At 35.6% G+C, this 120,033-nt stretch overlaps 5 protein-coding genes across 7 annotated transcripts; 4 read left to right on the top strand and 1 right to left on the bottom strand.

Moving 5' to 3' along the window:
* Positions 1-30,254: 30,254 nt before the first annotated feature.
* On the top strand, positions 30,255-45,909 carry LOC149414163 (uncharacterized). Its single transcript, XM_089643806.1, has 7 exons — positions 30,255-30,642; positions 33,905-34,027; positions 35,437-35,495; positions 36,765-36,911; positions 41,727-41,889; positions 43,378-43,470; positions 44,209-45,909. The coding sequence occupies exons 2-7, from the start codon at positions 33,905-33,907 to the stop codon at positions 44,365-44,367; spliced, it is 744 nt and encodes a 247-aa protein (XP_089499932.1). The 5' UTR covers positions 30,255-30,642; the 3' UTR covers positions 44,368-45,909.
* Positions 45,910-55,870: 9,961 nt separating this feature from the next.
* LOC149414159 (uncharacterized) lies at positions 55,871-116,321 on the top strand. Of its 3 annotated transcripts, XR_016303986.1 has the most exons (8): positions 55,871-56,192; positions 59,783-59,912; positions 60,625-60,784; positions 63,737-63,829; positions 67,341-67,526; positions 93,570-93,702; positions 96,982-99,052; positions 115,620-116,321. XR_016303986.1 is itself a non-coding variant. In XM_089643691.1 (7 exons), exons 1-7 carry the CDS (start codon positions 56,001-56,003, stop codon positions 98,221-98,223), a joined length of 2,112 nt encoding a protein of 703 aa, XP_089499817.1. In that variant the 5' UTR covers positions 55,871-56,000; the 3' UTR covers positions 98,224-99,170. The 3 variants fall into 3 exon arrangements, 2 of the variants coding, with proteins under 2 accessions (XP_089499817.1, XP_089499816.1); XM_089643691.1 differs by lacking the exon at positions 115,620-116,321 and having other exon boundaries at positions 93,570-93,678; positions 96,982-99,170; XM_089643690.1 differs by lacking the exon at positions 115,620-116,321 and having other exon boundaries at positions 96,982-99,170.
* Positions 76,012-77,451, top strand: LOC149414162 (uncharacterized). Its single transcript, XM_089643838.1, has one exon. It carries the CDS (start codon positions 76,126-76,128, stop codon positions 77,347-77,349), a length of 1,224 nt encoding a protein of 407 aa, XP_089499964.1. The 5' UTR covers positions 76,012-76,125; the 3' UTR covers positions 77,350-77,451.
* On the bottom strand, positions 79,835-82,762 carry LOC149414161 (uncharacterized). Its single transcript, XM_089643729.1, has one exon. It carries the CDS (start codon positions 81,856-81,858, stop codon positions 80,620-80,622), a length of 1,239 nt encoding a protein of 412 aa, XP_089499855.1. The 5' UTR covers positions 81,859-82,762; the 3' UTR covers positions 79,835-80,619.
* On the top strand, positions 109,652-115,075 carry LOC149414160 (uncharacterized). The gene is made up of 3 exons (XM_089643870.1): positions 109,652-109,728; positions 110,087-110,219; positions 113,500-115,075. Exons 1-3 carry the CDS (start codon positions 109,652-109,654, stop codon positions 114,745-114,747), a joined length of 1,458 nt encoding a protein of 485 aa, XP_089499996.1. The 3' UTR covers positions 114,748-115,075.
* Positions 116,322-120,033: the final 3,712 nt, after the last annotated feature.

Raw genomic sequence — 120,033 nt, 5'->3', positions numbered from 1 at the left:
AGTCCTAGAAAATAATATATTAGGTATGAGATGTAAAATTTTTGAACTAGATAAAATATACATTAAAAAAATGTATAAAAAAATGCACGAAGTATATTTTTGATGAGTATAATTCCAATAATTTCTCCTTTAAATACTAATGTTGAAACTGCTCGCGTAAATAATTCTTAGTTTCTGGAAAGGTCCACCATTTGGCAACACAGAATCGATCCCAGAAACTATTACGGAGGATTTTGAAACTTCATTCCGATTTGATTGTCTTCCCGCTAAAGACGCGTACTGCCTTCCCATGTACGCCTTCTGGATGATGATCTGGCGTGTAGGTAGCACAGATCATCCAGGGAATATAATATTTCCCTATGAAAAATATATTGTGGATTAATAAACTATCTCTGCAGGGAGAAAAATAACAAACCAGTCACCAAAATACAAATGAACAGAAAAACTCACCCAAGAATGGCATTCACAAATGGAGGTCTTCTATTTCTGTCATCAGCTTCGGTTACAGGCAGCAATCAGCAATCACTTTGCATTTGCACTCGAAAAGGTTATAAGGAACAACCAGCTCACAAGAGAGAAAAATTATTAATGATAGAGATGAATCAGCACATTCATCGTAACACACAGTGTCGAATTTGTGACATTTTATTTTGTCAAAAAACATATATTTTAATTATTTTTATCTTAAATAGACCTCTTTTGACGAAATATCATGTCTCAGATGAATCTACTGAACAGATGTAACAGGTGACCGCAATTTGGTTATCATTCACCTGCAGAGAAAATACTATGCGAAATTGACAAGAGATGTCGCTTTTTGTCTATTCTATTTTAAAAAATTAATTAATTAATTATGTTTGTATATTAAAATAATTTTAAATTAAGTTTTAAATCTAATGCTTCTCCATACTCCCCGCCTTGGAAGTTCTCAGAACTTGCAAAGAAGTAAGAGAACAACGTACAAATAAATAAACGTCAAATCATTTCAAGTGACTCTATTCACATATAATATCCAAGAATTACGTCGGAAGGTCACCAAAAAAAGCTTTCAACAGAACGAAAAGTATAAACTTAATAAAGTTCAACTGACAAGAGTACAATTAACTGTAACGGAATATCATGGCATAGTCGGAGATAATTTGAACTACCAAAAAAAATAACAAAAAATAAAAACAAAAAATAGAAGTAAGCAAATTATTGAGTCGGAAGGGGATATAACTTGATAACCGGTCGTTTGAAGAACCCAAATCGTGTCTTCACCGTCGCAACGCGAACAATTTTGTCCAATCCGGGATGGACCTCAGTGATTACACCCAAAGGCCAGTTCAACGGAGGGGAATCTTCCTGTCCCACTAGAACGACAGTTCCGATCTCAATCGGATGATCAGGGGTAGCCCACTTCTGCCTGACTTGCAAAGTGTGCAGATACTCCACACGCCATTTTTTCCAGAAAGACTGAACCATACTATCCAATAATCGTTTGCGCTGAGCGAAATTAATTTTACTGCCCGTCGGGATAGATGCAGGTAAGTATTGTAATGGTGTAGTCATTAAAAAATGCGCAGGTGTTATGATTTCCGGATCAGGGTCGGAAGATACGGCTGTGAGCGGGCGAGAGTTCATTATGCACTCTATTTGCACCAACACAGTCTGAAGCTCCTCATAAGTGAGAAGCTGAGTTCCGATCACTCGGTATAAGTGAGTTTTCATGCTTTTCACGTTAGACTCCCACATACCTCCGAAATGGGGTGCGCGGGGTGGAATCATTTTCCACTCGATACGACGCTTGGCGAGTTCTCGTTTTAACGCGGGCTCATATTCCGATTCAACTAAAAACTTGTAAAGGTCATCCAATTGTGCCTTTGCACCCACAAAATTGGTACCATTATCCGAATACAAGCACGACACAGGGCCACGCCGTGAAATAAAACGGCTGAAAGCAGCCAGGAAAGCATTTGAAGTTAAGTCAGAGACCAACTCAATATGAATGGCCTTAGTCACAAGGCATACAAACAGACAAATATATGCCTTCTGCGAATGTTGTCCTCTCCGACGAGCAAGCGTAATACGTAGAGGACCCGCGTAATCAACACCGGTGTGAACGAAGGCTTTTGCTTCAGTAATACGATATGAAGGTAAATCTGCCATCTTTGGGGTAGGATGTGATGGATTTGAGCGGAAGCAGCAGTTGCATTTCCGCACCCTTGCCCTAATAACCGTCCTAGCATCTAATATCCAATAGCGCTGACGTAATATAGACATAAGAAGTCCTGGACCGGTATGACAGTTCACGACATGAAAGTGATCTATGATAAGATTTACAACACAGTCATGTTTAGGTAGTAATATCGGATGTTTAACCTCAAAAGGTAAGTACGATTTAGAAAGGCGTCCCCCGATACGTAACAAATTGTCCTCATCAAGAAATAAAGACAAACCCTGAAGCCTTTTGGAGTGGAATTTGCCTTTCTGAAGTGCAGCAATATCATTTGAAAAATGAGCATTTTGCACGGAACGAAGTACAGCCTTTTCAGCAGTCACAAGATTATTGACAATTCCAGAGGAAGGTGATATCTTTTTTATGAATCGGAGAATATAAACGACACTCCTAAGTAGTTTATCCCAAGTGGATATACGCTGGGCCAGTTCACCCAGAACCGATTGTTCACCCAGAACCATTGCAGTGAGCACATTAACTTTGTGTTCAGGCATTTCACCGGTATTGGTGGGGCGAAACGGTTTTACTGGCCATTCCAAAGGTGGGTGGCGAATCCATGATGGGCCGTTCCACCATAAATCATGTGAAACGAGTTGAGAGGGTAGCATGCCACGAGAAAGGCAATCGCTCGGGTTTTCAATACCGGCGACATGGTAAAAATTTTCCGGAGACAAATTTTCCTGGCACTGAGCTACACGATTGCTAACAAACACCGACCAACGATGCGGTGAGGAATGTATCCAGGAGAGCGCAATGGTAGAATCTGAAAACGCGTATGTTCCTGCAATAGAAAGACGCGCACGATAACTATCTTGAACCGTCCGTATCAACTTTGACATCAAAACTGCGGCACAAAGCTCCAAACGAGCGAGAGTTGTCACTCTCGTGGGAGAAACCTTTGATTTTGCACACAATAACCTCACTGAAATATTTCCAGAGAGATCAGTGGTGTGCAAATAAATCACGCAGCCATAACCATTCATGCTCGCATCGCAGAAGGCGACAACGAGCACTGTACTGTCCTTTAGGACGCCAACATGGCGGGGGATTTTTACTGTCGAAATTAAAGGAAATTCCTGTGTGAGAGCCGAAAACCTTTGAATAACGCTCTCAGGGGGTATATCATCCCAACCAATGTTACACAGCCATAGCTCCTTAATAAGTAATTTCGCATACAGAATGACAGGGGCGACCAAGCCGAGAACATCGAACAAGCGGGCTACTATGGAGAGTATGTTCCGCTTCGTGCACTTCTCCTGAACATAAGAAGACGTAAAGAAGAAGCTGTCATCAGCTGGTTCCCACGAAAGGCCTAACACCTTAGCGGCATTGTTAGAACCAACAGTAAAGTCCACAGGGCTTCGGTGCGAATCTGGAAGATTCTCAAGTACCACTGAAGAATTACTAGTCCATTTTACCAAATCAAAGGCACCGTACTTAAACAACGAGATCAATTCTCGCGACAGACGTACGGCACTGGGTTCATCTACAATAGAATATACCAGGTCGTCCATATACAACTTAGACTCTGCCACATTGGCAGCGTCCGGAAAATGTTGTCTCATATCCTGGGCCAACTGTCGAACAGTGCGCATTGCCAAGTATGGACTAGCTGTTAGTCCGAAAGGGACCCGATTGAATTGAAAGGTTTGTATGGGATCGTTGTCCGCGAACCGAAATAGAATTTTCAAATATTTGCGATGCTTGCTTGGAACCTCAATCTGCAAATACATCTGCTTTATGTCTGCAGTAATAGCAATGGGAAAAAGACGAAAGTCTAACAGAAGCAAAAACAGATCGGCTTGCAAATTCGGACCAGTATAAATCACGTCATTTAATGACAATCCTGTATGTGTCTTAGCGCTCGCGTCAAGTACAATCCGAGGCATAGGTTTATCCGGGCGAGTGACAGCGTGATGCGGAATGTAATATCCGTCATCGGTAATATCCGACCTTGAAACTTTTGCTAAATAACCGTTTTCAATGTACTCATGAATAACTTTATTATAATTCTCCCGCAAAGCCGGTGAATGTTTAAATTTTCGCTCCAAAGCCATAAATCGGCGCTGAGCAGTAGCAAGGGAATTACCCAATTGCTTCGGGTCTTTACAGAAAGGTAAAGCAACAGAATACCTTCCGTCGACGGTGCGAGAAATGGATGATATAAATAAATTCTCACATTCCGTCTCTTCCGGACTTAGAAATTGCATGTTGGGTATTTCCTCTAACAGCCAAAATTTTTGTACTAAGTCATTAAGCGCCAGTGCCGAAAATGACGTACTTGTATTAAGCACATTACTAGGGTAGTCACCCATTAATACAAAACCGAAAGTAGTCGCTAATGCCGGAGGTTCGCCGTTACCAGATTCAACCCTGTTCCCTAAATAAATATATGGGAACAGTTGTGCACCTAATACTATATCCACGCATCCAGGAATATTCCACGTTAAGTCAGCGAGAGGTATACCCTTTAAGTAACTCATATCACCCTTGGTTATATAGTGATTAGGTAGCTGATCTGTAATACTGTCAATGACAAGCGCATAAATATTATATTTATTATTCGGGTACACGCGGGACTCAATGTCCAAATAAACGTAACCCAAAATTGGTTTGGATGCTGAACCGATTCCTTTTACAAAGGAATTGTTTAAAGGAATTATTGGTAAGTTGAGGATCTTGCAACAATCAACAGTAATTAAATTGTTCTGTGAACCGTTATCCATTAAGCACCGAACAATAACTTTATTTCCATTTTTACTCTTTGCGAATACTTGCGCGGTTGATAATAGAATCGTATTATGTGTCGCTTTCACAGAAAGGGAACATGAGTTATTTATGTTTAGCGGAGGTTCTTCTAATTGTGTATCACAATTTTCAGATGTCCCTGTAGATGTTCGCGACGTGTGTGCGTGGGTACTTGATGGAGTTTTAGCATTGTCATCAGCACTGCCAAAATGCAACAAAGTGTGATGACGTTTTTTACAAAACTCACAAGTTAAAACCGATTTACACGCGTTTATTGTATGCCCTCCACTAAGGCAATTTACGCAAGCATGTTTTGACTTTATAAATTCAAAACGCGCCTGTGAAGAGCTCATATTTTTAAATTTAACGCAATCTTTAATTGTATGATTAGTTTTATTACAAACAAGACAACAATTTGTGCGCGAAGCCGTAAACCGAGGTACATTCTCGTTGCTAGCAAGGAACGATTTAAAATTTTTATTAGAACGAAATGACGACGTAGTGGGCAGTTTTTTACCGGCTTCATTTGAATTGCTTAAACGTTCTAAAATCTTAACCTGATCTTGAACAAACGAGACTAAATCGTCATATGTCGGAATCTCTTTATTCCTGACTGACAGCTCGAAAATCTGTGCGATTTGAAAATCAATTTTTCTAAATGCACAATGAAATAATATAAAATCAGTTAAATTTTCAATCTCTAATTGTTTTAACGCTGCTACTGATGCAGAAAAATTTTCAATAAAAAAGTCAAGACTGCCAGATGTATTTGTACAATTTTTTGCATCAAGAATATTATTTAAATAATGTGTGCCTAGTGCACGTTTATTTTGAAATTTGTTTACCAAAGCATTCCAGATTATATTGTATGTGTCACCTCCAGGTACAATGCCTGAAGTAACCTTTAAAGCGCCGTGTGTCAATTTACCAATTAAATATTGAACACGCTGGGCGTCGGTTAATTGTCTATTATTATGTACATTAGATTTGAAAGCTTGGTAGAAAGTAGGCCAATTTCCCATTTTACCATCAAATGATGGTAATTCCAAAGGTGGCAATTTAATAATACAATGATCCCGCGAATCGTTGCGTGACGCGTTTTGAAGGTTAAATCGACTTCGTTTGACCTTCAAATAAATATCATCAAATGCATTTAATTGTTGGAAATCCGGTTTAAATGAGTCGTCCAAAGTCAACTGACGGTCGTTAAGTTTGTCAATAACAGTTTCAAACTGAACTCTCAAGTCTTCAATCATATCCGACTTTGTCATGAAGTCTTCATTTTTTCTTGACTCGAAGGTATTTAAATTATTTGATAAATTATACAATTCATTCATCCGCAAAAAAAGATTTTCCTTTTTTGCCGTCAAAAGAGTCAACGTTCTATCCTGAATATCTCCAGAAACTTCTTCAGTAATTCTCGGCATTTTTAATGAGATGACAAAATATTCTTAACCAAAAAAAGTATACAATAATGTTGTAAGTATTGTAAATTAGAATTCTCCAAAAATTACGACAATTCCAATATATTATATGTTTCGAATCTACCAAAGAATACGTAAAAAAACGAAACTAAATTCACTATACCTAAATAATATTAAGTAATTTGAGCTTTAATGAAATTTACCAAAAAATACGCAAATTTCTAATGCTAGAAAAATTATTTATGTATGCTAGAAATTGGTACTGATAGGTACTTCTTAAATCACCAAAAAAAATTACGTGAATAGAACATCCATTTATCATGTTTCCAAATCTAAATCACTAAATATTAATCAATTTTCGCTAGCAATATATCCGAGCTACGTAGGACCAAACTTATGGTTGATGATCTGGCGTGTAGGTAGCACAGATCATCTAGGGAATGTAATATTTCCCTATGAAAAATATATTGTGGATTAATAAACTATCTCTGCAGGGAGAAAAATAACAAACCAGTCACCAAAATACAAATGAACAGAAAAACTCACCCAAGAATGGCATTCACAAATGGAGGTCTTCTATTTCTGTCATCAGCTTCGGTTACAGGCAGCAATCAGCAATCACTTTGCATTTGCACTCGAAAAGGTTATAAGGAACAACCAGCTCACAAGAGAGAAAAATTATTAATGATAGAGATGAATCAGCACATTCATCGTAACACACAGTGTCGAATTTGTGACATTTTATTTTGTCAAAAAACATATATTTTAATTATTTTTATCTTAAATAGACCTCTTTTGACGAAATATCATGTCTCAGATGAATCTACTGAACAGATGTAACAGGTGACCGCAATTTGGTTATCATTCACCTGCAGAGAAAATACTATGCGAAATTGACAAGAGATGTCGCTTTTTGTCTATTCTATTTTAAAAAATTAATTAATTAATTATGTTTGTATATTAAAATAATTTTAAATTAAGTTTTAAATCTAATGCTTCTCCACCTTCTGTTCTGATAATTTTATCGCGTATATCTTGTGTTTTAAATAAAAGTAATCTTTTGAACGATTGTACTTCTTAATTCCTCTCTACAATCCGCGACCCTTTTAGCACTGCATTGAGGTAAGGCGCCGAATTCACACTGCTAAAAAATTCAATATGCATAAATCTTAATTACATTATTTTAGATACAATAAACTACTCACCACATTTATTTACCATGCGTATTATTAACTTTCTAAGTGCAATGCACTTATTACAGCACATATTATACATTAAATTATTAGCATAAGTTGAAAAATGAACTTAAATTAATATAACCACTCGAGCGATTGGTTGTATATATTTGCAAATACCATATTATTTAAATAATATCATTTGTTCGTGCAGGAAGTTCTAATGTTGTGTCTCGAACTTCAGTCGATTACTAAATATGATTTTGGGCAAGATCCTTCCATAAACAGCATATATCATATATTATAATTGTATATATGTAATCTGGTTGGGACCTTTTGAGTTTTTTATGACCCCCCTTCAAAAACACAATAATCGACCCAAGAAATTGATGGAATTGCTTACCGTCTCTACCTGTTCGATGTTTGCGCCGCTCGCTATTAAAATATTTATGAAGTGATATCGTAAATTCAAAGTGCACAAGGGAATAACAAAGCTAGACGAATAAACATGTTTATGGTGGACGTTGTCAGGATTGCGTTTTACAATTCTTCTTGCACAATCATACCTCCTCGCTTTTTTGTTTTAAGTAAATATCAGTCGACTATTTACACGTCCGATTGATCATACATTATTAATGAATAATGTAAGTCCGTGGTCTACCCACAGCGTGTGTTTTGTGATGCTTATTACAAGAGTAATAACTTTTGATAATTTTTATGCGCTTGTAATTATTCTACCGCATGCCCAACCCGCTTTTAATAAAATGGATTATAAGGAATTCCCGCGTAATTAATTATTTCCTACTGCTGATTCATTTTACTGCAAAATTAATTCAATCGCACCGCAGAAAAATTTTATCATAAAATTAGTTTAATTTTCCCGCTGATTAATTTTAGTACAAAATCTCGGTCAGCAAGAAAAATGATTTTACGTCGGTTAGTAGTTGATCTCTGGCCAAATGCGAATTTAATTTAAGGGCAGTAGCTCTTATTGCTTTCGATTATATTAGTTTGTGAACCACACACGACGTGTATCTCCTTAATTTCAATAGGAGACCTGGTTCTTTCGAAGATTTTAAAAACCACGTTGTTTAGAATCTCTCCTTTAACATCAGGGATGTCTCTCTTTCCAACAATATTTAGCTTGAGTGGATTGAAACACGAATTGAGAATGGAGAATTTACTCCACTCAAAGAGTATGGGCATCCTTGAATACGATTGTACGTAACACAAATAGTTTCATATCAGACAAGTTTCTCGCGGGTCTGAAGAAGCACGCGACATTGTAGTTTGACTTTCATTGAACATAAATAGCTGCAATCAGAAGACGAACATGGATTTTACCTACAGTGAGTCAGTATGTGTCTCCTTAAACTATTCTTTTGGGAACATGAAAAATTGCAGACGGCACAAGAGAAAGGTTTTGTTCCACTGTGAGTCAGCATGTGAACCTCTAAATTGTAACTTGTTGAAAATAAATAGTTACAGTCAGGACAAGAATATGGTTTTTCTCCATTATGAGTTAGCATGTGCCTCCTTAAATTAGACATTTGGGAACATGAAAAATTACAGACGGCACAAGAAAATGGTTTAGCTCCGCTGTGGGTCAGCTTGTGACTGTTCAAATTGGATCTTGTTGAACATGAATAGTTGCAATCAGAACACGTGAATGGCTTTTCTCCACTGTGAGTTAACATGTGTCTCCTTAAGTGTGACTTTTGTACACACAAATAGCTGCACTTGGTACACGCGAATGGTTTTTCTCCACTGTGCGTCAGCATGTGAATCTTTAAATTGGAACTTATTGTACATGAATAGTTGCACTCGGAACACGAAAATGGTTTTCCTCCACTATGAGTCAACATATGACTCTTTAAATTGGAATTTCTTGTACATGAATAATTGCAGTCAGAACACGAAAATGGTTTGCCTCCATTGTGAGACAGCTTATGCCTATTCAAATTGGATCTTGATGAACATGAATAGTTGCAGTCAGGACACGATAACGTTTTTCTTCCACTTTGATGCTTCATCATCTTGCTGGACTCACATTCGTATTCGCTGTGAACATTTTTTTCAGTCAGATCTTGTGAAACTGAAATAAAAATAAACACAATTTATTTACATTCTTACCAACGATTCCACTCGGATTCATCCAATTTCTTGAAAATAAGATTTTTTATTTATATTGTACGACAAATTATTTACGCATTAAAAGTACAATCTTCTCATTCTGACACTCTTAACATCTGGGAAGATAATTATACAAAAAAAAGTCTTAAAGCTTCTCAGAGAGGAATTTAATACATGAACTGTTTCAGAAATTTTATTCAACAGCACCATTCCTCGTGTCATGCCGTGCTAGAACATCTGTTTTGTCGTATGGTATCTTGAACAAGTCATAGCGACGAATACGACTGAAATTTTCGGGCAAATATAATCCATAGTATTCCAAGAGGAATGAAGTTATAAACTATATCAAAACTAAGTATTGCGAGATTTCTAGGCTAAATCTATTTGCTGCCTCAAGTAAGTCTATATGGTGCACGAATCTCAGATAAGTTCCATGATGTAATGTAATTAGATGTAATTTTTCTTACCAGAATCAATTCTCATGGAATATTCCAGGCATTCCTTCTTAATATCCGGCAGTTCTATGTCTATATCTTTAAACGGCATTTCACTTCTACTTTCTCCTTCAATCCCTGACTCCATCTTGATGGTGACACCATCTTGAATAGGGAGGTCCATGGCGCTACTGTGAGACCATTAAAGTATGCTGTAGGTAATACTCTCAAAAATTTAGATCTGGAATAGAATTTTCAGTTAGACACTATAACGATCGCGTAATTCAAAAGAAGAACATGCGCGAAAATAGCGATGTTAAGTTAAAAATGCAGAAATATCCTTAAATTCACCAACTTCTGCTGTTTATCTAATTTCGCCAATATTGTTAGACATATTTCTTTGCAAATATTAGAAAATTTAATACATTTTTATGTCAATCGTAATTTTTACGTAGATAAAAAAATGTATACAAAAAAATATCGGTATGTCGCAGTTGTTGACAAATATTTGAAAATTCGTCGAATTTCTTTTGAATCACGTAAGCGTTAAAATGATGTATCGTTTGTCGAACATCTGCCAATATGTCTGCTGTCAGGTTTTATGAATAATTATTTGAAGTAACTTTTATTTTAATAATGTTTTAAATCGTTCTTAAATTCTGTGAACGATTTCTTAAACGTCAAATACATTTACAAAAATTAGTAATCCATCACATACTTTCCATTACTGATAAGTTCGCTCAGTAGGTAGTTATAAATGCGAAATAGCAATGTCAAAATGACATCTTACAACCTAACCTAACCTAACCTTCAAACATAACTTTGATTGAGTAAAAATGCAACATTAATGCATCTTTTACCATCTCCCACGACATAAACGGTAATTTCTTGTAGTAACAGAGCTGAAACCAAGTTCCTATTGTGCCTATTAAGCGTGCAGCGGAATTCGACAACTTTATCGTTATTCTTAAAGTACGAAAATAGTTTGTTATCTGTCAAAAAGTTGCGAAATTATGCAAAACATTAATCAACTCACGTGCAAGGCGAAATGTGATAGGAACATTACCTCAACCCATGAGAACTAGTCGAAGAGACATCATTGTTAATCAATTATTATTTGTTCAACTATTATTTGACAGTAAATTGATAGTGTTTGCCTTGTGTTTTATTCAATAATTTAAAGCATTTGGGAAAACGTCAAACGCATTTTACCATAGACAACAGACAAATATGATTGAAAGGAACAACTTTACTTATTAAAAAATTAATGAAAATCGGATATGACTATCTGAGACACTATGGCCCCGTATACCAGTTAATTCCTTCCAGTTTATTTATGATTCCCTCCCTATTACCCCTTCAGACACGGTAATAAAAAGTGGATTATACCATGAAAAATCTATATAAATAAAAATCGTATAAAAAATCTATATAAATAAAGTTCGTTTGTTCAAACTTTTTTTCAAAAGTTCTTCACTTTTTCTTTGAAATTTTGACACAACGTTTTCATATAGATGTTACCGGTGACGAGTACAATGTTTTTTTTCTTAAAACAGCGCCATTTATTGGTTGTAAAAGCAATACGCGCTTTTGTTTCTCTATCTGCACAGAGAGACTGAGCCACAGAAACTCGTGGTCGGGTACAGCTAGTATTATTATAAACATTTAAACGTAAATTCAGCAAAGCTGTGTTAAATGAGTTCCATGAAGCATTCTACTTTCATATTGAGTTTATAAATAGTTATAAATCATGGTCAATACGAAGGCGCACAACTCACGCAGCTAGGAGGCGCTAGTGTATCATGTTGCCATCAGAATGTATGGGAAATGTCATAACTCGAAGATGTTATTATTAATATACTTTCCGACTTTATGTCCGGATTAAATCTTCCCAATAGGAAAAACTAAACCCTTCCACACACTTTTCCACAAATGATCATCTAGTCAATCAACATTATGTAACTGCATTATATAAGCAAAATATATACAAAACAATACAAGAACAAAATGTCAACTCACCAGAGATCAAATGGGAAAATAATTCACCGACTCCAGATATTTTCATATCAGAGGGTTTGGCTCAGTAGAACTCCTAACAGGGCCTATAAATCCTACTGATCCCTCAACATAAATATTTAAAAAATCTTTCTTAATCCTACAATCCTACAGGCGGTTGCTGACGGTTTCACCTCTTCCTCGCACTCTTTAAATGCTGGCGTCCCACAGGGATCGGTTCTGTCTCCGACTTTGTTTTTGTTGCACATCAATGACCTTTTGACATGTGCACCGATTCATTGTTACGCGCATGACAGTACAGTTCATGATAGCTTTTTGTTTGACAAGCCCCCCCCCAAAGGGCAAACAAACTCCAACAGCTCGGAGGGCTTTGAAGCAGAGAATGGATGGTTATCTCGAGAGTATTTCCTCCTGGGGTAAAAATAATCTCGTCGAATTTAATGTTTCAAAGACCAAATCCTGTCTGATTACGTCTAAAAGGGATCGAAATGATAATCTAGTCTCCTTCAACGGAAGCAATCTTCCGAACAGGCCTTCCATTGATATGCTTGGTGTAACTATAAGTGACCAGCTCAGGTACGGGGGCTCCATCGAAGCCAGAGTAAAGTTGGCTTCTCAGAAGCTGGGCGTACTGTACAGGGCCCGCAGATACTTTAATAGTACACAACTGCTGACCCTGTACAAATCGCAAGTGCGCCCTACTGTCGAATTTGGCAGCCATCTCTGGTCCGGAGCCCCAAAATACGTGAAAAAAACCCTTGACTCTCTGCAGAAACAGGCGGTCCGTTTGATAGATTCCCCAATCTTAACAAACGGACTGCAATCTTTAGAGCACAGGCGTCAGGTAGGTATGCTGTCCTTGTTCTATCGGTATTACAATGGAAGATGCTCTGAGGAACTAGCGTCATTGATCCCTTCGGCATCGGTGCGTAGTCGTGATACACGCCAAACTCGCGCCCAACATTTGTAAACGGTTGACATTTGTCACATGAGAACGGGTCGCTTCTACGATTCATTCTTAAATTCAACAACTCGGCTGTGGAACGAACTGCCGGCCTCTGTGTTTCCTCCCTCCTACAACATAGGACTCTTCAAGACCCATGTTCACTCCTTCCTCTCCACAAAAAGACCCTCCACACAGCATCCCCAAAGATGACATAGGCCCTGAGGGAAATTATTTTCTTCAGGGCCTCCTGTGTGGAGTTAATATAAATTTTTTTTAAAAAAACATGTATTTAAAATGACTGATTTTTGCATTTTTGTATATAAATTCTTTGACAGATCTAATACGCCTAAATTTTGAATGCGAGAGCTAGGTATAATGCCAGTAGCCGAAATAACAAATGGTAATATTTTTTTAGATTTTAATATTAATATTTTTTTTTACGTGAATCTGATACGGCAGGCCACGCAGCACGAACACACCTCACTTGATGAACCCGGGCACTCCTCCTAAATCACCAAATGTAGCAAACCACTCAGGGTGACCTATGGCATAGGTGTTGACTATCCATTAAATGGTTTCCGGGGCAGCGGTACCCATACCCGCCTCCCAAATTGAAAATAACAAATATAAATTTCAAAGTTAAAATTATATTATATTAATGATGAGGGCTTAGGAATTATAATGATTACTCTTAGGTTCACAATAACTGATTTATTAATTACAACATTATTAAGACTAGCGTCTGAACTAGTCGACTTCTGGGATCAGAGAGAGCAAGCTTAAGCAAATGCACTACCTACTTATATACAGTCAGAGATGTGCTTTATTTCAAATAAATCCATTTCAAATGGAAATGCAAAATGCGTATTTTCCATTTTGCATTTTAAATGCTTTTCTAAAAACCATTCTGCATTTTGCATTTTAAGTGCTTTTCTAAAAACCATTCTGCATTTTGCATTTTAAATGCTTTTTTGCAACATTCTTCCTACTATCTCCACTCATCTTTTTTTCATAATCCCCAAATATCAGTCGGTGCTCAACCTCGCTATGAGAGATAATTTACATTTTTCAAGTTGCTCCCTGGTAGGAGCCCTGGCAATTGAGTGATACCATTACAAAAAATACCGACTCAAATACTGAACATGGGGCCATGACGCTGTAATATTAAATGTTAGATAGCGGTTTCTATGTTTTTACGTTGGCAACATTTGTCCCGCGCAAATTTTTTGTGGTTTCATAATCTGTAGTCGTGGTGTTTTTGGATTTACCATCATGTAATATATTTGTTCAACATTGATGTCCATTATTAAATGACAAGATTGTTTAAAAATTCTATAATTATTGACCTGATAAACCATTTTGCATTTTCAATGCATTTTGAAAATAGGTATTTTGCATTTTGCATTTGAAATGCTTTTCTAAAATACATTTTGCATTTTTTGGAAAAGTTTTGACCCATTTCTATTTTGCATTTCAAATGGTTTTGGGTACCCATTTTGCACATCTCTGTATACAGTAAACTTTTTCTGTCTTACTCTAACACTGCTGAAGTCATATTAGAATTTAAATAATCCCACAAAATGAATACATTTACACTTGACCAAACGAAAGTCTAGAACAATTCAATCACATACAAACTTTTTAATGAAAAACATTATAAAACTAATTCAAACCAAAATGTTTGCCAAGAGAATGTGTTAAACATGTAATAAAATTCTCTCTGACGTAGATATCTTCAATTGCAATAAAAATGAATATTACAACTATTAAATAACTTTGCATACGCAAATGACATGATTATTTTGTCTCCAAGCATTAAAGCATTGAGAAAGCTGTTAAAGATATGCAAATAATATGCCGCTGAACATAACATGGTCTACAACCCAACTAAATCTGTATTACTAGTATTGAAGTCGGGCGCAGGCTCTACAAAAGTACTACCCGTCAGCCTAAACGGCACAAAAATAACTGAAAAACCGGAGGTCAAATACTTATGGCACGTCGTAACAGCGGAGCTTAATGATAATATGAATATTGATCGAGAGAGAAGATCACTGAGCATCAGAGCAAATATGATTTCTCAACGATTTAACAAGTGTGGCCCAAAAGCAAAAAGGCAACTTTTTAACACATACTGCACGAGCCTATATACCTTGGAGCTGTGGACCAACTTCAACAAAGTATCTCTAAAAAGAATGGAAGTACAGTACAACAATTCCTACCGAATACTTTTTGGGCTGTCCTGGTACTGTAGTGCCACTGAGATGTTTGTAGAAGGGCGTGCTCCCGGATTCCGAGCACTGATGAAACAACGGATCACCAGCTTTCGAACGCGACTAGCCACGAGCGAAAACGGTCTTGTGATGGCAGCACTGCACTTCTGGCAGGGACCTATCTACAAGCGATGGAGCCAAATCCTGATGTCGTAGATTGAAAAAAATACATATATATTTTTTTAATATTTTTTCTTTTTTTTAAACAAATTTTATTTTCATTATTTTTTTGTATTATTATATTTTGTTTTCATTTATTGTGTTATATTACAATATTTTTTAAAATTAATTTATATATTCTATGTATAATATGGAGCTCGTGGGATTGCACCACCCTCACCGAGATCTGGAATAAAAATTTAAAAAAATGTATTCTCTTGTACACCAACTAAACTAAACCACATAAAATGTAATGATATACTATGTAATGACATATATTATGGAGCATCTCTTGTTATAGATATATATTTTATATGTAATATCTGTTAATTTTATAAATGTACTGTTTAATTGTATATTTACCTAATGTTTAATTGGTTTCTCAGTTTTGTAAATTGCTCATGTATAAACCGACCATATTGTAAATGTTAATTACCCTAAAATAAAATAAATAAAAATTCCCTCATTCGCATTCACACATCGTCTCTTCTGTTATTATGACTTTTGACACGGTCCGACTCAACATATTCTCTTTACACTCCTTTCTTCACTCATTCGCTCCACATTCCCAAACCATCTAAGTATCCCTTTCTTAATCTCACTCATTGCATTCTTTGCGAATCTCCACATTTTTCACGTGATCACACATGGTTTTACTACACATAGGGATCTCATGGGTCTACCTGCATTATATGGTGGTACAGTCTTGTGGGAGAGGAGACTCACTACAACGGGTTGGCTTCCTGGTGGCTGCGAAGAATTGCAATCACTTCCATTTGTCCCTTTTCTTCCGCCCAAGAGAGAGCCGTCTTCCCACCCCTGTCCTGACATGAGACATCGGCATTGTGCTGCAGAAGGACCTCCACAACATTCACGTGTCCTTTGAGAGCTGCCCATGACAAGGCTGTTCTGCCATCATCACGCTGAGAGTTGACATCAACACCGCGCTGCAGCAGGAATACCACCATCTCAGCTTGCCCATTTGCAGCCGCCTGAAGAAGAGGAGTGTCACCATCGTCATCGCGAGAATTCAAATCAGCGCCATTCAGTATCAGAGATTTGACAATCTCTAGATGTCCGTAAGCTGCTGCGACATTTAAAGCCGTCCAGCCAGCTTTACACTTCGAGTGGATGTCCGCTCCGTGCTCTAGGAGTTGGTGTACTGCCTCACGATGCCCTTTGAATGCTGCCCAGTGTAACGCGGTATTTCCTTTGTTATTCTGAGAGCTTATACTATCTATATTATGCGATAGCAGCTTACACAATATCTCAAAGTTGTCATTGAAAGCGGCAAACGATAATGCAGTATTTCCCGTGTTGTTCTTTAATCCGATGTTGGCACCGTGTTTCAATAGCATACTAATGACCTTGTGGTGCCCTTTGTCAGCGGTCAACATCAGGGCGGTGTTCCCGTTGATGTTCTTTGCGTTAATATCCGCACCGTATTGAAGCAGTATTCTGACCACCTCATGGTGGCCTTTTTGTGCAGCAATTATCAGAGGGGTTCCACCATCAATGTTTATTTTGTTGATATCCGCACCGTGTTGAAGAAGTACAGCCACTGCATCTTTGTGACCTTTTTGCGCAGCAAATATCAGTGCTGTATTACCATGGTTATTTTCACAGTTGACGTCCGCACCGTGCTCGAGTAATATATTTACTATCTCTTGATGACCTTTGAATGCAGCCAACGACAGAGCGTTGAAACCAAATTGATTTTTAGGGCTGATGTCTGCACCATGTTGGAGCAATGAACAGACAATCTCTTGATGCCCTTTGAATACAGCTTTCATAAGGGCATTAACACCTATCAAGTTTCTGTGGTGGACATCTCCACCATGTTGAAGCAGTACGTTCACCACCATCATGTGTCCGTTTTGTGAAGAAAATATGAGAGCGGTATTAGCATTGTTGTCAAAAGAGTTGAGATCCACACCGTGTTTGAGCAACACATGCACTACCTCCAGATGTCCGTTGTGTGCTGCCAATGACAGGGCAGTTAGACCATAATGGTTCCTAGAGCAGATGTCCATGCCGTGTTGGAGCAATATTCCCACCACCTCCTGGTGTCCTTTTTCTGCAGCCATTATCAGGGCGGTGTTACCATTTTTGTCTTGAGAAGTTATATATTATGAATAAATGTTGAATCTTGCAGCCTCATCCGAATGATTGTCATCATTGACCAATTGCCGAAGAAAATAAAAAGTTTTATTTTGTATATATTTAATTAGCGAGATCGTTCCAATGCTGTCATAAGTTTCTTTCGATTGATTTAGTAAATATTTTGCAATACTACTATGTCCTTTTTCTGCTGCACAGTGCAAAGGAGTTCGTTCATGTTTATCATACGACATACAAACTCCTTGTTTGGCAAATAATTTGAACAATGTATGATCATTTTTACTTGCGACCAGGTTGATTGCATTATCGCCTTGACTATCAATGGCAATCAATAAGTAAGCTCTCTCGGTGTCACTTTCCATGCCATCTAAGATCTTTTGCACAGTCCCGTAGTCATCGTCTCTCACTGCTGCCATAAATGGAGTGAGTTGTTTCCTGATCAGATCAGTTCTTGTTAAGGCCTTCTTTGCACTAGTTGACTGCTGTGTGTTTAAACAATATTCTTTAAAGAAGTAGTCATTCCTGTCGCTTTCAATGTCTAAGAAAGTAGCAAGGATAATTTTAAGTAGTGACTCGTATGAGCAACTCTCCGTGTTTTCTGTAATGTTTTTTACAATATTACGATTTCCATTCTCCAATGCTACGTTCAGTGCGGTATTCCCGGCCTTGTCTCTCGCTGCTATAAATGAGATGTAGGGTTCCTCAGATGTCCTACTGCTCGGGCCACTCAAGAGGACTGCAACGATGTGATCATTCTGTTCTTCAGCTGCTATATGCAATGGAGTTTTATATTGATCTTGGAAGAATAACTGGCGATATTCAGACCAGTATTGGTACAATGTATCGCTCGGTATTGGTGGTGATATATCAAGTTGAGTTTCAATGAACTTTCTGATTGTATAATATTCCGGCATAAGCAATATAATGCACAATTCCTTTTTAACGAGTGTGTTATTGTCTATTGTTTGTCTTCTACGTCTGATCCATTGGACGAAGAAATCTGCGCAAAAGTATTCTTCAAATGTGCGATGAATGAAAGGAAAGACGCCTCCAATATTAGCACGGATCAGCCCGAGTCCGCTTAAGTCCGTCAGTTCTTGGTTGGATATTCTAGTGTTTGTGAAGTAATCTGTGGCAAACTGTGAGTCAATAGATTTGAAAGCCATGACACAATGTTTCTCCATCATGTTCTTGACCATTTCGTTTAGAATGGTCGGCGGTAGTATTGTGTTGAGATTAGTCTTCTGCTCGAAGTATATTGATTTCTTAACTTCGATAAACTGTTTATACAAGTCAAAAAGATTGGTGATTTTGCATAAGTTCTGTGCTTGTTCTGGAGACACCACAGACTGTATTGCCTGCTGGAAGAACACTTCGGCCAGCATGCGGATCTGCAGCGGGATTCCCATGAAGCTGGTGACGTCTTCCCCCAGCACTCCTTCCACCTCCTCCCGCAGCTCTCCGGCAAACTGGCGGAGCCTCCCCTTCTCCGACTCTCCGTGCTCTGGGAGTTCCAAGGCCAGATGAGGAAGCCAGGAATTCACCATATAATCATCCTGTTCTTTTTCTGTAATTTTTTCCAATACTGCGGAAAATTGTGACAATTCATTTTCGAGCCTTTCTTGCGGGTGCGCCCTTGTGGTGACTATTATTTTACACTTTGTGTTATTTTTTAAATATTTCAAAAGATTTTCAAATATTTTTTTTTCTTTAGCAATTTCATCGAATGCATCCATCAAAATACAAACCTGCCTAGAATTATCTGATTCGAGGCAATGCTGTAAAAGACTGCGCAGATAATCATCGTTGATAGGTAAACCAGAAGCGTGAATCAAACATTTGGTAACTGATCGCAGGTTTAGTTTCGAAGGTAGTTTACCGAGGGCGGAAGTCAAGTGATTGTGCTCGATTATCAGTACCCAAGAACCTCGGATGAGCTCTGACATTCGCGACAGGCTGGTGGTTTTTCCTGTACCAGGATCGTCAGCAACGATGGTTATCTTCTTCCTCGTGTTGCTGAAGACCCCTTCCTCGATGGGTTCGCTGTAGTCCCTGTCGATAAATGGGCGTAAGCCTTCCAAAGAACCGTGGGAATATTGCCAGACCAGACAAGGGGCGCCCCCAATCTGCAGCTTTTTAAAATAATGTTTGTTGGACGATTCTTCATCTTTATTTATTTCGATATTCATTTCTCGAGACTGAATTTTAAAGTGATCTTTTAAGACAAATAATTTCTCCGCTTCCTTGGATAATTTGAAGAAGCTAATAAGTGTTAATTTATCATTCGCATCGTTAAATATAAATGTGTCTTTATTCCCGCTGTAGCGAACGAATGCATCCACGGATTTAATTATAAAACGAGAGTGGAACTTCCTGGGCATGTAGAGACCGCTATTGTAAACTTCCCTCAGGGTGAGGCCTTCTGCGCATAAATGGAGCAAATAGATTACTCTAGCTGACTCCTCCTGACACTTTTCCAGAAACAGGTCCTGTCCATCTTCCTCGGAGGTGAAGATTCTCCCCTGCGCAGCATCCGCTACCTCCAACCAGTAGTCATGGCTGAGCCGCTCTGGATCGCTGATCACCAGCAGTGGTCCATCGGCCCCGCTCCTCTCCAGTAGTGCAGCAAGCTTCGCTTTGTCCACAAGCTTGTTCACTTTGGAGTAGAGAGCATCTATTTCACAAAGCCTCGGAAGTTTGTTTGGGATTTTAACTATATATTGTGGGTCAGTTGCGAGGTTCTTCAAAATAGGTGAAATCAATTTATTAATTTTGTTTCGAATCTGGTTATCGTTGGATTTACAGTCATTTCCCAGCAATGTATTCAAGCTCAGTCTTTCTTTTCCTATGTTTATTACATCTCGTGCCAGTATTTCTTCTCTAGATTTAAGAGCCAGGTCGTTTATTGAAAATTCTGTTAAGGGTTTATATATAACGCTGAGTTTATAATCCATAAATAACTGCGATGCAATCTGTTGCGATACTATGATCACGAGCTTCTTGTAGTTGTTAGATTCTAAATTCCTTAAGAATCTTTTTAAAACACTGTAATTTTGGTTTAAGTTATCGGTTGCAGAAACGAAATCAAGAATAAGCAAATTATCGCTTGTAACATCGCTCTTATTTAAACTTTCGATGTCTACATCCTTAGCCATGCCAATTATATATTTCCAACCCAACAGCGTGTGACAGGTTTCTTTCAAATACCTTGCATCCAAAGATGAGTTTTTAATATTGTTTATGATATTATATATTCTGGCAGCTTCAAATTTATGATCATTAGTCTCAATTTGTAAAACACGTTGTTCAGAAGCTTCCAAGAATGACTCCAGCCCCAAGGTGTCCTCACAGTCCAGGATATCGGGCAAGGTGCGGAGGTAAGCCTGGCCAGCCATGTACAAGGGGGCTGACTTGATACTCCGGTTCTGTTTATCCACGGCAGCCATGATCTCTGTATGAAACCAGCGTAACAATTGTTTGGTTTGTCCAATCAACATCACCAAATCTTCCTTTGTATCGCAAGTAATAGTGTTTCTTTTGATGTCCAGTTTAAATTTAGAGAGTTCTAATTTTTCAAGTTTTTGCTGAATGAGAAAATTATCGATTTCGGTCAGTTTAATTAGTGCGTTGCTTTGAAAGAATCTCCAATTTTGCAAAAAGTTAAACTCTTCCATTGAAAACACCCCCAGATGGCAAGTGTTTCCCAGCGATGGTACAGTTCTGTATTGTAAGGTTGGTATTGCTTCTAGACACAGTCCGCTAGTATTTCCTTCAACTGGCAGCGTGTTCTGGTAGCTATCGCTTGAGTTCTCAGTAGAAATTTGCTCAGCATCCAGTTGCAAGATGTAAGAATTGCAAAACATTTCCAGCTCGTGGTAATTTTTTCGCTCAGGGTATCCCTGCGGCCAGTTCAATATGTCGTAGATCCTACTCCCATCTTTAAAAGCTTCGATAAATTTGTCTAAACTGTGGGTGTCAATGTTGCTCGTCAAGGTGGGCTCCTTCGAGTCACTGGGGAGAGCGATACGTGTGATGTGGACCTGATGTAGCCGTCCCACGTGGAAGCCTGTGGTATTCACCAGATTCGGAGCAGCAAAGAAGCTGGTGATATCCAATTGCTTTGGGTCCATGGAACGGTAATATCGTACATCGTAATCTTTGCATATCTTTATCAACATATCCTCGAACCCCGGACTGTCCAAGACTAGAGTGTGTGCGTGAATGCCTTCACCAGAGCTGGCGATCCTGCGGAAGCCACCGCCTTCTCTCTTCAGGTGTTTCGCCGTCATGGTGGTGACCCCGGCAAGCCACGCACCCAGGGAATGTCCTGTGATGGACATAACAAAGCGACTGCCATGTAGTTGATTAATTTCCAGGATGACCTTTTTGATGTCATCTGCAAAAGATACACTCGAACTCATGTGCTGTGTGTATTTGTTGCAATAGACACCTTTGCCGTCAATCCAGATAGCTCCCAACCTTTTAGGGTCCGTCCCTCTATGGGCTACGGTGACCAGCTGCTCTGAAGAGTTCCAGAACGCACAGCCAAAGTACCCGTTTGTCCAGGAGTTGTTCTGTGCCGTGGTGAGCAGTTGCCACCCTTTGGGCAGGACCAGTTTCCCCGTACAATCTGAGTACGCAAGCTTTGCGAAGGTCGCTAGCACTTGAAGATCGGGATATGGTTCCAAAGCCAGTTTACTTATGTTATCTTTAATTGGTTTGAATGTTTTGAGGGTTTCTTTCCAGTTGGATGAGCTATAAACCAGACCTATGTCCGCCTGCATGTTGAGGAGATGAGATGTAGTCACTTTAGATATTGGAGACTGAATCTGCAACATAGACAACAATAAGTTTCAAATAAGTCATTAACATACAGACAAGCAAACAAACGGTGAGCAAAATATCTAATTAATACCTCCTACCTATAATTTGTCTAAACAGGCAAGAATTGTAATCTTATCAAGATTACAAAATGGACTAATAATAATAATAATAGAATGTGTTTGAGAGTAAATTATATTTGTAAGTTTTATTATTAATCTTAAGCGTGGATTAAAATTAAATTTTAATTTTTTTTTTTTAAACATGCTTATTGATTTTCGGGATAATCGTGCTTGAAGAAAAATTCAAAAAATACCAAAAAAGGTAATAATTGACTGGGCTTAGCAAATTCCTGTTTTATCTCGGCCATTTGGCGTTTCATCTGTCTGTCAATTTGTTAGTTACATTCCGGTTCCGGTTCAAAATGGTGGTCTTATTGGATACTATTTACACCGCCAGAGTTCGCATGATCGTGGTTCCTACTACAGCACTGTTAAAATAGCACCTATAATGTAGCACCTGTAATATTGCACCTATAATATAGCACCTATAATACAGCACCTATAATATAGCACTATAATACAGCACTGTTAAAATAACACCTATAATATAGCACCTATAATATAGGTGCTATTTTAACAGTCCTGTATTATATTATAGGTGCTATTTTAACAGTGCTATATTATAGTGCTATTTTAAAAGTGCTATATATTATAGTGCTATATTATAGGTGTTGTATTATCGGTGCTAGAAACGTTCGGTTCCAAGCACAAAACTGGTTTTTATTTATTTTGTAAATAATTTTATAAGAAAGCAAAAAAGTTAATCAAGTGAAACTGTCACAGATAATCTTAGCTATAATACTGTATTTTTAAAAAGTTGTTCCCTTTACGCGTTCATACATTCCTAATGAAATTTATTTTTTTTATTAGTTTACATTTATATTTTTTATTTAGTCATTTATTTTTTTATTTGTATTCTACTCAAGCGAAACGATAGGAAAACCTTCAATTTATCTAAAGCATATTTTTGGTATTCATAATGTACACCAATTCGTTATAAAGATTAATCAAAATAGTGATTTAGCATTAAACAAAACTGAACAAAATGGGTTTTTAATAATTTTGCAATTTTTTTCAATCGAGAGAATTTCATATAATTAACGTTTCGGCATTACAAATGTATAGATATTATCTTCAAAAATAACATATATTTTTTTCGGAACTTAAAAACTTAAAAAGTTGTCAATTTGATCCACTCCCAAACAAACCCGCCCAAAATCAAAAGACAGAGATAGCACACACTTACTTGATTTCACTTGTCTTCTTACGGCGATTGGTACAATTGCTTTTCAGACAAATATTATATGAAATGTGACCGTGGAAGACTAAATAATTTATAAGTTAGGTAAGAAGGTACTTCAAAAACTACGGATTCGACACCTAATAACTTATGCGCTTCTCTAACACTTTTGTCAACGTCTGATTAACTGATAAGTGATTCAATTATCTGAACACGCCTCGTTATCAATGCGTCATTCGCTATATACAGGATTTTCCAATAAGAGGTGTTATTTTTATATTCAATCGTAAAAGATCAATGGTTTTGTTGCTTGTGTGGCACGTAGCGCCGTCTTGTTGAAAGTAAACGTTGTCCAATTCAATACCATCCAATTCCGGCCATAAAAAATCATTAATCATCTCTCGATAGCGATCCATTCACCGTAACTGTTGCTCCAGCCTCATTTTCGAAAAAGTAAGGTCCAATGACTCCGCCGGACCATAAACCGCACCAAACAGTCACACGTTGAGGATAGAAAGGCTTTTCAACAATAACTCTTGGGTTTTCAGAGCCCCAGATGCGACAATTTTGCTTGTTGACGAAGCCACCGAGGTGGAAATGGGCCTCATCACTCAAGATGATTTGCATTTGATTAACTCAAGTGAATTTTAATAATTTCAATGCGTTGTTGAAGCGTGTATCGTTCCATTTTAAATGACGTAGTTTCTACTTGTCAAATGTCAAAAAATGACAGCTTCAAAAGTAACATCTACCGAAATAGCGGGCTATACAAAATAACACCTCTTATTGGAAAACCCTTTATATTCGTTAATACGGGTGCTATAAAAATTCTTAACAAAACTTAAAGATAAGAATTAAAGAAGCTTAATTAATTCGGACCTAGGACTCCGTATGATAATGAATTCATATACGTTGATGTTTTAATTTCTTCTGTAATAAAAATTAAATTATTTATTTAGAACTAGCTGACGTGTACCCGGAGTAACTCGGGGTTAATTCTAGTGTAGGTATTATCGTAATAATTGAAAAGGCGTACTTTTTAAAAGTATTTGTTTCAAATGATCGTACCATTTCATTTATTCTATCATTCAAATCACTCTCTGAAAACTCCTGGCAATAATAAGAACAAACTTTGAAATTTTCAGCAAAATCAGTCCAGTAGTTTTTGAGTCTATAGTATAGAGGACAAACAAATATTCATTTTTATATTTATAGATTAACTAGCAGATGTGTACCCGGCGTTACTAGAGGTTATCCTTAGGAGATAGACTTATACCATGGTAGACTTTTCTATAGGCTTTTTTAAGATATACAATTCCGTAGTACATTATTTTGATGTATCTCATAAGGTTTAGCCAGAGTTAGCAATATAAGCGCCCGAAAATATTTTTTACGACTTGATTACAAAACAGCCAATTTTCTCTACTTTATATAAATATAAGTTAAATCAATTATATATATAAACCTTCCGGAAGAAATTCTCTAAATGATAGTGAAAACCCTGTCAAAATCCTTTGCGTAGTTTAGAAGAACTAGGCGCAAATACAGACAGATTTTTTTTTTCGTATAGCGCCAATATGGATAAATTGATTCTCTTATCCCATTTGTATAGCGATGCCCGGGCTTCACACAGAGTTTATCGAATTCTATTTTAGACAGCGACCTTCATCTTGTTTTGAAGGAAAAGTGTGCGAAATTTCATCCGTCTCATTTATTGTCACATAAGAATAGGTAGCTTCTACGATTCGTTCTTGTGTTCAACAGCTAGACTGTCGAATGATTTACCGGCCTCTGTGTTTCCTCTCTCCTACAACACGAGTTCGCTTCTTGCTATCCTCGAAAAGAATCTTAGAAAACCATCGCCAAAGATGACATTAAAAATATGTAAAATTAGAGGAAGAAGAAGAAATTAGTTATTATGTTGATAATGACAGCTGTTTGAAAATCGAACAGGAATTTTCCATGAATGAAATTTTAGTACGCGTGCGCGCGTCATATTTTCCACCGAAGTAGAAAATTCACGAACTAAAGGGTCGCCAACTGTTGGTTTCAGAGATAATGGTGACAAGAGAACCATTATCAGTATTGCACTACGTGTGTCGCTAATATAGTAGTAGTTAATAATAATATTCAATGCCCAGAGTTGCTAAACAAGATTCCATTAAATGTACCTGCGCGTTCAACACGCTCTTGTGTCCTGTTCAGGGTTGATCAAAGAAAAACGAACTCTAAGCAGAATTCTTGCCTGAACATACTATGCAATAATTACAATAGCGTATTATCCAAGGTTGCTATTTTCAGTTGCGAACTTACCAAATACAAGATGTCCATAAAAGAATATTTATCTGATGGTTTTTAATATTGTTTCTGTCTCTATTGTTTATATCTCTATTATGATTTGATTTATATCTACAACCTCTCTCCATGGCTATAAATGTATTGTTTTGTAAACATTTCGTTTTATATAATCTTTTGTTTTGTATAATTTTTTTAATTCATATTTCTTTCTCACAAATTTAATTTACTTATTCCATATTATGCTGTCTCAGTAGAGGTAAAGTCAAAAGGAGGAAATCCATAATTGCTTTTATTTTAGCCATATAATACTTACATACAAACTGATTAAATGTAAACTGTCGATTTCCCGAAAATGAATAAATAAAATAAATAATATCTCCACTACTGCTTCTCGCGACGCCCGCCTTTGTTTCTACCAATAAACCAAAAGCATCAATGTCATTGCATAGGCCCGCCCGCTTTGGTAGTCAAAGGCCGTGCAATTTGGTCATATTACAGTGATAGTACAGGCAAGCAAACATGTTTATTATTTCCATAACATTTAATTATTATTTGTTTGGACTGGTATTTATTATTTACAGTTTATTATATTTTTGGACTGATATTATGTATTATTTTTAGTTCATTTTATTATTCTATGTTTGGACTGATATTTATTATTTTTGTAACACTTCGTCGTTGTAAATCTAGCCTGATATGATTAATTACTTTATATGCACGTTCGGACCATTTGTAAAACAAACAAAAAATTACTGCCAATATTTCCAATGTCGAATGAGTAGGTACAGTTTTTCCAACTATAGGGTTTTCCAATAAGAGGTGTTATTTTGAATAGCCCGCTATTTCGGTAGATATTACTTTTGAAGCTGTCATTTTTTGACATTTGACAGGTAGAAACTACGCCATTAATAAAAATGGAACGATACACGCTTCAACAACGCATTGAAATTATTAAAATTCACTTGAGTGAATCAAATGCAAGTCATTTTGAGTGATGAGGCCCATTTCCACCTCGGTGGCTTCGTCAACAAGCAAAATTGTCGCATCTGAGGCTCTGAAAACCCAAAAGTTATTGTTGAAAAGCCTCTCTATTCTCAACGTGTGACTGTTTTGTGCGGTTTATGGTCCGGCGGAGTCATTGGACCTTACTTTTTTGAAAATGAGGCTGGAGCAACAGTTACGGTAAATGGATTGCGCTATCGAGAGACGATTAATGAGTTTTTATGGCCGGAATTGGATGGTATTGATCTGGACAACGTTTACATTCAACAAGATGTCGCTACGTGCCACACAAGCAACGAAACCATTGATCTTTTACGATTGAATATCAAAATAACACCTCTTATTGGAAAACCCTGTAGTTTCTCGCCTGTAATACGATTTTCCAGACACCTTGTATATCTAAAGCAATGTTGTGTAAATAATGGTCTAGTCGACAAGTCGTACATTTTCGCTTACATAAACATACATAAAGAACGCGTGAGAGAGAGGAGGAACACCATCGATGACATACGTACGACCTCTCTCTTGGAGTCAGTTACTATATGTATTTCTTTTCATAGGTTTTTTTCCCTTTCGCTTTGGGCTCGATAATAAAATGTTTCCGATCCCTGTGCTTTTCGAACTTTTCCGGAGATTGCCGAATGGTGACTTAAGCCATCGACCGCCCTATTCACATAACCCAGGGCTGTGCCAAACATTAAAAAATAATATTAATATAATAATATTAATATTTATACTTTTTTATGTGAATACCGAACATATGTCCCAACTGCCGCTGGCAGCGGGACGACGGTATACCCACTGATTAAACTGAACGAAATGGGAAATTAAGATTAGAAATTACCTGGCAATTCATATATAGTAACCAAACACGGCTAAAGCCATTCGAGCAACGTTTAGATTCTGAATGGTGGTCTTTCATTAGGACGATATTGAATTTATATCACAAATATAGGTAAGTACTATGAATCATATCAAGAACAAGTCGTAGAAGCGACCCGTTCGTATATTTTAGCGAGTTTCCCGACTGCTTACTGGTGCCGAAGGGATCAATGACGCTAGTTCCTCGGAGCATCTTCCATTGAAATACCGGTAGAATTGTCACCAGATTAGTGTGTTCCAAAGCAATATAAAAAAACAACAACAAAAAACGTATTATTACATAAGCCATAATAGGTATATAAATTAAAATGAAAATAAGTGTTTTTTTTAACAAAATTAAATATATATATTTTTTATATCAACCTATTTATTTATTTATTCATGTTCTCCATCAAACAGTTATGCACCAATATATTGCCGAGAAGATTAGATACACATTTGAAGTCATTTGGAGTTTGCATCAATTGTTTGGTCTCCATTTTACAAAATCCACATAAACAAAATCGAAGAAATTCAAAACAAATTCCTAAAATATCTTTGTTACAAGTCATTTGTAAGATTTAATAATTATGCAGAGGCAGCTTCATACTTTAAAATTGATTCACTGAGTGTACGGAGGCATCATAAGGATGCACTATTCCTGTATAAAGTAACAATAATATTCAATGCCCAGAGTTGCTAAACAAGATTCCATTCAATGTTCTCTTGTGTCCTGTTCAGGGTTGATCAAAGCAAAACGAACTCTAAGGAGAATTCTTGCCTGAACAGACTATGCAATAATTACAATAGCGTATTATCCAAGGTTGATATGTTCAGTTGCGAACTTACCAAATACAAGATGTCCATAAAAGAATATTTCTTTGATGATTTGTGAATAATGTCTATGTCTCTATTGTTTATATCTCTAGTGTGATTTGATTTATATCTACAACCTCTCTCCTTGGCTTTGTTTTGATTCTCTCTTTTGTTTTGTGTAATTTTTTTAATTCATACACTTTTCTCGCAAATTTAATTTACTTATTCCTTATTATGCTGTCTCAGTAGAGGAAAAGTCATAAGGAGGAAATCCATAATTGGTTTTATTTTGGCTATATAATACTTATGTACAAACTGATTAAATATAAACTGTCGATTTCCCGAAAATTAATAAATAAATGTAGTAGAAAAGGTCATGAGGGCACTTTTACTCTTTTGTGACATAAGTCAAAAGAAATTTGCTAAACTGTGTGTAAGTGACGTTAAATGTCAAAGGCCAATGCAGAATTGTAATGTAATTAAGATGTTCCGATAGGCAGAGAAGTCCTCTAGATCTCCCACGAGAAATATCCTGTTAAAAGCTTGATGACAATCCATTTCCTGATAAAATATGAGTCCATTCAGACTATATTAGAACACGTGTTAATAAATGTGCGATTTTCCTTATATAACGAAGAAATGCGTCAATATTAATATTTTTATAACACATTTGTCAATTGATTCGTTAAAGGCCTGTAGTCCTGTTTTTAACAGGAATATGAATGATTTGAACAGATTTTTAATAAATTAGCAAAATTTTATATCAGTAAGTTTACTTCGTGTAAACTTTTTAGAGACATATAAGTTAATTATCTAGAAAAGTAGATGATAAATTTTGTAAATAATATTTGTCGAAAACGGTTCAATGATAACTAAATTACTATTAAACACACCTTTAAAATGGAAATAAACCTCTATGGTTACAAAATATATTTAAGTTCGCAATCTCACCAATGAAGAAACTGGTTCTTGTGCTTGGTCAGAGAGTTACACTAGTCAATAATAGAATACCATTATGCCATAGGTAAGTATATATATAATAGGAACAATTGAAACTTCTGGATTATCTATATGTTAATAAGAAATGATATTGTAAGTCTTCTAGTGGGATATTTAATTTGAAATTTATAAAACGCATATTTTTTTTTTGTATTCGCTCAATGTTATTAATGCGAATTTTGTAAGAGGGAGACCAAACTACTGAGTTGTATTCAATTATTCTTCTAACTAGAGATATGTATAACAGTTTACTGGCTTGTATGGAGTTAAAGTTTTTGGTTTTTTTTATGTTGTATTGATATCTTTTTGATAGGTTTTCATAACTTTATAACACTGTTTATAAGTGTGTTGAATTGTTATTTTGATGAGTTATCCGGTTACCGTCGAAAACTACCCTTTTAGATAATGTATGTGCCAACCCTGTTCCGTCCCTCTCTCCTAATGCTTCTTTAAACCTACATTTGTGGGTGTTCGCCCTTGCAAAATACGCTAGCCGGCTAAATCGATAGGTACAACGAACATAAATAAACCGTTAATATCGCTAAAACCGCGTTAAAAAACATTAAAACAGTGACTATTTATCGAAAAAATGAAATAAAAATGGACAAACAATCATTTTAAAGCGTACTTTGTTCGTAAAACATTGAAATGTCGCAGTTTTTAGCTGCGTTTTTCAATCTGGAAGTGAAAATATTGCGTTTTTGCTTTTAGTGTTACGAAATCATGTCGTGATAGCGTCAAACATCGATATATGGCGTAGTTTGTAACGCAATTGAAGTCATTTTTATGGTGTTTCGATAATATTGACAAGTTTTTAACGACTTGTGATTTTGTGATTTTAAGTGATGGTTGTTTATGATTAATTGGTCCCACAAACAACAAATTACGAATTTACAGTAAGTTGATAAGATAACAAATATTAGTCGACAAAAAGAGGAAGCTTCAAGCCAAAAATGTGTATATTCTTGGTACACCTTATATTGTAGGTAATAGGCATTAAAATCGCTTGACAAACGGAGTCTAGAAACGTTCGATTTCAAGCAAAAAACTGGTTTTTATTTATTTCGTAAATAATTTTATAAGAAAGCAAAAAAGTTAATCAAGTGAAACTATCACAGATAATCTTAGCTATAATACTGTATTTTTTTAAGTTGTTTCCTTTACGCGTTCATACATTTCTATTGAAAAAATATTTTTTGTAGTAGTTTGCATTTATATTTTTTATTGAGTAATTTATTTTTTATTTGTAATCTACTCAAGCGAAACGATAGGAAAACCTTCAATTTACCTAAAGCATATTTTTTGGTATTCATAATGTACACCGATTCGTTATAAAGAATAATCAAAATAGTCATTTAGCAGCTTCGCCTTAATAAATAGGTACTTACTGTGTTTACTGTTTGGTGTTTCGTTTAAATTTATTAATATTTTCTTCTTCAATTAAGTGTATTATCTATTTTGAACATTGCAAATAACACGATAGTCGTCTCTCACGAAAAATCCGTGGTTCAACTCGCGAAAATTTCATCCTGTTTATACGCAGCAGGTTCCATGATAACTCTTCAAAATGACAATTCAACACACCTTTAAAATGTGATATAAAGCCATTAAAAGTGATGAAACAAAAACTAGATTAAATAGTTACATATGTAACCTATTTAACTTAGTTTTTGTTTCATCACTTTTTATAACTTTATAACACTTTTTATAGGTGTGTTGAATTGTAATTTTGATTAGTTATCCGATTACCGTTATTGGTTATCAACCGGCTGAGCCTCTCGCCCGAACAGTCCAATAACTACTTATTTATATGTGTTAAGTTGAAAAAAACAAACATCAAAAACGTTACCGGAGATCAAAATATCATTTTCATTTTTTACTCCAAATAATGTCAAGAATCACTGGTTAAAAGTAAGTCAAATAGGTTCCTAAACCCGTGTTATGTAATGTGAAGTTTATGACGAATAAGTAAGTCTAAAGTAATGGTGTTTGAAAGAGAGAGTACGAAAACAGTGTGCAATATAGCTGTGAATGAGGAATACTTGGAGCAGGTGGATGAGTTTGTGTATTTAGGAAGTATGTTCTAGAGAGATGGGAAGGTTGACAGAGATATTGAAACAAGGGGAAATGCAGGTAACTCCATTAATGAAGGACTGAACGAAGTTGGAGCTAACTAAACATTGTCCAAAAAAGCGAAGCTAGCTGTCCACAATGGAGTGCTGGTACCTACCCTGGTGTACGGAAGTGAGGCATGGAACTGGCAGAGAAAGGATGAAAGTAGATTGAATGCTGTAGAAATGAGATCCCTTATGCGTGTGCGTGATTAAACATTGTACCTACGACAGTATTACGAATGTTTTGTTATTTAATGTACTAGCTGTACGCCCCGCGTTTCTGTGACTCAGTCTGTCGGTGAAGATAGAGAAACAATAGCGCTTGTTGCTTTTATGTCCAACAGATGAAGAAGTTTTTCAAAAAGTTATGTTTACCTGTCTCAGGTGATATCTTTATAATAAAGGTATAAGATATAAAAACACGCGCGTATTCGAATGCAACATTGTGTCAAAATTTCAAAGCAATCTGTGAAGAACTTCCGGAGATTTCAGATTATTAACAAACTAACATTAACATTTTTATTTATACAGGGTGTATCGGCACTAACCCGACAAACTTTAACCAGCTATTCCTTAGCACATTTGGAGTAAAAAATGTTATGGGCACTTTGCTGTCCGGTAGCATTTTTTTTTCAATTAAAAACAAAAATATTTAAAATTTCCACACTACATCACTGTCATTGGCATTGCGTTTCGTGTTCAACAGCTGTTATAAGCAAGTATGTCGAAAAGCGTCTTCGCTCTTTCGCACACACTAAATAATAATAGTTAAAAATGAGACGAATGGTGCCGTGCCATTTCGTTGTGATTGTAAGTGTGCGCCAATATAGGTACACACGTGCATTATTCAACGGAATTCGAATAAAATATTTGCCAGATGGGTTTTCAAACTTTGACAAAGGATAAAACAGTGGTGACATGTGGTGAAAATATGAATAATAAATTTTTTATTTAAAAAAAACGTTACCGGACAGCAAAGTGCACATAAGATTTTTTACTCCAAATATGCTAAGGAATAGCTGGTTAAAGTTTGTCGGGTACGTGCCGATACACCCTGTATAGAAGGGTTTGTGCTTTATTTTGTTCCTCGGGTAAAATTTTGTGTTTTGAGTTTCTTCAACTAGTCGATATATGTTTTTTTTTTTTTTTAATAAATCTATTCGAATTTCTTGGAAGCGGAAATTAACCCACTTCCCGAGATCCGATCGAGCTGAAACTCATCGGATAGACTCATTGTTGATGACAATGCATTCTATCAACTTTTAGTGGCAATCACGTACACTCACGCGGACACATACGGATTTCTCTGAAATCGGGCGATATTACAGCAGTTGGTATACGAAATAAATGTCTGTCCTATCCGATCGGCATTTGGCGAGTTTTCGACTCCATTTCATGGGTAGGAAGGATAGAATGCATTGTCGTCGACGACGAGTCTATCTGACAAGTTTCAGCTCAAAGTGAAATTCGAATAGATGTGTTTTAAAAAAACATGAAAGTTACTTACGACATCAGAAAAACTATATTTGGATATATTTGACTTGTGACAACATAATGTGTTTTGGTTATATTTGACTTGTGACAATATGGTGTGTTTTGGATATATTTGATTTGCGTCAATATGGCGTGTTTTGGATATATTTGACTTGTGACAACATGGTATGTTTTGGATATCTTTGACTTGTGACAACATAGTGTGTTATGGATATCTTTGAAGTATTACAACATGATGTGTTATGGATATCTTTGACCTGTCTAAACACGGTATGTTTTGGATATCTTTGACAGGTCACAACAGTATTTGTTTTGCATATATTTGACTCGTCACAACATGGTGTGTTATGGATATGTTTTGGATATCTTTGACAGGTCACAACGGGGGTTTTTTTGGATATATTTGACTCGTCACAGCATCGTGTGTTTTGGATAACTTTGACTTGTGAAAACATCTTGTGTTTTAGATAAATTTGACATGTAACAACATCACATGCTACGATTTGTCTATAACCTGTCACAGCATATAGGCATCCTTTTCTGTCAACAGATGAGCTCATTAGAGAAGCTGCCCCGCACCATGTTGCGTTCTCCCTCGCACGAGTCCATGGCAACGGACCTTTCCCTTTTGTCAGTGTCCTCTCTATCCATTGGGCGTCATCTAACATGCAAAGTAAGCCAAACAACATAAATTATATAACATATACATAAGTTTTTGTGCATTTAAAGTCTTATTTATGAATTATCTGTAGTGTAAGTAACAACTTATCTAGGTTTTTTGTGGCTTGTTTATTTATGTGAATACCGTACAGGAGTCCTAACTGCTCCCTCCTAACTGGGGCCAATGAGACTATGGCATCCCGAATAGGGGTACGTTGTAAGGCTAAAGGATACGGGAGGGACATCGCTATTCAGAGCTGGTACAATGTTTCGATTCTGAATGATGATCCTTCACCGGGATGATACTGAGAGTATCTAATACGCTAATATGCCGGGAGTAAAGAGTGACAACGTCACACATCTATGACTGATTTGCATCCATGAAAACCGCATGTAAACAATAACAGAAAATGAAAGTTTTTACATTTCTTCATTACCATTTGCAAAAAATATAAAAATAGCACTTGGTTTCAACTTAATTACTACAAGAACAATTATTTATGTTGAAGAAAAGATGCATTCACCCTTCATTTCTAGCCACAAACAGCATATTCCATTATAGCCTCTGAAAGACAGATGACCGGGCCGTCAATATATTACATATAAGTAGGTATTTTTATCTTTTTTTCTATAATGCGTAGATATGTGATATGTTCGTCATTGAAAAGATAAATAATTATTCTTCATAGTTTGTATCAAATATTTATAAATTATTACATGGATAAAATTTTAAAAAATTGTCAAAGTTCATGATTACGAATTTTGGCATTTTTTTCACTAAAGTTAAAACATTATTTTATTGTATAAACGTTATAAAAAGTGAAGTAACAGTTTTATTACTTATTTCCTACACAAAAGGAATATGTTTTATAAATACTGAATTATTTCAAAATTAATGACGTTCAGAGTCAAAATGTCCTGGTAAGTTTTTTTGTTAGCATTTTCATGTTTGATATCAAAAATGTATTTTTTAGAAAGATCAATGTTTTTTTCAAATGCAAATATTTCAAAGATAATTTAATCTAGTACACATTTGAAATACACAGAAAACATTGCAAACTGAACAAATGTGTTGTACCTAAGTACTGTTTTTTTAAGAGCCTTTGAATTCGAAAACTTTACGGTTTATGTTTGTATCTACTACCATTATTATAATCACTTCCCGAACTTTTTCATTTAAATAAATCATTTTTTTAATTTAAATTTAAGTTGTTTTAGAAAATTTGAAAAATTGTTGACATTATAGTTCGATTCGTATAACATACACTAATCGGGAATGCCATAGTTGGCATGTTGGCTCTGGTTTTTTAAATGCTCCAATCTAGAAGGCTTTTTTACATTCACTCCACAATTTTAAGGAAAATATTTTCGCTCAGAAAATAACAAAAACAAATCATTCAAGTTGCTCTTTTTTAATTACAGACCCCTGTGGACCTGGTACAGAGAGGACCAAGTCCAAATCCCGAGATAAAAATAAATAAGTGAGTACTTTTTGTCGAGGAATATGTTGAGAAATGTTTATATTTGTTCTAAGAGAGTCGGTCATTTGATAATGGTGCTGTCAACCATTTTTTTTCGTTAATATGATATTAATACTAATGTAAATTGGCGCTTACTAATTGCAAATTAGCATTACTTTCAAAAATTTGACAGTTACTTATGAAAATTGGCAACAGGCTTTGTAAAATTGATACTTACTCATATTAAATTGACACTTACTAATGTAAAATTGACATTTAACATTTACCAATGTGCAATTGTTAATTAAAAATGTAAACTTGTCACTTACTAATGTAATTACTTACTAATGTAAAATCGACGCTTTCCGTGGTAAAATTGGCACTTACTAATGAAATTTGACACTTAACAAAGTATAATTGACATTTACTAATGAAAAGTTGACACTTTCCTGAGTAAAATGACAATTACTAACTTAAAATTAACACTCGCAAATGTGAAACGCTACCTCACTTGATCACATGCTTTCCAATGTAAAATATGCCTCTTCCGATGTAAAAGTGACACTGATTTAATGTAAAACAAACACATCGAAAACCCTTGACTCTGTGCAAAAACGGGCGGTCCGTTTGATAGATTCCCCAATCTTAACAAACGGACTGCAATCTTTAGAGCACAGGCGTCAGGTAGGTATGCTGTCCTTGTTCTATCGGTATTACAATGGAAGATGCTCTGAGGAACTAGCGTCATTGATCCCTTCGGCACCGGTGCGTAGTCGGGATACACGCCAAACGCGCGCCCAACATTTGTACACGGTTGACATTTGTCACATGAGAACGGGTCGCTTCTACGATTCGTTCTTAAGTTCAACAGCTCAGCTGTGGAACGAACAGCCGGCCTCTGTGTTTCCTCCCTCCTACAACATGGGACTCTTCAAGACCCATGTTCACTCCTTCCTCTCCACAAAAAGACCCTCCACACAGAATCCCCAAAGTTGACATAGGCCCTGAGGGAAATTATTTTCTTCAGGGCCTCCTGTGTGGAGTTAATATAAAAAACATATATAATATCTACACTGTTAAAAAAAATTGTCACTTTTTTCCTAAATTTGACTGTAAAGCGAATTTATTGAAAATTGGTTCTTAATTACGTAAAATTGGTTCTTACTAATGTAAAATTGGTTCTTACTAATGTAAAATTGACACTTACTAAAGTAATTTGGCAGTTACCGATATATAATTGGCACTTACTAATTATTATGTTTGTTGTGTTCGTATTTGCGTTTGATGCAGACGGCCGAGCGACGTGCCCCTGGACCTGGACTCCGCGGCGGAGCTGCTGCGAGGCTGCGCCCTGTTGTGCTCAGCCTTAGGGCTACGTAGGTCCCTCAGCACGGGGGACGTGCCCCGCGCGCTGTCGCCCCCACCAACAGCCAGATGGTAACCGTTTTATAATAATATTCCAGCGTAGAGGGATAACAATTGTTGGATCTAGATTAAAACTTATGCTGTGTTCAGACTTGATCTATTTTATAGGAATCTATGGTCAATTTATAAAACGAATGTTGACGTTCATTCATATTTGGGTTTCTATTCACGGATCGTAGAATAGATCGTGTGATCTAGGCTTTAAAAAAAATAACGAAAGAAATACAATTCGTTGTTTAAATCATTTTTTGGTAAAAAATATAACATTACTCTATCAGGTAACTCCATTAATGGAGAACTGGACACAGTTGGCGCTAACAAAAAACTATCCACAGAAACGAAGCTAGCAGTCCACAATAGAGTGCTGGTACCTACCCTAAGTGAGGCACGGAACTGCCAGAGAAAGGATGAAACTAGACTGAATGCTGTAGAAATGAGATCTCTGAGGCGTATGTGTGGTGAAACCATGTATGATCGTGTGATAAATTTGAAGATAAATCGTAATGAGTAAGATTAAGAAAAGGACGCTCAGATACTTTGGGCATGTAAGGAGAATATATGACGCAAATGTGAATGGTGGCAGAGATCGGGGACTCCCGAGGAAGACATGGCACGATCAAGTGAATCAGATACTTGAGTCGGGCCATGTCAGGAGTCAGGAATAGAGATCCTGGATTCAATTCCCAGTTGAGACCATTATCTTTTTTGTTTTATGTGTCTTGTTCTTTTTCATGTTTCGTTTCGATTTATAATTATTATCTTTATATTCAATGATTTGATTTATTTACTAGCCACTGTACCTAAAGCATCGATGACACGGAGCTAGTTTACGAGCTGCTAGTCGACGAATCTACAAGCTAGCGAGTAAGCGAGTTAGCGAGTGTCGATGACACACAAAACTTTCCACTCGCTCAGTAGCAGGGGCATTTAACTAAGCTTTGGCCATGAAACTCATTTGAAACCGCCACGCCCACCTCAAAATTCTTATAGAAAACGAATAATATGGCTAAAAGCTCAGATCTCATTGGTGAGAACAGAAGGATTGGTTTGATCTCTCTCGCTCTCTACCATAATGACTCGTGTAACAGAAAGAGATGACGGAATTATGCCGTTTGACAGTTTTCAAATCATTCAAACAAAATGACAGTGGTTTATTTATACACGCGGGTTGTCATTTGCTGCCGAAATACTATCATTTCCGTCGAAAATATTGCGTGTTAAAGTTGTTCGTGATAAAAATACAATATAAGCCAGTATAGTGTTAGCGAGTTATAAACATATTATATTCAACCTACCTACGTAAGTTCAAGTTTAAAGTGAATTAACAGTTTTAGGTTATTCGTTCGGTTTTTTGAACAATGCTTGATACTTGACATATGTCTTCCTCCACAACGTATAAATGTTATTTATTATATCGATAAACTTATTCATGTTATTGATTAGTGTTATCCTGTTTTATCTTATTGTTTTGGTGAAATTAAAGATTTTTAAACATATGTAACCATGAGTTCATGAGGCTGAAAAATGTCGGAATTTTTCGTCGTACTGTCGGACAATCATGTTTTGGAAATTTTCTTCAGTGTTTTTGCAAATTTCTTGTCATTTTGGGTTTCTTCTTCTCAGATTAACAAGTTTCATCTTAAGGAAATGCACTGTAAAAGTTTATTTTCTTAGTCAGATGAACCTTGCCCTTGGAAAACATTTCGACATTTTTCTGCTTCAAGGACATTTTTATTTTTATAATAGTTTTTTTGGGCTAGTGAGTGAATAGAGTAGGCTGAGAGCAATTATGTTGTCTATGGTCGTATATTTTTTTAAATGGCCTTGAGTTTCCTCTACCTTGTCTACTGCTCTGCTCCGCACGGTAGGTACTGCTTGTATATCTGTGGTTAAGTACTGTATAATTCTGTTGGATACAAAAAGCCGGAAGATATCGATCTAGAGAGTGGTATATTTATGCTCAGTAGCGAACTAGCTAGCGAGTTGGAATCACGTGTTATTTTGCGTGACGTGTTGTTTGCATTCTATCGTTTATTTTTTTAAGTTGAAAAATGTAACACGCGTGATATTACAGAGTTTCTCAACATCTACGAACAATACCCTATTTTATGGAATATAAAAGACAAAGAGTATTGTAACACAAAAGTAAAGGATGAAATTTTCAAATACCTCTTAATTAAACTTAACGAAAAACAACTAACTGTCGGTATGGATGTGAAGCAACTGAAGACAAAAATGAAATGAATAAAAGACGTATACAGACAAGAAATAAATAAAATTGAAAAATCCATGTTTTCGTTGTAAATCCTTCTTGATAGCATAAGCTAAGATAACTACTGCCGCGCGAACTACTTCCGTTGACATTTTTTGCTGACTGCCAAAACGCAAAGATACTCGCAACTAGTTACTAGCAGCGATGATGACACACGGCTAGTTAACTAGCTTGTAAGCCAACACGCCAGCGAATGGCGAGTAAATTAGCCCGTCTTTCTATTTTACTCGCTGCTTTTTTACAATCGGATAGTCAACTAGCAGATTGTAAAACAGCCGATGACACGGGGCTAGTTTACAAGCTGCTAGCGAACTCGCTGGCTTGTAGCTTGTAAACTAGCCCCGTGTCATCGATGCTTTAGAAGGGTGTACAATATGTAAAGTTAATTTCGATATACGGTTTGTTTTATTGTTCTTGATGATTGTGATGAAGTGGAAATTAACCGACTCTCCGACATCCAAACGAGCTGAAACTAGGCATATCGACTCGTTGTCGATGACAATGCATTCTATCAACGGAACATTTTTGTAGATTGTACAATCTTACCAGATATAGTATGTAATCTCTAAATAGTATAAAATAAAGTCGCTGTCTGCATTTGTCAGTTTGTGCGCTTAGTTCTTCTAAACTATTCAACGGATTTTGATAGGGTTTTCATTATCATTTAGAGAATTTCTTCCGGAAGGTTTACATATATAATACATGCATATTATACTTATAGAAAGTAGAGAAAAGTCAATGTTTTGTAATCAAGTCGTAAAAAAATATTTTCAGGCGCTTACATTGCTAACGCTGGCTAAACCTTATGAGATACAGCAAAATAATGTTCTACGGAATTGTATATCTTGAAAAGGCCTACAGAAAAGTCCACGATGGGATATATCTATCTCATAAGGATAACCCCTAGCAAAGCCGGGAACACGTCAGCTAGTCAACTATATAAGCTAGTTATTATTAAGAGGAAGCTACAAGCCAAAAATGTTTATATTCTTGGTATACCATTGTTGGTAATAGGCTTCAACGGAGTCTAGAAACGTTCAATTTCAAACATAAAACTGGTTTTTATTTATTATGTAAATAATTTTATAAGAAAGCAAAAAAAAATAATCAAGTGAAACTGTCACAAATAATCTTAGCTATAATACTGTATTTTTTAATTTGTTTCCTTTACGCGTTCATACATTTCTATAGATTTTTTTTTTTTTTTGTGGTTTTTATTTATATTTTTTATTGAGTAATTTATTATTTTATTTCTACTTAACTCAAGCGAAACGATAGGAAAACCTTCAATTTATCTAAAGCATATTTTTTAGTATTCATAATGTACACTAATTCGTTATAAAAATTAATCAAAATACAGGGTTTTCCAATAAGAGGTGTTATTTTGAATAGCCCGCTATTTCGGTAGATGTTACTTTTGAAGCTGTCATTTTTTGACATTTGACAAGTAGAAACTACGCCATTAATAAAAATGGAACGATACACGCTTCAACAACGCATTGAAATTATTAAAATTCACTTGAGTGAATCAAATGCAAATCATCTTGAGTGATGAGGCCTATTTCAACCTCGGTGGCTTCGTCAACAAGCAAAATTGTCGCATCTGGGGCTCGGAAAACCCAAGAGTTATTGTTGAAAAGCCTCTCTATCCTCAACGTGTGACTGTTTGGTGCGGTTTATGGTCCGGCGGAGTCATTGGACCTTACTTTTTGGAAAGAATTTTTTTTTGTATGTTAACTCCACACAAGAGGCCCTGAAGAAAATAATTTCCCTCAGGGCCTATGTCATCTTTGGGGATGCTGTGTGGAGGGTCTTTTTGTGGAGAGGAAGGAGTGAACATGGGTCTTGAAGAGTCCCATGTTGTAGGAGGGAGGAAACACAGAGGCCGGCAGTTCGTTCCACAGCCGAGCTGTTGAACTTAAGAACGAATCGTAGAAGCGACCCGTTCTCATGTGACAAATGTCAACCGTGTACAAATGTTGGGCGCGCGTTTGGCGTGTATCCCGACTACGCACCGGTGCCGAAGGGATCAATGACGCTAGTTCCTCAGAGCATCTTCCATTGTAATACCGATAGAACAAGGACAGCATACCTACCCGACGCCTGTGCTCTAAAGATTGCAGTCCGCTTGTTAAGATTGGGGAATCTATCAAACGGACCGCCCGTTTCTGCACAGAGTCAAGGGTTTGACTGATGAAGCTGAAGCAACAGTTACGGTGAATGGATTGCGCTATCGAGAGATAATTAATGATTTTTATGGCCGGAATTGGATGGTATTGATCTGGACAACGTTTACTTTCAACAAGACGGCGCTACGTGCCACACAAGCAACGAAACCATTGATCTTTTACTATTGAATATCAAAATAACACCTCTTATTGGAAAACCCTGTAGTTATTTAGCATTAAGCTTCTCCTTAATTTTTAATAGTTATTTTTAATATTGGCGCGCTCCCTCTATCATTCAAATTTACAAATCTGAATTTCAAACCATCTTCTTCTTCTTTTCACATTGGGTACGGGAAGGCTATAATGAGTGTTGTGTTGTGTGTGCAGTGGGGGCTCGGAGGCCCGTCTGAGCTGGGCGGGCGGCGGGGGCGCCTGGCTAGCGGGGGCGGCCTCCCGTTCCTGCAGCACCTGGGTGGCCGTGGGGGACTCGCGCCTGCCCTCTCCGCACCGCCCCGCGCCCCCTGACCTGCTGCAGCCGCTTCCGCAGAAGGTCACCCACACCTACTACTCGCCTGTCACAGAGGTAAGTCATTTTACCTTGTATTAACAGTATTTCAATCGAAGGTGCTCTGAGGAACTTTTGTCATGAAAGACACCTAACATTTCTATATATTCTGTTATTTAATATGTTATAGGGATGAAAAAATTCACAGTGTATCTATAAATGCAACTAAAGCATTTGTCGACAGATTTTTGCTCTATTTCAACGAGCCGTGTTTTATTAAATATTTTCACCATTTTCGCTTGAGGCGATGTCATACGTAGTAATGCAAAATCATGTGTTTTTGGTTTGAAAATTTGGTCGCCTAGATATGTTTCAGATGCTTTAATTAAATACTGCGAGTAGAATACATCTTGGCCTTTGAAATAATCGAGTATTTTTTAGATAAGTCTTTTTATAAACCCAGAAAAAAATAATGTATAGGCCTATGAAAACTGCTTTAAAGTTCAAAATCTCCTACTTACGAACCCATTTTTATTTATGATTTTATTGTATAATGTGGCAAATTAAGTTATTTATAAAATGATCGGAAAAAAATTAAATATTTATGCCTGAACATCAACAAAATAAAATAAAGGGCACTTTTTGGCCATGTTTTTTTCCTGCATAAATTAAAACAGGCGGATGGTGTTAAGCGGGAATTTAAACCTTATCGCCATTTACGTAAGGGTTGTTATTGATAGAGGCTCAATTTGAAATATTACACGACGTAGTGCATCGCCTTAATTATTATCGTTTTTAATATAAGCGTTTTTCCTTTAAAATTCGTATTCACATATCTATCTCCCTTTCAATTTGTATGGATATTTAGCGACTAATTATTGCTTATAATAATTTGTTATTCTTTGTGCTATGCATAAAAAACCTTGTCTTATAAACATTAGTTTCTCCTTTAAAAAAAATTTAATTCTATATTTCTTAATATAATTCTTTAACATCCAAATTTTTTTATGCTTCCGATTTTGTTGTCCGGGTTAAATCTTCCCCATAGGAAAAACTAAACCCTTCCACACACTTTTCCACAAATGATCATCTAGTCAATCAACATTATGTAAGTGCATTATATAAGCAAAATAAATACAAAACAATACAAGAACAATACGTCAACTCACAAGAGATCAAATGGGAAAATAATTCACCGACTCCAGATATTTTCATATCAGAGGGTTCGGCTCGGTAGAACTTCTAACAGGGCCTATAAATCCTACTGATCCCTCAACATAAATATTTAAAAAATCTTTTGTTATCCTACATGTATTCAAAATGACCGACATTTGCATCTTTATATATAATTTTTTGAAAGATCTAATACGCCTAAATTTTTAATTAGAGAGCTTATACTGGTACTATCATTACGGGAGTCTGTAACTATTGATTTTTGATACCATTCGGTTTTGTTCCTTTTATTTGCTCCTTTGTGCGTTGTTCCGTCTAACGTTGGGGCAACCAATGATTTGAATTTTATTTTGTTTTTAGACCCGCCAAGTGTATATCCGAAGGCGCCTTATGACCACCTACAAGGCCCTGGAAAGAATGTCGCACAGTGAATTTAACCTCGACCGACTGGAGGTAAGAAATAGATAAAGATTTACCTAATAGATATTTATTTATTTTATATATATATAAATTACAAACAATACATAACAAAATGAACCTTTGTCTGTCCAACTGGGAAGGATTCCCGTTTCAGGACAGCCAAATTGTGTATTTATTACATAATATTCTTACAATGGAATGGCGATGCTGTCAAAACAAATTTTGGGAACATTGTTGATTGCATTCGAAGTGACAGGATGGTTTCTTTATCCTTGAAAGAATCGCAAAGATGTAATTTATTACCAGGCTCAATTTGGATAACATTAGTAATTGCATTCAGAACAGATGAATGGTTTCTTTCGGGACATCACAAGTCTGAGATTCTTTCCAGGGCATTTTGGAGAACATTTACAATTGTATAGTTAGAATTTGCACATTTATAAATCAGTATAAGATATATGCATCCTATAGTACTTTTTTTAGAATTTCTTAGGTGATAGAAATTACACATTACTAGACCAGCGTAAAGCCGTTGTCCCGGTAAGACGGAGATCATGGGTTCAATTCCCAGTTTAGACCATTATCTGTTTATTTTCTTGTTCTGTTTCAATGATATATTACATTGATCAGTATACCCTTCAAAAATTAAATAAATGTTGCTTTATAGCAAACTTTTAAATGCAATGAGAAAAAGCTTGGTGATCTCTCTTTTTTAGATCTGTTGACCCGAGTTGTTTTAAAAAAATGTCATCTATAAAATGTGTCTTATAGGTGTCACGCGGTGCCGCGCTTACTCTGCGCGATGTGGAGAGAGAGCGCGGGCGTCCCCTATCCAAATACGAGCGTAACATGATGATCTTCGACTGGCTGCACACCCTGGAGGAAGGAGCCGGACAGGGGCCGGAGCTGGATGGAGTCTGCGAGCGGTAGGCCCCCTGGGCCTCACTTAACCCTGGTTCCAAGCCCCACGTTGGGCGCCAATTTGCATCTTAAACATCTCTTACTAACATGACTCTATGCCTCATTTAGACCTAGTGTTAGGCCTTGTTTGGTCATCATTCTAGGCCCCAAGCTGGGTGCCAATTTATGTACTCCCAAATTAAATCTTACTAACATGGGGGTGACTCATACTATGCCTCATTTGGCCCTAGTTTTGACAACATTCTAGGCCCCAAGTTCAGTCTTTTAGCATTGATTCTAGGTCTGATATGTTCGTAGTTCAAGGCGCTGAGTTAGGCGCAAATTTATACTTTGCCCAAATTGCTTCTTACATTTTTCACTCTTTTAGCATTGGTTCTAGGCTTCATTTGACCCTAGTTCTAGGCCTGTTTTTACCCTAGTTCTACACCTCATTGGACCTTAGTTCTAGGCCGCCAATTTATAGGTACTTTGCTGACTTTTTGCCTAAGTTTAATCTTACATCTCATTTGGCCCTAGTACTATTTATAGTTCGACCAAAAGCAAGAGACCTTGCCGGTGGGCAACTGTGGCGTGGCGAGCAACCAACGAACGCTACCGAACTACTAACAAACAAACAACATCCTTTCTGCACACCTTAATTTGACCTTAATTAATAACTTAATTCTGTGGCTTTGCCTAAATCACGTTTTCAATAACATCTCTCAGATATTCATTCAATTCAGAATACATGTTAAAATCTGTGTGTTTTTTATGTTTGTTATAACTGCACTGAATACATAAATCGATATAAGTGTATTGGAGAGGCGTGTCCAAATTGTAAGCTCAATTTTTTCTCGCTTCTCGTGAAATTGATTTTTTTTAAAGTTTTGCCTGTCTAATGACTTTTTATCATTAGACAGTTTTCTCGAAAGAACTCGTCTAAATTGACGGTATCACCTTTCAATTCGGTATAGATTGAACATTTATTAGCAGTGTAGAAAATGATCAAGTTTACATAGTAAAATTGATTTTAAATTATGCTTGACACAATAAAATATCCCGGTTACTCTAGCGATGAGTCGTTTACGAGCGAGCCGCACAGTTGAACTAGCTCTTTTTTATCAGGAGATGTTTTAGCCGTATACCGCCATCAAAATTTTCTAAGTATTAATTGTTATTACATACTCAGAGACATCTGGCGTCCGACTTCTGTACTTGGACATATATACCTACACATACTAACTACCTAGCTGGGAGCCGTAGAAGGGGAGTCGTAGAGAGGGAGTCGTATCGGGCGAACACAGTATTCTCATTGCTTCAGCACTTCGAACTCACGGTTCCCGTTCAATTGAGCAGTCGTTCAATTGAGTCGACTCTTTGAGCCGGTACCATGGCTCCCGCTCTTAAGAAAATGAGTCATGACTCATCGCCATCGCCGGTAGTGTAAATTTTATACAATTTACAAACAGTAAGTTTGTAAGTTTGCATGCTAAAATTTATTGAAGGTAGGCTATATTCAACCAAACATCTAGTTTACATACTAAAATGGATTTCAATTTAGACATCAAGTTAACAAACTAAAATTGATTTCAATTTAGACATTATGTTAATACACTAAAATTAATTTCAATTTGGACATCAAGTTAATACACTAAAATTTATTTCAATTTAGACATCAAGTTTACCCACCAAACATTTTGCAAGTTTAGCTGCATTCAATAAGACATCAAGTTTAGTGCACTGAGTTTAATTGATTTACTTTTATGATTGTATTAAACACCTCAAGGCGGTTTTTCACAAAAACAGCGCTATACAAATCATCAAAATATTATTATTCAGTTTACACACTAGACTTGATTTCAATTGACCTTTCGAGACAACGTTAAGTTTACATATTGAAATTGTTGTCAAATTGGCCTAATCAGAACATCAAGTTAAGTTTATTAATAACCCACTAAAATTGTTTTCAATTGAGCTTTACTAAGCAAAATTTTAAGTTTACATGTTGAAATTAATTTAATTTTGGGCCTTATTCAACAAATAATCAATTTTATATACTGAAATTCAATTAGTTTAGGCTTTATTTTACTAATCATCAAGCTTATATACTGAAATTCAATTAATTTAGGTTTTATTCAACTAATCATCAAGTTTATACACTGAAATTCATTTAATTTAGGCTTTATGCTACAAAACAACATGTTTCCGTTTTGAAATTGACTTAATTTAGACTTTGTTCAACAAATCATCAGATTTACATAGGTAGGTACTCAATGATTTATTTAGGCTTTATTAACATCAAGTTTACTGAATTAAATTGAGATTTGAACAAAACGTCAAGTTTACATAATGAAATTCATTTAATTTAGGCTTTGTTCAACAAATCATAAGGTTTGCATAGGTACTCATTGATTTATTTAGGCTTTATTAACATCAAGTTTGCTGAAATTAATCAAAATAAGGCTTTAATGAACAAACATCAAGTTTACAAAATAAAATTAATTTAATTTAGGCTTTGTTCAAGAAATCATAAGGTTTGCATAAGTACTCAATGATTTATTAACATCAAGTATACTGAAATTAATTAAATTGAGGCTTTAATGAACCAAAGATCAAATTTACTTACGGAAATTTATTTATTTATTTTTTGGCTAAAATAAATAAGACCTCAAATTGTAATATTTTATTATTGAAGACAATATTGTTGATTTTTAAACGAAAATTTGACAATGAAAAATCAGAAAAGGATACGGTCACATCTAGGACGTGAACCAAGGACACTCGTCTAAGAATCGCTAATATTGTCTTAAATAATTAGAAAAAATAATTGTTCAACAGCAAAAAAAATACTAAAATTGATTTATCATCAAGTTTACATTTTGAAATAAATTTAATTAAGACTTTAATAAACAAACCGTTAAGTTTACATATTGAAATTGATTTAATTTAGGCTTTATTAAATGAAACATCAAGTTTACATACTAAAATTGACCAACATAAAACACACCCAAGAAGCTTGCTCAAATATTGAAAAATGTTCCCAAAAAACAATATTTTTTTAAATCCATCCTTTTTGTAACTTTGTATGTATTTTCCAGGAGGCACAAAGTGGCATCCAAAGTAGTAACATTCGTCCAAATTATGTATCCTAAACACATTAGTTTTTTAGAAAACATTTTTTTATTATTATTAATTAAAATGATTGGCCTCATTTCTACTATGAGCTATTAAATATTGAAAAATCTTTTTATGTAAAAAAAAAGTAAATACATCATACTGTTTTTTTTATTTTTTTTTTATTTTATATTTATCAATTATTCAATAAGAAAAAAAGTGTGTGAAAATTCGGGATAAGATTCGAAAAATGGGGATTTTATTTATAAAATAGGATAGCGCTTTTCATCAAGTTCTTATTATAATTATTGTAAATAAAAAATTTAAAAATAACGTAGTTAAATTTTAAAAAGTGTTATACTTGTAATATGATATAATGAATATGTATTGATTTTTCTTGCAATTATCTCAATGTGACGTCATTTCAATTTAATGAAGACAAATAACTTTGTATACATCGATGTTTAAATTACCTGGCTATTCAGTATTGGTCAGCAAACACGGGCAAACATGTGCGTTCATTTCAAGGAACGTTTTAATTCTCAAACGAAAATCTGATACTGAAAAATAAACTGTCGCGTCTAGGACTTGAACCATGAGCCTTCGCTTGCCGGGGCACTTCTTAACTAACTGACTCAACAGAAAAATCATAAAAAGATACGGTCACATCTAAGACTCGAACCCAGGACCCTTGTCTTGCCGGGACACCGCTCTACCAACTGACCTAACTGGACTCAATATTCGGAACTGCCAACATAATCTTCATTTTCTTAACGCACATCATTATTGTATGTATGATCGCAAGATTAATCTCAAACTAAATGATCTACAGACATGTCTTAGACATAGACATATGAATATTAGTAGACCTGCCCTAAGTGATTAAAAGCGTATTATCCCCACTCCCCATACCGGTTCCATTGGAGCCGGCTGTGCTCGCGTATGGCCTCAAGTGAATTTTGAAAACGTGACGTCATCATTCTTGTGCGAACTATGGTCGAGGCATCATCGGTTCATTTTACGAAATAACACGGCAAAATGTTGACTTGTGATATGAAAACTTGTAAAAATAGATGTGAAAAAGAGAATAAACCCAATTGTCGTATTACATTCCATATATAAGCATTATTTTACTTTATTTTAAGCATATTCACATCGTATTATATGGATCAGTTGTAGAAACATGTCTGGACGCGAAACACAAAGCTGGTTGGTTACTGGGAAGTAAATTATGAACATTTATAAAAGTGTCTTAACTAAATACTTAAACGAAATATTCGACTCTGAAAATAGAACCGAATTTTTTTGTCGAATTTGGACTTCGCAAATTTGTTCATAACGTGGCGAGTAATTTGCGCTCCCATGTAAAAATGTCTATTCATTCAAAAGCAGATTTTACTTTTAAGAAGTAAATGGTGATATTATAATGCGAGATGCCTATTTACTGTCAGATTGATTTATTGACGAATCACAGTCAGCTTCACCCCCTTCGTTCTTCAACAGTTGATTTTACCCCTCGCCATTATCTTCTCGTCTATTAATTCCTATGTCTGTGACTGTATCATACTTCGAATAAGAACTACAAACATAATCTTCATTTTCTTAACGCACATCTTTATTGTATGTATGATCGCAAGATTCATCTCGAAAAAAATGCTCTACAGATAGTGTCTTAGATAATTATCCTATTTTCATTTTAATGTGCGACATCTATTTACGTGAAAAACCTCAAATTATAATATTTTTGCTAGTCGAGAGTCTTGCCTCTCTACCACGGAGTACGTCAATACGTTGGTACAAAGTTATTTTTGTTTTTATTAAAATATATTTATTGATTTCACCGTGGTGTAGCATGTTTTTGAGTTTATTTTTAGTAGAGTGCTGGTTTTCAAATTTGAATGGCAAGAATTCAATCATTTAACCACGGCTTATAAAAAACATTTTAGATAAAATTCACTAGTAATTTCATAAATTTAGAATAGAAATTATTAATAATTATTAATCTATTTTATTTGAAGAATTTAATATATTATATATAAAAAATTCAAAAATGAGATTGACTCAAATGGATGAAGGCCTAAAATATGGAATATTTCTTACACGGATTTCTGTTAGTATTTTAAAACAAAATTGAACGGTTTTATGCACGGTGTCCGGAAACCCATAGTACAAGCGGTAATCTAAATCAAAAAGTGAAAAAAAAAACTTTTTTTTGCGTGGTAAAAAGGGTCAAACTTTTCGAAGTCTAAGACTTCATCTGGTATTTATCCCAAATTTAAAAAAAATCCAATTTCGGACTTGATTTATTGGAAAAAGCTCAATTTAAAAAAGTTATTAAAAAAATGTGATTTTGATTCTTCAGTTTTCCGCTTATACTACGAATTTCTGAACACCATGTAGGTAAAGGCATAAAATTAAATTACTATTTTATTAGAAAAATAAGTTTTTATGTGCTTTTTAAAACAATCATTGTAATATAAAAAAATATCATAAAAATTCTTACCATGTATTTTTTTAAACCTCAATCCCATAATTATATACGGTTATCTAGTTACGGGATTGCAATATGTATAATTTTTTTTACTCCATAATAAATTATATATTTTATCTGGTAAAAACAAATCTTATAAACTATGGTGACAATAACTTAGTTTACAAATTCAAAAAAATACACGCATAGAAATAATAACAACTTTCATAGATTTATAAAAAAACAACTGCTTTTAGAGAATGGTTACTAGTTTGAGGTTAGAATAATTAAAACAATATGATTTTCTGTACAGATTTGGCCTAAAAATAACAGTTTACAGGGTATTCCAATAAGAGGTGTTATTTTGATATTCAAAGAAACTTTTCCCGTAAAAATTCAATGGTTTCGTTGCTTGTGTGGCACGTAGCGCCGTCTTGTTGAAAGTAAACGTTGTCCAGATCAATACTATCCAATTCCGGCCATAAAAAATCATTAATCATCTCTCGATAGCGCAATCCATTCACCGTAACTGTTGCTCCAGCCTCATTTTCGAAAAAGTAAGGTCCAATGACTCCGCCGGACCATAAACCGCACCAAACAGTCACACGTTGAGGAAAGAGAGGCTTATCAATAATAACTCGTGGATTTTCCGAGCCCCAGATGCGACAATTTTGCTTGTTGACGAAGCCACCGAGGTGGAAATGGGCCTCATCACTCAAGATGATTTACATTTGATTCACTCAAGTGAATTTTTATAATTTCAATGCGTTGTTGAAGCGTGTATCATTCCATTTCTATTAATGGCGTAGTTTCTACTTGTCAAATGTCAAAAAATGACAGCTTCAAAAGTAACATCTACCGAAATAGCGGGCTATTCAAAATAACACCTCTTATTGGAAAACCCTGTACTAACGATACTTATTATTATTATCCTTGTATAACTGGTACCTACTTATTATGTAAACTGTATGTAAAATAATATGTACTAGGTGTATATTTTTTTTAACTTCTGTCACTCTTAAATCAGTTAAGTAGAAAAACCTTTTTTTTCATAATCTCCCGATTGTCCGGTGCTAGCACTACACGGGGAACGATGAGTATTGCTGATTTATTAAAATCCGTTTAAATACAGGATTGCAGGCCGTTTCCGAATATTTTTTGTACTTTCCTAACATCGGAACACGTGTTCATACACCTGCGTTTGCCTTAATAATATACAATGACGAAATGAGTAAATAATCGTATTTTTATGATACATTGTGATTATATTAAAAGTTTATTAGGAAAACTATCGATTCATTTGTTATGGGCCTGCAGTCCCGTTTTTAACCGGATAACGAATAATTTTTTGTATCAGACGTAATTGTGACACACAAGACTGTAGATAGGGCCGGTGATCCCAATCTGTGGAGGCGTAAGATGTCGTCCTTCAGTGGCGTGGAGGGGTAGAACGGGGCCGTCTCTGAAGCCGCTGTAGAGCTGGTCCGATAGCTTGTCGCTTGTTCTTGAGCTGATTCCGAGTCTGGTCCGAAGGGGTAGGCAAGTCCGTGGTCCAGGGTGAGGCGGGGGTCAGAGTGAAAGAAGGCGAGTAGAAGCAGAAGTCGGAGCGAGGTAGAGGGCAGAGCAGAGAGAGAGGTGTAGAGCTGGTGGTGGTTGCTGGCTAACTGACGTTTTGAGGGCCTGTTGCCCGTTTTATAGCCGCCAGCGGGCGCGCGACGCGCACACGGGCCCACTTTCTCTTTGATTCCTGGAATCCGTGAGCCGTATTTGCAACGCTATCGCGGCGCCCCGCCGGGACGTCTACCGCCGCTCGGCCGGTAGTTTCGCACGATCCTCAGAACCGTGCCCGTGGGACGTAATGACGGCGTACCACCGGTCATTTGTGACGCTATGACGGCGCATGGCGCACGGCACGGCTTCCCACTACGTTTTGGCACGGTTCTAACAATCGTGCCCGAATTAAAATATGAATATGATTTTACCAGCTCTCACAATACTTCTCTGCCCGTATACCTCTAGCCAAGCTCCGACGTTTCGTTTATTGTAACAATTTTACATTTTACATAACAATTTTACATTTTTCGGCAGTATATTTTACTTTAATAACAGGGCAAATAGCAAATTAATAATATGGGGCGACAATAATAACAGGGCAAATAGCAAATTAATAATATGGGGCGTCGGCTGATATTGGAGCAGTACGTCCGTTACATTTTTAAAATATTTATTAATAAATCAGCAAACATTTTATATCAGTACTCCGTGTACTACGGAATTTCATGGCTGGCATGATGGCATTTTGAAAGGCTGAAAAATAAAAATTGGGAGGGAAAGGCGACGGTGAAGAGGAAGGTCGGGAACAGAGATGTGCAAAATTACCCAAAACCATTTGAAATGCAAAATGGAAATGGGTCAAAACTTTTCCATTTGAAAATGCAAAATGGGTTTTAGAAAAGCATTTCAAATGCAAAATGCAAAATACCTATTTTCAAAATGCAATGAAAATGCAAAATGGTTTCTCAGGTCAAACAATTAAAATAATTATATAATTTTTAAACAATTTTGTCATTTAATAATGGACATCAATGTAGAACAAACATGTTACATGATGGTAAATCAAAAAATGCCACGACTACGGATTATGAAACCGCAAAAAATTTGCGCGGGATAAATGTTGCCAACGTAAAAACATAGAAACTGCTATCTAACATTTAATATTACAGCGTCATGGCCCCATGTTCAGTATTTGAATCAGTATTTTTTGTAACGGTATCACTCAATTGCCAGGGCTCCTACCAGGGAGCAACTTGACAAATGTAAATTATCTCTCATAGCGAGGTTGAGGACCGACTGATATTTGGGGCTTATGAAAAAAAGATGAGTGGAGATAGTAGGAAGAATGTTGCAAAAAAGCATTTAAAATGGAAAATGCATTGAGAAAAGCATTTAAAATGCAAAATGCAAAATGGTTTTTAGAAAAGCATTTAAAATGCAAAATGGAAAATACCCATTTTGCATTTTCCATTTCCATTTGAAATGGATTTATTTGAAATATAGCACATCTCTGGTCAGGAAGTACCTGACTATTAAGATCTGGTAACCTAACAGGTGTATTGTGTAATGCTGTTAAAACAATGTAAGATTCTTATTAGATTATTTATTTATTTTTCATTAAAATCCCCAAATTAAATAACAATAATAAAAACCCGCTGCCGCGGTTTGAAAATTTCGACGGTTCTTTTTGATAATAACAGAGGGCACCACTTCCGTCTACAAAAATCCTGAACTGTACAGTCATTAACAAATTAATACTATCAGATTCTTAAATTTCTCTGAAATTCCATTCAAAAAATTTATAAGTACCTATGTATTCAACGAAATTATGTAAAATAACTTAAATGTTTTTTTAAGTTTTCCGTACTTTTTAAAATATTGTAATATTTCTAGCCGACTTTGTACAAAATGTTCCTTTTTTATTGTTATTAGTTTAAGTTTCTTGTAAATTGCAACGAATGTTATAATATAATCACGCTTCTTTAACTGTTGTGTTTCATTCGTTTTTCATTCTTTCGTCCCAGTTCAAGACGAGACAATACCCTAAAATAAAGCCAGAATTTTAACGACGTAAGTGAAGCAGCTGTGCACAAAAATATGAGACGCGCGGACCTAGTGTATTGGACAAACCTATGTTTAAATTTGCTCTATCAAATCTCCAAAATAAAACGACAAATGATGAAGTCGTGTAAAAACAATAGTCGACGCATGGTCGACGCGCGGCCCGGCGTAATGACGGACCTACGGTTGACTTTGCCCTAGCAGGCCTAGAAAATCGATCTTTCCGTGGAATTTATTTGAATTATTTCTGATAAACGTCTTACTAAAATCTCAAATGTTTCTAGAGAAACTTGTTAAACAAAATGTTAAAGAGAAATATGTTAAATATAATTCGGAATGCAGGGCTTAAAGAAATTGTACTGAAATGCTTCTCAGTAGGTATATTTACTTGTTGAATGAATATGCGAATTGCCATGGTGCGCAATAAGGACGAAGGAAATTCGACTACCAAATATACTTCTTTAATAAAAATAATAGTATATACCACATAATCGGTCAGTGGTTGAGTGGGCATAGTGCTTGGGTCTCACCCGAGCGTCGCGTGTTCGATTCCTCGGCTGGCTAAGTCCTCCATCACAACACAAGCAACATTTTCGGCTTTCTGTGGTGGTAGTAGGAGATTTTCAAACATTGTTGGGTTATTCGTAACCCGGGAATGTTTGTCTTTCTTTTTAAAAAAATAAAAATAAAAAAAAAATCAGGTAGAAATGCTAAGAACTTTTTTCCATAGGAAAGCTCATAGCTCAGAAATGCACAAAATAATTTGCAAGGCAGATAGAAATATTACATCTTTAAATTTATGCGATGAGAATGCCAACATTTTTATAAATCCCAACCAGGAATTATTAGATTACTGGTCAAATAAAATTTTACACGCAAAACACTTCAATTATCTCAAACAAACGTATGTTGACAAATTTTCGTCAAACAAATGGTTGAGTATTGGAGAGTTGAGCGCAGAAATAGAAGGATTTATGCTTGCCATTCAGGATAGAGTCATTAATACTAAAAATTATAGGAAGCATATAATCAAAGATACAAATCAAATTGATGATTTATGAAGAAAATGTTTGGCTTTTCCGGAAACTATAGAACATATTATATCGGGATGTTCTATATTAGCACCATCCTAGTATACATTTAGGCACAATCAAGTTTTAAAAATAATTCACCAAAGTTTGATAATAAAACATAACTTGATTGACTGCCGTAATATAATACCATATTATGAATACGAACCAAATTAATTTTTAGAAAACGAATTTTATAAAATATATTATGATAAAACTATACTAACAGACCGAACGATTAGTCATAATAGACCCAAAAAGATGCAAAAGTCGGTCATTTTGAATACATGTAGGATAACGAAAGATTTTTTAAATATTTATGTTGAGGGATCAGTAGGATTTATAGGCCCTGTTAGAAGTTCTACCGAGCCGAACCCTCTGATATGAAAATATCTGGAGTCGGTGAATTATTTTAAGGTGAGTTGACGTGTTGTTGTTCTTGTATTGTTTTGTATTTATTTTGCTTATATAATGCACTTGCATAATGTTCATTGACTAGATAATCATTTGTGGAAAAGTGTGTGGAAGGGTTTAGTTTTTCCTATGGGGAAGATTTAACCCAGACATAAAATCAGAAGTTAATAGTATAAATCTTCTGAAACAAGATTATAGATGTACAGTTAAAACTTTCAATAAAAATAATATTTGGATGATTTGTAAAGCGCCTTTTTTGTGCAAAATCACCTCAAAGACGCTGTACAAGTATATAATATATTTCTATGTTATTACTAACTATATATGCAAATAATATACAGTACCAACCTTGATTTCAACTTTGATTTATGTGTAGTATATTTTAATTGTTGCTGTACGAAAGAAATAACATAAACTAAATAAAGTAACAATTATTTATAATAAAAAAATACCAAATAATTATCAGTGTTGAAGGTAGGTACAAACAAATTCATTGCCATTTAAAAACAACACCAATCAACCATAAAAATATCAACAGACTGTCGGCCATTTTGTGTTTTTCCGATTACTTAACGTCAGAGTTCATTTTACAGACATTTAAAAATCATCTTTCGGTAATCGTTGATTAAAGGTTACTTTAGCGTGCACAAATATTCATGAGCTGGCGTGCGTATAGAGTTTGGATTGTTTGACGCAAGCTGCAATGAAAAGGCACTTGGTAACAAATTTTATTATTTTACTTGAACATCGTACAAGTACATATTATTTATTTTGAAATCGTTTGGACTTTTTACACACCGTCTCCATTTTGAATATTTGCACTAATTTCATAAACACTGTTATTTGAACGATGAAGTTTGACGTTTTGTTTAGCAACTAGAAATACTAGAAATAGGAAAAGTGAAGCAATAACTAGAATACAACATTAAAATGACTCATTGTTATAATTTATAGCAGGATTATTTCAGTTCGGTGATGAAATGATCTCTTCGAGAAGGGAGGCTAAGTCTCCCGATAAGAAATCCTGGCAAGCCTTGGAGGGAAAGAAAACATACAATGTTTGCGTCACTTGCATGAAGAAAGGGAAATTCAAAGTTGTAAACGAGACCAACCATTATTATGGCAAAGCGGAGGTTTATTCCGACATGTTGGCTTACTGCTACTCCTTGCAAGTAAGTTCCAATGATTTTGAGGTTATTTTTTTATTGTTTTTGTGAAGTTTGGACGTGATCAGCGGATGGCGGGAGAAAATAGTGCAAATTACGCGATTGTGAGTCGTAGAAGATGTTGGGGACATCGCAAGAAGAAGAAATGGTACGATTTAATCAAATAATAGTCAAATCGGGCCATAAAATGATAAATAAAAATGGCTAAGTATTGCCCTGATGAAATGTTGATAGAAATGGCTTCTCCACCTTCTTCTTCTCCATCTCCTTGCCTTTCTATTGCCGTGCATCTTTGGTAACTTACTTTTTATATCGTAGACCGCAATCCATCACCGCGTAAATCATATTTAACCACTTTTCGAGAGAGGCAAAAAACTGGGGATGAATTTACCCAAACGAAAGACAATTGAGATGTCTTGAATACATCCTATATTAATCCAACCGATGTAGGTTTATTACCTCCATCAAATGGCATTGCTGGATGACTTGGTGATGGATTGCCATCAACGATATGCACAAATTGGTGACCGGATAAATCATCACATCTTTAAAAAGTTATATAAAGTCATGGAAAGTGATGAAATAAAAACTTTATTAACTGGGTTAAGTAGGTTAGGTTAGGTTTAAAAAAAAAAATTTCATCGTTTATAATGACTATATCACTTTTTAAAAGTGTGTTGAATTGTCACTGTGTTGAGTTATCATGGAACCGCACAAATTATTTTTCTTCGTTTCGTTTCACTAACGAAGAATTCTACAAATAACTAGACAGCTTGCCATAAGCAACTGAAGCTGACAGTCACGTAGCTGATGCCCAAAGTTACTATGCAATAAGTATACAAATAACTACTCGCGCAATCACAACATACACCCATTACGAAAAATTACTACATTTAGACATCTTTCATGATTCCTTTCTAACATACAAAACTAACTTATTAAATTTCTTAGCATGAAATATTTCAAAAATATTTTCACATCATTTTTCAAAGCTCCTATGTATTAACAGTCAATTACAATTCGTGAGCTTATTATAATTCTTGTTTTCAATTCATTTATTATTATCTATCCACACACTTCCTTCCTTTTATAACAATCTCAGGCGAAATTACGTAATGATATTTTATGGACATACGTAATAGGTACTATAACTATGTAATAACTAAAAATATCTAACTGTATCTTATTGTACTGTGTATGTCTTAACAAATAAATAAATAAATAAACTAAAATTACCATTTTATAACCAGTTAGTTAATATTGAAATTGTGGTAGTTGTTTTTTTTTTACGTTACCCCACACAGGAGGCCCAATAATTTCCCACAGGGCCTATGTCATCTTTGGGGATGCTGTGTGGAGGGTGTTTTTAATGAAAGGAAGGAGAGAAAGTTCTGGGAAGGATAAAAGTATGAGGGGCGGGTAGGAATCTAGGGTTCAGTATGTCCAGGAGTGATGGACGTATAAATTTATCCCTCCCGCTATGCCGCAAGGTGATGGGTCGAGAGACCAGTTGGAGAGGTCAAAGGGTCTCTTCAAACCAGCCTCTCCCGATCTGGCACTCCACGCAGTTGGTGGGTTGGTGGGCAGGCGCATCCTGCACAATACACCTCACCGATGAACCCGGGCAGCCCTGCTAAGTCATCAAACATAGCGAACTACTCGGGGTGACGTATGCAGAGGTGTTGGTTATCCAATAAATGGTTCCCGGGGCAGCGGTACCAGGACTGTCTGGAGCCAGTGCGACTATGGTACTCCCAATCGGAGCGTGTTGTGAGGCTAAAACTTTATTAACTCTACGCGACCTCTCCTGGAATATGCTTTCCAAATATGGAGTCCTTACTTCGCAAAGGATATAAATCTGTTAGAGAGAGTACAGAGACAAAATACCAAGAGCTCTGAAAGATCTACGATACCAAGATAGACTCAAGGAACTAAGATTACCAACCTTACAAGAAAGAAGAGAAAGGGGTGACTTGATGGAGACTTTTATCTGGACATTACAGTTGCCCTAGCATCCAACAAATCTTCACTACTAATAAAAATATAAATCTCCGTGGACACTATTACCAAAACGCCTTTTGCATCTAATCCTAGAAAACACTTCCTTGCAAATAGAGTAGTGGATGCTTGGAACAAACTCCCACAACATGTCATCCATGCAACAAATATAAATCAATTCAAAGCTCTATTGGATTCACATTTGGAGAGAAGAAAGGACTTAGTTCAAACTTAAAACAACTCAATTACTGGCAAACTTGTTGTCAAATCAGATATGAGCGCATCAGCAGAATGCTGCCTGCTCTGCACATAATAATAATAATAATAAAGGTAGTGGGGAGGGAAAACGTTTTAATTCTGAATGGTGTTCTTGCGCCAGGGCGTTACTGAGAGTATCTTCCACTCTGCAATGTGCCGCAAATATACTATATATTATTTTAAACGAGTAATTTTTGAAATAACTCAAATTAATCAAATAAAATTTACTTGGGCTCGCCAGGAAATAAACCAGCGACCTCCGCTTTGCTAGTCGAGAGCTTTACTCCTCAACCATGGAGGCTGGAGATAGTAAAAGATGCATTAAAGTTCTATTTTCTTTCAATCAAAGTTTTTAATTTCCTACCTTTTGACGCCATGTTAGTATGATGTGACTTACTAACACATTGTCGTTGGGACACGGTCTTTGCCATTTTTCGCGGACTGTCGGTCAACTGCGGGACACGGCAAATGCCGTTTTTGTCGACTGTCGGTTTTTGGCGGGAAACGGCATTATACGGGTTTGTTATCAGCGTGAAATACTATGATTCATAAGTGGAATGGGCTCTTCAATTAGGCGAGGCAACCGCAAAAGGCTCTTTTTTGACAAGAAGCAATTAAACATATAAGTTATTGAGTGTGCGCCTTCGACCTTAGGCGACACTGTTTAATTTACGCTATCAGATTTCACACATCCAGTGATTGTAAAATTGCGGGCATGGCAAATATATATTATTATTTATTATATAACTATATGATATAAATAAACATGTTATCTTTTACTTGGAATTTTCAAATATTGAATATTGAATGCTATTTACTGAATTAATATCAATTTTATATTCAGCTTTGAAATGTGGTGAAATTATGATGTAATCAAAGCAATTATAATTTATTTTTGATGATTTCATATATATATGATTTCTTTGAAAATTTCAATTGAAAATATTATTTGGTTTAGAAATTGTGTCAATTTTAGGAAAGCGATATATTTATGCGCTAATCGCGAAAAACACCCGCTATAGACTAGAGTCTATTGTTTGAAGTGCCCGACTACAATGTGCTAACATGGCGTTAGTAAGTCACATCATACTTCTTAAACGTTATATTTCTACAAAAATATACACACTTTTTTCCCACAAACTACACATCTGCCTTGATGATGGACATTGCAAGGCTGTCTGAAACATTGGCTAAAGGAGGAGGTAATGCAACCCAACACAACATAATATCCTGTGATTAGATGGTTTGCATTTTGTAATATATAATATATAGTGGAGACTTAAGGAGGATTCTGATGACGGCAGTACAATAGTAATTAGTGTAATGTTGCAATATGACAGGTCACAACGGATGGAGAAGCCACGGACAAGGTGTTTTACATCTGCGACAAGTGTATCATGAGATTGCGTGCCGCTACTGACTTCAGGAAGCAGATCGAACTGTCGCAGAAGAAGTATCATAAAATACATCGTAAGTATGACTTTTGCTATTTATTAGCGATGCAACGGATATCCCGTTACTGTCCGTCCAGATTCGGAGAGTAATTTAATATCTTAGCGAAGCCTGATAGTAAATAGATAAAAGAAATTAAAACAATCTTGGTCCGTGCTTCAAGACGGGTCCTGTGAGTGCCCAAAACAAAAGCGCCAACGGGACGCGTCCCGTCCGAGAGCATGCCGCTAACGACAGACACCCGCGACGCACTAGACGCCGGGGTGTTCACTATCCGTTGCATCTCTTTCGCAATTCAATATCCGTTATCTCTACTATTTATGATTTTATTTCAACTAGCTGTGGCTCAATCGGTCTGCGTAGATAGAGAAACAAAGAATTGCTTTTGCGTCCGACAGATTGCGCTATTTAAAAAGCATGTTGTTACCTGTCACGTGTGACATCTATATAATATAGGTACATAAAAACACACGCGTATTCGAATGCAACGTTGTGTCGAAATTTCAAAGCAATCGGTAAAGATATTTCAGAGATATATGATTTTGAACAAACGAACATTTACATTTTTATTTATATAGATAGATGTTACTTTTTTATAAAGAAATATTCCCCCATAAGCTATTATCAAATATTGTCACCTAATTCTTAACCCGGGAATGTTTGTCTTAGTTAGAATAAATTAAATTGGTGACCATGTACGTTAAATGAATGTTTGGGTTATTTACACCAGGTGAGTTCTCACTTCGCAACAATCCTGGAGCCAAGAAGCCGCACCTGATCTCCGACTCAGACAGCGAGGAGGCAGAGGATCCCGATGAAGTCCTGGAGCATGGGGAGATATCCGAGGACCTCGACTCCACTGAAAAGATTACCATCGACAGCAATACCAGGTACTTAACCACTCAGAACATTAGAACGTCAAAAGACGTAAATATGATAATAGCGGTCAAGACATTTGAACGTCTTTTCACGTAAACGCGCGAGATTTTACAAAAATCGATTAGATTCCATCACTAGTATACGGATTGCCATGATTTAAAAAACAGAGTATCGATAATGAATAACGCTACGCGTCTGTATTCAAGAATATCTATGGAACGTAGAGGTGCATTATCTAAGTCGATTGGATCTGTCATCTTGTTCGTTCATAATTTATTGCGTTTCTAAATAATTTATTAAAAATATTTTAGTTTGGACGGTTAATATTTTGAGGTGACTAATAGTTTTTAATTATATTTCTTCAATATATAAAGTGTTATTTCTTTATGATACTCAGAAAAAAGTACATTTTTCACAGCTTTGAAATAATGGTCAGCGATTTTTACATATTTTTGACGTTTTCAGAAAATGTATATTTAGAAACGCAAATATTTACGTATAACAAAACAATACGATAGTGAATTTCATAATTTTTCCAAAACATTTTTTAGAATGAGGCTACGTTTCCCAAAACGTGAGTTATGAAGCTTTTAGTAAAACTCGTAAATAACACAAAAATTATCACGTTCTGACAGTTCTCAAAGGGACACATAATAAATAAAATTCTATGTCTGAGAGGTTAACTATTTTTTAATGATTATTTTAATGAAGCCTGCTCTACGAAGCTAGCGGCATTGATCACCAGTGCACATGCGTGAAACTCGACGTATATGAGTGGAACAGTTGATGTTGGTTTCTTGAGAACGGGCCGCTTCTTCGACTCGTTTTTGTGTAAGACCTCTCGTAATGGAACTAGTTACCGGCATCTGTTTTTCTTCCTTCGTATGATCCGAACCTCTTCAAGACCCGCATTAATACATCCCTTCCTACAGCCCCTACCTTAACCCGCTTCACAACGCTGCCCAACCGGGTGGCGACATAGATCTCCTGCATTCACACTGTGCAGACAGGGGCGCTCTTATAAGGTGTCACATAATTTTGCCCAACCTGCTATGTAAATATATAGAAATGTACATAAATAAAAATGTTCGTTTGTTCAAAATCTTAAATTCGAATACGCGTGTATTTTTATATTCCTATATACAGGAATCTATATAAATATAATATCTCTGTTCCCGACCTTCCTCTTCACCGTCGCCTTTCCCTCCCAATTTTTATTTTTCAGCCTTTCAAAATGCCATCATGCCAGCCATGAAATTCCGTAGTACACGGAGTACTGATATAAAATGTTTGCTGATTTATTAATAAATATTTTAAAAATTATTCGTTATCCGGTTAAAAACGGGACTGCAGGCCCATAACAAATGAATCGATAGTTTTCCTAATAAACTTTTAATATAATCACAATGTATCATAAAAATACGATTATTTACTCATTTCGTCATTGTATATTATTAAGGCAAACGCAGGTGTATGAACACGTGTTCCGATGTTAGGAAAGTACAAAAAATATTCGGAAACGGCCTGCAATCCTGTATTTAAACGGATTTTAATAAATCAGCAATACTCATCGTTCCCCGTGTAGTGCTAGCACCGGACAATCGGGAGATTATGAAAAAAAAGGTTTTTCTACTTAACTGATTTAAGAGTGACAGAAGTTAAAAAAAATATACACCTAGTACATATTATTTTACATACAGTTTACATAATAAGTAGGTACCAGTTATACAAGGATAATAATAATAAGTATCGTTAGTACAGGGTTTTCCAATAAGAGGTGTTATTTTGAATAGCCCGCTATTTCGGTAGATGTTACTTTTGGAACTGTAATTTTTTGACATTTGACAAGTAGAAACTACGCCAATAATAAAAATGGAACGATACACGCTTCAACAACGCATTGAAATTATTAAAATTCACTTGAGTGAATCAAATGCGAATCATCTTGAGTGATGAGGCCCATTTCCACCTCGGTGGCTTCGTCAACAAGCAAAATTGTCAAATCTGGGGCTCGGAAAACCCAAGAGTTATTGTTGAAAAGCCTCTCTATCCTCAACGTGTGACTGTTTGGTGCGGTTTATGGTCCGGCGGAGTCATTGGAGCTTACTTTTTCGAAAATGAGGCTGGAGCAACAGTTACGGTGAATGGATTGCGCTACCGAGAAATGATTAATGATTTTTTATGGCCGGAATTGGATGGTATTGATCTGGACAACGTTTACTTTCAACGAGACGGCGCTACGTGCCACACAAGCAACGAAACCATTGATCTTTTACGATTGAATATCAAAATAACGCCTCTTATTGGAAAACCCTATATATAGATGTCACCTGTGACAGTTAAAAACATGCTTTTTTGAAAAACAGCGCCATCTTTTGGACTAACATGCTTTTTTTTAAAACAGCACCATCTGTGGGACTTAAAAGCAACATGCGTAATTATTTCTCTATCTGCATAGACAGACTGAGCCACAGCAACGCGTGGCGGGATACAGCTAATATAAAATAGATAAATAAAACAACCTAAAAAAAAAACGTTTTTTGGGTTGAAATTTGTGTTCAAATGTAAATCATTAGTTTATGTTTGATTTATAATGTTAAATTAATGCCTATCAAAAAGCTTTTTTAATAATTTATAATTTTATGTTTCGTCATATTTAATATGGCAAGCGCAAAATTATTTTTTGAAATAATTACATCAAATAATTGTAAAATTTTCCTCCAATATTGTGAAAAATCTATGGCCTTTATTTTGAAATTTGACACACAAATAAATAAAATTCCACATATCATTACTAGATATTTGCAGCAATTTTTGATTTAAAAAATAATTATTCAGTATTTTGGCGTTGAATCCAAATTTAAGTTTTGTACGAAAATGGCCGTGCCGCCATTCCTCTTAGGATCAATTTAAAACCAACTTCGAATGAAGGTGCACTAATTCATAAGTATCTTTGATTTCAGTTCCGTCAATGTGGGGACTTCTCCAGGGAAAGAAGTGAACACCAGTGAAGCTGAACTTGGACTTGGAAACCAGATGAACTCGAAGTTACCAATGTATGTATGACATAATAACCAACTAGAATCTTTTCTCTTCACAATCAAAATCAATATCAATCAACTAGTTGCGCGTAATAATAATTGGCAATGCAATGCAATTAATATTGGCATAGCTTACAAAAAATAAGAAATGAAGGAAATAAGTTAGTTGCACAACGGTGAGGTTTTAAAATTGAATAGCCTTAAAATGTGTACCCTTCACCCCCCTTTGCCCCTTGTCCCCTTTTTTCCTTGATCAAGGCCAAACGACAAGGAACATTATTATCGTTGCATCTCGGTCACCGCGAACATTTGTGTCATTTTTGTGAATACCCTCATATGTTGAACTCGGCTGTGATTGTTCTGGAGCATCACAATCGTCCAGTGAAACGTTTTTACCCGCCGCAGTGAATGTCACTGTTTTTTTTGTGTTGAGTGAGCGAATGTTAAAGGGAATTGTATGCAAGCTGATAAGTGTAAAGGAACCAGCGGCTACGGAGGACGAGACCTAGGGTAAGTCTTTGGCCTTTCCCACTCATTTCCTCTTGTAAACAAACACTTATGCTCCGTCCGCACAGACAGGCGGCTTGCTTAGCGCCTAGAGCCTAGTGGCTTGCATTCTGGCTACTTGCTAGGATACACGGTGGCCGCACTGAAGGTGGTTAGCGTGGTGGCTCGCTAGGTGCCTTGGTCATTTGCTTGTCGCCACGTTGACGAGATGTCACTTTCAAAAATAGCTCTAAAACTGCTACTTACAGAAAATTCATCTTTAAAATATACCATTTCACGGCCTTATCCATCATATTGGGTTCATGACATAAATAAGTCACGGTCAAGTCATGGGGAGTTTAATGTTCTGTATAAACAATTGCGTAATTTCGACGAAAAATTTTACCAGTCCAGTCAATCATTTGATCTACTTCTTAGTATACATAATCCTTCGCCATAACCATAATTAACGTCTCATTGTAAAAAAAAATATGACATAAATAAATATTATTTATTATTTTTTGGTAAACTAATGTTTAAGACAAGATTTTTTTATGCATAGCACAAAGGGTAACAATTATTTTATAAGTAATAATTATTCGCCTGAAACACTCATCCACATTGAAAAATCTCCTGATAAAAGATACATGACGCCAACGGGACTTGAACCCGTGTCCTTTAGATTTCCGGTCGACAGCTCTGACCACTGAGCTATGGCGGCTTATCTCTTATCCGCGAAATAATTCATGTATCTTTTATCAGGAGATTTTTCAATGTGGATGAGTGTTTCAGGCTAATAATTATTGCTTTTAAAATAAATATAAATAAATAGATCACTTTTTCTACTTGGATTGCTACCTCTTCCCATAGTTTTTTTTTTTTTTATAGACAACTACATTTTTATGGAGTTCATTAGCTGGTTTCCACAGAGGTTCTCTTTTAAAAACAGATGCAATTAATATTTCGTCCATTTTTCTCTTCAAAAATGCCTCGCGCCTAGTGACAAAAAACCAACACGTCTGTTCACTTCGATACACGCAAAGCGACTAGCATGCGACTAGCTAGGCGCCAAGCGCGCAGTGCGGCCAGTCGCGAGTATTCTAGAACGTTTGTTTTACTAAGCTACTCGCTAGGTAACTCGCTAGACTCTAGGCGCTAAGCAAGCCGCCTGTCTGTGCGGACGTGGCCTAAGGCAAATTCAATTCGTTTTTGGTTTGTCTAAGTCATTATCGCACTTACCGCAACCCCCCCGCACAATTGCGAACGAAAGATTTGCGCACCACCATCAACTATTCTACTTCTTTCGTATGGTGGGGGGGGCGGAGAGCGACATGCGAGCCAGGCGTCGTCCTGTGGATCTTCAATCCCTGTGAGGAACGAATGCAGCAGGCATTCCTTGACCACTCTTTTGGTCCCCTTGCTAGCACTGCATTCACGAGGCAGGTATGGATACTGCCGCCCTGTGACGATTTGATCTCTGATCTATGATGATGGACAACTTTACTGTCTAAATATCCCGTGGTTTTTACTTTTATATCATACCAAAGTACTAGGATAGGCTACAGTTAAATTGATTGAAAAACGCATTTTGGTGAAATTTTACTTTAGTAATTTAACTTGTACTCTAGCAAACGTTGAAACCGACGAGCCTAGTCTTGACAGCGGATGCGTCTGCCTATCTACGACGTAGCGGGCCAGATAGTAAGGCACTGATTGAGGGAGGCCCTTTTACCTCTCCAGCAAGACTCTATCGACCCGTCGCCTTGCTCTGCATGAGCGAAATTATAAGAATAGTGTCGGAAAAAATCTTTTACGTGATAATATTAAATATATTGACATCACCTAAGTATTGGTTTCCCATAGGGAGAAATCCGTTGTATTGGGCAGTTCGCAATGTAATTGCGCTTATGTATGTTGCAGTGGAATAGTGTATTTTGTCGTGTTATCGTAAGTTTATGAGTTGCAGAAGTTCGCAACAGTCGAATTTAGAGTTTAGAATTTTGAATAAAAAAGTCGTTTATTTTAAAATGTCTTATATTTGAGCAAGTAGTCTCATGAAAGTGTGATCTCAGAATTTGACCGTTAGGAGCTGGAACCCTGCAATTGCAGTATTGAAGAGTTGTGCCTACACATCACGAAACACTGCAATTGCAGTGTCGATAATATAATACAAATCAAATTGATAATTTATATAGAAATACTAATCGAATTGAATTGGAAACTATAGAACATATTATATCGGGATGTTCTATATTAGCGCCGTCCGAGTATACATTTAGGCACAATCAAGTTTTAAAAATAATTCACCAAAGTTTGGTAATTAAACATAACTCGATTGACTGCCGTAATATGGTACCATATTATGAATACGAACCAAAATATATTATGATAAAACTATACTAACAGACCGAACGATTAGTCATAATAGACCCGATATAGTTTTACATGACAATATTTAAAAAATTACTTATATCATTGATGTCGCTATTCCAAATTCCTGTAATATTCAAAAATCTGTTAATGAAAAAATAAGAAAATACACAGATTTAGGAAATGAGATTAAAAAAATTTGGCATTCTCAGACTATAAAAATATTACCATTTGTTATTTCGGCTACTGGCATTATACCTAGCTCTCTCATTCAAAATTTAGGCAAAAAAATCAGTCATTTTAAATACATGTAGGATTACGAAAGATTTTTTAAATATTTATGTTGAGGGATCAGTAGGATTTATAGGCCCTGTTAGAAGTTCTACCGAGCCGAACCCTCTGATATGAAAATATCTGGAGTCGGTGAATTATTTTCCCATTTGATCTCTGGTGAGTTGACGTGTTGTTCTTGTATTGTTTTGTATTTATTTTGCTTATATAATGCACTTACATAATGTTGATTGACTAGATGATCATTTGTGGAAGGGTTTAGTTTTTTTTGTGGGAAAGATTTAACCCGGACATAAAGTCGGAAAAATTATAATATTTGTACTGTATTTATTGAATATTCTTGCCGGCTCGTATGGGTTAAACATTGCACCGTTTTCAGTGGCGATGGCGCGGAAGTGTCACCGGCCGGAATGTTGCTGGTCTGCTGCCCGGTGTGCCACGAAAGCTTTCGCTCCACTGATGAGCTGAGTCGACACGCGCGCATCCACGACGCTGCCATCTATCCAGGACCCGACTTCCCGCAGATGCAGATGAGGGTTCGGCCCATCACCGAGTCCACCATCAAGTTAGTCAATATTGTATATTATTTATCGATATGTAGACCACTTGCCGAATTATTTTTTTCCGTAGACCCAGAGATGTGCAAAATGGGTACCCAAAACCATTTGAAATGCAAAATGGAAATGGGTCAAAACTTTTCCATTTGAAAATGCAAAATGGGTTTTAGAAAAGCTTTTCAAATGCAAAATACCCATTTTCAAAATGCATTAAAAATGCAAAATGGTTTCTCAGGTCAAACAATTAAAATAATTATAGAATTTTTAAACAATTTTTTCATTTAATAATGGACATCAATGTAGAACAAACATATTACATGATGGTAAATCCAAAAACACCACGACCACAGATTATGAAACCACAAAAAATTTGCGCGGGACTAATGTTGCCAACGTAAAAACATAGAAACTGCTATCTAACATTTAATATTACAGCGTCATGGTCCCATGTTCAGTATTTGAATCGGTATTTTTTGTAATGGTATCACTCAATTGCCAGGGCTCCTACCAGGGAGCAACTTGACAAATGTAAATTATCTCTCATAGCGAGGTTGAGGACCGACTGATATTTGGGGCTTATGAAAAAAAGATGAGTGGAGATAGTAGGAAGAATGTTGCAAAAAAGCATTTAAAATGGAAAATGCAAAATGGTTTTTAGAAAAGCATTTAAAATGCAAAATGGAAAATGCCCATTTTGCATTTCCATTTGAAATGGATTTATTTGAAATAAAGCACATCTCTGCATAGACCCCCTGCCTGCCGAATATTGAATTTTCCTAAAACTATTAACGTCCCATGTGATAATCATTTATTTTTTTCGTAAAAAGATTCCCTTCCCTTGCCTGCCCAACAACGGGGTGGCGGTATAGTTCCTCTGTCTTTACATTGTGCAGACAGGGACGCCCTTGTGAAGTATTACACCAAATGAAAATGAAGCAGGATAAGCAACGGGAATTTCTTTCTGTAGCTGGTCCTACAGAACTGCCCCTTAAGGCGATGCACTACGTCGTGTAATATTTTAAATTGAGCCGCTATCAATAACAACCCTGACGTAGATGGCGATAAGGTTTAAATTCCCGCTTAACACCATTCGCCTGTTTTGATTTATGCAAGAAAAAAACATGGCCAAAAAGTGCCTTTTATTTTATTTTGTGGATGTTCAGGCATAAATTTTTTGATCATTTTATAAATAACTTAATTTGCCAAACTATACAATAAAATCATAACCGAAAATGGGTTCGTAAGTAGGAGATTTTGAACTTTAAAACAGTTTTCATAGACCTTATACATTATTTTTTTCAGGGCTTATAAAAAGACTTATCTAAAAAATACTCGATTATTTCAAAGGCCAAGATGTATTCTACTCGCAGTATTTAATTAAAGCATCTGAAACATTTCTAGTCGACCAAATTTTCAAACCAAAAACACATGATTTTGCATTACTACGTATGGCATCGCCTTAAATACTTTGTCAGTGCTTATTCCGGTCATTTCTTCTTGTCACATGATTTCCGATTCTTCGACGTTCCATTTCCATAGTCAAAATGTCCTCAAACTTAGTTTTTAAGTCTGTGTAAAGTACATTTAAATGTTGATAAACGTTACCCTGGACGTTTTTTCAAAAACAAGTTGGGGATCTAGGAAAATTCGCGGCTTCCGATGTGCAATGTTTTGTTTCATCACTTTTCATGACTTTATAGCACTATTTATAGGTTTGTTGAATTGTCATTTTGAGGAGTTATCTGGTCACCATTAAAGATGATGTGCCAGTACTTTTGCGCATTGTTTTAGAAAAAATAGCGGAATTTTATCTGTTCCTGCAGACTCGGTGGGGGATGGATTAGCTGTAGTGGGAAGTTAACCTCTCAGAAAAGGACTTTTATTTATTATTTTTCGGAATAACTTATTGAGTAAAACCTCAAATTATAATATTTAAATATTGAAGACAATATTAGTGATTTTTAAACGCAAATCTGAAACAGAAAAATCAGAAAAGGAAACGGTCACATCTGGGACACGAACCCAGGACCCTTGTCTTTCCGGGACAATGCTCTACCAACTGCGCTAATGGGACCCTATCCTCATCGGTCACTTTTAACTGTATCATACTTCGAATAAGAACTACCAACGTTGTCTTCATTTTTTCACCGCACATTTTTATTGGCAACTATCTTTATGTATGATCGCAAGATTCATGTGACCGTTTCCTTTTCTGATTTTTCTGTTTCAGATTTGCGTTTAAAAATCACTAATATTGTCTTCAATATTTAAAGACTTTTATTTACTTTGTGTTCCTTTGCGAACTGTCAAAACGCGAAAATTTTTGTGTTATTCACGAGTTTTGTTAAAAGCTTCATAACTCACGTTTTGGGAAACGTAGCCTCATTCTAAAAAATGTTTTGGAAAGATTATGAAATTCACTATCGTATTGTTTTGTTATACGTAAATATTTGCGTGTCTAAATATACATTTTCTGAAAACGTCAAAAATATGTAAAAATCGCTGACCATTATTTCAAAGCTGTGAAAAATGTACTTTTTTCTGAGTATCATAAAGAAATAACACTTTATATATTGAAGAAATATAATTAAAAACTATTAGTCACCTCAAAATATTAACCGTCCAAACTAAAATATTTTTAATAAATTATTTAAAAATGCAATAAATTATGAATTAACAAGATGACAGATTCAATCGACTCAGATAATGCACCTCTACGTTCCATAGATATTCTTGAATGCAGACGCGTAGCGTTATTCATTATCGATACTCTGTTTTTTAAATCATGGCAATCCGTATACTAGTGATGGAAATAAATCGATTTTTGTAAAATCTCGCGCGTTTACGTGAAAAGACGTACTAATGTCTTGACCGCTATTATCATATTTACGTCTTTTGACGTTCTAATGTTCCGAGTGGTTAAGGGTTAATTGGGCATTATTTACAATGGGAATACATATTTAAACAATTTGAGATATTGAAACAAGGGTAAATGCAGGTAACTCCATTAATGGAGGACTGAACGCAGTTGGCGCTAACAAAAAATTGTCCAAAGAAGCGAAGTTAGCAGTCCACAATGGAGTGCTGGTACCTACCCTGATGTATGGAAGTGAGGCATGGAACTGAATGAAAGTAGATTGAATGCTGTTGAAATGAAATCCCTGAGGCGTATGTGTGGTAAAACCATGTATGATCGTGTGAGGAATGTGGAGATCCGCAAAGAGTGCAAGGCTGATGTAAGCGTAATGAGTAAGATTGAGAAAGGGACGCTTAGATGGATCGGGCATGTAGAGCGAATGAGCGAAGAAATTAGTATAAAGAGAATATATGATGCAAATGCGAATGGTAGCTGAAGTCGGAGACGCCCGAGGAAGACATGGCACGATCAAGTGAATCAGATGCTCGATTCGGGTCGTGTCAAGAGTCAGAATAATAGAAGAGTATGTATGAGACGATGTATGAATATGAATGAGGCAAGGAGTGTGTGGTGTGACCGAGTTGTTTGGCGGTCCGTCCTCTCTGCCTACCCCTGCGGGAAACGGCGTGATTGTTAGTAAGTTAGTTAGTTTGTCGTATTTAAACTCTCTTTACACCCATTCTAATTTATAAATTTACATTTACATTTCTTACCTTTTTACTTCAATAACACCAGGACACTAGCTTACCAAAATTCTCCGATTCCGAGACTTCACAGTCTTTCTGATCTGGGTGATATATTTCATTTGAAAACTAATCAGTATAAATGTTGTATATTCTATCACTTTTATTCTTCTAGACACAAATAGACCTATGTACCCATATTACTTCTCCGCTTCTACTATTTTGTTTTGTTGAATCTTTTAAATTCAATTATATGCGTGAGGATTCATTTTTGCCATTATGTTTACATTCTTCTTTATTGTATTAATTTTTAAGTGTTTACTCTGATACAAAATGCTTGTATATTTTTTTTAAAGAAAAGCCCAACAGGGCGTGTAATAAATAAATAAATAAATAAACTTTCAAGTTTATCTAGTTTTACGTATGTCTAATTTTTTATTGATTTTAAATTTCATCTTGTTCAAAATGTATTATGATTTTGAGTGCTTCTACGCACTATGTTTGTCTTCCACTTTAAATAAAAATTATTAATGACCTCTTGACATCCACGGCCGAATAGTTTTATATATATTATTTATTCATTGAAATAATATAAACACGTGCATAAGTACCTCCATCGGCATCTCCTAAAAACCTGTTTGCCACTTCAAATCAAGACTGCCACAAAAACTACTAAATGTCGACAAAAAAACTCTACTATCAAGTTTGAGTCATGTTTTTAAATCGTAGTTTAATAGGAACGGTTGCACGACCTTTTGAAGGCCAAAATACTTTAATTTAATTAATTTCAATACTGTAAAAACATTATACAGGGTGTATCGGCAAGTACCCGACAAACTTTAACCAGCTATTCCTTAGCACATTTGGAGTAAAAAATGTTATGGGCGCTTTGCTGTCTGGTGACATTTTTTTTCCATTAAAAACAAAAAATAAATAAAAAAATCCACACTTCGTCACTGTCATTTGCGTTGTTTCTCGCGTTCAACAGCTGTTATTAGAAAGTGTGTCAAAAAGTTTCTTCGCTCTTTCGTACACACTAAATAATAATAGTTAAAAATGAGACGAATGGTGCCGTGCCATTTCGTTGTGATTGTAAAAGCGCGCCAACGTAGGTGCGTACGTACATTATTCAACGAAACTCGAACAAAATATTGCCAGACGGGTTTTCAAACTTTGACAAAGGATAAAACATTGGTGACATGTGGTGAAAATATGAATAGTAAATTTTTTATTGAAAAAAAATGTTACCGGACAGCAAAGTGCCCATAACATTTTTTACTCCAAATGTGCTAAGGAATAGCTGGTTAAAGTTTGTCGGGTAAGTGCTGATACACCTTGTATATGTCACTAGTAAGGAGTCATGTAGAATACAATTCCACGGTTTGGTCCTCAAATTATGAGGTTTATTCACATGCGATTGAAAGAATCCAAAATAAATTTTTAAGATATGTAAATTTTAAAATGGGCATTCCTAGAGAATACCTAAATTACGATAATGTACTTTGTTCATTAAATTTAATAAAATTATCTGATCGCAGAATTATTTCCGATTTAACCTGTTTGTATAAAATTATTAATTCAATGTTTGATACCCGTGATTTATTATATGTAATCTCTTTTCATACTCCAAGCAGGTCGGTTACAAGACAGTACCTACCATATTATTGTAGCAATTCTATATCAACGTCCCAATATCACACTCCTATGCGACGGATTCAACAGCTGGAAACAAATACTACGATGTTGTTGATATATTTAGTACATCAATTTCAATATATAAGCATACCTTATTGAAGTTTTTTTCATCAAGTAGGGAATATTTTGATAAAGCTATTTAAATTGACAGTATTATAGTATTTTGCACATTAACGGCTGAAAGAAAAAAATTATTTTGGATTTCAACAAATATTTTTTTTATATATGTGTTTTAAACAGTCATTTCCTGCACTATTTACGAGTATAATTTATTAAATATTGTTATGTATGTATGTAAAAGCCTTAATAGGCGTAAAATAAATGAATAAAATGCATTGCAATTATCTAGTACAGATTTGAGCTATTTTATTTGTTTGTGTTTTTAATTATAAAATAATATTTAATCCCGCAATGCTTCGCTATTGCTAATGTCTTTATTGAGCGTCTCCGACTTCTTGCACCATTCACCACTGTATACCACAATGTTACTGTTAAAAAACTACATTACTTCCAATTTTATTCTACTCCGTATCTCAGTCCCGTACAGAGATATTGCGTTAACGTCCCTAATTATGCGTCCTGGAAAACATTGGTCTGAGGCAGTCAACTCTTAGATCAGCAACATCATCAGCTGTAGGCAGACTGATGGAACCTAAGCGCAAGCCAAATACTAAGTTTGGTGATCGCACTTTCGGAGTATCTGGGCCGAAGGCTTGGAATAAACTCCCTCCGGAACTAAGATCCATAACAAGTCCAACAGAATTCAGGTCTAAACTAAAAACTTACCTTTTTAAGCTGTCGTACCCTTAAATTAAATATACCATTCCTGAGAGAAAGTCCAGTTATATTTAATTTTCCAATTATGTCCTAAATCTAAATTTCGCCAATAAACAATGAGATAATGTTAATTAAGTGTTAATCTCAAGTGACCTACCAGGTAAGTATTGTACTGAATATTATCTCCATAAATAGTTAGTAATAACATAGATCACTGTAGAAATGTATTATAAATTTGTACAGTGCCCTTGAGGTGATTTTGCACAAAAACGGCGCTATACAAGTCATCCAATTATTATTATTATTATTAAGTATTCCTTGGGCGTCCCCGATTTCTTCTACCATTCAAATCACTCTCTAAACATTCCTGACACTAATAAGAACAAACTTTGAAATTTTCAGTGATATTGGTGAAGAACTTTAGGAGATTTTTAACAAACAAATATTTTCATTTTTATTTATACATATAGATATCATTCCTCTTAATTTTAGTATGGAAACATATGAACTACTTACTGCAGTTTAAAGCCAATGAATCCACCTAGATTTCGCCGTTTATCTTATATTTTTAGGTTCTATAAAAATGACACATTATGACAAGCGATCGCTCAAAACGTTTTTGTAAAATGATGATTTGAAAAAATGGCAAAAATCACCCGAGTGAATATTTTCAAAAAATGATTTCTCTGAATATTATTCTGGAGAAACTACTTATGGGTAGATTATTCATGTTTTTATAAATATATTAACATCCGGTAACACGGTACAATTTATAAAAACATCATTTTCAAAAAAACAATGGAGCCGGCGAATGGAGAAAATTTCTCATCGGCAAATCAACAAGTTAAAGATTTCAATTTTTTATGATTTTAGAGGGAAATTTGGTGATTTTTTGTGAGTTAATGGTAATTACTAAAGAAAATATTCCTGCCACTCTACTGTGATAATATCATGAAATAAATAATAATAAATATTGGAAAAAAGGTGGTTTTTGGGACGGAATTTTAATTAAGAGGAAGCTACAAGCCAAAAATGTGTATATTCTTGGTATACCTTATATCGTAGGTAATAGGCATTAAAATCACTTGGCAAACTTAGTCTTGAAACGTTTGATTTCAAGCAAAAAACTGCTTTTTTTTATTTTGTAAATAATTTTATAAGAAAACAAAAAAGTTAATCAAGTGAAACTGTCACAGATAATCTTAGCTATAATACTGTATTTTTTAAAAGTTATTTCCTTTATGCGTTCATACATTTCTATTGAAAAAAAAATATTTTTAATAGTTTGCATTTATATTTTTTATTGAGTAATTTATATTTTTATTTGTATTCTACTTAAGCGAAACGATAGGAAAACCTTCAATTTATCTAAAGCATATTTTTTGGTATTCATAATGTACAACCAATTCGTTATGAAGATTAATCAAAATAGTGATTTGGCATTATTTATTTTATATTTCATCGTATTTACATAGTACGTAGAGCAAACATGATTTTTAAAATAATTGTCACTAATGTCAACTGAAGGGTTGAAAAACTTTTGTAATCGACCCATTTTAAAACACATTAAACAGCTGATATTAACCCTCCCAGTGACTAATTTTTCGGACTCGATTTACACGAAAAAGTAAGCTCAAATCAATTAAAGTTATACCATAGAATCGACACTGATTCCCGCTTGTATTACGAGTTTCTGTACCCATAGTTGGTTCATTATTAATTCCTCCTTTGGCAGACTGCAATGATAAGTATTTCAAGCTGCACCACAAACAATAAATAGTTTATTAATAATACAGGGTTTTCCAATAAGAGGTGTTATTTTGATATTCAATCGTAAAAGATCAATGGTTTCGTTGCTTGTGTGGCACATAGCGCCGTCTAGTTGAAAGTAAACGTTGTCCAGATCAATACCATCCATTCCGGCCATAAAAAATCATTAATCATCTCTCGATAGCGCAATCCATTCACCGTAACTGTTGCTCCAGCCTCATTTTCGAAAAAGTAAGGTCCAATGACTCCGCCGGACAATAAACCGCACCAAACAGTCACACGTTGATGATAAAGAGGCTTTTCAACAATAACTCTTGGGTTTTCCGAGCCCCAGATGTGACTATTTTGGTTGTTGACGAAGCCACCGAGGTGGAAATGAGCCTCATCACTCAAGATGATTTTTTGATGGAATTCTAATAATTAATAATAGTGAATTTTAATAATTTCAATGTGTTGTTGAAGCGTGTATCGTTCCATTTTTATTAATGGCGTAGTTTTTACTTGTCAAATGTCAAAAAATGACAGCTTCTAAAGTAACATCTACCGAAATAGCGGGCTATTCAAAATAACACCTCTTATTGGAAAACCCTGTACTTTATGTAACAAAATATCATATTGTATTAACACTAATTGAAAAACTGGACACATTTTACAAGGCCTTGTAGAGTTGATTTTAATCAGAAATAAGCATTCTTTCAACAGTAGCTTCTATGTTTATATCTAATAGATTCATTTTAAACCTTCATTAGTTTATAATTCTACAAAATGTTGAAAATATTACCTTTATTTGTGTTTATTCTGACGGCAAACGGTGAATTTGTCTGCGAAAAGAACACAAACGTAGTTTCGTGCGTTACGGACACAGCAGACAACGTTCTCAACAAAGGAATAGTATCAGACGATCAAGAAATTCAGTTTGTGTCCTTGTCCAAATGCAATTTAATCGATGTAGAACCTCAATCGTTCGAAGGACTCGTCGCTTTGGAGAATTTGGATCTGTCGTTGAACCAACTAACATCGCTCAAAGCTGGAATATTCGACAATCTAGCTACGGTGAAATATCTGAACCTGTCGAATAATGCCATCGGAGAGATGGCAGCGCAACTGTTCAACCAAATGACGGCTTTGGACAACATTGACCTGTCGAACAATCAGTTGATTTTCATCGACGGCAACGTGTTTGAAGCCAACGTCAATCTACAAGCAGTCAAACTATCTTATAACTTGTTCAACGGATTACCTAGTGAGATATTCGCTAACGCGAAAAATTTGGGTAGCGTTGATTTGTCCCACAACGACATGTCCAATTTACCCGATTTTATATTCGAAGGATTAACAGCGTTAAGTCACATTAACCTCGCTTACTGCAACCTCGTCACATTACCCACCTCAGTTCCAGCAGAAAACGCTCTTACACAGTTGTACGTGTCAGGAAACTCAATTGCAACCATAAGCGACAACTATTTCAATGATTTTGGCCAGCTGAATGTTTTGGACTTGTCGAAAAATCAAATATCGACACTTCAAGACAATGTTTTCGCAGCATTGTCGAGTTTGAAGATCTTGAATGTTTCGTCGAATGCTTTAAACGATCTGACGCCCGCGGCGAGTCTTCAGCAGTTGACCACGCTAGACGCGGCGAATAATAAGATAAACTTTCTGCCGACGTTTAACTTGCCGTTGGTGCGGTATTTGGACGTTTCCGAAAATCGTCTGACCAATTTTGGTACAATGGTCGGCATGAATATACCGAAGAAGTTGAAAACCTTCAGGTTACACAAGAACCCTTGGCAGTGCGGATGCTTGGAGCAAGTCCTGACTATATTACGCAGGAGGAGCATCAGCTATGAATTCTCTCCGTACTTCGATGGAAAGCTTCCAGTTTGCATAATAGTCAAAGACAAGAAAGCTAAATGCATCAGAGACAATCGAAACGATGAAGATTTGGATTTGCAATATAATAATGTTATTAAAAAATATCCCCAATAATAATCCCTCAAGACTCTGGCTTATTCTGTCAAAATTTGTGCATATTTCCACTTTGCAATAAAATCCATGGAATATTTCTGAATTGAAAACTGTTTTTTGAAATAAATATTAAAATTTTGAATACAAACCTTAATTTTTTTTTTACGTTTTTTCGTTTAAGGCAATGCACTATGTCGTGTAATATTTTAAAGTGAGCCGCTATCAATAACAACCCTTACGTAGATGGCGATAAGGTTTAAATTCCCGCTTAACACCATCCTCCTGTTTTGATTTATGCAAGAAAAAAACATGTCCAAAAAGTGCCTTTTATTTTATTTTATTTTGTTCAGGCATAAATATTTAATTTTTTTCCGATCATTTTATAAATAACTTAATTTGCCACATTATACAATACAATCATTATCGAAAATGGGTTCGTAAGTAGGTGATTTTTAACTTTAAAGCAGTTTTCATAGGCGTATACATTATTTTTTTCTGGGTTTATAAAAAGACTTATATTAAAAATACTTGATTATTTCAAAGGCCACAATGTATTCTACTCGCAGTATTTAATTAAAGCATCTGAAACATTTCTAGGCGACCAAATTTCCAAACCAAAAACACATGATTTTGCATTACTACGTATGGCATCGCCTAAACACTGGAGTAAAATTAATAATAACAAACAAAAAAAATATATAACACACATGTTTTGTTAGGCAAATGTATTATAAAAACCCTTTTTTTCGTCATTTCATAAAAAAAATATTTATTAAAAAATTCACAAAGTTTCATAATTTTTTCTGAAATTGCAGTCGAAATCTTTGGTTTCATAGAAGTGTATATATTATATTTTAATTCTTCCCTGGTTAACTTATAGATTTGAATATAAACTAACTAACTAACTAACCATTATACCGTTTCTCCAGAGGGATAGGCAGAGAGGACGAACCGCCAAACAACTCGGTCTTGACACACACTCCTTGCCTCAATCACATTCATACATCGTCTCATACATACCCTTCTATTATTCTGACTGTTGACATGGCCCGACTTAAGTGTCTGCTTCACTTGATCGTGCCATGTCTTCCTCGGGTGTCCCCGACTTCTGCTACCATTCACATTTGCGTCATTTATTCTCCTTACACTCCTATCTTCGCTCATTCGCTCTACATGCCCAAACCATCCAAGCGTCCCTTTCTTAATCTATTTATCTAGCGAACACCGTAGGTACTGGCCATCTGCCTACCCGCTGGATGATTCTCGATGCATTCGCACCTTATATAAGCGACGGCTTCAGTCTACTACTCACATATTTTTAACGTGCTAATCAAAACAATCTCTTCTCGCCGCGATTACTTAAATAATCCTTGCTGTGCTGTTATGATTAATTACTTGTGTGATATATAAAATATTGTTTTAATTTTATCCACAACTGTTTTATCCCGGCAACAGAATAAATCTATTATAAAATATTACGTAATTTAATTTTAATACTGCACACATCTTCAACCTTCCCAAAATTCTCCACTTTATATATTTGTATAGCTTCGCACACCAGCGCCATTTCCCCATTTGAGTGGCCATACTCTGACCTCATTTTTCTATGAATTTTTTTATCAACATAGATCTCTTCAAAACCTACGTTCACTCCATAGACATATGAATATTAGTAGACCTGCCCTAAGTGATTAAAAGCGTATTATCCCCACTCCCCATACCGGTTCCATTGGAGCCGGCTGTGCTCGCGTATGACCTCGAAATTTGAAAACGTGACGTCATCATTCTTGTGCGAACTATGGTCGAGGCATCATCGGTTCATTTTACGAAATAACACGGCAAAATGTTGACCTAATGCTATGAAAACTTGTAAAAATAGATGTGAAAAAGAGAATAAACCCAATTGTCGTATTACATTCCATATATAAGCATTATTTTACTTTATTTTAAGCATATTCACATCGTATAATATGAATCAGTTGTTACTATCACATCGAGAAACGTCTGGACGCGAAACACAAAGCTGGTTGGTTGCTGGGAAGTAAATTATGAACATTTATAAAAGTGTCTTAACTAAATTCTTAAACGAAATATTCGACTCTGAAAATAGAACCGAATTTTTTTGCCGAATTTGGACTTCGCAAATTAGTTCATAACGTGGCGAGTAATTTGCGCTCCCATGTAAAAATGTCTATTCATTCAAAAGCAGATTTTACTTTTAAGAAGTAAATGGTGATATTATAATGCGAGATGCCTATTTACTGTCAGATTGATTTATTGACGAATCACAGTCAGCTTCACTCCCTTCGTTCTTCAACAGTTGATTTTACCCCTCGCCTTTATCTTCTCGTCTATTAATTCCTATGTCTGTGGTTCACTCCTTATTTTCACATTAAATACCCTCCTCCCAGCATTCTCAAAGATGACACGTGCCCTTAGGCAAAATTATTTTCCAGATCTCTTGCGAGGCGTGACGTAAAAAAATATTTAACCCTTTCAAACATTTTTTTATTTATTTATTTATTTAACGCCCAGAGGGCTTTTACATGGTTGGTAGTATAATTTTAATTTGACAGATACTTTGAAACATAAAAAATAAGAATAAAATTACATTTGATAAAAGCTATGCAACAAGTCATACAAACACAAGAAACAAAAACAGAAAATTACAGCTATTTGTAGGTTTACATGATGTGTTTAGGAGTATTGTTGAAATAAATGTTTTAAATGATCCACAAAAGTTGCCAAGTTGGTATTGAATATGTCAACATCACCCAAGTAATGATTTCCCATGGTGTGAAGTCGTTGTATCGGAGAGTGGGCAATGTAGTTACGCTTATGTGTGCTGCTGTAGAATATTGTATTTTGTCGTGTTGTTACTGTGGGTGTATGTATGTTTATAAGCTGCAGGAGTTCACAACAGTCGAACATGAATTAAAACTGGCAGTATTAAAACGTACCTGATTATCATACATTTTTTGGTACTTTCATTGGAAAGAACATTAGGTCTCAATGGGTTTGTTTCACATAAAATGACAAATTGTACCCTATATACTAAAATTATAAAATTTAAAAAAAAATAACACAAAAATTGAAAAACTTTATTTTTTTTAAATCGGGGAAAAAAATTTGGTCCAGATAAAACGCAAAAATCATATTTTAAAATATAAAAATGGCTACTGCCTAAAATAGTATCTAACATCTAATACAAAAAATGTCCCACAAGGTCCAGTTTTTGCTGTACCAGCAATTGCTGTAGATGATAATTGTATATCTATTTTACGTGCCACATCACGCGCCAGGATATTTCTTCAACACAGCGTTATACTGATTGTTCAACATTTGGTCTTTGGTGTTGTCCCTGAAGCATCTATTTGTCTTGTCTTTGATTACCAAGCAAACTGGCTTCTTTCCGTTGAAGTACGTAGAAAACTCGTAAGTGACTCTGCGCCTACGCAGAAGTCCCAAAATTTGTTCCAAACATGCACACTGCCACGGATTTCTATGCAGCTTGAAAACGGTCAATTTCTTAGGGATGTTCATTCCAACGTTATTCCCGAAGTTAGTTATGCGGTTGTATGAAATATCCAAGTATTTCAGACTCGGTGTATTGAAAACTGGTATATAAGTAAGCTTGTTTTTCGATAAGTCCAAAGTTGATAGCCGTTGTAAGTACGACGCAGGCGTCGCATCGATCAAGATGTTCGTCGAGAGATTCAAAAACCTCAAATTCGTCTGTCTCGCGAATGTGTTGTCCGCTAGTTGCGAAAGCTGATTGTTCGATAGATCGATCAAGCTTAACTGAGTCAAATCGTTGAAATGCAAATCAGGGATAACTGTAATTCCATTGCCCGCAAGATGCAGCTCTTTTAAGGATTTGTTTTCGTCGAAGATTCCCGACGGCATGTCGTTGAAGTTGCTGGACGTCAAGTCGACGATGCCTAGTTGTGGCGCAGAGTCGAATATGCCTAAGGGAAGTGTCGACATGTCGTTTAGCGATAAATCAATCTCGTAAAGTCCGCGAGATTTATCGAATATTCCTAACGGCAATCCTTGCAACCTGTTATTTTCTAGGTACAGTGTTCTCAGATATACCATTGGGTCGAGGATTCCTAAAACGAGCTCTGCCAGTTGATTGTTTGAGATGTCGAGACTCGTTAATGAAGTCATCTGATCGAATATTCCAAGCGGTAGTTCCGTGATGGTATTGTAAGACAAATTGAATGTTTGAACATTGTTTAGATTGTCAAGAACTCCCAGATTTACGGTAGTTAGAAAATTGAAAGACATGTCCAACGTTAACAGGTTTGAGAGTCCCTCGAAGGATTCAGCTTGAATTTCGGTAATTTGGCAGTTAACGAGAGATATATAGTTGAGTTCGGCATCGTCTGAAACAATTCCTCTCTGCAGTATGTTTCCTTCTGTCTCCGTGGTACAGCCAAGGTAAGAAAAGGCTTTTTCACACATTATTTGACAGTCGCACCACTGTAACGTGTATACAAACAGGAACACTCCAAAGAGTTTCGACATTTTCACTCTTTAAAATGTTATAAATTATTCACAAACTTTCTTTTCTTTTTTTGCTCAATTTAAAGCATGAATTGTCCAAATTGTTTGTTGGAATGAATTTTCTGATTATCAAGTTTTTACACTGGTTTTTAGCATGAATCGTCTAATTTTTTAAGTCTTTACACTAGTTTTGAACATGAATCGTCTAATTTTCAAGTTTTTACACTGGTTTTTAGCATGAATTGTCTAAGTTTCAAGTTTTAACACTAGATTTTAGCATGAATCGTCTAATTTTCAAGTTTTTACACTGGTTGTTAGCATGAATTGTCTAAGTTTCAAGTTTTTACACTGGTTGTTAGCATGAATTGTCTAAGTTTCAAGTTTTTACACTGGTTGTTAGCATGAATTGTCTAAGTTTCAAGTTTTTACACTGGTTGTTAGCATGAATTGTCTAAGTTTCAAGTTTTTACACTGGTTGTTAGCATGAATCGTCTAATTTTCAATTTGTCTCACTGCTTTATAGCATATTTTTTTCTGATTTCAAGTTTTTATACTGGTTTGTTGATTATATCGACTAATTTGAACGTATTTACACTGATTTATAGCATTTATTGTCTAATTTGAACGTATGTATACTAATTTACGCACACATCATCTAAATGTCGAGTTTGTACACTGATTTAAAGATTGCACAAACATATTTCACCTAGCCAAGAACTCAACTATTAACAAGTTTAAACACCAATTCACTGTTTTAGTAGATCTATTAAACCGTCTACTGTTTAAATGTTTAAAAATATTGATTACCAAACTTTTTTCGTTTTAAAAGTCTGTTTCCTTGAAATTTTAAATGTTTCTGTCGAAATTTAGAGTTAAATGTGAATGTGATGAAAGGTAACTTGTTGCTGAACCTCACTTGAATATATCCAAATGATAATTGTATGCGAAAAACGAGTTTGTTGATGTTGTTTATTTTTAACTAGTTGATCTGAAGTCCCAATCAGACTAACCAGTTTACAGGGGTGTTAAACTAACATCGAATTCCCATTCTTTGCCACACAAGAGTTTTTTTTTTTTTTTTTTTTTTTATTTAATATCAAAATAATATACAAAAATCAAAAAGTCCCAATAAACTACTTTAAAGTAGTTTGTCATTGGGTGCTTTTAACTTAAACAGATTATATCAAATGTATACATTCATATCATGAGAGGTGTAATACAATAAAAATAAAAACAAAAAACAATTAAAGCGTATGCAGTTAGAAATAGTTTGTATTAGAGTCTAGTACAAACTATTTCTTTCAGCTAGCCAATTTTTCAACAAAAAATTTCTTTTTATATTTGTACATTTTTTGATTTCTGCAGGTAACATATTTAAACAATTTGGTATCATGTAGTCTAGCGTTCTTTTTCCATATTTGTTTACATGCTTTGGTACGATTAGTCCTTCATTTAATGTAAATCGAGTATTGTAAGTGTGTTCCAGTCTATTTATGTACATAGGGCTATTTATGTGCTGAAAAATTATTTTATACCACATAATTGCTCTTACCGAGAGGATTTTCAGATTTTGATAAAGGTGTGGAACATTATGCCTTTGTTCATATAAACTTTTATGAGCTAATAATTTAACAAGAGAATTTTGAACTGCTTGAACATGATTTATATTTGTTTTAGAGGAAAATCCCCAAGCTGTAATTCCATACCTTATGATAGATTCAGCTAGTGATAAATAAATTATTCGAAGTGTGCATATTGGAACATAAAATTTTAATTTATATAATCTACTAATAATAGATCTCAGTCGTTCACAGACTTTATTTATCTGTAAATCCCATTTGAAAAAACAATCAATAATAACACCTAAATAAACATATTTTTTAACCAGTTCAATATTTTCACATGTACACAACGCAGGGATACCAACATGTAGGCAATCTGAATTGTGTGTTTTAATTTCGGGTATAATAGTATTTACCTTGGCATTGGGTGATCTAATGTGTATCAATTTAGTTTTTTTTGCATTTATGATTAGGCCAGAGTCGTGAGACCATTTTAAAAGTTCAATGTAATCTTTTTGTAAAAGTTCAATACATAATTGCAAATCACTGCAAGAAAACACCAATGCAGTATCATCCGCGTACACAAAGTGTTTTACATGTTTAAAAATAAATTTAATAAAAGATACATAAATTATATATAAAATAGGACCTAATATGGAACCTTGAGGAACACCTGCTAAGATTTTTCTTTTTTTACTTAATGTGTTCAAAAGCTTTATTTGAATGCACCTGTTGTTCAAATAATTTTCAAATAGTTTTAGAAGTTTCCCTCTTATTCCTATGATTTCTAGTATTTTCAACAATTTTTTATGGTTAATAGTGTCAAATGCCTTGGAATAATCTATAAATAAGACTAATACATGATGTTTATTATTTAAATTATTATTTATCAAGCTGGCAAACTTTTGAAGTAGCACTTCAGTGCCCTTTTTTTTTTGGAATCCATATTGGTTAGTATCAATAATAGAAAAATCTTCCAAATATTTTATTAATTTAATTTGAATGTATTTTTCAAGAATTTTTTCGAGTGATGGCAAAATACTGATTGGTCTATAATTACCCAAAATGGTGTGATCACCTCCTTTATAAATGGGTCTGATAATACTACATTTTAAATCATCTGGAATTTTTGCTTCAAATAAGATTCTGTTTACAAAATGGGTTATAATTGGACCTAATGTTAATATATGTTTTTTAATATCGCTCATTCTGATATTATCGATTCCAGGAGAAGAGCTTTTAAGTTGCTTCACAATGTTTTCTATATCAGCAATTTTAGCCCTAGGTAGGTACATGCTTTGAGGCATCTCCTCTGGTTCAAACCCAGTTGTCCTGTGATTACATTTATGTAACATATTGCAAACATTGTCAGAGAAATAATCAACAAAGTCATTTGTTACGCTTTCTTCGGTCCGATCTTTCATCAAATATTTGGATGCAACTTGGTCACAATCATTTTTACATTTCTTTCCTAAAATTTGATTACATTCTTCCCATGTTTTTTTTGAGTCTTGAAATATATTTTTGAATTTATCATTATAGTATGAGGTTTTTAATTTTATTAACAATTTATTTAAAATATTTCGAAAACACTTATATTCTTTTTCATAGTATTTGTTCGTTGGAGCATTTCTCCAACGTTTGTATAAAAAATCTCTTTTTTTAATTTTATAAAGTGCATCAGTAGATATCCATTCATTTATGGCATGCGGTCGGTTTTTTGATTTTTTGCTTATTTCAATTGTGCTTTTTTTATACAAGTCATCAAAATAATTTTTAATTTTCAAATAAATAACAGAACATTCGGTTTCCTTTAGAAGCGATTTCCAATCATAATTACAAATATGTTTATCAACCAGTTTTTGCGAAAGAATTTTAACTTTATTATAATCATTTGAGTTTAAATTATCTACCGAGTTATAGCGTATACTTATAGCTGTTGTGTTGTGATCGGCAATGTTATAGTCACATACACATGCGAAGATTGTACTGGTTAATCCAGCAGGCAGTTTACCGCTTATTCGCACGTAGAAATGATCGATACATGAACTATTTATTTTCTGTTTAACAATTACTTCCCTAGTGACGCCATCTATACATTTTTTCAAATAGTTATTTGTAAGAATATTTTCATAATTTATTATGATAGGATCATTTTTGTTTAATAAATTTAAATTTATGTCGCCGAAAAATATTACACTTTCATTTGATTTAATATTGTTTTCAAACACAGAGGATATTTCTGACAAAAATGATAGCTTATTTAGATTCGGAGGTCGGTATATTGCTAAGACATTTAAAGTGCTCTTATTTGGAAGTGTCAATATTCCAAAAACGTTCTCAAAAAATTTGGTGTCCAGAAATATTTGCGAAAAGGAAAGGTTATTCTTTATATATAACAAGATGCCTCCACCGGATTTTTGTTTTCTACAATAGTGATACGAATTGTATCCGGGAATATCATAAAGATTAACAAGTTCCGAACGAATTGCCGTTTCGCAAAGCATGAGTACGTCAACGTGATTTAAACAGTCTTTAAAATAAACATGAAATAGGTCGAAATATTTACATATTGACCTAATGTTTAGTTGAACAAAATTAAGTTTACTTGTATCACATTTCCTTGAATCTTGCTTTTGAAACCATTCACGCAGGTTATTTACTTTACAAAAATTAATATCATTGTCATCATCTATGAAACTAAAAGACATAATGATTTAAATAAAATATTTCAAAAAACATTCATGGTTAGATTATAGTATTGTTCAGTATAAGGTAGGTTTAATAATTTGCACCAGTAAATACATACTGTACATTTTCTACATGAAATATATTTGTTTCGTTCATTGTATTTTAATTGATAACTAATTGATAATTGATAATTAATTGATAACATGATAATTAATGGATAACAATAATTTATTTGTTTCATTCTCCATTTGGTAACGATTTGTAAGTAAGATAGTGTGCGTGAGTTTACGCCGCTAAAACAAGTATTGAAACAGTAGTGCAGATTTAAATGGGAATATTGGTATTGCGGTGTATATAAACTATTATACTCTTTATTTAAAATATAATAAAATATTACACTTATAACATTCCGTATAAAAGTAAAAAGTTGAAATACAGTATTTATTAATAGATAATTTAGATGCAAGGCAATGGACATAATAGTATATGTACAGTAGGTGTATAGAACGTATTTAAATAGTGTAGGCCTATAAACAATGATTATAAAATGTATTTTAATATTCTGGATCTGGTAAAGAAAAGTGTGTAACTTTTGATGTGTTAATTTAATATTAACAAGCATCTTAAAAGAAGAAAACTTACATATCACATACGCATGTAAATAAAATTGATTATCTTCATTAATTATCAAAATACTACAATATAACAAAAGATTCTTATTTAAAATATATTGTTGCATTTTTTTTGATAAGTAAAAATTAATATTCAATATTTTGTTCAGCAATTGCGAGCATTTTTTTATATACCTTACAGTTGTTTTTGTCATTTGCCCTATGATTAACTGGAAATGTCATTTTATATTTTTCATTTTGAGTGCAACAGTTTCTGCAGTTTGGTTGTTTGTCCTTGTTCCCGCATTCGCTGTATGTGTGGTCGAGACCGCAGTAACTGCAAACAGGCTTTTCGTCCTTCTCTCTCTGCAGACATCTTGCAGCACCGTGTCCGAAGCGTAAACAGTGGTAACATTGCATTACTGGATTTGCGTCTTCAACAAAGATTCTTTGGTATCCGATTTTAATTTTATCTTTGTTTAAGAGTATTTTCCGGGTTTCACTCTCTACTTCAACCACATAGTTAGATGTATCATTAAATTTATTTTTAATTATTTTCTTGACGTTGAACACAGGTTTATGTTCCTTATTTTCCGACATAATTTTAATTTCTTCATTTTGTTCGATGATGTCACAAGTGAAATCTTCTTTATCATAATCATTAAATATTCCCTTGAAAATTAAAGTAGGTTGTTTTTTTGTTAATTCCTTAGTATCGACATCATTTATTACTTTTGAGATCTCCATTTGTAATTTCTTCGCATCTTCTTTTTTTAAACACTCGATGATGATTCTGTTTCGGGATATTTTTTTGATGCCTTCAATACATATTCCCAGTTTACTAGTTTTAATATGTTTTTGTATTTTTTTTAGAATCGAGTCAGAAGAGTCACTGTTTGTTTTAGGACTAATCATTAGACAATATTTATTTTTTGTATTTTTTTGTTTATTTTGAGGGTAATCATATGTTTTTTCTCTGTTCGCGATTTCTATTTTATTTTTATCTTCCGACATTTCAATTGCCAGGTGCCCTAATAATGATAAAATGTTTGTGGCTTTATTTGTCACAATAATTTGTTGGTCTTTACTGAACTTTTTACTGGAATCTTGCACTGCGAGAAGTAGTTCACTAACTACCTCCTTTGCTTCTTCCATGAATTTGTGTAGATTGGCCATATTTATTTTTTCACAAACTTACTCCACTTTACACTTTTACAACCAGTAGTACTGTACAAATATTGTTGTCACCAGTTTGACAGTTTCAGAATGTTTAAAATATTTATTTATTTTCAAATGTGGTTTGTAGAAGATATGTTACTAATTGATTATTATTTTTTATTCCAATCGATAGTGCGCACTTTGTTTAATTTAATCATCAGCTTCACTGTTTGTTTTTGCCAAAAATAAACACTTTGCGGAGCACTTAAATTGGGAGCAGAAAAATATGCAGCCTGTCACTAAATGAATGTATAGGTGAATTAAGGTATGTTGTTCGGCTGAAGGTAGTGGAAGAGGGGAAGAGGAAGGTGGGGAAGTACCTGGCTATTCCGAACTGGTCACCAAACACGGCTAAAGCCATTTCTAGCAATTTTTCAATTCTGAATAGTAGTCTTATTCCAGGGCAACACTGAGAGTATCTTCCAACAAAAAAAAAATTAAAATAAAGTTTTCCAACGTGTTGATTACCCCTGGCCTTATCCTTGACTTGAAGAGTTAAGGGTTTTCCCGCACTCTGCCGGTCAACTGGTTGATAACCACTGGTCCTCAAACTATCCAAATAGTGCAATAATTTTTTTTTTAAACGTACTTTATTATTTATATTTAAATTCAGCCAAATTTTCTATTTAAACATTCTTTAATTATATTATTCTATAATATAATTATTAATTATATTCATCTTTGCCTGAATTGCCTGAACCTACACAACTGGTAGATTGCTTATCTTTGCCTGAACCTACACAAACTGGTAGATTGCTTATCTTTGCCTGAACCTACACGAACTGGTAGATTGCTTCATCTTTGCCTGAACCTACACAAACTGGTAGATTGCTTATCTTTGCCTGAACCTACACAAACTGGTAGATTGCTTATCTTTGCCTGAACCTACACAAACTGGTAGATTGCTTATCTTTGCCTGAACCTACACGAACTGGTAGATTGCTTCATCTTTGCCTGAACCTACACAAACTGGTAGATTGCTTATCTTTGCCTGAACCTACACAAACTGGTAGATTGCTTCATCTTTGCCTGAACCTACACAAACTAGTAGATTGCTTATCTTTACCTGAACCTACACAAACTGGTAGATTGCTTATTTTTTTAAATTTGTTATTTTACGCTTTCATACATTTCTATTGAAAAAAAAAATTTTTAGTAGCTCACATTTATATTTTTGACTGCGTAATTTATTTTTTTATTTGTATTCTACTCAAGCGAAACGATAGGAAAACCTTCAATTTATCTAAAGCATATTTTTGGTATTCATAATGTACACCAATTCGTTATAAAGATTAATCAAAATAGTGATTTAGCATTAAGCTTCGCCTTAATGACCAAATCTGACAGCCGAGTATCTTCAAACCTTCATCTTTCCCATCTCCTTCTCCTCCCCACCCCTTTCAGCCAAACAAGATTTGCTAAATTTGGATCCCATAATTCCACTGGACGTGTGCATAAAAATTATACAACATTTGAACAACTCTGATATTTTATTGTTGTTATTAAATTTTGTGGTCAGTTATCTTCAATTTATGTGTTTATAAGGTCAGGGGGCATTTTGATAAAAGGTGCATAACATTTGATATGTTTATTAAGTGCATAGAGACGGAATTTCCTTTTGGCTAATACGCACTTAATTTGCCGTTACTAGAAATCATTGACCTTGCATTTCTGATGGAGTCATTTCATAAGCTTGTAAAAAAATTTGTTTAGGCTTTCGCTGACATTAAATTATCCTGAAAATTTCAGTATTAGATTGGCCAATGGTCTTTTGACTCCTAGGTCCCAGATAAGCCAACGAAATTGATTATCAGTTCAAAGAAATGATCTCGTTATTTGATAACGTTTAAGGCGATGCCATCCGTAGTAATGCAAAATCATTTGTTTTTAGTTTAAATTTGGTCGCCTAGAAATGTTTCAGATGCTTTAATTAAATACTGCGAGTAGAATACATCTTGGCCTTTGAAATAATCGAGTATTTTTTAGATAAGTCTTTTTATAAGCCCAGAAAAAAATAATGTATAGGCCTATGAAAACTGCTTTAAAGTTAAAAATCTCCTACTTACGAACCCATTTTCGGTTATGATTTTATTGTATAATGTGGCAAATTAAGTTATTTATAAAATGATCGGAAAAAAATTCAATATTTATGCCTGAACATCCACAAAATAAAATAAAAGGCACTTTTTGGACATGTTTTTTTCTTGCATAAATCAAAACAGGCGGATGGTGTTAAGCGGGAATTTAAACCTTATCGCCATCTACGTAAGGGTTGTTATTGATAGCGGCTCAATTTAAAATATTACACGACGTAGTGCATCGCCTTAAAAAAAAGTCCTCACAATTCCAATATTAGATTGGCCAATGGTCTTTTGACTCCTAGGTCCCAGATAGGCCAACGAAATTGATTATCTGTTCAAAGAAATGATCTCTCGTTATTTGAAAACGTTTAATCGATTTCTTTAGAAGGAAATAAAAAATCAACTTGTAAAAATTAGCGTTCTTTTGAAATTCTTTTCAAAAAATTGGATTGAACCTTCCTACCCAAGAGCTGAAGTCGACAACTCTACCATCCGAGACAAATCCCAATTGGATAAGACTGAAATTTATTGCTTGTGTTAATTGGTGTAATGTCGAATTGTCCGCGTGTGTGTGCATAATTACCACCAAAAGTTCATAGAATTCATCGTCGTCGACAACTAGCCTATCTGCCGAGTTTTAGCTCGATCTGATGTCGAGAAGTAGATTAATTTCCTCTTCCAATATTTACATTAATTCACAAAAGCAAAGGTGAAATTCAAATATATGTATTTTAAAATGGAGATTTTTCAACAATTTTTTTCCCTCGAGAGTCAAATTTGGGATTGCTGTGTGGAGGGTCTCTTTGAGGAAAGAAAGGAGTGAACCTGGTTCTTTAAGAGACTTATGTTGTAGGAAGGAGGAAACACAGAAGCCAGCAAATCGTTCGACAGCCGATCTGTGAATCGATCTGAACACAAAAATGATCCATTGTCCTGTGGCAAATGTCAACAGTCTACAAATGTTGGGTGTGAATTTGGCATATTTTCTGATTGTGGCCGGTAGCAAAGGGATGAATGATGCTAGTTCCTCAGAGCATCTTCCACTAAAATACCGGTAGAACGAGGACAGCTTACATCCACAACACACTTTTATTGATATTGTATGCAAATCAATTTGTGGTTTTATTGTGGAATATAATCAATATTTGACACAACTATTGGTGTAGCTGTGGTTAACAGTTAGAATTGGAAAGGGATTCTACTTATCACTGCACAAGCTTACGTATTATGTAGACTCGAATTAAACATACTGAACATGTTCACTGCACCGGTTTTCTTAACCTCTCAGACAAAGACTTTTATCTACTATGTGTTCCTTTGAGAACTGTCAAAACGTGATAATTTTTGTGTTATTTACGAGTTTTGCTAAAAGCTTCATAACTCACGTTTTGGGAAACGTAGCCTCATTCTAAAAAATGTTTTGGAAAGATTATGAAATCCACTATCGCATTGTGTTGTAATATTTGTAAATATTTGCGTTTCTAAATATACATTTTATGAAAACGTCAAAAATATGTAAAAATCGCTTACAATTATTTCAAAGCTTTGAAAAATGTACTTTTTTCTGAGTATCATAAAGAAATAACACTTTATATATTGAAGAAATATAATTAAAAACTATTAGTCACCTCAAAATATTAACCGTTCAAACTAAAATATTTTTAATAAATTATTTATTAACGCAATAAATTATGAACGAACAAGATGATAGATTCAATCGGCTTAGATAATGCAACTCTACGTTCCATAGATATTCTTGAATACAGACGCGTAGCGTTATTCATTATCGATACTCTGTTTTTTAAATCATGGCAATCCGTATACTAGTGATGGAAATAAATCGATTTTTGTAAAATCTCGCGCGTTTACGTGAAAAGACGTTCTAATGTCTTGACCGCTATTATCATATTTACGTCTTTTGACGTTCTAATGTTCTGAGTGGTTAACAGACTGGTAATGCACAGTAAATTTGATGCAATGTTTCTCGTGTATGTACGTAGGTACTCCACACTATCAGACAGGGACAGGTAGTTGGGTGCAAGAATGCAGGAACATAAGTTAAACGGAGAAATGCATATAGTTGGGTCAACAAATTGATTTGAAAAGCACTTAATTTTATTAATACCGTTATCAGGCATATTTGTGACGCCAGGGTTTCTCAGATTAATGACAATTTAGCTTTTAAATGACTAATTTTATATTATTAGTAAAGTTTTTCCCAGCAATCATTTCAAGATTGATTGCTGGGTAATCCCAATATTAATTATTGTGTAATTAACGCAAGGCACTGCCAATGGTATTCCTTTAATTTATTATGATCATGTTATAGTCTCCTTCAATGGACAACATTCTTTCCAACATGCCTTCGATTTCATATGCTTGGTGTAACTCTAAGTGGCCGGCTTAGGCACGGTGGTTCCATCCAAGCCAGAGTCAGGTTAGCCTCTCAGAACCTGTGCGTACTGTACAGGGACTGCTGATCCTGTACATTGTTGTAATTTGTTGCGTGACATTTTGCTACAAAGAAATGTGAGATCAATTATTACTTTTATTGATACGACGCCTCAAAGACAAGGTGTGTGTATTTTTGCAATCTTAATTTAGCTGGTTAGATTGTTAATGATAAAGTTCGTGAGTGCCCCTACTTAAAATATTATATTTATAATTGTTTGAAAAATGATCTTTAGTAGTGAGCGTTGAGACGAACATGCTGGAAGACAAAGCACCGTGTAGACTAACAATAAATAAAAAGCAATGATTCTTCTCATCTTTCGGCTGCGAGATAATTTTAAAATCTACACGCCCTGTTTTAGTCGATGTAGATAATGCATTATGTCAATTCCGCCATCCCAATTTCACAGTAAAACCTCGGTGTTTGACCATTACACTGTAGCGATGCTACGAGAATATTCTGGAACGCTCGCCAATGCAAAACGCATTGTAGAGGGAATACTCTAGACGCAATGCGAGCGTTCGGAGTTTCTACCTACAAGGTCTGAATGTTCTCAAAGCATCGGGCGGCTATATAACGAGGCGTGCCGAGATGTACTCAGTCAGTCATTAATTAGCAGTTTTACGAGTGACCAACAAGCGTGTGCTGCGACCGCTTGCTGCGTACTGAGTAGTCGGCCGCTATGTCTCCCGCTGTTTCTTCATCGCGCTGCTACCGGACCATCACCTACACCCGGCTCTGCACGGACTACAATTTATGGTGGACTCCTCGGGATTACATCAGCGCACTGGCCCCTGCTATCATTCCTGGCCAGCGCTGACCTCACACGCCTAGACCCTGCGACACCTCACCGGTCTGCCTCGGCCCCGCGGCATCGTCACCGGCCTGCATCTCCCGTATATCTGCCGACCAGGTCCATCGCACCTTCGGCTACCTCGTTCACACTGGAGTACCCGGAAGACTCCACGTTTTCACCAGTGAAGACTCAAAATAAACCCTGTGACACAACACAACTATCATCTTTCATTGTCGTCTTACCAGTTCCCCAAAACACCAATGAAATAATTAAAGAATGAAAGTATTAAACTAAGTTGCTGTTGTTGTTTGATGTTTGCAGGAGAGAAGAGGAGTCCAGACCGCTGACCCTGAAGGAAGAAGCCGATATGATCTCCTGCGAAGATGGAGACATCATCCTGGTGGTGGCATCCAACAACTCCTACAACATGGTACGAGGAAATGTCTACAATATGGTACGTCTACATCTGTAGTTAGGTACTTATTTGATCAATTATTTCAAGCTGAAATAATTTTAGAGAGTTTTTCAAAATCAGATGTAGACGGTAATTATTCTCTTATTTTTTAATTCTGCTTTAATTCTTGGTGTGCCAATGCAAAATTTTCTCCACACACCATCTGATTCTATTTTCCTCATAACTTATACAGGGTGTATCAGCACGTACCCGACAAACTTTAACCAGCTATTCCTTAGCACATTTGGAGTAAAAAATGTTATGTGCACTTTGCTGTCCGGTAACATTTTTTTTTAATAAAAAATTTACTATTCATATTTTCACCACATGTCGCCAATGTTTTATCCTTTGTCAAAGTTTGAAAACCCGTCTGGCAATATTTTGTTCGAGTATTGTTGAATAATGTACGAACGTACCTACGTTGGCGCGCTTTTACAATCACAACGAAATGGCACGGCACCATTCGTCTCATTTTTAACTATTATTATTTAGTGTGTACGAAAGAGCGAGGACACTTTTTGACACACTTGCTAATAACAGCTGTTGAACACGAGAAACAATGCAAATGACAGTGACGGAGTGTGGATTTTTTATTTATTTTTTGTTTTTAATGGAAAAAAAATGTTACCGGACAGCAAAGTGCCCATAACATTTTTTACTCCAAATGTGCTGAGGAATAGCTGGTTAAAGTTTGTCGGGTACTTGCCGATACACCCTGTATATATGTTTTTGTAAATTGTAACTTCTTACCACATAATTTAATATTTATAAATATAGTATATAATTGTTGGGAAGTGAGTTAGCTAAGAGATTCACAGATGCACTCATAGATGGCAGTGCAAAGAGCTTGCTTGGAAGTCCACAAGATGGCAGCAGTAGTCAGTAGTCGCCAGGGCCAGTTAGGCTGCTTCCACACAAACATGGTGTTTGCAGATCTCATTTAGCCAGCTCCTAGTTAGGTCGACCATCGAAGTCACTCTTGTAATACGCCAAGTATTTAATAAATCCCTGATTTAACACAAAGAACTTATTCTTCATAATCTCCTTCCACGACGAGTTGGAGAACTGTTTGTGGGAACACAACAAGAGAAATGATTATTGAACCCCTGAGGGTAATTTGTTATCATATGAAACAAATACGCTATCCGCGTCTGTCTGTTTGGGCGCTTAGTATTTCTAAACTACGCAACGGATTTTGATAGGATTTTCACCATCATTTAGAGAATTTCTTCTGGAAGGTTTACCTATATAATGCATGCATATTATATTTATAGAAAGTGAAGAAAAGTCGATGTTTTGTAATCAAGTGGTAAAACAAATTTTCAGGCGCTTACATTACTAACTCTCGCCAAACCTTATGAGATACATCAAAATAATAAAATATGTCTTAAATAAGCCTACAGAAAAGTCTGCAGGATATCTTCTAAGGATTAAGTTATTCAAGTTATCCAATTATTATTATAACTTCAGGAAACGCCGGTTACACGTCAGCTAGTTTCTAATAAGAAATTTGAAAACGTACTTCATCACATATTTCTTTAGTTCAGAAATATTCCATTATTTTTAGTTTATTGCAAAGGGGCCGTTCAAGTATTATGTAAGCACTATAGGGGGGCAGGGGGGTCTTTGCTTTGCTTATTTTTGATGACATGGGGGGGTGGGGGGGTCGAGATGTGATTACGTCAGCACTGCTCAGCAGTAGTTATTTTTTTTTACACATTGTCTATGTTTGAAAACCGATTACATATTCGGGATTCCCACTGTGTCAATAAAGTTTGTTTAAATGAATATTATGTGCATTAAAGTCCTCTATCCTAAGTCTATTTTATAAGTGCTGCTTATGAATCAATAAAAAAACCGAATACATTAACAGAAAAATGCATATAGGTACCAATTTTTACGTAAGCATGGGAGGGGGGGGGTAAGAGCTTTGCTTACTTTTGGTGACAAGGGGGAAGAGGGGGTAAATAATTGTAATAAATCTGCTTACGTAATACTTGAACGGCCCCAAAGCGGAAATACTGTGACCTTCTAACAGAATAATCTGACCTTCTGACAGAATATGCCAGAGACCTTATAAAAGTATCCTTAACCTTTCCCTTATTGTGCTAAAAAAAATCCACGCGTTCCGGTGCTGTTTTGTCAATTATTTAAAATGATTTAATATTGGAAAAATATAAATATTCATAGCTAATCGCTTATGTTTATTATATTTTATATCAAAAGTGATAATAATTGTAATTTAATTGCTGAAAACATGAAAAAACCATCGGCAAATGCTAAAAAAACGTGCGAGGGGTCCACATCTAACGACGGTCCGCGACCAACTGGCTGGCGGCTGGCACACACACAGCTATGCGGTCGTAGGTATCAATGGTCTAAATCAAAATACAACTGCGGACGTGTGGATTTCTCATGTTCCCGCATAGTGAACTAAAGTGGGACATCAATAGCGTGTCATTTCCTCGCACACTCTTCGCGTAACAGTGTCACACGGTTGATTGTATTGGTGTATTTGTTCCCGATTTTTAACAAAAATCTCTGATTTTTAATTGAATTCGAAAACTACGTAAAATATTATTTTTTAATTCAGTGCATAAATGTATAACGGAGGAATACCTAAAATCTGAACCCAGAATTTATTATATTTATAGAGTTATTAAAGTTATTAGAAGCAATGTGTAGTAAATACACACCACAGATGAGGAAAGGTTAAGGTTACGCTGGCTTTCAAGAGCTTAAGGGGTAGGAATAAATTAAGTTTTCGAAATCTGATGTAAACAGTGAACTTCCTCTTATTTGAAGGACAAGTTAGCATAATTTCGTAATAAAACTGTAAATTTGTATAAAAATGAAATTCACATTGCCCACCCTTTCATTCTGACATTCTCTTCTTTATATAAATATAGAAAAATAAAATTTGCTTCTTCTTTTGTTACAAAAACAGTTTTCTGCTGCGCACCCCGAATACTATAAGTAATATAACATTACTATAAACAAAAACAAATCCACATCACAGAGAACTCAAAAAACCTATTCGATTTGAGCATTCAGGTCTTTTTTTTCGATATTTTTCGGCGAGAGGGTTCCAAAAAATTTTAACCCCCTAGCAACCGAACTTTTTCAAAATTCAAAATTGGACTTGATTTACTCGAAATCAATCCAATTCCAAAATCGATTCCAAATGTGATGTTGATTCACCAATTTCCCGCTTGCACCACTAGTTTCCCGACACCATGTATAATGCATTGTAAATTCTAATTAACTTTTCTTTTTCAGTATGAACCCGACGGCTTCAATGAAGCTGATTTCGTCAAAGACGAAAATGACGATAGAACATCCGGCGCGTCGGAATCGGAGATGCTGACCAAACCCCGCATGAAGTACAAACGCGAGGGCGGCCTGTACGCCTGCCGCGAGTGTCCCTTCACCACCCTCAGCTGCGCCTCTCTTCGGGAGCACCTCACCACCCACCAGGAAAAACCATTCCTGTGTGAAGAGTGCGGCTTCGCCTGCCGAAACTCCTACAAACTCCGTCTGCATAAGCTCATCCACAACACCGTCAAACCTTACGCTTGCGACGAATGCCAATACAGCTCCCGATACTTGAGAGATCTCAATGTCCACAAGCGAATGCACAATGATACACGAATGTACACCTGCGAAACTTGCGGCAAATGCTTCAGAAGACTCAAACACTTAAAACAACATAAAGAATCGCACGAAGAACACGACAAATTCAAGTGCGAACGCTGCAATTTCACCACAAAAAACGCAACAACGATTAAAAAACATCTAGAAAACCACGATAAGCCGCTCATATGTAATCATTGTGACAGCGTGTTTGATACGAGAGCGGAACTGACGACACATCGCGTAACGGAGCACGATGTTTTGATTAAACGCGTGCGTCCGACTAACAACGATGATGACAATTTAGAATATCCGTGTGACGTTTGCAATTTATCGTTTAAAACCAACAGGAATCTTTTAAAACATCAAGTGTCGCATTCGGAAGAGCGCCCGTTCTCGTGTGACGATTGCAACTTAACTTTCAAGCGTAAAACGGATGTGTATAAACATAAATTGATACATTCAGGTCAGAGACCGTTTGCGTGTAAGTTGTGTCCATTTGCGAGCGTACGTGCTGCCGATCTCCGGACGCATTTTAGGAAGCATTCCGACCTTCGCCCTTATCCTTGTACCTCGTGTCCGCTGCGTTTCAGAAAGAAAGACACGTTAGCCCGGCATTTGGTGACCCACTCGGACGCCAAGCCGTACCTGTGCACGTTGTGCGGGTTCAAGTGTAAGACGACCGAAGGGTTAAAACGACACATTCGTTTGCACGAGGGACCGCGCATCCCGTGCGACGAGTGCGAGTATTCGTGTTTGGAGCCGCGCCAGTTGGCCAAGCACAAGTTGAAGCACCCTCCGGATAAGAACGTGGATGAACCGACCGAGAGCAATGCAGAAGTGGAAGAAAAGCCAACGCTCATGGTGCAGTGGGTTTGGGACGAATGAGCACGATACACGCTTTATAGAGGGGTTCCGGTTCTCCGACTCCGAGATGAGATTGACCGAAGGAAGAGAAGTGTGTTAATGTTGTTGTTCCGCACTTCTGATGACATTGATCCAATATTCTAAAAAATATCGAAATTCTTTGGGGAGCATGGAGACGATCGTAGTCCCAAAAATTGCCGATTTTAAGTTAGTTATGCAATTTCGTTATGAATTATTATGCTCTGCTCCTGTTCAATCATCAATAAAGAAACAACGTCATCTAGTTTGGCAGTGAAAACATGCAACGTGTTTCAGAATGTTTTACTTAAAAATAAACCACCATAACGTGTTGAAACTCGTTTTAATTACGTTATCATCGGTGGCCAGTTGACGTGTCCTCGCCGATTAATTACTCTTTCAGGGAATAAATCAGCTAACGAGGATCGCAATTGTGGCCAATCTGATTTTGCATTCCTGGAGCCAAAAAAGTCCATTTCATAATAGCATTGGCAATATCGAACGGAACGAAAAACATTCTGAGACATCCATTATTATGTACATAAACAAAAATTCTAGGCCTGTCTAGGGGCTAGGAGTCGAATCACATTATTCCCTCACTTCTATTGAAATTGTTCATTTTTAAAAAATGTCGTAATTCATTCTTGAACCTTGGAGTCTCATCTAAACAAGCAAAAACATAATCATAAAACAGACCTGATTCAATCTATAAACTGATGCACAACACGCGGGTGTGATACCGCCGCCCCAGACACCATTTGTTGCATAACCGACACCTCTTCCGTAGGTAAGGCCGGGGACTTGACAGGGGTGTTCCGGTTCGTGAGTTGAGGTTTGTCCGAAGTTTTGGGGCGGATCAGAAGACGTCGGTTGAGAGACCCTTTAAACTCTTCTCGACAAACCTCCACACATCCCCAAAGATGACATAGGGGAATTGATTTTCCTCAGGTGGGTGCGAATGGATTGTTTTCATGACCCGCTCCGCGTTCAACATCTCTGCTATGGAATGAATTGCCAGCCTCTCTGATTTCTCCCTTTTAGAATTCGGTTATCTTCGAGACCTAGATTCCACTCCTTGTCCAGAATAAGACCCTCCACACAGCATTCCCAAAGATAACATTAACCATGAAAAATAGCTCAAACGGAGCTAGAATCGACTTTTAATTGGAATCCTTCACCTTTCCCAAAGGGTTCCATGATAACTCAACACAGTGACAATTCATCACACCTTTAAAAAGTGATATAAAGTCATTAGAAACGATGAAAAAAAAAAATTTAAACCTAACCTACTTAACCCAGTTAATAAAGTTTTTGTTTCATCACTTTCCATGACTTTATATAACTTTTTAAAGATGTGATGAATTATCGTTGTGATAATTTATCGTAAAAGACCACTGTTCAGAATAATAACATTGCTTGAATAGTCAGTTACTTCCCTATCTCCTTCCCCTCCCCCAGATCCAGACTGTTGGGAGCATTTGAGACACTACGGTATCCACATACAAACAAAAAATAATAATAATAATATATACAGCAAAGTGCCCATAACATTTTTTACTCCAAATGTGCTAAGGAATAGCTGGTTAAAGTTTGTCGGGTTAGTGCCGATACACCCTGTATATAAATTTTTGAGTCAATCTGTGCGCTATAGACTCAATGCGTGCTGTTTTTTTTTTGTTTTCATCATTAAATATTATATTATTGTAAATAGATAATTCTAGAATGTGTTACTTAATTATTTTTCTTACCGGAATCAGATTATTTATGAAATTGATGCTGTTTTACGAACTGTATGTACTAAAAAATAAAATTATATTTTTATAAGAATTTGTAATTAATTTATTACTCCCCTTGCGTCTTCATAAATAAGATTAAAAAAATACAATGCAATTAGAACCTTTCCCTTACTGTGCTAAAAAAATCCACGAGTTCTTGTGCTGTGTAATTAAGGCGATGCTATACGTTGTAATGCAAAATCATGTGTGTTTGGTTTGAAAATTTGGTCGCCTAGAAATGTTTCAGATGCTTTAATTAAATACTGCGAGTAGAATACATCTTGGCCTTTGAAATAATCGAGTATTTTTTAGATAAGTCTTTTTATAAGCCCAGAAAAAAATAATGAATAAGGCCTATGAAAACTGCTTTAAAGTTCAAAATCTCCTTCTTATGAACCCATTTTCGGTTATGATTTTATTGTATAATGTGGCAAATTAAGTTATTTATAAAATTATCAGAAAAAACTTAAAAAATTATGTCTGAACATCCACAAAATAAAATAAAAGGCACTTTTTGGCCATGTTTTTATCTTGCATAAATCAAAACAGGCGGATGGTGTTAAGCGGGAATTTAAACCTTATTGCTATCTACGTAAGGGGCGTTATTGATAGCGGCTCGATTTAAAATATTACACGACGTAGTGCATCACCTTAATATACATCTCAAAATAAGCGATTTAATATCAAAAAAATATGAATATTCATTACTTATCGCTTATGTTTAGTTTATTTTATATTAAAAGTGATAATAATTGTAATTTAATTGCTGAAAACGTGCGAGAGGTCCACATCTAACGACGTTCCGCGACCGACTGGCTGGCGGCTAGCACACACACAGCTATGCGATCGTAGGTATCGATGGTCTAAATCAAAATACAACTGCGGACGTGTGGATTTCTCATGTTACCGACCGCATAGCGAACTAAAGCGGGACATCAATAGCGTGTCATTTCCTCGCACACTCTTCGCGTAGCAGTGCCACACGGTTGATTGTATTGGTGTATTTGTTTCCGATTTTTAACAAAAAACTCTGATTTTAATTTAATTTGAAAACTATGTAAAATATTATTTTTTAATTCAGTGCATAAATGTATAACGGAGGAATACCTAAAATCTGAACCCAGAATTTATTATATTTATAGAGTTATTAAAGTTATTAGAAGCAATGTGTAGTAAATACACACCACAGATAAGGAAAGGTTAACCACAGAATAATTAAACCATACACATCTATGAAACCAAAGGTTTCGGCTGCAATTTAGAGATAAATTTATGAAACTGAATTTTTTTTATTTATTATTTTTATATGAAACAACAAAAAAGTGAGGTAACAGTAATGTTTATAATACATTTGTTTAATTAAATGTGTTTATTTTTTTTCATTATCATTAATTTTAGACGAAAAAACGTAGGTGAGCCATGTTTGTTTTAAAAATATTTAATATTTTTAAAATTATATGTTGATTTGTAGTAATAAAATTTGACAGTGTATTTCACCAAAAACAGTAATATCCACAGACATAGGAATTAATAGACGAGAAGATAATGGCGAGGGGTAAAATCAACTGTTGAAGAACGAAGGGGGTGAAGCTGACTGTGATTCGTCAATAAATCAATCTGACAGTAAATAGGCATCTCGCATTATAATATCACCATTTACTTCTTAAAAGTAAAATCTGCTTTTGAATGAATAGACATTTTTACATGGGAGCGCAAATTACTCGCCACGTTATGAACAAATTTGCGAAGTCCAAATTCGGCAAAAAAATTCGGTTCATTTTCAGAGTCGAATATTTCGTTTAAGTATTTAGTTAAGACACTTTTATAAATGTTCATAATTTACTTCCCAGCAACCAACCAGCTTTGTGTTTCGCGTCCAGACGTTTCTCGGTGTGATAGTAACAACTGATTCATATTATACGATGTGAATATGCTTAAAATAAAGTAAAATAATGCTTATATATGGAATGTAATACGACAATTGGGTTTATTCTCTTTTTCACATCTATTTTTACAAGTTTTCATAGTACAAGTCAACATTTTGCCGTGTTATTTCGTAAAATGAACCGATGATGCCTCGACCATAGTTCGCACGAGAATGATGACGTCACGTTTTCAAATTTCACTTGAGGCCATACGCGAGCCCAGCCGGCTCCAATGGAACCGGTATGGGGAGTGGGGAATAATACGCTTTTAATCACTTAGGGCAGGTCTACTAATATTCATATGTCTATGGTAATATCCCATTTATTTGGATTTACATTTGATAAGCGGAAATACACTCAAATTTTCCCGACTTTCTGACATCATCTTTAAGGAATGTTGGAGAAGCAGTAGACTTAAAATTAGTTAACTTAAAATTTGAAAATTAAAAATAGTGGACATTATCGACATCTCTGGTCAGTTATTGTATAGATTTTGCTCTGCAGGTGAGTGACAATGAAATTAAAATATTTTTGTCACAAGAAAGTGGCAGTTTTTGAATTACAATGTGTTAATTCAAATATTATTCTAAATTCTACTCTCTTGAGAGCTTGTCGTGACAGATCATTATTTGAATCCTATATTTTCTATACCCGCTATATCCGATTTTTTGACAAAATGATCTGAGTATGACATCTTGTTCACATTTTTGCGAGCAACAAGAGGAGCCTAAAATTGAGTTTCAAAACCCTCCTTATCACGACCAAAAACCATGTTAAAACTGCGAGTGAGAAACCAAATCCGCTATATCATACAAAAAGTTACTATCAAAACGCGCTATATCGGATTCAACCAATCACAAGCAGTTATTTTGCCAAAATACAATATGGCCGCCGCTCTGACGCCACGCTCGTGTGTCAAAATGATCTACGCGTGTGTTTCTAAACCCGCCATGTCGGCTCAGTTGACTTTCAAAAGCCTCTATATCACCTAGTGGAAACAGTAGTGCAGATTTAAATGGGAATATTGGTATTGCGGTGTATATAAACTATTATACTCTTTATTTAAAATATAATAAAATATTACACTTATAACATTCCGTATAAAAGTAAAAAGTTGAAATACAGTATTTATTAATAGATAATTTAGATGCAAGGCAATGGACATAATAGTATATGTACAGTAGGTGTATAGAACGTATTTAAATAGTGTAGGCCTATAAACAATGATTATAAAATGTATTTTAATATTCTGGATCTGGTAAAGAAAAGTGTGTAACTTTTGATGTGTTAATTTAATATTAACAAGCATCTTAAAAGAAGAAAACTTACATATCACATACGCATGTAAATAAAATTGATTATCTTCATTAATTATCAAAATACTACAATATAACAAAAGATTCTTATTTAAAATATATTGTTGCATTTTTTTTGATAAGTAAAAATTAATATTCAATATTTTGTTCAGCAATTGCGAGCATTTTTTTATATACCTTACAGTTGTTTTTGTCATTTGCCCTATGATTAACTGGAAATGTCATTTTATATTTTTCATTTTGAGTGCAACAGTTTCTGCAGTTTGGTTGTTTGTCCTTGTTCCCGCATTCGCTGTATGTGTGGTCGAGACCGCAGTAACTGCAAACAGGCTTTTCGTCCTTCTCTCTCTGCAGACATCTTGCAGCACCGTGTCCGAAGCGTAAACAGTGGTAACATTGCATTACTGGATTTGCGTCTTCAACAAAGATTCTTTGGTATCCGATTTTAATTTTATCTTTGTTTAAGAGTATTTTCCGGGTTTCACTCTCTACTTCAACCACATAGTTAGATGTATCATTAAATTTATTTTTAATTATTTTCTTGACGTTGAACACAGGTTTATGTTCCTTATTTTCCGACATAATTTTAATTTCTTCATTTTGTTCGATGATGTCACAAGTGAAATCTTCTTTATCATAATCATTAAATATTCCCTTGAAAATTAAAGTAGGTTGTTTTTTTGTTAATTCCTTAGTATCGACATCATTTATTACTTTTGAGATCTCCATTTGTAATTTCTTCGCATCTTCTTTTTTTAAACACTCGATGATGATTCTGTTTCGGGATATTTTTTTGATGCCTTCAATACATATTCCCAGTTTACTAGTTTTAATATGTTTTTGTATTTTTTTTAGAATCGAGTCAGAAGAGTCACTGTTTGTTTTAGGACTAATCATTAGACAATATTTATTTTTTGTATTTTTTTGTTTATTTTGAGGGTAATCATATGTTTTTTCTCTGTTCGCGATTTCTATTTTATTTTTATCTTCCGACATTTCAATTGCCAGGTGCCCTAATAATGATAAAATGTTTGTGGCTTTATTTGTCACAATAATTTGTTGGTCTTTACTGAACTTTTTACTGGAATCTTGCACTGCGAGAAGTAGTTCACTAACTACCTCCTTTGCTTCTTCCATGAATTTGTGTAGATTGGCCATATTTATTTTTTCACAAACTTACTCCACTTTACACTTTTACAACCAGTAGTACTGTACAAATATTGTTGTCACCAGTTTGACAGTTTCAGAATGTTTAAAATATTTATTTATTTTCAAATGTGGTTTGTAGAAGATATGTTACTAATTGATTATTATTTTTTATTCCAATCGATAGTGCGCACTTTGTTTAATTTAATCATCAGCTTCACTGTTTGTTTTTGCCAAAAATAAACACTTTGCGGAGCACTTAAATTGGGAGCAGAAAAATATGCAGCCTGTCACTAAATGAATGTATAGGTGAATTAAGGTATGTTGTTCGGCTGAAGGTAGTGGAAGAGGGGAAGAGGAAGGTGGGGAAGTACCTGGCTATTCCGAACTGGTCACCAAACACGGCTAAAGCCATTTCTAGCAATTTTTCAATTCTGAATAGTAGTCTTATTCCAGGGCAACACTGAGAGTATCTTCCAACAAAAAAAAAATTAAAATAAAGTTTTCCAACGTGTTGATTACCCCTGGCCTTATCCTTGACTTGAAGAGTTAAGGGTTTTCCCGCACTCTGCCGGTCAACTGGTTGATAACCACTGGTCCTCAAACTATCCAAATAGTGCAATAATTTTTTTTTTAAACGTACTTTATTATTTATATTTAAATTCAGCCAAATTTTCTATTTAAACATTCTTTAATTATATTATTCTATAATATAATTATTAATTATATTCATCTTTGCCTGAATTGCCTGAACCTACACAACTGGTAGATTGCTTATCTTTGCCTGAACCTACACAAACTGGTAGATTGCTTATCTTTGCCTGAACCTACACGAACTGGTAGATTGCTTCATCTTTGCCTGAACCTACACAAACTGGTAGATTGCTTATCTTTGCCTGAACCTACACAAACTGGTAGATTGCTTATCTTTGCCTGAACCTACACAAACTGGTAGATTGCTTATCTTTGCCTGAACCTACACGAACTGGTAGATTGCTTCATCTTTGCCTGAACCTACACAAACTGGTAGATTGCTTATCTTTGCCTGAACCTACACAAACTGGTAGATTGCTTCATCTTTGCCTGAACCTACACAAACTAGTAGATTGCTTATCTTTACCTGAACCTACACAAACTGGTAGATTGCTTATTTTTTTAAATTTGTTATTTTACGCTTTCATACATTTCTATTGAAAAAAAAAATTTTTAGTAGCTCACATTTATATTTTTGACTGCGTAATTTATTTTTTTATTTGTATTCTACTCAAGCGAAACGATAGGAAAACCTTCAATTTATCTAAAGCATATTTTTGGTATTCATAATGTACACCAATTCGTTATAAAGATTAATCAAAATAGTGATTTAGCATTAAGCTTCGCCTTAATGACCAAATCTGACAGCCGAGTATCTTCAAACCTTCATCTTTCCCATCTCCTTCTCCTCCCCACCCCTTTCAGCCAAACAAGATTTGCTAAATTTGGATCCCATAATTCCACTGGACGTGTGCATAAAAATTATACAACATTTGAACAACTCTGATATTTTATTGTTGTTATTAAATTTTGTGGTCAGTTATCTTCAATTTATGTGTTTATAAGGTCAGGGGGCATTTTGATAAAAGGTGCATAACATTTGATATGTTTATTAAGTGCATAGAGACGGAATTTCCTTTTGGCTAATACGCACTTAATTTGCCGTTACTAGAAATCATTGACCTTGCATTTCTGATGGAGTCATTTCATAAGCTTGTAAAAAAATTTGTTTAGGCTTTCGCTGACATTAAATTATCCTGAAAATTTCAGTATTAGATTGGCCAATGGTCTTTTGACTCCTAGGTCCCAGATAAGCCAACGAAATTGATTATCAGTTCAAAGAAATGATCTCGTTATTTGATAACGTTTAAGGCGATGCCATCCGTAGTAATGCAAAATCATTTGTTTTTAGTTTAAATTTGGTCGCCTAGAAATGTTTCAGATGCTTTAATTAAATACTGCGAGTAGAATACATCTTGGCCTTTGAAATAATCGAGTATTTTTTAGATAAGTCTTTTTATAAGCCCAGAAAAAAATAATGTATAGGCCTATGAAAACTGCTTTAAAGTTAAAAATCTCCTACTTACGAACCCATTTTCGGTTATGATTTTATTGTATAATGTGGCAAATTAAGTTATTTATAAAATGATCGGAAAAAAATTCAATATTTATGCCTGAACATCCACAAAATAAAATAAAAGGCACTTTTTGGACATGTTTTTTTCTTGCATAAATCAAAACAGGCGGATGGTGTTAAGCGGGAATTTAAACCTTATCGCCATCTACGTAAGGGTTGTTATTGATAGCGGCTCAATTTAAAATATTACACGACGTAGTGCATCGCCTTAAAAAAAAGTCCTCACAATTCCAATATTAGATTGGCCAATGGTCTTTTGACTCCTAGGTCCCAGATAGGCCAACGAAATTGATTATCTGTTCAAAGAAATGATCTCTCGTTATTTGAAAACGTTTAATCGATTTCTTTAGAAGGAAATAAAAAATCAACTTGTAAAAATTAGCGTTCTTTTGAAATTCTTTTCAAAAAATTGGATTGAACCTTCCTACCCAAGAGCTGAAGTCGACAACTCTACCATCCGAGACAAATCCCAATTGGATAAGACTGAAATTTATTGCTTGTGTTAATTGGTGTAATGTCGAATTGTCCGCGTGTGTGTGCATAATTACCACCAAAAGTTCATAGAATTCATCGTCGTCGACAACTAGCCTATCTGCCGAGTTTTAGCTCGATCTGATGTCGAGAAGTAGATTAATTTCCTCTTCCAATATTTACATTAATTCACAAAAGCAAAGGTGAAATTCAAATATATGTATTTTAAAATGGAGATTTTTCAACAATTTTTTTCCCTCGAGAGTCAAATTTGGGATTGCTGTGTGGAGGGTCTCTTTGAGGAAAGAAAGGAGTGAACCTGGTTCTTTAAGAGACTTATGTTGTAGGAAGGAGGAAACACAGAAGCCAGCAAATCGTTCGACAGCCGATCTGTGAATCGATCTGAACACAAAAATGATCCATTGTCCTGTGGCAAATGTCAACAGTCTACAAATGTTGGGTGTGAATTTGGCATATTTTCTGATTGTGGCCGGTAGCAAAGGGATGAATGATGCTAGTTCCTCAGAGCATCTTCCACTAAAATACCGGTAGAACGAGGACAGCTTACATCCACAACACACTTTTATTGATATTGTATGCAAATCAATTTGTGGTTTTATTGTGGAATATAATCAATATTTGACACAACTATTGGTGTAGCTGTGGTTAACAGTTAGAATTGGAAAGGGATTCTACTTATCACTGCACAAGCTTACGTATTATGTAGACTCGAATTAAACATACTGAACATGTTCACTGCACCGGTTTTCTTAACCTCTCAGACAAAGACTTTTATCTACTATGTGTTCCTTTGAGAACTGTCAAAACGTGATAATTTTTGTGTTATTTACGAGTTTTGCTAAAAGCTTCATAACTCACGTTTTGGGAAACGTAGCCTCATTCTAAAAAATGTTTTGGAAAGATTATGAAATCCACTATCGCATTGTGTTGTAATATTTGTAAATATTTGCGTTTCTAAATATACATTTTATGAAAACGTCAAAAATATGTAAAAATCGCTTACAATTATTTCAAAGCTTTGAAAAATGTACTTTTTTCTGAGTATCATAAAGAAATAACACTTTATATATTGAAGAAATATAATTAAAAACTATTAGTCACCTCAAAATATTAACCGTTCAAACTAAAATATTTTTAATAAATTATTTATTAACGCAATAAATTATGAACGAACAAGATGATAGATTCAATCGGCTTAGATAATGCAACTCTACGTTCCATAGATATTCTTGAATACAGACGCGTAGCGTTATTCATTATCGATACTCTGTTTTTTAAATCATGGCAATCCGTATACTAGTGATGGAAATAAATCGATTTTTGTAAAATCTCGCGCGTTTACGTGAAAAGACGTTCTAATGTCTTGACCGCTATTATCATATTTACGTCTTTTGACGTTCTAATGTTCTGAGTGGTTAACAGACTGGTAATGCACAGTAAATTTGATGCAATGTTTCTCGTGTATGTACGTAGGTACTCCACACTATCAGACAGGGACAGGTAGTTGGGTGCAAGAATGCAGGAACATAAGTTAAACGGAGAAATGCATATAGTTGGGTCAACAAATTGATTTGAAAAGCACTTAATTTTATTAATACCGTTATCAGGCATATTTGTGACGCCAGGGTTTCTCAGATTAATGACAATTTAGCTTTTAAATGACTAATTTTATATTATTAGTAAAGTTTTTCCCAGCAATCATTTCAAGATTGATTGCTGGGTAATCCCAATATTAATTATTGTGTAATTAACGCAAGGCACTGCCAATGGTATTCCTTTAATTTATTATGATCATGTTATAGTCTCCTTCAATGGACAACATTCTTTCCAACATGCCTTCGATTTCATATGCTTGGTGTAACTCTAAGTGGCCGGCTTAGGCACGGTGGTTCCATCCAAGCCAGAGTCAGGTTAGCCTCTCAGAACCTGTGCGTACTGTACAGGGACTGCTGATCCTGTACATTGTTGTAATTTGTTGCGTGACATTTTGCTACAAAGAAATGTGAGATCAATTATTACTTTTATTGATACGACGCCTCAAAGACAAGGTGTGTGTATTTTTGCAATCTTAATTTAGCTGGTTAGATTGTTAATGATAAAGTTCGTGAGTGCCCCTACTTAAAATATTATATTTATAATTGTTTGAAAAATGATCTTTAGTAGTGAGCGTTGAGACGAACATGCTGGAAGACAAAGCACCGTGTAGACTAACAATAAATAAAAAGCAATGATTCTTCTCATCTTTCGGCTGCGAGATAATTTTAAAATCTACACGCCCTGTTTTAGTCGATGTAGATAATGCATTATGTCAATTCCGCCATCCCAATTTCACAGTAAAACCTCGGTGTTTGACCATTACACTGTAGCGATGCTACGAGAATATTCTGGAACGCTCGCCAATGCAAAACGCATTGTAGAGGGAATACTCTAGACGCAATGCGAGCGTTCGGAGTTTCTACCTACAAGGTCTGAATGTTCTCAAAGCATCGGGCGGCTATATAACGAGGCGTGCCGAGATGTACTCAGTCAGTCATTAATTAGCAGTTTTACGAGTGACCAACAAGCGTGTGCTGCGACCGCTTGCTGCGTACTGAGTAGTCGGCCGCTATGTCTCCCGCTGTTTCTTCATCGCGCTGCTACCGGACCATCACCTACACCCGGCTCTGCACGGACTACAATTTATGGTGGACTCCTCGGGATTACATCAGCGCACTGGCCCCTGCTATCATTCCTGGCCAGCGCTGACCTCACACGCCTAGACCCTGCGACACCTCACCGGTCTGCCTCGGCCCCGCGGCATCGTCACCGGCCTGCATCTCCCGTATATCTGCCGACCAGGTCCATCGCACCTTCGGCTACCTCGTTCACACTGGAGTACCCGGAAGACTCCACGTTTTCACCAGTGAAGACTCAAAATAAACCCTGTGACACAACACAACTATCATCTTTCATTGTCGTCTTACCAGTTCCCCAAAACACCAATGAAATAATTAAAGAATGAAAGTATTAAACTAAGTTGCTGTTGTTGTTTGATGTTTGCAGGAGAGAAGAGGAGTCCAGACCGCTGACCCTGAAGGAAGAAGCCGATATGATCTCCTGCGAAGATGGAGACATCATCCTGGTGGTGGCATCCAACAACTCCTACAACATGGTACGAGGAAATGTCTACAATATGGTACGTCTACATCTGTAGTTAGGTACTTATTTGATCAATTATTTCAAGCTGAAATAATTTTAGAGAGTTTTTCAAAATCAGATGTAGACGGTAATTATTCTCTTATTTTTTAATTCTGCTTTAATTCTTGGTGTGCCAATGCAAAATTTTCTCCACACACCATCTGATTCTATTTTCCTCATAACTTATACAGGGTGTATCAGCACGTACCCGACAAACTTTAACCAGCTATTCCTTAGCACATTTGGAGTAAAAAATGTTATGTGCACTTTGCTGTCCGGTAACATTTTTTTTTAATAAAAAATTTACTATTCATATTTTCACCACATGTCGCCAATGTTTTATCCTTTGTCAAAGTTTGAAAACCCGTCTGGCAATATTTTGTTCGAGTATTGTTGAATAATGTACGAACGTACCTACGTTGGCGCGCTTTTACAATCACAACGAAATGGCACGGCACCATTCGTCTCATTTTTAACTATTATTATTTAGTGTGTACGAAAGAGCGAGGACACTTTTTGACACACTTGCTAATAACAGCTGTTGAACACGAGAAACAATGCAAATGACAGTGACGGAGTGTGGATTTTTTATTTATTTTTTGTTTTTAATGGAAAAAAAATGTTACCGGACAGCAAAGTGCCCATAACATTTTTTACTCCAAATGTGCTGAGGAATAGCTGGTTAAAGTTTGTCGGGTACTTGCCGATACACCCTGTATATATGTTTTTGTAAATTGTAACTTCTTACCACATAATTTAATATTTATAAATATAGTATATAATTGTTGGGAAGTGAGTTAGCTAAGAGATTCACAGATGCACTCATAGATGGCAGTGCAAAGAGCTTGCTTGGAAGTCCACAAGATGGCAGCAGTAGTCAGTAGTCGCCAGGGCCAGTTAGGCTGCTTCCACACAAACATGGTGTTTGCAGATCTCATTTAGCCAGCTCCTAGTTAGGTCGACCATCGAAGTCACTCTTGTAATACGCCAAGTATTTAATAAATCCCTGATTTAACACAAAGAACTTATTCTTCATAATCTCCTTCCACGACGAGTTGGAGAACTGTTTGTGGGAACACAACAAGAGAAATGATTATTGAACCCCTGAGGGTAATTTGTTATCATATGAAACAAATACGCTATCCGCGTCTGTCTGTTTGGGCGCTTAGTATTTCTAAACTACGCAACGGATTTTGATAGGATTTTCACCATCATTTAGAGAATTTCTTCTGGAAGGTTTACCTATATAATGCATGCATATTATATTTATAGAAAGTGAAGAAAAGTCGATGTTTTGTAATCAAGTGGTAAAACAAATTTTCAGGCGCTTACATTACTAACTCTCGCCAAACCTTATGAGATACATCAAAATAATAAAATATGTCTTAAATAAGCCTACAGAAAAGTCTGCAGGATATCTTCTAAGGATTAAGTTATTCAAGTTATCCAATTATTATTATAACTTCAGGAAACGCCGGTTACACGTCAGCTAGTTTCTAATAAGAAATTTGAAAACGTACTTCATCACATATTTCTTTAGTTCAGAAATATTCCATTATTTTTAGTTTATTGCAAAGGGGCCGTTCAAGTATTATGTAAGCACTATAGGGGGGCAGGGGGGTCTTTGCTTTGCTTATTTTTGATGACATGGGGGGGTGGGGGGGTCGAAATGTGATTACGTCAGCACTGCTCAGCAGTAGTTATTTTTTTTTACACATTGTCTATGTTTGAAAACCGATTACATATTCGGGATTCCCACTGTGTCAATAAAGTTTGTTTAAATGAATATTATGTGCATTAAAGTCCTCTATCCTAAGTCTATTTTATAAGTGCTGCTTATGAATCAATAAAAAAACCGAATACATTAACAGAAAAATGCATATAGGTACCAATTTTTACGTAAGCATGGGAGGGGGGGGGTAAGAGCTTTGCTTACTTTTGGTGACAAGGGGGAAGAGGGGGTAAATAATTGTAATAAATCTGCTTACGTAATACTTGAACGGCCCCAAAGCGGAAATACTGTGACCTTCTAACAGAATAATCTGACCTTCTGACAGAATATGCCAGAGACCTTATAAAAGTATCCTTAACCTTTCCCTTATTGTGCTAAAAAAAATCCACGCGTTCCGGTGCTGTTTTGTCAATTATTTAAAATGATTTAATATTGGAAAAATATAAATATTCATAGCTAATCGCTTATGTTTATTATATTTTATATCAAAAGTGATAATAATTGTAATTTAATTGCTGAAAACATGAAAAAACCATCGGCAAATGCTAAAAAAACGTGCGAGGGGTCCACATCTAACGACGGTCCGCGACCAACTGGCTGGCGGCTGGCACACACACAGCTATGCGGTCGTAGGTATCAATGGTCTAAATCAAAATACAACTGCGGACGTGTGGATTTCTCATGTTCCCGCATAGTGAACTAAAGCGGGACATCAATAGCGTGTCATTTCCTCGCACACTCTTCGCATAACAGTGTCACACGGTTGATTGTATTGGTGTATTTGTTCCCGATTTTTAACAAAAATCTCTGATTTTTAATTGAATTCGAAAACTACGTAAAATATTATTTTTTTAATTCAGTGCATAAATGTATAACGGAGGAATACCTAAAATCTGAACCCAGAATTTATTATATTTATAGAGTTATTAAAGTTATTAGAAGCAATGTGTAGTAAATACACACCACAGATGAGGAAAGGTTAAAGATACTCTGGCTTTCAAGAGGTTAAGGGGTAGGAATAAATTAAGTTTTCGAAATCTGATGTAAACAGTGAACTTCCTCTTGTTTAAAGGACAAGTTTGCATAAATTCGTAATAAAACTGTAAATTTGTATAAAAATCAAATTCACATCATGCCCACCTGCCACAGACATTCTCTTCTTTATATAAATATAGAAAAAAATGGATGTTTGCTTCTTCTTTTGTGTCAAAAACAGTTTTCTGCTGCGCACCCCGAATACTATAAGTAATATAACACACTATAAACAAAAACAAATCCACATCACAGAGAACCCAAAAAACCTATTCGATTTGAGCGTTTACATCTTTTTTTTAAATATTTTTCGGCGGAGGGTTCCAAAAAATTTTAACCCCCTAGCAACCGGCCTTTTTCAAAATTCAAAATTGGACTTGATTTACTCGAAATCAATCCAATTCCAAAATCGATTCCAAATGTGATGTAGATTCACCAATTTCCCGCTTGCACCACTAGTTTCCCGACACCATGTATAATGCATTGTAAATTCTAATTAACTTTTCTTTTTCAGTATGAACCCGACGGCTTCAATGAAGCTGATTTCGTCAAAGACGAAAATGACGATAGAGCATCCGGCGCGTCGGAGTCGGAGATGCTGACCAAACCCCGCATGAAGTACAAACGCGAGGGCGGCCTGTACGCCTGCCGCGAGTGTCCCTTCACCACCCTCAGCTGCGCCTCTCTTCGGGAGCACCTCACCACCCACCAGGAAAAACCATTCCTGTGTGAAGAGTGCGGCTTCGCCTGCCGAAACTCCTACAAACTCCGTCTGCATAAGCTCATCCACAACACCGTCAAACCTTACGCTTGCGACGAATGCCAATACAGCTCCCGATACTTGAGAGATCTCAATGTCCACAAGCGAATGCACAATGATACACGAATGTACACCTGCGAAACTTGCGGCAAATGCTTCAGAAGACTCAAACACTTAAAACAACATAAAGAATCGCACGAAGAACACGACAAATTCAAGTGCGAACGCTGCAATTTCACCACAAAAAACGCAACAACGATTAAAAAACATCTAGAAAACCACGATAAGCCGCTCATATGTAATCATTGTGACAGCGTGTTCGATACGAGAGCGGAACTGACGACACATCGCGTAACGGAGCACGATGTTTTGATTAAACGCGTGCGTCCGACTAACAACGATGATGACAATTTAGAATATCCGTGTGACGTTTGCAATTTATCGTTTAAAACCAACAGGAATCTTTTAAAACATCAAGTGTCGCATTCGGAAGAGCGCCCGTTCTCGTGTGACGATTGCAACTTAACTTTCAAGCGTAAAACGGATGTGTATAAACATAAATTGATACATTCAGGTCAGAGACCGTTTGCGTGTAAGTTGTGTCCATTTGCGAGCGTACGTGCTGCCGATCTCCGGACGCATTTTAGGAAGCATTCCGACCTTCGCCCTTATCCTTGTACTTCGTGTCCGCTGCGTTTCAGAAAGAAAGACACGTTAGCCCGGCATTTGGTGACCCACTCGGACGCCAAGCCGTACCTGTGCACGTTGTGCGGGTTCAAGTGTAAGACGACCGAAGGGTTAAAACGGCACGTTCGTTTGCACGAGGGACCGCGCATCCCGTGCGACGAGTGCGAGTATTCGTGTTTGGAGCCGCGCCAGTTGGCCAAGCACAAGTTGAAGCACCCTCCGGATAAGAACGTGGATGAACCGACCGAGAGCAATGAAGTTCCAGAAGTGGAAGAAAAGCCAACGCTCATGGTGCAGTGGGTTTGGGACGAATGAGCACGATACATGCTTTATAGACGAGTTCCGGTCCTCCGACTCCGAGATGAGATTGACCGAAGGAAGAGAAGTGTGTTAATGTTGTTGTTCCGCACTTCTGATGACATTGATCCAATATTCTAAAAAATATCAAATATAAAAAATATCATGGAGACGATCGTAGTCCCAAAAATTGCCGATTTTAAGTTAGTTATGCAATTTTGTTATGAATTATTATGCTCTGCTCCTGTTCAATCATCAAAAGAGAAACATTGTCATCTAGTTTGGCAGCGAAAACATGCAAGGTGTCTCAGAATGTTTTTCTTAAAAATAAACCACCATAACGTGTTCACACTCGTTTTAATTACGTTATCATCGATGGCCAGTTGACGTGTCCTCGGCGATTAATTACTCTTTCAGGGAATAAATTGTGAAGAGCAGCTAACGAGGGTTGCAATTGTGGCCAATCTGATTTTGCATTTCTGGAGCCAAAAAAGTTCGGTTCATAATGGCATTGGCAATAATCGATTGGAACGAAAAACATTCTGAGACACCCATTATTATTTACAATGTACACAAACAAAAATTCTAGGCCTGTCTAGGGCCTAGGAGTCGAATCACATTATTCCCTCGCTTCTATTGAAATTGTTCATTTTTTAAAATGTCGTAATTCATTCTTGAACCTAGGAGTCTCACCTAAAAAAGCAAAAACTTTTTTTAATCAAATCCCCGTGTAGATAATTTTAAAACGGACCTGATTCAATCTATAAACTGATGCACAACAAGCGGGTGATACCGCCGCCCCGGACACCATTCGTTGCATAACCGACACCTCTGCCGTAGGTAAGCTGCGGCCGGGGACTTGACAGGTGTGTTCCGGTTCGTGAGGTGAGGTTTGTCCGAGGTTTTGGGGACGGATCAGAAGACGTCGGTTGAGAGACCCTTTAAACTCTTCTCGACAAACCTCCACACATCCCCAAAGATGACATAGGGGGAATTGATTTTCCTCAGGTGGGTGCGAATGGGTTGTTTTTATGACCCGCTCTGTGTTCAACATCTCTGCTATGGAATGAATTGCCAGCCTCTCTGATTTCTCCCTTTTAGAAGTTGGGTATCTTCGAGACCTAGATTCACTCCTTGCCCATAATAAGACCCTCCACACAGCATTCCCAAAGATAACATTAACTATGAAAAATAGCTCAAACGGAGCTAGAATCGACTTTTAATTGGAATCCTTCACCTTTCCCAGAGGGTTCCATGATAACTCAACACAGTGACAATTCAACACACCTTTAAAAAGTGATATAAAGTCAAAGAAACAATGAAAAAAAAAAAAATTTAAACCTAACCTACTTAATCCAGTTAATAAAGTTTTTGTTTCATCACTTTCCATGACTTTATATAACTTTTTAAAGATGTGATCAATTATCATTGTGATAATTTATCGTAAAAGACCACTGTTCAGAATCAAAAGATTGCTTGAAAATCACTTTAGCTATCGTGTTTGGTGACTAGATCTGAATAGTCAGTTACTTCCCTATCTCCTTCCCCTCCCTCAGATCCAGACGGCTGGGAGCATTTGAGACACTACGGTATCCACATACAAATAATAATAATAATATATACAGGGTGTATCGGCACGTACCCGACAAACTTTAACCAGCTATTCCTTAGCACATTTGGAGTAAAAAATCTTACTGGCACTTTTCTGTCCGGTAACTTTTTTTTTTAATAAAAAATTTATTATTCATATTTTCACCACATGTCATCACTGTTTTATCCTTTGTCAAAGTTTGAAAACCCGTCTGGCAATATTTTATTCGAATTCCGTTGAATAATGCACGTGTGTACCTATATTGGCGCGCTTTTACAATCACAACGAAATGGCACGGCACCATTCGTCTCATTTTTAAGTATTATTATTTAGTGTGTGCGAAAGAGCGAAGACGCTTTTCGACATACTTGCTTATAACAGCTGTTGAACACGAAAAGCAATGCAAATGACAGTGATGTAGTGTGGAAATTTTAAATTGTTTTTAATTGAAAAAAAAATGCTACCGGACAGCAAAGTGCCCATAACATTTTTTACTCCAAATGTGCTAAGGAATAGCTGGTTAAAGTTTGTCGGGTTAGTGCCGATACACCCTGTATAAATTTTTGAGTCAATCTGCGCGCTATAGACTCAATGCGTGCTGTTTTTTTTTTGTTTTCATCATTAAATATTATATTATTGTAAATAGATAATTCTAGAATGTGTTACTTAATTATTTTTCTTACCGGAATCAGATTATTTATAAAATTGATGCTGTTTTACGAAATGTATGTACTAAAAAATAAAATTATATTTTTATAAGAATTTGTAATTAATTTATTACTCCCCTTGCGTCTTCATAAATAAGATTAAAAAAATACAATGCAATTAGAACCTTTCCCTTACTGTGCTAAAAAAATCCACGAGTTCCTGTGCTGTGTAATTAAGGCGATGCTATACGTAGTAATGCAAAATCATGTGTGTTTGGTTTGAAAATTTGGTTGCCTAGAAATGTTTCAGATGCTTTAATTAAATACTGCGAGTAGAATACATCTTGGCCTTTGAAATAATTGAGTATTTTTTAGATAAGTCTTTTTATAAGCCCAGAAAAAAATAATGAATAAGGCCTATGAAAACTGCTTTAAAGTTCAAAATCTCCTACTTATGAACCCATTTTCGGTTATGATTTTATTGTATAATGTGGCAAATTAAGTTATTTATAAAATTATCGGAAAAAACTTTAAAAATTATGCCTGAACATCCACAAAATAAAATAAAAGGCACTTTTTGGCCATGTTTTTTTCTTGCATAAATCAAAACTGGCGGATGGTGTTAAGCGGGAATTTAAACCTTATTGCTATCTACGTAAGGGGCGTTATTGATAGCGGCTCGATTTAAAATATTACACGACGTAGTGCATCGCCTTAATATACATCTCAAAATAAGCGATTTAATATCAAAAAAATATTATATCAAAAGTGATAATAATTGTAATTTAATTGCTGAAAACGTGCGAGAGGTCCACATCTAACGACGTTCCGCGACCGACTGGCTGGCGGCTAGCACACACACAGCTATGCGGTCGTAGGTATCGATGGTCTAAATCAAAATACAACTGCGGATGTGTGGATTTCTCATGATCCCGCATAGCGAACTAAAGCGGGACATCAATAGCGTGTCATTTCCTCGCACACTCTTCGCGTAGCATTGTCACACGGTTGATTGTATTGGTGTATTTGTTTCCGATTTTTAACAAAAAACTCTGATTTTAATTTAATTTGAAAACTATGTAAAATATTATTTTTTAATTCAGTGCATAAATGTATAACGGAGGAATACCTAAAATCTGAACCCAGATTTATTATATTTATAGAGTTATTAAAGTTATTAGAAGCAATGTGTAGTAAATACACACCACAGATAAAGGAAAGGTTAACCACAGAATAATTAAACCATACACATCTATGAAACCAAAGGTTTCGGCTGCAATTTAGAGATAAATTTATGAAACTTTGTGAATTTTTTATTTATTATTTTTATATGAAACAACAAAAAAGTGAGGTGGCAGTAATGTTTATAATACATTTGTTTAATTAAATGTGTTTATTTTTTTCATTATCATTAATTTTAGACCAGTTTTTAGACGAAAAAACGTAGGTGAGCCATGTTTGTTTTCAAAATATTTAATATTTAAAAAATTATATGTTGATTTGTAGTACCTAATAAAATTTGACAGTGTATTTCACCAAAAACAGTTATGTAATAATATCCCATTTATTTGGATTTACATTTGATAAGCAGAAATACACTCAAATTCTCCCGACTTTCTGACATCATCAAGGAATGTCGGAGAAGCAGTAGACTTAAAATTTGAAAATTAAAAATAGTGGACATTATCGACATCTCCGGTCAGTTATTGTATAGATTTTGCTCTGCAGGTGAGTGACAATGAAATTAAAATATTTTTGTCACAAGAAAGTGGCAGTTTTTGAATTACAATGTGTTAATTCAAATATTCTAAATTCTACTCTCTTGAGAGCTTGTCGTGACAGATCATTATTTGAATCCTATAATTTCTATACCCGCTATATCCGATTTTTTGAAAAAATGATCTGAGTATGACATCTTGTTCACATTTTTGCGAGCAACAAGAGGAGCCTAAAATTGAGTTTCAAAACCCTCCTTATCACGACCAAAAACCATGTTAAAACTGCGAGTGAGAAACCAAATCCGCTATATCATACAGAAAGTTACTAAAAACAGAAAGTTGAGTTTAACCAAAACGCGCTATATCGGATTCAACCAATCACAAGCGGTTATTTTGCCAAAATACAATATGGCCGCCGCTCTGACGCCACGCTCGTGTGTCAAAATGATCTACGCGTGTGTTTCTAAACCCGCCATGTCGGCTCAGTTGACTTTCAAAAGCCTCTATATCACGAAGTGAGTATCAAAATCCGCTTTATCCATTTTATTTATCGAAATTACTTAATTATTGTTAGACATATGTAGAAAAATAAATGCTTTTCGAAATGTTATTACTCCAATTCATTATATAAAAAATTGTAATGCAATTTCTTATGTATGCTAGACATGTGACAGTTTTTTGCGGTTTTCTCCAAATCAATGAAAGTTGATATAGCGGGTATAGAAATTACACAACTCATTTTATGGTGCGAATGCAATTTTTATTGTGCTGATTGCCGTCCGCTGCCGAATTTGGAGATAATTATATAATTCCTTGAGGATAAGGAATTGCTGCCAATCTCAATGAGAGTGATATATTCGGTGAGTTCGTATTATGTATTTGGTGGCTGGATGATAATTTGCTACGCTGCCTGCAGAGTGAATTTCGTAATCAACCCATTTTTTCATAGGGAATTATTTAATCCCCTGATGATCTGTGTGACTTAGGGGGTATTTCACTATGTCGGGCTAAATATCTGACTAGCTTGCCGTTGGCTGGCTTTAAAGATCAGAATAACTTCGTTATTCAACGGCGACCGTTTCACCATTGTTGCCGAGCTTCCGGATAGATAACACTCGAAATAGTCTGGCAACATCGCAAAATGTTTGCAGTTACTCCATCTACTGCTACGGCTGTCATGCATCACAGTCCGCACACCGCAAAGTGTGCATTTGTATGGTTATGTTATGTTGATTATCAGGTCATTTTAGATAGATTCGTGTCGAATTAATACATTGTTTCTTATTTTGAACACAATCAAATAATTCAGGATGGATCATACAAGCATTCAAATTCATTCGAGCTCTTA

The sequence above is a fragment of the Hesperophylax consimilis genome, chromosome 20 (genome assembly GCF_061612785.1).
Source record: "Hesperophylax consimilis isolate HC1 chromosome 20, BYU_Hcon_1.0, whole genome shotgun sequence".
Lineage (NCBI taxonomy): Eukaryota > Metazoa > Arthropoda > Insecta > Trichoptera > Limnephilidae > Hesperophylax > Hesperophylax consimilis.
This window is presented reverse-complemented; position numbering and strand designations above follow the sequence as displayed.

Excerpts from the sequence above, each read along its gene's own strand:
- LOC149414163 (XM_089643806.1), top strand. The coding sequence starts at position 33,905 with ATGAGCTCATTAGAGAAGCTGCCCCGCACCATGTTGCGTTCTCCCTCG. Across the intron at positions 35,496-36,764 it reads CCCGAGATAAAAATAAATAA|ACGGCCGAGCGACGTGCCCC; the intron begins GTGAGTACTTTT and ends CGTTTGATGCAG. Across the intron at positions 43,471-44,208 it reads TTAACCTCGACCGACTGGAG|GTGTCACGCGGTGCCGCGCT; the intron begins GTAAGAAATAGA and ends TGTGTCTTATAG.
- LOC149414162 (XM_089643838.1), top strand. The coding sequence starts at position 76,126 with ATGTTGAAAATATTACCTTTATTTGTGTTTATTCTGACGGCAAACGGT.
- LOC149414159 (XM_089643690.1), top strand. The coding sequence starts at position 56,001 with ATGATCTCTTCGAGAAGGGAGGCTAAGTCTCCCGATAAGAAATCCTGG. Across the intron at positions 56,193-59,782 it reads CTTACTGCTACTCCTTGCAA|GTCACAACGGATGGAGAAGC; the intron begins GTAAGTTCCAAT and ends GCAATATGACAG. Across the intron at positions 67,527-93,569 it reads ATCACCGAGTCCACCATCAA|GAGAGAAGAGGAGTCCAGAC; the intron begins GTTAGTCAATAT and ends TGATGTTTGCAG.
- LOC149414160 (XM_089643870.1), top strand. The coding sequence starts at position 109,652 with ATGTCTCCCGCTGTTTCTTCATCGCGCTGCTACCGGACCATCACCTAC. Across the intron at positions 109,729-110,086 it reads TGCACGGACTACAATTTATG|GAGAGAAGAGGAGTCCAGAC; the intron begins GTGGACTCCTCG and ends TGATGTTTGCAG. Across the intron at positions 110,220-113,499 it reads GAGGAAATGTCTACAATATG|TATGAACCCGACGGCTTCAA; the intron begins GTACGTCTACAT and ends TTTCTTTTTCAG.
- LOC149414161 (XM_089643729.1), bottom strand. The coding sequence starts at position 81,858 with ATGTCGAAACTCTTTGGAGTGTTCCTGTTTGTATACACGTTACAGTGG.